This window comes from Mya arenaria, chromosome 14 (genome assembly GCF_026914265.1).
Source record: "Mya arenaria isolate MELC-2E11 chromosome 14, ASM2691426v1".
In the NCBI taxonomy this organism is placed as follows: Eukaryota; Metazoa; Mollusca; class Bivalvia; order Myida; family Myidae; genus Mya; species Mya arenaria.
In genome coordinates, this window is record NC_069135.1 from 25,112,734 (window position 1) to 25,248,752 (window position 136,019).

The 136,019-nt window shown below is 34.8% G+C and overlaps 3 protein-coding genes across 4 annotated transcripts; 1 reads left to right on the plus strand and 2 right to left on the minus strand.

The window, feature by feature from the left end:
* The first annotated feature begins 8,901 nt into the window (after nt 1-8,901).
* LOC128215946 (uncharacterized) lies at nt 8,902-10,536 on the plus strand. The gene is made up of 2 exons (XM_052922546.1): nt 8,902-9,038; nt 9,270-10,536. Exons 1-2 carry the CDS (start codon nt 8,902-8,904, stop codon nt 10,534-10,536), a joined length of 1,404 nt encoding a protein of 467 aa, XP_052778506.1.
* Nucleotides 10,537-24,854: 14,318 nt separating this feature from the next.
* LOC128217868 (plexin-B-like) lies at nt 24,855-81,077 on the minus strand. Of its 2 annotated transcripts, none has more exons than XM_052925301.1 (31): nt 81,004-81,077; nt 78,623-78,728; nt 77,064-77,181; nt 76,528-76,626; nt 74,554-74,649; nt 72,605-72,695; nt 69,307-69,473; nt 66,655-66,845; nt 59,688-59,793; nt 57,340-57,515; nt 56,973-57,158; nt 56,556-56,643; nt 47,747-48,031; nt 46,680-46,841; nt 46,139-46,256; nt 43,941-44,048; nt 43,623-43,756; nt 40,223-40,353; nt 38,921-38,980; nt 38,662-38,736; nt 38,223-38,289; nt 37,210-37,395; nt 36,760-36,916; nt 35,335-35,508; nt 34,599-34,723; nt 33,978-34,055; nt 33,097-33,251; nt 31,514-31,661; nt 30,705-30,842; nt 29,052-29,129; nt 24,855-28,530 (listed from the first exon to the last, which is right to left on the minus strand). In XM_052925301.1, the coding sequence occupies exons 2-31, from the start codon at nt 78,709-78,711 to the stop codon at nt 28,441-28,443; spliced, it is 3,876 nt and encodes a 1,291-aa protein (XP_052781261.1). In that variant the 5' UTR covers nt 78,712-78,728; nt 81,004-81,077; the 3' UTR covers nt 24,855-28,440. The 2 variants fall into 2 exon arrangements, with proteins under 2 accessions (XP_052781261.1, XP_052781260.1); XM_052925300.1 differs by having other exon boundaries at nt 43,608-43,756.
* On the minus strand, nt 80,654-121,675 carry LOC128215947 (plexin-A4-like). The gene is made up of 9 exons (XM_052922547.1): nt 121,624-121,675; nt 108,604-108,665; nt 102,289-103,330; nt 97,504-97,698; nt 86,211-86,330; nt 84,234-84,343; nt 82,661-82,778; nt 80,990-81,133; nt 80,654-80,683 (listed from the first exon to the last, which is right to left on the minus strand). The coding sequence occupies exons 3-9, from the start codon at nt 103,300-103,302 to the stop codon at nt 80,654-80,656; spliced, it is 1,731 nt and encodes a 576-aa protein (XP_052778507.1). The 5' UTR covers nt 103,303-103,330; nt 108,604-108,665; nt 121,624-121,675.
* Nucleotides 121,676-136,019: the final 14,344 nt, after the last annotated feature.

A 136,019-nucleotide genomic window follows, 5' to 3' on the forward strand; every position in this document is an offset into this window, starting at 1 on the left:
TCAATTATTCTAGATAATAGACAGCGGCTGTGGGCGGACAATAACAACTTATTGTCAGACTATCAATAGAAGCAAACGAAGTACTTCTGATTGCATATTTGTTTTATGGTCTATTATTAAGAAAGTAATTAACAATGATAAACGAAAGTTGTATTGTGCATTTGTTGAATTCTGTAATGCATTTGATGTTGTTTATCGGAAAGGTATTTGGCTTAAGCTTATTCGCTACGGCGTTTCTAGTAGAATGGTATCAATGCTTAGGAAAATATATGATGTCGTTGCTTCATGTTTCAGAGTAAATTCAGTGTATACTGATTTCTTTAAAAGTCATATGGGTGTAAAGCAAGGGGAACCACTCTTTCCACTTTTATCTCTGTTTTTCATTAACGATATGCAACAACATTTGAATAGCGATGACGTAGATGCTGTTACTATAGATGATATTCGTATATTTATGTTGTTATTTGCAGATGATACTGTGTTATTTTCATATACTGCTGATAGTCTGCAAACATTGTTAAATAATCTGTATAATTATTGTAATACATGGGGTATATCTGTCAATATTGAGAAAACTTGTGTTATGGTAATTAGTTCCAAACTTCGTATCTGCAAACATTAATTTACCTGCATGTTAAAGCTGATGGTACATTATGCCCAACGACATTTGAGCCAAAGATAATACAGCAGATATCAGTGCAAAATTATTTAAATTTAGCAGAAGTGCTCTAGATATTGAATAGTTTTACTATTTAATATGTATCATGTTTATCCTCGATGAAGGCTGGCCTGCCATTCTGTATTTTTTTTATTTAAGCAATTTAAAGCAAAGCAATTTAAGTATTACAGTAAACCAAGCTTTATAATATCAATGCATGTATACAAGTGAGCGATCTAGCATTAATGTTAAAGTCACATAATGTCACTGACACATTGTTTTGCCCATAAAACAATGATTACCACAATTATGAGTGGATTACCTACTGTTTAGGCCAAGAAAATTAAATGTGTGTTTCCAATTTCACTGCCAAAAACAGAAATAGTATCTTTTTTCTATGTAAATTTGCCTTTCACACTTTAAACCTTCATTATTTTGTTTGCGTCAACAACAACAACTTAAGCGCTAAATAACACGAATACATATTATGTCTCTTTCAAGTGCAATAAAAAATTGAAAATATATTCATGAAAGAAGAGATATCAATGGTCCAAAAACATAATTGTCTGCTGGTAATGAAATTTGAGAGATATGTAAAATAATTACATGTAGGGTCGGTCTGGAAATTGGAAACAAACTTTTTATGGCAACGCCTTAAAATACTATGATGATACTTGTACTTAAGCTAAAGAGGTAATATCCTCAATACAAAAGTGATTAGGCGTAATCACGGAAAATATATGACATTACTAACAAGTCAAGTAAATGTGTTGTTACTGAGTCATTAATGGGATTTTCAATTAGCACTAAGAAGGCGAGTTTTCAAAGTCCATTAATAAGTGACTTTCAACTTAAAATAACTCCTTCATTTTTACTCTATTATAAATAATTCAAGCGTCTGCTATCCTAGTTTATAAAACTATTTACAATAGCTAGAATTCGATTTATTGTTTAGATTCCAATCACAAAGAGTTCCAAGAAACAGTTAATGTACATGAACACAAACAAGACGAAAATAAAGAAAACACATTCCAACATGGTAAAAGTTGCATGAAACAATGCAATACATTCAACACAAATATCTTGTCTTCAATAAGGAATTATAGATTTGTCTAGAAAAACAGAAATGATTTAAAAATTTGATATTAGATCATGTTTGTTTAGTTACAAATACACAAACATTTCCGTACAAGTATGATTCTTGTCCAAATCGTATTTTTTTCCAAAACATTAACTTCCTCAAATGGTGAAAAAGTCAGAAAATAACCTATTGAATAAGGATGTGATAAACATACATGCAGGCTGGAAATAGGTTGTTGGTTATATATTATACGAATTGAATACTTCAATTCATACACCAGTGTTTTTCTTAAACTGAAGTGGGTCGAAAACTGGGCCAGTTTCAAAATTTAAAAATATCACAACCTATGAGGTGATCTGTTTATAAGACTACCCCTTACTTTGCCACTGAAATCTAGGTTTTTTTGTATAGCCTGTTTATCAGACCAGGTTGATTCTAAAAGCAAATCCAGCCCTTTAAGTGCAAAATATTTATTTTTTTGTTATCTCAGTCCCAAAACATAGGGTTTATGTAGGCAGGTCAGAATCATCATTTTTAGATTTGATCAAAGAAGTGTAGCAACACTTTTTTTCATTTTCAAGCTTGAACTGTACCCATTTGTCAGGTTCATTATTGTCTTAACCCTATAAAAACAATAAATCTACGTTTAGCCAATAAAAATAGCTACAAATGTAAGGAAAACCCAAGAAGTAAAGTTGAAAGGTAAGATTTTTTTTGCCCAGTGGTAATAAAACATTAGGGTTAGCTTAAACAAATTAGGACAGGCACAACTAATTTCTTTGTTTTATAGGCCTTATGAAAATTTACAAGCTGTGTTGAACAACCTCTTTTATTATTTTATTACTTCTAAGTGTATCTCAGATAACTGACAGTTTCAAAAGAATAAAAATACCCTCTTCAAAGATAACAACCTGCTTCAATAGATGATTAAGCTTTCTTTTAAAAAAAAAAAAAGATATCATATTTGTGAAACTTGGCTGCATGCCCAAATATCCCATATATCTGACATTGCATATAAAAAGGCTATTAAATCAGCGTTATGTTTCTTCCTTTTTGACTAAGATGTGCTAAATGCTAACTTTATGGGAACAAAACTGAGGAAGACGGATGATAATGAAAAAAAAATACATCTGCTGTCAACAGTATTAATCACATTTCATGCAGTATTAACTGGTTACCTTTGTCACAATTAAGTAACAGTACCCGTTCTATAATGTTATGAAGTCCTTTTTCTTTAAAGGCAAGTATCCCTATTGTAACAGAAAAACACTCTAATGGATACTAGCAGATGTGGAAAAAATAAGGGGATTTCCCTTTAGCATTGCCCGGCATTTACATGTATCTTGCCCTGCTGTGCCTTTTTGTTTGACAGAACCCTCTTTGATGATTTTGAGCTATATTGGATATTTATTGGGCATATTGTCATACATAATTTGACATAGGTATTTATAACAAACTACTAAGTAGTCACAATACATACACAATTTAAATTGAACATTGGCCTTTGCCTTTTGCCCCAGTAAGGCTCATTCAATGCGCATCTAAAGTGCCCTGTCTGACCCAGCATCCTGCCCTTTTTAAATCATGGCTGGAGATTTATTCCTTCGTTAGTATATTTGTCCTGAGCATAAAGATATTTAGTCTACAGACAATCCAAACCAATGTATGTGTACTAGCAAGATATTTTAACAAGAATTTCTTCAAAAAATACTCAGCCATGGAACACCAGAGGGATGACTAGTGTCAGAATAGTTTGAGTGTTCCACATGTAACATTGATTGTGTTTGGTTTCATTGTTTATGGGTAATTCCTATGTCAGTGTAGCTTTTTAAAGGTATATCATAACCATGCACAGTATAACAGAGTATTAAAATGTTTCACTATACACATGCGACTTTTCAATACAGAAATTTATGTTTCCACTCCTATGAAGGTAACGAAACACCAATAATATTATGTGCAGTATCATAAGATTTATTGTAGGACGTCAATATAAAAGACCCACAGAAATTGAGATTTTGAGAACATTTGTTTAGACTATATTGATCAACCTTGAAGGTAGTACACCAGTTTTAGCTGGAAACTAAACGACCTTATAAAATAAAAGGATACCAAGTCAATTTAGCTTGAAACAAAACAATCTTACAAAATAAAAAAAAACTAATGTGTAAACTATTTTTAGTTTTTTTGCTGGATGATTTAACATTAAAAGATGATCTTTGTTACATTTCAAGAAAAATAGTCGCAGGGAAATAATTTATTAAATTCTTCAACTTCAAACAATCAGAGATTTATTCAAAAGAGCTTGTTTCTGGAACTCCATATTTATTTACTTTTTAATTTAATGATGCTCAAAGGGATTTCTATTTTGAGTTTATATCGACCAATGAAAACATTTATTTTATTTAGTATTCTATGAATTTTACAGGAAATCAGGGTGATTTCAGACGGCCTAGAAATCCTACCATTTTTAGGCCCTTGTTATTGACTTAACAAAAAACTTATTGCCTACGACTTAATCTACAAACATATGTATTCACTGATCTGAGCCTCACGAAGTGTGATGCAATGATGCCATGGACCTTGTGAATCTAACAGTAAAACCTATGTATGATCCTAAGATTGGGTTTATGCATAAATGGAAATAATGTTACCATAAAACTGGGCAAATAATCAAACTATTTCTACACTATATGAATAGAATATACTTCCCTTCCCAGATTAAATCACTATTGATTCAAGGAAAAGGTCAAATGCCTCCTTTAAAAGTTATTTCTATCTTTCAAAACTTAAATTGAAATATATTCAGCAATGTAAGCATATTCAACCCCAGACTGTGAAACAGTACAGTCAAGATTTCGGTGTGATAATGCAGCTCAAATGTCTTATTAAACCACTCCTACAATGCAGAATTTGGACAATAATTAACTGTTTTAGTCATATTAACTAATACAATGTAGATTTTAAACAGAAAGTGTTATATAACTTGAAACAAAGTTGAACGCTTCTTTCCAAATATGGTTGATCACAAGAACCCATGTGAAATTGTCATCGAAGAAGCTTCGAAAGGTTGTGAATCATACATACAATAAATTGAAAGACATTCAACTTATTTTAAAATCCTCTATATTGCTTAAAACGTATGGGAGTTCAAATTATCAATGCTGTTTCATTGGCCATTTATAAGTATGCGAGTTTATGTTATATGTTTTGACACGTGTTCGTGTATCCATTGCAGAATTAGATGTATTTTTTGACTGTATCATTTTATTTTCTATATCTAAAAATACTAATCATATCTAAATGGTGTCCATGAACTTTACGAGCAGCCCTCGTGCATGCTTATTACAACTAGTCAAATGGTATACAGTTCATACGGCCCATCACATATTCAATACAGAATTGTCGTTGAGACGCCTCAGCCCAGGTTTAAAGCAAAAACAGCTCAGATAGGTGCGTACCATATGGACCAGATCAGCATTCATATACAATTGCATAACTATTGTATAAACCTCTGTATGATATATCAAAAAAAATATTTTGGCATTGTGGTCAGCTTTTCTGTGCTATATGGTCCACAAACTTTGGCCGAACTGTCTTAAAGTGACACTCGAAATCAAAACATACACATATACAACATAAATTTTGAGTGATAAACCTTCTACTACTTACTACATAATGCATTTATAGAATATATTAATGACTGATAACAAGTTTATAACCGTGTATTTAATAGCTAAAATATTAAATGATTGGTGAATGCTAAAAGATTTACTGTGGTCTACCTTCGGCTCATAAGGTAGAAATACCGTGTTTTCTGCACATTTCTTTCAAATTAAACGCAGTATCCTTCATAAGAACCATTGTTTTTGACTTGTATTAATCCTTTTTTGTAAATTAAAACAAGTGTATTAAATATGGTAAATCTTATTTGGGAGTAATAGTGCACTTTCAACTACCAATGCTGTTTATTATTTTTATCCTTGTCTTTTAGCTCATATTTATTTCTGTTATTGCAAGCCTGAGGGTTTCTTGGAGGAAAGTATGTAATAACTAAATAACTACACTCTACAATTAAAAAAAACACTACTGATTTAAAGAGAAATTAGAAATTCATAATAGCAAACTACGTTTCTATGCTTATCATTCAACTGCTTAGTCTAAGATAGTGTGTTAAAAATGAGAATCTTTTTTAAAATAATTCCTTCATTCAGCTTGTCATTTATAAACTTAAATCCTTTCATATTTCATGTTTCGGAGCACTTTCTGGTTTATTGCCCTCTGCAAGAATAGACCCAACCGTTTTAAAGAATAATCTAATAGAAAAAACTAACATCGGAAGCCAAAACTAAATCATTTGTAAACATATTCGTACACAAGTTTTAATCAATACAAGGATAATTTGTAAACACAACAACCAGAAATAGACAACGTTATATGCGATATCAGTTAAGACCAGGAAACTTCTAAAATAACAAATATCAGCCCATACCACAGGAAGCCGCACTTCAATGTATCCTGATACAACCCAGTTGCAAGGTGTCGGACCTCGCATTACCCTAATTCCCCTGCATGATGTGCAGAACATGCATCGCCAAATGAGATATCCCTTAATTGTTTCATTTATAGCATATCACAATTAGAAAGCTGTCAAAAAATAAAATGATATATATTAAACATATAAAAAACATTCCCTGTTAATCTTTATAACGCAAGTATGATCAAATATCTTCACAATAATAACGTTCGAGATAACTTCCAACCGACATTCGTTTAGGAATAGGCAAAATGTAAGACACAGTTCTTATCCCGGTAAACCCGTTGATGCAACCCCTCATACAGTCAAGTCTGCTAAAAATATCACACTAGCAAATCATTGGATAAGAGAAATCCAACTATCCAGAATAAATGTTTAACAGGACTCAGAGAGTTGTGGTTGATGATGCCATCCAGCCATTCCTTGGCCTTAGCCGGTCGGCAAACAAATAGGGTTATCTTTTAAGTTTGGTTACTTGGCTAGCTTGTCCTTGCGTTATGAGATCGCTCACAGAAACGGAAATTATTTGCGTCATGCAATTTCATCTGTTATAATATATGGGTCGACTATCTAGTTAGAATTAGAATTAGAAGAGCAATATCTTTTGCGACGAAATTATAGAATATCTAATAAATCTAAATCAATGCCTGTCCCGCGTCTAGAATACCGCACAACCAAAGTTATGTACTAGTATATGATATCAACACTAAAACACACACACATAACGTTCAGAGAAGAACTGCAAGTTTCTTCACCGACAGTTACCATTGAAGCAACAAAAACCTGAACACCAACAGTAACCATAACACCAATAGAGCAACATTTATTTTGAGGAAACAATAGTAGCCAGAAACACCATCATCTTCAAGATGGTCAGAAACTTAGCAGACATAAATGAATACTTGTTTTTGAGAAAAATAACACTTTAAAAAACCTGACTCCATCCATCGCAGATACTTCTTACTGCTCCGAAGAAGTGTTGTTTAAAAAGGGTCTGTTCAATGTTTCTTTTAAAGAAAATTACCGTAAACAACGACTAGGGCAGGTCAACTATCATTTGCAAAAAAAATGGCATTCGCTAGAGTAAGTTTAACAATATTTAACAAAGGACATAGAAAACTTGACAGGCGCTAGGGTAAGCCAAACAATAAGCCTCTAGGTAATCAAAAGTAAAAAGTGTTTTATCTTAATGAACAATAAATAATTCCATGTTACATACATAAAAATATGTTTTGCCAAAACACTCTCTTATCTAGCTGAACTTGTTGGCAGAGATCTGTTCTGCTCGTCAAGGGAGATAAATGCGCCGAAGATTATACATAAATATCATAGCTGTTGTTCAAACTATTTCATTTCTAACTAGAATACATATCTGTAAAATTATATTTGTTATTCATTTATATCATCATCATTACCACACAGCGATTCTGCAAGTGGCAATCGAAGGACAGGGAGTTAGCAGCGTTGGTTTCTAAGGAAGCTTAACATGCAACCGTAAGCATAATGTACATCACAGTCATTTATATTCTGGTCCTTTCGGATCATTAGTTTTTGTGTTATGGGAGGTCAATGGGAAGGCGCGTTGACAGTGCTGCAATTAACGTTTTATTGAATTAAACAATTTCAAGCAACTGTGATTGCTGTTTACGTACCTTAAATTATGTTTTGTGCATCCAAAGGCTGTTCAAAATAGTGGTTAACAGCAATCTTTTTGGAATTAGTTTACTGTTCTCCAGCAACAGAGTTTCTTTCATTTTGTTTAAGTGAGCCAAAATTCTTAATAATTGGTCAAATCATCCAATAATTTGTCTGTTGACCAATCAAAATGTATGTGCAAACTAGTTCAAATGCATGGGGACCCCGTATTATTTGGTATAATTTCAGAGGGTTGTGTTAATCGATAAAGAAAATGTGAAACCATTGCTAGAAATAATACAATAAACAAGTTGTTTATTTAACATACTGGTAATCAGCAAGCAATATCTTTCATAGATTGATTGGGGTCTCAAGGCATCATTATCTAACATTAAGGTACATGGAGCGATCAGACAACTAGCTCCTTTAGGCGTTATCCAATTATTCAGAAATAAAGCAAAATTAGATAAATTCTAGAGTGAGATATGAATCTGGCTCAGAATGGTATATCTCGGAATCACTCGTGATCAGCGGCTTAAACGGTAACTTCTTCGAAAGAAATATTTTAAAAGGCCGCTTAAATGTAGATAATGGTTGCCAGGTGGGGGTAGAAAACATAGACACTTAATTCAAATGAATCGAAGGACATTCAGATACCGGATGTAGAAATAATAACGAACACTGGACTTGTATAATCGACGAAGGAATGGTTATAACAATGACGAAAATTATTACAACGATGTCGACAAAGGGTGCCATCATAGACGACAGAAACAGTAATAAAGATAACGGCAGTGGCACCATCAACGCCGGGGTTCCGACCGTAGCGATAGCAAAAGCGATGGGAGGAGTTTCAACGGCGACAATGCGAGGCCACATTTCCTGATGGACGCGGTAGCAACAACGATGGAAGCAGTAACAAAAGCGATGGAAGGGTAACAACGGCGACTATACGAGGCCACATTTCCGATGGAAGCGGTAGCAAAAGCGATGGGAGGAGTTACAACGGCGACTATACGAGGCCACATTTCCGATGGAAGCGGTAGCAAAAGCGATGGGAGGAGTTACAACGGCGACTATGCGAGGCCACATTTCCTGATGGACGAGCTAGCAACAGCGATGGAAGGGTAACAACGGCGACTATGCGAGGCCACATTTCCGATGGAAGCGGTAGCAACAGCGATTGAAGGGTAACAACGGCGACTATACGAGGCCACATTTCCGATGGAAGCGGTAACAACAACGATGGAAGGGTAACAACGGCGACTATACGAGGCCACATTTCCGATGGAAGCGGTAGCAACAGCGATGGAAGGGTAACAACGGCGACTATACGAGGCCACATTTCCTGATGGAAGCGGTAGCAACATCGATGGAAGGGTAACAACGGCGACTAAACGAGGCCACATTTCCGATGGAAGCGGTAACAACAGCGATGGAAGGGTAACAACGGCGACTATACGAGGCCACATTTCCGATGGAAGCGGTAGCAACAGCGATGGAAGGGTAACAACGGCGACTATACGAGGCCACATTTCCGATGGAAGCGGTAGCAACAGCGATGGAAGGGTAACAACGGCGACTATACGAGGCAACATTTCCGATGGAAGCGGTAACAACAGCGATGTAAGGGTAACAACGGCGACTATACGAGGCCACATTTCCGATGGAAGCGGTAGCAACAGCGATGGAAGGGTAACAACGGCGATTATACGAGGCCACATTTCCGATGGAAGCGGTAACAACAGTGATGGAAGGGTAACAACGGCGATTATACGAGGCCACATTTCCGATGGAAGCGGTAACAACAGCGATGGAAGGGTATCAACGGCGACTAAACGAGGCCACATTTCCGATGGAAGCGGTAGCAACAGCGATGGAAGGGTAACAACGGCGACTAAACGAGGCCACATTTCCGATGGAAGCGGTAGCAACAGCGATGGAAGGGTAACAACGGCGACTATACGAAGCCACATTTCCGATGGAAGCGGTAACAACAGCGATGGAAGGGTAACAACGGCGATTATACGAGGCCACATTTCCGATGGAAGCGGTAGCAACAGCGATGGAAGGGTAACAACGGCGACTATACGAGGCCACATTTCAGATGGAAGCGGTAGCAACAGCGATGGAAGGGTAACAACGGCGACTATACGAGGCCACATTTCAGATGGAAGCGGTAGCAACAGCGATGGAAGGGTAACAACGGCGACTATACGAGGCCACATTTCCGATGGAAGCGGTAGCAACAGCGATGGAAGGGTAACAATGGCGAGTATACGAGGCCACATTTCCGATGGAAGCGGTAACAACAGCGATGGAAGGGTAACAACGGCGACTAAACGAGGCCACATTTCCGATGGAAGCGGTAGCAACAGAGATGGAAGGGTAACAACGGCGAGTATACGAGGCCACATTTCCGATGGAAGTTGTAACAACAGCGATGGAAGGGTAACAACGGCGACTATACGAGGCCACATTTCAAATGGAAGCGGTAGCAACAGCGATGGAAGGGTAACAACGGCGACTATACGAGGCAACATTTCCGATGGAAGCGGTAACAACAGCGATGGAAGGGTAACAATCGGCGACTATACGAGGCCACATTTCCGATGGAAGCGGTAGCAACAGAGATGGAAGGGTAACAACGGCGACTATACGAGGCCACATTTCCGATGGAAGCGGTAGCAACAGCGATGGAAGGGTAACAATGGCGACTATACGAGGCCACATTTCCGATGGAAGCGGTAGCAATAGCGATGGAAGGGTAACAACGGCGACTATACGAGGCCACATTTCCGATGGAAGCGGTAGCAACAGCGATGGAAGGGTAACAACGGCGACTATACGAGGCCACATTTCCGATGGAAGCGGTAGCAACAGCGATGGAAGGGTAACAATGGCGACTATACGAGGCCACATTTCCGATGGAAGTGGGATCAATGGTCAATGGTAATCATGTGTATGGGAAGGATAACAATTTCGACGGAAATGTTACTTATGGTGATCGCTGGGGAAACAACGACGACCTTAAGTGTAACAGCTACAAAACGACGGAAAGGTTACACTAATCGCTATACAACTATTGATTTCGAAGATGCAAACTTCAGTTAACTTGAACAATTAAAACCTTAAACTAAAACTTAAATTAAATATTATTATTGGTTTTATTAAACTACTATTATTTTAATTAGAATTAGTATCATTATTTATATTATAATTACAAACACAAACACTTGAATACATTCCGTTTTAATATCTACTTATTGTATAATGCAGTTTGTATTTATTATTATTATTATTATTATTAAAAATATTAATGTAAAAGCATGGCACTCTCAATATAGTCAATAAATACAATACAAATACTACTATACAATCTAAAAACAATAAAACAATGTTTCTTTTAAAAAGATATAAATACAAACAAAGTTTAACTTAAAAAAGAACTTACTGAATTTTAGTCGAATAAACAGCTAGGCTATCCTAATCGAATCTAGATAGCTATTTGTCCTCTGACAAAATGAAGACAAACTAGGAAGTTAACGTTATCTATTGATTTAAAACGATAAAGACTTTCGACGTGTCTTTTATATAGATTTGCAGGTCAACGAGTTTACTCAAAGTGCTTTATTATCAAAATAAAATTTAAATCAAAATTTCAGCCATGTACACTCACACTTTACAAAATTGTTATGTTTAAAGGCACGCCAATGAAGACCAAAACAAACGTCAAACAAGGGACAACAAACATAACACAACTATCACAATGGTACATGTTTGGCGAATTTCATTTCTCTTTTGTATTTTTATTTGTTAGAAAATGTGTGAACACACACTGACTAAACAAAGTTAAATGTATTTAACAATGACACGTAATAGTTTAGAACGCTATTCAAGGGATTCGCCCACAGACTTCTGGTACCGAAAATATTTTCAAATGTGTTTTATATTCAAATAGTTGATTATTTAATTAATATTCTTTTTTATTCTAACCTACTATGGTATTTTATTTTCTACTCATAATTCTAAATGATAAACCATTTCCTGTCATTTTCATTTTTACGACCAAAAAACTTGGTAAATAAGCCTTAGGTGATGACTTTTTGAATCTATCGTAAAAAAACTTTGTTAATATTGCACACACAATTAGGATGTTTAATACCTGACCCTCAAACTCAGACAAATGACCCTTGAAAGATACGATCTGTTGATTAATCAATTTATTTGTTAATAGTAACGACTACAAGCTGCATAAGTCCTCTTGAATGCTTCTATTAAATGTTTGCCTGATAGCGAAACGTGACAACTCAAATATGGCTTTATCTCTCAAGTATTCTTCCTTAACCCGTAAAACTTAACATTATTTACATTTGTCAGCAATATTTGGATTTTCTATACAATTATAAATTGTTTTTATCTTGTTACAAAATATCTGATACATGCCTCTGTGGTGAAGCGAGAGTTTCAGAAGTCTCAACTTTGATATCTATTGTTGCCCTCATTATTTGATAATTTATAGAATGTATTTACTTCCCTACTTTCATACCTGTAAATGAATTTTATAATTCCGGAGCTTTCGTACTTAATTACACAGCAAATAGGCTCTTCAAACACGCTAATAATGTTTTTAAATGTTTGTAAAGTTTACACGAGATTAATGAGATATTGCGTATCTAAACCAATTACTGTTTAAATGATAAAACAAATATCCTAGCCTATCCTCATCCAAATGGCCACAATATATTAAAATGACACACAAGCATACATGCAACCGAACAGTACAATACAAACATTGTATCATTCATATTAAATACAAATATATATTTTGAGGTGTAGCTTAGGAAATAAGAGATTTTTTTAATAAGAGGCTTTAGTTAAATACCAAAGTAGGGATACGTGGGGGGCATTGCTTTTCTAAGAAATAATGGGATACGTGTAGGGCTTTCCTTTTCTAAGAAATAAAGGGATACGTGTGGCCCTTTGCTTTTCCAAGAAATAATGGGATACGTGTGGCGCTTTGCTTTTCTAAGAAATAAAGGGATACGTGTGAGGTTTTGCCTTACCACGAAATAATGGGATACGAGTGAGTCTTTGCCTTACTACGAAATAAAGGGATGCCTGTGAGGCTTTGCCTTACTCCGAAATAAAGGGATACGTGTGAGGCTTTGCCTTGCTTCGAAATAAAGGGATGCCTGTGAGGTTTTGCCTTACTACGAAATAAAGGGGTACTTGTGAGGTTTTGCCTTTCTACGAAATAAAAGAGGATACGTGTGAGGCTTTGCCTTACTACGATATAAAGGGGTACGTGTGAGGTTTTGCCTTACTACGAAATAAAGGGATGCCTGTGAGGCTTTGCCTTACTACGAAATAAAGGGGTACGTGTGAGGTTTTGCCTTACTACGAACTAAAGGGATACGTGAAATGCCTTACAGACCCTAGTGACAGATTTTGAGTGGTAACCAACGTTGGGTACTATCTAATTGGTTTGAGATCAGTCGGGGGTGGTGGGGGGGGGGGCTCTCTCGATGGTAGCTGCAAGCCAAGTTAGATGCCTAGTGAATGATCGACTATCATTTATAATAGTCTGAAGGGGTTGACATATTTCCTGGAACCACAGGGGCAACGTGTGAGAGGGCCTGATCAGCCCTTAGTGAATATGGTACAAAAGTACCATGCTGGCCCAGATCATGGATGGAGAAGCACTTTCTCGGTTACTCTTAAAAAGAGAGTGCAAGGGTTGCCATGATAGGGTAGCTGAATTGCCGTGTGGCGGGGGTAGGAGTGCGCAATGGTTCAAGAGAGCTACGAGCTTTTTTGGCTAGTGTAGACAAGGTTTGCTGTTAGTGCCAGACAAAGCAGTCTGCAACATATTGATGGGTCAGGACTGTTTGGGAGGTCTTCGGGACCTGGAAACAGCCGTCTACGAGGGCAAATGCTTGATTGCACTGTCTCCGTTACACTTTCATAGATAGTGCAAAGGTCACTACGGTTGGGTAGCAATGCTACCTGGTGGATGTTAGTATTGCGCATAGGTTCAGGAAAGACGGGGACCTTCCTGGCTAGTGTGTACAACATGGTGCGGTTAAGAGCCCGGTGTATATATTCTTACTTGTTATTCTGACAGCTTGTTACAAGTACGGACAATGGATCATCTCCGAAACAGGAGCACCACTCGCATGTCATGCCATTTTCCATGTCCCTCAACCAGGGTTCCCTCTGGGTTTTAAACAGTTGTCGCCAGTTTTCCGCCAGGGGTAAAGGGGGCCGCAAAAAGGCCCCCTTACGGGTCCAGGGCAGCGCCCTTGTGGGGGTTCAGAGGAGGCGAAGCGCCCCTGTAGCTCATGGTATTAAACATAACTTCATGTTATTCTAAATATAAGTTACGGCCTCTGGTCGACGTAGAAACTTAGGTTAATGTTTTAGGGCACATTGTGTCAGGTTAAAGTTTAAGGGCAAATTGGTATTTGTATTAATAACTTCTATACCCTTCTTTTAATTGACTTAATACTTCACACAAATATTGACAACTATTTTACAATTAGGTTACAAAACTCCCTCTTAAACCTTAATACAAGTTATGGCCCTTGATTTACTTTTTTATTTACTATTTTATTGCTTTCGACAAGCACATTTTTAACCAGGTTTTCACAAAGTAAAACATAAGAATTACGTACGTCGTTATTTGAGCTGGCATGCGGGTCAAACTCACCTATGAAATTAAATAACTCAAGTTAGGGTTGACATATCTTTATCAAACTTTGTGTATAGTAAGAGATTAAGGACACCTGTCATGGGACTGAATTTGGGGCCCCTGGGATCAAGATCATTGTTAATAAAGATATTAAAACGGTTAAAACTGAATAACTTTAGATATGACTGACATATCTTGAATTTACTTGGTATTAAGGAAGATTTTATGAAGACCTTTCATTGGATTTTTTACATTTTTTTTAGAATATTGCATATCCAATATGATTGATATCTTTTTCCTTACATACGGATTGAACTGTGTCATCTTGAAAGTGTAAGTCAACAGAATTATATCCAACCACCAGTCGGTGACATTGCCAGAAAAACAACTGCCTTGGGCTACTCATAGGAACCTTGTTATTCAAGGTACCTTACTTATTTATGGAGCCATCGCCTTTAGAGATATGTCTGTTTTTATTTAAGGGGCTACTCTTCTTGCGATTTACTCCGAGGACTCCTTTGACTATGGATTGAGCTGAGGGGTATCGCCCAGTTTAATTTCTGGAGCCACTCTACGGTTAATCTCCTTAATCATTTTAGGGGCCACCCTCGGGTCTGAAATACGTATTTATTCATAGGACCAGCTCATTATTTACTAACGGAATTAATCGTGCCACTCACGGGATGTGTCTGTTTTTTTAAGGGGCGACCATTCTTATGTTAGATGTTTATTAATCCGAGGACTCCTTTGCCTATGGATTGAGCCGAGGGGTATAGCCAAGATTAATTTCTGGAGCCACTCATGGCTAATCTCTGTAATCATTTTAGGGGCCTCCCTCGGGTGTAAAAATACGTATTTGTTCATAGGACCAGCTTATAATTTACTAACGGATGTACCCAAGGGATATTGCCCATATTAATTGATAGTGCCGCTCTCGGGATGTGTCTGTATTTATTTAAGGGGCTACTCTTCTTGTGTTAGATGGTTATTTACTCCGAGGACTCCTTTGTTTATAGATTGAACCGAGGGGTATTGCCCAGATTAATTTCTGGAGACCTCACGGTTAATCTCCGTAATCCTTTTAGGGGCCAATTTAGGAGAAATTTTATAGTTGGTGAATGTCCGGGATATAACTTTAAAACTAATGTTGGGATTGGAATAAAACCTGGTATTTAGATAGATGGCAATGAGAGGAAGTGCAGTGCACAAAAATAGTGATAACTAAACAATGCCTAGACCAGTGACCTTGAATGGTAAAAGGATTTTAAAGCTTGTCCGATTGATAACTCAACAATGGCTAGGCCTATGGTTATCAAACTTGACATGGATGCTGGGCCTGAAAAGTAGATGACCCTTATTGATTGAGGGGCCATTGGGTTAAAGGTCAAAGTCACAGTGACCTTGAATGATAAAAAAATTGAGTTATAACTCGACAATGCCTGCACCCATGGCCCTCAAACTTGACCTGAGGGTTGGACCTGACCAGTAGATGAGCCCTTTTGATTTAAGGGGCCATTGGGTCAAAGGTCAAGATTACAGTGACCTTGAATGATAAAAGATTGTCCGAGTGATCACTTGACAATGCCTGCATCCATGATTCTCAAACTTCACTTGGAGGTTGGGCCTGACAAGTTGATGACCCCTATTGATTTAAGGGGTCATTGGGTCAAAGGTCACAGTGACCTTAAAGGCAAACTCGACACTTCCTGTTCCTGGTCATCACATTTGACGTGAAGTTTGGGCCTGACCAGTAAGTGACAACTTTTGATTTTGGGGCGTCATTGTGTCAAAGGTTGATGTCACCGTGACCTTGAACATGAAAATGTTAACGAGGTTTCTCCCAGTGATATCTCAACAGTGCCGGGACCGATGTTCATCAATTTTGACATATGGATATTGGTGAAATTTCAATTGCTGCTTTTTTAAGCTCGACTATTCAAAGAATAAGGAAAGCTATACTACTCACCAAAGCGTCGGTGTCACACCTTGGTTAAGTTTTTGCATGTAAGCACCTTCATGTCATTATCTCAGCAAATGAATCATGTATTGCATTGAAATTAAGATAAGTGTTCCCAACTATCCAACCTACTTAATTAATGAAGGAAAATACCACTTATTTGAAAATGATATAAATAATTGACCTTTATAATTCAACTTAGAAATTCTGGTAAAGGGTTTGCAGGTAAGCACACATAGGTTAAAGTCCCGGTACCACTTAATTAATTTTATTAATCTTAGAGTTAAATATTTAGAGAATAATAAAAGTGCGTGTATAACTTTGATAAAGTCTCAGATAATGTTTGATTAAATCTCGAGGTTCACACGATGCTTTATTAATGAGGAATGATCGGGAAATACCAAGGGGGTCCCTAACTCGATACTGACTCACTATATGCTAATGAGGTAGATAAGTGGGCGGAGCATAGCGCTTTGCACAAACAGTACCTGAGCAGTTGCCGGACTCTTTTTGAGGTAATAACTAGAGAAATACCTTTCCAAATAAAATTTAACATTAACTGTTTCTAAAATAAATGTGATGCAAGTATTTTCGAATGAAAAATGATTTATGTTGTTTAGTAAAAAATCGCTTGGTATGTAGGAAGAGTTTATGGAGGACTTCCATGGAATGGGTTTGGGGCCCCTAGGTCAAAGGTCACTGTTACTAAAGATTGAAAAAAAAACAGTTGAAACTGAATCACAACAAATGCTATAGTTCTTCTGTCAATCATTGAAAACCTGGTTTTGTCGCATTGCTGCGTATCTTGTTTTTAACACTTTTTATTTTGACTTTTTTTATTGCTTTTGACAGGCACATATTACATTATTGTATTCATTTCTAAGACAGAGCAGAGTATTAGTCGAGCGTGCCGTCCTACGTAAGCTATTGTTTTTGTTTTATTTTACTCACTATTACACCATTATTCTTTGTAAATAATACATATTTATTTGTAAGATTTGTTTCTTTGTGAACATATTTAAAGTATTTTATCTTGTCTTTCATATACTCATGCATGTGCCTTTTTCTGTTTTCGAAGCGCTAAAAGTCTTGACATAAATGAGTTTTTAGAAAAAAAAATCACTGTTTCTCATAATTCGCTCGAGATATTCTCACTAACTTAAGTATACCTGTTACTGCGAAAATACTTATATTTTGTGTGGCAATGCTGTCCCGTTTGCCTGAACTCATATTAAAGTATGCCCTCCACCAACTGAGGAAAACAGACTAGCTCAAATGCTCTTGTTTTAAATGTTCATTTTAGGTTTGATATTACATTGTGTCATTCATGTGGTGTCTTTCATATGATAAGTAAATTTAATAATTTTCAACTACTCAAATTATAATAAATATTTATTTGAGGCATGGGTTTTGGTGTGTGTTTTAAGGTTATGACCAAGCTTTTTTCAAAGACTCACTTTAAACCACCTAACACCAACAATTTAAAAACGGGCGTCATTAAGCATTAAGAAAAGTATATTCGTTTGTACCAGAAAGCTCAAATGAAAGTGTTACTCACAAAAAAAATTAAGTTGGTTAGTGGGTTTTGGTTAAAAGGCGCTTTCTTGTGAAACCCTTTTTATACACTTATAACACTTAAATGTTGGGTAAAGTCGGATTTTCTTCTGGGTAAAAACGCTTTTTTATTGCAATAAGTATGTGATAAAAGGTTTTTATTTCATCATTTTTTTCTTTTAGTCGAGAAAAGGGTTAAAGCATTGATCATCTTGCCATTATTAGCTTGTTAGATTGAAATAAAAATAAGTCAAGGTATGCTTGGATATCGTAAGGGACAGTCACACCAAAACAAGAACTCAGGAACCCGTAGATACTTGTATTCACATGCAACTTGGTATATGCATGTATACTACATTTTTAACATAAAGAAAACCATGCATATGTTAAGTAAGTCCAGTCACTCTGGCTAGTATATTTGTTATTAGCATGTTTTTTGTATGTTTATCAGGGAGTCCAAGCCGTTTGCTTTATGTATATATGCTATATCATTGTTGTAAAAACCGATCATGTTTAAAAAAAAGGCAACAAACAGCTGATAAACATACAAAACGTTTGATTATGATTATAACACTATCATACATGTAGCAAGTAAAATTACCCATGTTTGAGCTCATGCACTTGCCAATTTAAACAAATGGTCAGGGGCATTTGTCATGTTTTGTGATATATAAGTTATTTATCTACAATTGTTGTTCATTATGATTATGGATAATTTACATTATAAAGGTAAATAAAAATAAACACATGACTTTTAAGCCATTGTTGTATTCTTTATAAGTTGTTTATAAATGAATTAAGCTAAAAAGTGTTACATGTATGCAAACATGCTAAATTCATAAGCATCACGTTGTTGGAGGGTGTCCGTCTTTCACCCAAAGTCAAAGCTAACCAACTTTTTTTCCTGATCAAAAAAAAAACGTTAACAGTATCGTCACTGGAACTTTGCAGAACAATTTTCTCGCTTCACCAGCGGTAGCGGTTGTGCGAATAAATATATATATACATATTCCCTTAGATAATGATGCAAAATTGACGAACTGTAATGTATGTTTGCTTGTTTTCTTATGTAATCCGAATCTTGTAAAGTTGTACTATACGTACCCGACCTCGGCATTTGTTATACCGCCCAAAATGGCCCGGCGTACTCGACCTCGGAATTTGTAATATAACCCAAAATGGCCAGGCGTACCCGACCTCGGAATTTGTTATATCATCCAAAATGGCCCGGCATATCCGACCTCGGCATTTGTAATACCGTCTAAAAACGGCCCGGCATACCCGACCTCGGCATTTGTAATACCGTCTAAAAACGGCCCGGCATACCCGACCTCGGCATTTGTAATACAGTCTAAAAACGGCCCGGCATACCCGACCTCGGCATTTGTAATACCGTCTAAAAACGGCCCGGCATACCCGACCTCGGCATTTGTAATACCGTCTAAAAACGGCCCGGCATACCCGACCTCGGCATTTGTAATACCGTCTAAAAACGGCCCGGCATACCCGACCTCGGCATTTGCAATACCGTCTAAAAATGGCCCAGCGTACCAGAAGGGGGTTACACTCGCTATAATTAGAGCGGAGACTTTGATAAGTGAGGGATATACAGTTATTAAAACGCAATAAAAGCATAGTTATTTAATTAATCAAAATATGTCACACTTCAATTACCTTACAGATTTTTACAAAAAAAGTTCTAATATGTTCACAGATTGTTGGTCATTGGTAATTCCTGGGATTGAAGAGCTGACCGTTTCATACTAGGACGTATTAACTACTTCATACACATGCACGGAATTACCGAAAAACGGAATAACTGAATAACTTTAAAAAATGAAATATAAGGCGGGAGGCAGCATTATTTTCGTCAATGGGCGTCGTGTGATCGGAGCTTCTTGGAGCTGCAGTCAACCTGAAATAATAGTCACATTTGCAACTTCCGACAGGCTGTGGATTTACAAAAATGTTGGAAATAAAGGCATTGTTGACGTTAAAAAAATGGAATTTGGGCGAAAAATACATTCAAAAGCTCAAGTTTTCTATAGATTACCACGGACCTATACGGGTTTATATGTCCATGACATAACTAGGCAGCCTGGGCAACCAAATTGCAGGCAAATGATGTCAACAATGCATGCATGGATTTTGTTCAGTGGCCATTGTCAATTTTAAAAGTGTAAACCAGAGTCGAATTTACATTTTCAAACCCCACGGAAGCAAACAACAGGTTTTCAGCCGAGCTGCAGATTTGAGCGTGCCCAAAACAGTTTCGAAGAAAGCGCAAATTTCATAAATTTGGAAGTGACTTCTTCGCCCCCCACCCCTTTATTAACACATGACAGTGAATCAAAGAATTGTTATACCTTAGCAGACCACTGATTGTTTTCGATCTTTGTATGTTTTGAACAAAGCTAAATTGAATTTTTTTTATCTACATGTACATGATCTACTTATTATTGTTAAGCAACCCGGTTGCGCCCCTCTAAATACTTTTGTTTGTGTTGATTGGTTGTGTTTCTCCATGTTTTTAACCCTATTTATCCATTGACAAGCGTCGAACACACCATTTGCATTTCTCAATAAATGAAATTCACGAAAATATCTTTTGAAGTGGAGTTCTGTTGATTTATAAAATGTTTTATTAAAAAACAATAAATTACTTGAAAAACCCAAATCCAGACGGTATTGAGATTTATAATCACCATAAATTTATTGTTGCATGTGGACACGCGTTCGTTAAAATCCAGAAAATGAAAATTCTAAAATCATGTTATCTGCAATGCTGTATATTATCAATTAATATCCAGTTCAACTGAAAGGTCAGTCTTTAACATCCACCACTATATGTGTTGTTTAATAATGAAATTCACGACTAAAATTGGCGAAACTCGCCCATCAACATCTTTTTTCGGAATTATTTAGCCATTTTGATTTTTGAGCCACTTCTATTGATTAATATGTGTTTTCAAATGAGAAAATGTAGTGTGACAACACAATAAACACACATTGAAATATATTTATGAATATTCCATCCGGTAAATGCATTCAAGGTGAATGTGAATATAAATTGAGGCTTATTTATTGATGCTTACAATGTATGATAATGCTAATGATGATTATGGTGTATAATTCCAACTTGATAGGTGATTAAAAGTATATATTAAAACAATCACAAATGATAATTGATATTTTCACAAAACAGTAGATGCATTGACACATTTACGGAAAAAAAATGTTGTGGATTCAATGATTGCCTGCCATGCCTTGAATTATTTAAAACACTTAGTCGAAATGTACTGGAACCACCAAATATATGTACACTTAATTACAACGTTTGTCAATTTATCAACCAATGTTGGATGACGAAAGCCAGAACTTAAAGGCGTGTCGATCCGTATGGGCAGTGTTGTTTACTCCAACATGTAAATCTTTATTTGGTTACATACAACTTATCAAGGGTCTGTGTATAGCAGTTTCAGACAAGATTGTCAAAGATGGAAGATTTTTTTTATGTTTTCCCTTTAGGGTTATGCATGGAACTCATTTTTATGATTTGGTTTTTAAAAGGCACGATCAAATGAACATCCTAGTGAAGTTGCATTAAAATTGCTACAATATAAATTTGCTTCCCTTTGGGGGCATAAGACACAACTTACGTATCCTAAACCAACATTTTATACGTTATTTTTTTAATATAAAGTCTAGGAATGCTATATTTACACCGGCTTTTTTAGACGCTCTGGAAACGTTTTTAAAACAACCACCTGTGAAGGCGTAAAACAGATGAGGGAACAAAATAAAATGCCGGCACAGGTATAGTTGTTGATGCAATAGACTCTAGATGTGAACACTAGCCAACATATCTCATGACAACCACCTGTGTAGTAGTAAAGAGGATTAGTGAAGAATATAGTTATGACATGTCGGCGCAGGTAGATCTATAGTTAGTTATGCCATAGACTACAGATGTGTACACTTTGATTTAAAAAGTGGAGATTCAACTTTTTTTTCTCAGATATATTTATATGAACGGCCCAAGACGCAGTCCCTTGAAAGGATTCCATTAATTATGTAAATATATTATATTTGGTCACAATATGTTGACCCCTCGTAAGCTATTCAACGCCACGATTGAATTACCGCCGCCCGTCATAATACACCGTTCGTCAATTTGATAACCGGGCTTCACTTTGTGAAAATCTGTTTAATTCTCACATGCATAAGCTCTAAACCCTTCAAATGTTTCAAAGGACCCCTTAAGAAGAATGTTTTAAAGCCTCTTCTGAGGGTCCCAACCGCAATGTCCGCCTCTACGAAAGACAAGACGTCGTGATTAATGAAATTTAAACAGACAAACAAAAACAATGTGATTTCATCGTGGAACACGATGGTGGATCGTTCGATTTTGATCACTTGTTGAGTGATGTAGCTCAACATTCAAATTTTCAAGACCCTCGGACACTTACAATATGGAAATGTTCTGCATGTGATGAAGAATTGTAAATTTTCAAAACATGATGAATTTTATATCTAAAATAGCATCTTAATGTTATACATGGTTTCATTGTATCCAATTCCCCCTTGCATCAGGACAATATATATTGTGTACGTGTTTTAAATAAAAAGTTTTCATGTCACAAGGGAAGAACGGTACTTTTTATCCAAACAAATACGCTCATGGTAATTTGCATATTAACTAGAGAAACGTTAACTGGAGCTTAACACTGGTTAACTTCAGCGAGCACGTGGTTCAGCCATCAATGTACATGAAAACGTGTAGAATTAATAGTTTCAGTGATTATCTTTATTTTGAATTTACTTTTATGACGTTAACGATTCAATTAATGTATATATGTGTTTCATTTTATAGACCTATGTATATTAATGAAAAGGTGCATTTAATTTAATTACAGGTTGGTAATAGATCCAGAAAACTACATAAAAGACAAAGTCGTAGCATGAACATGAACAAAGTAAGTTAAACAAATTTGCACGTAAGTACTCTTAATTGCTTAAAAATGAACATTGAAATATAGTCAAATTGAAATAGATAAAACACGATGTTAAATATGAAACACGTTTCATTTGCAATTCCGTCACGTGAATCAGTAAAAAACTTAAAGACAGTACATATTTCTCCCAAACATTTCATTTAATGTTAATGCCGATTTCTTTACTGTTCCTTTACCTGCACGAGCAAAAATGCCCGTTGAAAATAATAAATGATTAATTAAATTCTGATGTGTTTACACTTATCGGCCTTGCGGCAAAATATCATATTGCTATAATAATTGTCATCATAGATATTTGAATTGTTGTTAGCATGCAAGATGTTGCAAGTTCGTAGTTATCAAGTTTGGTGTTTATATATCACTGTGAGAAAAACTGTGTTTAAAATGAAATAAATATAATTTCGATAAAAGACGGTGGTACTTATTTGATCTAACAGCATGTCTCTGATGTCATACATGTGCACCATGTGAACACAGATTACGGTTATGAAACGAAAGTAATGTGAATTCATCGTGATCCATCATCTCTTTTTTAAGGATTGGTAAAACCAAAATTGATTCGCAAATTTTGTTTATGAAATTTAAGAGATTGATATTTATCTATCATACAATAATTAGGATGTCCCATCATTTGTTTTAAAGCGAGCGATTAATCGTTCTAAAGCAATGACTTATTAACGATGTAATGCAATCGGGCATGAGTGTTACATGTGTTAGAATGGATACACATGATTTATACGATATAACATTCGATTGTTATTGCTAGTTATATAATGATGCTCTCTTACCACAGAGACAGAAACAAGTGTCTGCTCTGTTTTGTTCTTTGAAGAGCAATTGGGATAAAGGTTATTTATGTTTTATGTTCACTCGCTAACTTAAAAACCAATAGCACTTAATAATTGTTAAACTATGTATAAACACAAATTGAAAAGGGTAAATCTCTTCTGGGTGGTGCTTTAATATACATAGACAGGTCATATGCATCATTTAACAGACGCGGACACAGGGAGAATATAACGAAAGGTCAACACGGCGTAACGAAAATCAGTATAATATAATGCACGCGATATAATCTGAACACACTTAATACTTATTAATATCTGTCAAACGAATTAACAACGCAAAATAACAGGTGTGTCCAGGATTCGGCGTAAGAAATAGCGCAACTAGGGGATGTAACTTACGGTGAGCATCTCAATGCGTCAAAACGAAATATTTATGGTTAACCTTTGATAATATGAAATATGTAAATTTCAAAGCTTAAACGGTACATTATGTGTTGCATTTATATTCAAATGTCTTTCGATGGACATCATAAATCCCCCATTCCGTTCGTGTATTTCTCTCTGGTTTCTCTAATTAAGTCGGATGCAAGAGAAATCGTGTCAACCATAAGTCTTACCAATAACGAAGTCGTCCTAAATTTGGACAAGTCGTCCCATGTTTATTTCATTGTTCAGATGAAGTTTGACCTACAATTTAGTGATATCAAATACATTAATGCACACTTTATTTCACATGCTATAAACTTGATAAACCTCAACCGAAATATATATAATCCTTATCATATTGGTGCTATAAAATCAATTATCGGTAATGTTGTACTTTGTGACGATTTATCAAAATCTAGTTAAGGGACGACTTCATGTGGGCTTGATTAGTTCACGTCATCATAAAATCAGTATCTTTTATTCGGTATGCTCTTTTCAACAAACAAAGCTTTTGGGTTAGACTTTTATTGCAAAGAGTAATATGTAAGTACAGAGGTATGTGATGATATTTTTTACAAACAACAATGAAAAAAACATTTTATTAGCTTAACAGTTTTTGAACGTTACCCTTTTAAGTCTAAGAATTAACAAGAACTCCGTTAGACAAGCACAAAAATAACATTGATAAATATTTTCAATTAGGATAAATATAAGAAGTAGAGGGAATTCTCTCGAACTTTTAATATATTGAACATTATATTGAAATCAAACAACTGACATCAACGAGAAGAAAACAAACTGATAAAAGGACACACTGAATTACTAGAAAAACAAACATGAGTGAAACACAACAAGCATTTAGCATAATGTGCCATCTAACCAACGTAATACGAGTGTGGTCGCTTTTCAATGGTTATTTCTGAATTGTTCTATTACCTATTTCGAAACTAATAACTTGTAGCCTATACGATTCAAAACGTGACTTAAACTAGTTATCCAATTGAAATTCTTGATATTATATATTATCCAGGTCTGTACAATTGACTGACGATTATTTAAAAAAAACAATGTCAGGGACAGCGCGCTCGACTTCTCCGCCGCATTGAAGTCAAAGGGTTGAAATGTTATATTGAAACATGCATGAATCACAGTTATTGAGACTTAAATGCAAAACCTTTACCAGAATTTCCACATCTTATAATCAAGGGTCAAAATGTATATTAAAGACCAGCCAGAGTTATCTATCTTAATAAATTAAGATGGTTGAGGGTCCATGTATGATTCAATGCAATACATGATGTATTTGATATCGACTTACCGGTAAGTGTCCATTCACGCAAATCCTTATAATTCAATTAATGAAGTGGATGGGATAGTAGGGAGAACATATCTAATGTTAAAATGCAATATATGATGCATACCCTTAACCAAGGTATGACACCGAAGGCGAGGGTGACACCGACTCTAGATTGCATAGAATAGCTTTCCTTATTCTTCCTAATTCTTCGAATATTCAAGCTAAAAAAATGTATTGTAAGCAAATTCCGAAATGATGCATACAGTTAAGATGTTACAAAATGGCGAAAATGGTTTTCAGGTTAATAAAGAAACAGTTCAGTTTTATGCAGTCAAGCGAAAAACATAAAAACAAAACAAATATAAAAGAAAATTACATCTTATCAAATCAATGGAACCTTCGTTGCAAACGATTACATAAAGCTATTAACGTTGATTTCATTCAGACAAAAAAATGAAACTTAACTAAAATCTCATCATCATTTTGGCAAGCATTAGAAATTAGTCATAATTTGAATTTACAAACACAGATATATTTATTGTTCAACAGTAGTATATATCAAGTTTGTGGCAAATTGGATGTGTCGCCATTCGAAGGTATCCATCATATATCAATTAGATGACCATGTCTTTGACCTTTGACTGACTGATCCCAAAATTAAATAGGTCATTTACCAAAAACATAAGGACTCCACAACAATAGAAATGTTATTGATCGGGAACAGGTGTGTGACACTGACGCCGCAATGATGCAGCAAACGACGCCGCATCACAACAGTACACGTATATCCCATCCTGATAAAATCTGTGTAAAGCAATTGATAACTTTGGCAGAAAGAATGAGGTACAAGATATTAAAATGATGATCAAAATATTTCTATTTTCAATTACTTTTTCTTAGTGCGTTTAAGTTAATGAAGATTTCCTGAATTTTGACGAGAAATTAACATACCACATATATTGTATTATAGAGAGGCCATCACATCAACAAGTGAATAACATAACATAACATCGTTGTTTCAAATATTTCATTCTGAGCTGTAGAGCGCTTTGCTCTGGTATGTAGCGAATTATATTTTGAAACAAGCAAGCTGGCTGGAATGGCTAGGAATTCTAATACAAAGTTACATTGTACACATTTTGACACATTTGATTAAAACTGTTTTTAAACTAACAATATATATTTGAGATATCAAAATGATTTGGCACAATCATATATTTATGTATGATGTTATTCAATAGATATGAGAACAGTGTGATGTTTCGAAAACAGTATCATTATATACAGTATAAAATGTAAGTTCACATACATGGGCCTTTAGTGAATAACGTCTTGAACCCGAGTCTGAGAAGCAAAATAAATCTGAGATTCTAATTATTACTCATAAGTTTATAGCACTGTAAAATGTGTTCATTATAAAATAGTCAATGCTTTGAACAATGAATGCTCTTCTGATGCAGTTTTAGAATGTACTTTAGACAATCTGTAATTCAGACTCAAGACATTGGTCATTATGGACCCAGTTTATTGTCAAAATAGTGTGTTGAAAATTTGCTGTGAAAGTTATAAATTCTACATTTTCAATACTCAACTCTTCGTGAGAAACAAGCAAGAACATGATGTATTATTGTGAGTGTGGGCCTCAATCTCAGACTCGGGTTGTTGATGAATATGGACCATGAGACTAATTTACTCGTCCATGTTCATTGCAGAAAAAAAGTTTTGGCAAAATCTATTCGAGATCAAAGGATTTTAAAACCTTATCCAGGTCAAACAGGCAGTATAAGTTAGGCTTTATGTGGATATATGTTTTGGTAAAAGATATAATTTCTATTTTATCAGCAATTTATCAGCAGATTTGTAAGAATCGGATTTTTAAAATTTAATTATACATAAAGCTACTTTTGTGAAACACCAAGATAGCTGATACAGTTCACACGATTCATTTACTTATAATAAATAAAAAAAATACCAAACATTGAATAGATAATAACATATCAATCAGTCTAACCCACAATGATCGAAGGAAATATAAATACAATGTACACGTTTGTGGAGAAATATATCAAGGGAATGTTTGCATACATAACAATACAGTATGATAAATGTGGGACGTTGACAAAGGCACTTTTTAATATAATAAATGAGCAATAAACTATATAATATAATTTTATATATCACACAGTTATCATTACAAAATCAATCACAAATGATAGTATAAAAATAGAGAAAATTGAGAATACATTAGAGCGTTGCTTATACATAAAGCTTGATGATCAAATATACCTTTATACTAGCACTTTTGAAAAACACACAAATGTGAATAACACAATTTTTAATTAAATATGCGTGATATCATACAAAAACTGTTTATGTATATACTTCCAAAATGCAATAAATCTATATATAAATCCATATTATCAATAATCTGATTACATATAAAACAAAACTCAATATACTGAATATATCAACATGCATATACATAGAAATATTTACTTGTAACATAATTGTTGTATAATACTTCGTTTCCATGTACATTATGGGTAATAAAAACAACTTCACTTTACACAAACTATACGTATATACATCTTTAATGTCATGAAGATAAAATTATGATAGCCTTTAAGGTCGTTCTGTTTGTATAATTCAATAAATGCATGTAACAATTATCATGAAAGGAATGCTGTCTTGTTTACTGAATGAACCAACTATTTGTGCAAACACCTTTAAAATGAAATCACTAATATCAAATATCTTTGTTTTGTTCAAAACTGCCCTATTCCGAAAATGTTCCCTTTCTATTCTTCCATCATAGAGAATATGTCATCTAACTTCTTGTTCAACTGCAGACATCTGGTCTCTTGGGAGATTGACAGGTCGTCTAGAATCTATAAAAGAAAAAAATAATCAAGTAAGCTACAATCAATTAAATATCACTACAGGTGTTTGAAATCAGAACCAAATTTTTACGATATATTTTCGGAGATTGAAACCAGTCAATGATCAATAAAATAGACATTAGTAAAACATTGTCATAAGCAATGCAACGGCCAATCAATAATCCACTTTAAAAAATACTTAATAAAGATTGTGGCTGAGTTTTAAAGATTTTAGTACCAACAGAATCTTAACAGGGATTGTTATACAAGTCATGCGAAAAGGATTTTTTTTAAATCGGATAATCAACAGGACATTGCAGCAAACTGCCTACTTTTATACAGGTTGGGTTTTGTTCAGTCAAAAAGGGGCATAAGCCGACAACAACAAAAACAGGACATTGGTCTTGGCAGTATGCTGAGAACACAACACTGAGCACAAACGCTAAGCACTTTGTGCTCAGGTGAGCTAAAACAAGACAATCATATACAAAAAAACTAAAAAATATATGTATCAAATAAAGTTCTGATACCTCGTCTGTATATGGCTTGATCTGCTCGTATAATCTGTAAAGTGCTGCGTTCTTGTTGAAAGTAGTTTCCTGTTGGTTCTGAAAATGGTACGGCAAATAACATCACATTATATGAATCAATCTTGGATTCATTGTCACAGTAGCCAGTACTATGTGTTACATACGTACTACGCCTCAAGCATTAATGAGTTTTATATCTATTCAATGTGTTAAAAACGGTTAATTGAAAGAAACAAAAATAACCTTAAAAAAACAAGAGGGCCCTGAAGGCCCTGTATCGCTCACCTGATCCAATTCAAGTGTGACATAGAGTTTATAAATACAAACATTCTGACATAGTTTCATGGTGATCAAAGAGAGAATGTAACCTATACAGTGTTTACAAAGTTTTTCTATGATTTGACCTAGTGGCCTGGTTTTTGACCTCTGATTACCCAGTTCAAACTCTACCTAAAGACCATCAAGAATAACATTCTGATCAAGTTCCATGAACATATGGTCATTAATGTGGCCTTTACAGTGTTAACATGCTTTTCCTATTTTTGACCTGGTGACCAAGATTCGAACTTGCCCTAGAGCTAATCAATATAAACATTCTGACTAAGTTTCATGAACATACAGTCATAAATGTGACCTCTAGAGAACTAATAATCTTTTGCTATGATTTGACCTAATGACCTAGTTTTTGACCACACATGACCCGGATTCAAACTTGACTTAGAGATCAATAATATAACATTCTGACAAACTTTCATGACGATACAGTTATAAATGTGACCTCTAGAGTGTTAACAAGCTTTTCCTTAAATTTGACATGGTGACCTAGTTTTTTACAGTTCATGACCCAGATTCGATCAATATAAACATTCTGATTAAGTTTCATGAACATAAAGTCATAAATGTGACCTCTAGAGTGCTAACAAGCTTTTCCTATGATTTAACCTAATGATCTAGTTTTTGACCGCACATGACCCAGATTTAAACTTGACTTAGAGATTATTAATAGAAACATTCTGACCAACTTTCATGAAGAAACATTTATAAATGTGATCTTTGTTGAGGAATATATACATAGCTACTCTACCATTCATGCAATCCTTTAACGAAGAGATATCTCCTTTACCATGTTGATTAGACTATTCTTATTTTGCTAAGCTCAATTTAGAAAAAAGTTGGTTGCTCATAGACTCATACTAGGGTTTGCTTCCTTGGTAGAGCAAGTGTTCAGTGAGTGGAATACAGCCATAAAACTAGACCACCCTTACCCTGGGGTTATTCCCCTACAACCCTAGACCACTCTAACATTAATTGGGATTTATTCCAAGACCTCTTGGGTGAGTGACGGACACCTTCACAACTATAGCACTCTCACCCTGGATGGACTCTAATCTGTGACCACTTGGATGATAGGTAGACACCTACACCACTTCATTACTCCCAAACGTGTTGGGCTGAATCTCCACGACCTCTTGGGTAAAAGGTGGATCCCTACACCAAGAGACAACTCACACGCTTGAGGGACTCGAATCCACCACCTCATTGGTGAAAGGTGGACACCTACATTACAAGACACCTTTAGTCTTGGTGTAATTAGAATCCTTAACTATTTGGGTGATAGGCCCATTCAAACTACCAGGGTAAATGAATACGTACTCTGTTAATACTTGTCAGGTATTGTCCTAGCTCATCGGGTTTCTGTACGTTCTCTTTGACATTTTTGTAGAACTCCGGAACATGTGTTCTGAACTTCGTCAGCTCATTTCGGAAAATAAGCTTCTGAGTTGGCGATTCCTAGAATAAAGTATTTTCATAATATTATCAATCTTATTTTAATAGATAAGCATCAATATGTTTTGTAATATGTGTGCATAATGTACTACAGTGGTGTACCAATTTGCCTTTAATAGGTGTTATCCGGAATTCAGTGAGAAAGGTTTTTTCCGCTAATTTGCATGTAGGTACAAACACATTAAGCCCAGATTGGTGTGGTGACCTTTTCATATTAAAATTCAGCTAATTCATATGTCCATTGTCCATATTAAATTATTTAGATGACATAAGGTCATAACGGTTAACCAAGTATTGGTACCTACAGATTAATAACATCACGGAGTAAATCTATTAAGGCAGCTGACCCACATGCTACTTTTCGGATAGCTCAATGTTAAATATTGATGCCTGTTGTCTCCATGTCATTTTGAAGTCATAGGGTAGCATTTGAAATTATTTTGCGTGCGTTACTAATATGTAAAATAGATGATCGAAATTACACTATACATAAAGTTTTAACAGATATTATAAAAAGGTAAAAATGATCAAATAAAAACAAGTGGCAGGCAGATATTAATAAATTTAAAAACCTGTCTTTCTTGTGACTTGTCCCTTGCTACATGTGTAACAAGCATGCTTAAAATGTACAAATATCATTCCCAAAAAAATTTAATAATAAAAACTTTCTCAACCTTTGACACGGTCTGTTCCGTGCGACTGAAGCTCTCAATGAAGACTTGACTGATCACATCCAGACTCTCCAAAACATAGGACGGGGCATTGATATCGAACAGAATTGACGGTGTCTTGATAAGCATGGCCCAGATGCGAATGGAGTAGCTAGACGAAACATAGGAGATATTTGAGAATACAAACCAATTCAAGCAGTGGATTACATTCAAGACCTCTGTTAGGTAGTTACGGCCGTCGATGATGTCAAAAAGGACCGGCAGAGGATAGCCGGATACGAATGAAGTAACTTGCAAAAATCAAAAAGTATTTGTACATGGATCAATATCATTTAATACATTTATCATGATCATTTTTATGCTGACGTTTTTCACATACTGTGAAATCATTAATGTTCGTGGGATATTAATGTTCGTGGTTTTCGTGGGTTGTGTGATCCACGAATTCAAGATCCCACGAAATATAGACCCTTTATTCACGTTTTCATTTGCCATGTTATGAACATACTCTAGTATAGTCTTTACAGAGATCTCAGTATACGGCGGTATACTGCGTTAATACAGACCTCACAATATATCATACCGTTAATGTTTTGCTAATATATAAATGAAAGACCAAATCAATTCACTGTGGGTTTTTTACCAAATCAATTCTCTGTGTTTTTATTTGCGTGTTGAATATCAGTACTCGATATTTTTCTTTAATGAAATATTTAATCGATTACATTGATTGTTTACTCAAATATACGCAACTTTTCGGTGTTTTCACAGTTTGCAAATTCTTAATTGGCATTAAATGGCTTCGCATAACTATATCTCTCATCAGGGTACATCTTCTTTTATGACCTTAATTTCCAATTAAATCGATAATTGACATGGGTACATGCACTAATTTGCATGTTGTTCTACTCTAGAGAGTGTCATAAACGGTGTGACGTAGAATACGAAAATCACGTGCACAGCACATGGTGATTCTGCGAACGACTTAGGATGATCGCAGTTTCGGATTTTTTTTTCTTCACAAAATGAAAAAAACATGAATTCAAGTACCAAAGAAAATGTAAATTTTCAGAAAACCACGAAATTTCATGCCAACGAATATAAATCATTTCACTAAGTATCCCCAGTAAATTTACATTTTACTGACCGTTCCAAGGCGGTTCCTAACAATCCTTGATAACCATACCTAGTTTTTTTATATAGTATATATGCACTGTGCTGTTTGTGGAGTTTTGTGCAGTTGTTCCATGTTTCTTGTTTGTGATTTTTTGTGTTCTGTCTTTGGCATTAATACTCAGTGCCATTAAACGGGGTTTATGTTTAAACTTTTGGCTACTGAGCTTGTTTCTGTAGTTTTTCACTTAAGTATTGTATAAAATATATGTTAAACTTATTTAAAACAAATTGTAAAAACAACATATTTCGAAGAGCATAACGTGTTTTCGTGCAAGCTTTAATACATATAAATCTATTTAACATATATTTTGAAGGCATATTAATAATAATGATGTTACCTGGTAGTATGCTAATAAAAGAACACGCTTTTACGATGACCATCATTCCTTTCAACAAACTACTGGGCTTACCTATGGCTTTTCCAGGCATGGAGTGTGTCTGGATCTATTTTTTGTTTTTCTGCAAGATCATCCAGGAAATCATAGAGGAACTTGACGGGCAGAGGACACTTGCTGCTCTCCAATACCAGGCTGAACAAGTCATCTATGTACTTCACAAGTGACAACTGCGTGGAAAGAAGTAGGTTTGTATAACATGTCTTCGACATTATAAGATACGGTTTATTTCCTTTACTTAGTCATAGTGCATAGGGGTAGATTACATGTAAATCACCATATATACGTTATGTCGTAAAACATAAGTAACTTAAGACGTTATGCAAATAAATGTTTATGCAAATAAATGTTTAAGCTCAGTAAATCAAAATCATTGAACGTGATTCCCATTCTTTATTTCCTCAATAAAACAAGAGCATAATACCAAAGTGCTACATTTGTTACTATGAGTGACTTAGGTATGAATGCTTGTACTGGTTTAGGTTCTATAAAATATACCAGACATTTCAATAGTATTTCAACACCAAAAAAGCAAGAACAAGTTTCTCAAGATGAAAAGCGTTCAATAGATCACCTAAAACACAAGATAAACGTTCGATTTTAGAGTCACTTTAATCGACCGAATAAAAATATTTTATCAGATCTATTTCTATTTGATTATATAAAATACGTAAAATTTCATTATTTAATTTACAAACTAAGTCTTGTTTCTGCTGACAACTTATCTTCTATTTGACTTGCCCACTCAGATTAGGCGACTGAATTTTTCCATTGCCCTTTGACAATTGTACTGTTCTTGGGCTTATGTTATCACAAACAGGGCTGTCAGTTAAGTGAATATGTTACGATATGTTCAGGTTTTAGTAGTGATTCACATCCCATTATATTACAAATACCTTTGTTGTGATAAGCCTGTTCAAGTACAGCTCATCAATGGCAGATTTCTCCTTCTTGTTTGCATCATCATCCTTTAACTTAAATTTAATGTTATATTTAACTTATAAGCAGGCAACAGGGACAAAAATCCTTTTTTTCTTATAAATAATAGTTCTTCAACTTACATATTTAATTAAATACTATGACTCTGTTTCTATTCAGGGTATATATTATAAAATATCATAGCACAATCATTAAATCTTTACACTGTTTTAAAAAATATATGGTATTTCAATGTATATTTAGTTAAATTAACTAACCCGACGTAAATAAATCAATATAACAGCAGGAGTAAAACCAGTTGGTCTTTTTCTGTTTATACTGGAGAAGGCTTGCGTTAAAATGAAACTGTCACATTATACAAAATTATGTTCAAAGCACCCTGGAAATATTTTTGAAAGCGTGCGAAAGGCTCGCTTAGTTTATTGTTTTTCAGAGCTTAATGTGTGTATCATATGACGACTCGTAGCATGCAATTAAAAACTACTAAATGTATGTGATGTTTAACGATTTGTCATTTTTTTAATTCAATACAAGCAGTTTAAAGACACGTCACCGATGAAAGATATAACATTAAGTACCAAGTGCCACTGTTTCAGTTCCATTGGGTTTTCTTCGTCATGCGAAGTGGAACACTCGGCCGTCAACGGTTGGTCTGACCCCATACTGTTGACATCGAAGCCAGGGTCAATCTGTGCCAAGTTCACTGTAAATAGATATAAGTGTTAATTTGGGGGGATTCTTGTCCTGTATAATTTATATAAAGTTAGCATGGTTGTAGTACGAGTTGAGAAAGGGTATAACATAAGCTAAAATAGTAAACTACATGTATATTTTTGTTGTCAAAACATTCAAACAGGTGAAGAGATGAGGAAGGCGATAACTCCTTTATATAATTCCAAAGCTTATGTGCAGCATCAAAATGATCAAGTTATGTTTTCGTACGCGGTTGATAAAAAGTGTGGCAATACAAAAATCTGTTTTGTTATCATTCCAAATTATCAATTTTATAATCAAAGTGTGTTATATATCCTTTAAATTAAATCCAGAGACTATAATTTCACTTCAATTAGATTCACAATTTTGTTGGTAATATTCTTTAACGGTAATATTGTTGGTAATATTCTTTAACGGTAATAAAAAGACGTAGATTGCATTATTTCGTTTGGTACTTTTGTGACTTATTATTTTTTGCCAATTTATGACGTTTAAAAGTAACTGTAAATTTAATACTTTGTCAGGTCTTCAATTCCTTACATGATTGATTAACAAAACAATCATAATTGCATCCTTGTGAAATTATACAAACTACTGTACCATAATCCTCCTGCTGACTGAGCTCAGCATTCCGTGGATCTACGAGAGCCATGTTACTTTGGTCGGCCACTGCGTAGTGCGCTAGTGTGTTAACACGAATCCATTCACCATCACGCTTGGACGTGTTGTCTTTATCACGAAGTATCATACATCCGCTGAATCCGGCATGCCACTCTAATATAAGAAATAATATGAAAAAAATGCTGAAAATTAGATGTTTCTTTTAAACATTTGTGAACCATCCATTAAAACAAGATCACAACACACACATGCCAAAGCTCATCTATTTTTTTCAGCTTATTAAGTGTCGAATAACTCGAAAGACTTTTAGCATGTAATTGTCATTTTATTGTGGAAGCAGCGGTGCGTTATCGTTATAGCTTGAGTCTTTGCAGAAATGTTCATTTAAGTCCCACAATAAATATTATGTATTTGACAGTATCAGTATCTTTATCAGAGCCTGCCGTTATGGTCAGCCGGGTCACGGCTCATCTTTTATGATCTTTATTCAATTCCTTTGGAGAATACCCATCGTGCAACATTACCAGTACAAAATAGCCTTTTACACCATCATTTGTTTTAATTTCGAATGCGTTTTTACCCAGTGAGCAGCCAATCTAACCATACGCTCTTTGCTCTTGGATATTTTTGCCAGATTCAGCCATATTTAAGTCGGTATGAAATGCTGTTTGACTTGCTATATTGCCTTTCAAATTGAATAATACGACTTGTGTATGTGGAAGAAGTGTAGAATTCTAGGACAGATTTGTCAATGCCAATTCCAGTGGAATGCTAAACATGTATATGAACAAGGAAACCATCATTTTGCAGCAATGTTGCCACTATGACTACCAATAAAACGTTCCTCATATTTGAACGACTCTTATATGAACATGACAATAACAACACAAGAGCTGCATGTTTCTTTAACAACAGATGAGCAAAACATAACATAAATTGATTTTTAAGGATCAATTATTCTAGATAATGGTGGTAATAAATATCAGTATACCATTGCCTTTGAGCAGTCGCACAAATGGCCATTAGTGCAAACTTATATCTTGTCGTTTCTTGTTTGGGGCGTAATACAACACTTAAGTATTTCATTGTATTACACAAGTGTAATGTAACTTCAATTGACGTCATTTCATACAACTTATACACTATTAAAACGTTTACTGACAAACGAGTAAAAATTGTAATTTAGGCGATGAATGGTGATGTCATTATAAATTGAATCAAACGCCTTTTGTCCTTGAATTCAAATTTTCTGAAAATAGTTAGGCAAGAGTGAAATGTTTGACAAAGACTCACATAGTTCCTTTATCTTATTTTTAATATATTTTGTATGACCTTGCAAATCATGTACGATCCTATATAAGTCATTTGAGCAAGTATCAGACACAATGAAATTGCTATGCCTACCAAGAAGAAGTTCAGTGGGATCTACGGGAAGTTGCGAGGCCGGGTAGTTGACATAGATCTGGTCGAGACACTTTGCTTTCACCTGGTTAACTGTGTCGCAGTCGAGAGCTTTACATGGGTAGATTTCCTCTCCATTGTCGACCACAACGTTCAATGTCTAGGAAGCAAGTTTACATTCAGCAATATAGTTAAAACATGCAGATGCAATAGGAGTTTGTTTCAGCAATTACAATGATGAAACATAGAATATTTTAAATGCAATCCTGATGTTGCTTACAACAGACATAATGTTAATTTAACGTTTCCACAAACAATGTTGACCACGCTATGACAACATACGTTTCTTACTTTTTCACGAATTAAAGATTTCCATTATTTTAAAAATTATATACTTTTTAAAAAGAAATTAAACACAGAATATGCATGTCCTTCTTTATGTTGAGCACCTACCAATGCTTTAGCCTCAAACTTCACGTCCGTCGTTTCCTCGTCTGTTGCCGAGCCTTGATATTTCCGGAGCAGTTTCTCCTCCGAAAGTGTGTACTTTGCATCATTGGTTAAAGCATCGATAGGGCCAGCCTCCATCGTTTTCCTCGTGGCGATGTACAACAGGTACAGAAGTGAACCAGTGTGATCCTTAAAATTGAATTCACACAGGTATAAGTGAACACCAAGTTAAGTATTAAAACAAGGTTCTTTTGCATGTATATGTCGTTCTTTCATGTCTAATGTATTGCTTTTATTCATTGATATTCCGAATGTCTGCGAGGTCTTATTAAAATGAAAACTGAAGTACAATTACTTTTTTTTGTCTATATCACTGTCTTTGTCTATATCAAACTTGGCCGACCTCACACAACTTATCAGTCTTGACTCACGTATGTCAGAGACTATTCGTAAAGTATGCTTAACTTTCCCTTTCTGCCTCCTTTATGTCACCTCTAAGTTTCCTCTAAATCATATGTTTATAGGATATATATATATATATATATATATATATATATATATATATATATATATATATATATATATATATATATTAATATATAATCTCCATTAAAACCTGCTATTCAAGACTAAACACATTGGTCTCGTCAGAATAATATCATTTAATCAGTTTAATTTAATAGATACATTCTGGGAAGAGAAAAACCTTGTTTATACAAGCTGTTTAAAATCAGACCTTGGCAAAGTCTATTTTGAACTCACACATGTTTTTATTTAATTGGTGGCACTGTGACGCTACATCATTGGAACTCAATTTATTGGTTTTGCGCTAGTTTGTTTTACGCTGATCAATAAGAACTTTGAACTTGTCTTTCATAGTTAAGTGAAGATCAGCTAAGAAGTTTCTCAGAAGAACTCAACAAGGAACACTACCTTAACAATAAGTTTAGGGTACATTGCTTAGATAAACTTGGATCTGTTCAGAATTATCGTCCCTACTCAACTAAGAACATTACCTTAAGGTGAGGGTACAAACAGAGGGACAGCCAGTTGCTCAGAAGCTTCTCCGTGATACTCTCACTCCTGTAAATAGTAATTTGTTAACATCGCACATGTATGCAAGACATAACTGTTGGCAAAATGAGGAATAGGTAATGGCAGAAATGTATTGTTTACAATCCCTCGCTCATCAATTGCTTTCGAACTTTTTTGTTTGTTGTTGTATTTTTTTCAATTGGAAAAACTTGTTACAATGTGTATAATTGCCCCTTATTTCAACTAAGACCTATTTGCAAGCTTTCAATATCAAACCAGTTTTTTTTTTTATATATCTTTATGTTTTTTATATATTTTTCTTCCGCACATAGCTACTGAAATAATATAATGTCGCCAAGCATGCATAGTTCACACATACAATGTATGTCTACCGGACACCATAAAATGAAATGAATTTACCTTCTGAACAATGATTTCACGCCTCTCTTGGAAGAAGGGTCCTCAACCAATTGGGTGATCAGAACTTGTAACACTCTTAAAACATCATAAATAACATAGGGTTTTTTAAAATAAAAATACCATTTCAAAGCAAAAGTGTTTTTGTTTGTTTTATCGAAACTAAGATTTTTATTCTAGACATCTGTTAAATTATTTTTTTAATTCCTCAAGATGATTCTGCACTATGGCCCCTGTATTAACACATAAATAATAAGCTTACTCATGCATGTAGTCCATACGTCCCATCATGATGGCGCATAGATTGCCAGCAAAATTGGATCTGTAATACCAAAAATAGTCAATTACCATTCACTGATTTAAACAACATACCAAAATTATTACGGCCAACACTTCAACAATACCGCTACATCTGAAACTATAATATTTGAACCACAACATGCAGGAACATGCAGTGACAGTTCGTATGGTGTTATTCATTAGCATTTAATATATGTTTTTCAAAACAAAGAAATGTTTAAATCATTAAAAGTATCTGCTACATGTTAACATGTCACACAATGGATTCTGCCAATATTTCAATTCACAGCACACTATGATTCCATATTTCCTGTAAACGTCATTTTCCCGTTTACATTATATTTCCCGAATATGTAATTTTTCACGATTATGTCATATTTCCCCTAGCAAAATTGCTCCGGTAACATCATATTTCCCATTTTTTCATAATATTTTCCGCTAACATATTGTTTCCCGTTTACATCATATTTCCGGATTACGTCATATTTTTCCACTTACCTCATGATTCCAAATTACATCATATGTACTTAAAGATAGCTTAACCATTATATTTTTCAATGGATTTTGCAAATTATTGAAATATAGTTAACTTGCCAAAAAAAGAGCAATATTTTTCATTCTATTCAATGAAAAGTTTCAATATCTTTACTGCACATCCACAATAATGAATAGATATGTTTGGTTTATTCTAATTCATTTAGTATGATTGTGATGATAGCTAAACGCTGATATGAAATACTATCAAGTCCATTTCTTGGCAGAAAACAGAACTGTGGCTGAATGAGTAGCAGATAGAATGTTCCTCTTGTAAGATAAGATTCAAACGAAAACGTACAATAAGCGATTTAGGTATAACATGTAAAATCATTTGGCTTGTAATCACAGAAAATTACATTTCCATTCATTGTTATGACATTCAATATTACTGTAATCACTCTGTGAACAATAGTTTTGAAATAACATCACAATCAACACAGTGCCACATCTTCTACTTGTACAATATTTGAGAGTGCTTGCTCTGGTTTCATTATCCATTAAATCCCTTATTCGAGTTCTTACCATGCAGCGTGCATATAAATTACATCAATGTTCTTATTAATAATAGGCACGCTACCTATTGTACATATACGGTACAAAACAGTTACTTCACCCACTACCCTTGTGATTAGAGCTCGGTGTGTACAATTTGAATAACTCGGGTAATACATGCAGAATCTATTACTCAATCTCGACCTACATTAATAATAATATCGATATCGCATACTTTTCTTTGATAAAGAAGTGTTTCTGTTTCTCCATGGTCGTTATTAGGGAAACGAGGAAGAACTTGTTCTCCAGCAGACCTTGGAAACGTTCCATTCCCGTCCTTGCTCGAGCCCGCAGTTCATCAGACATCTGTAAAGGTGAGAAATAATCATTAAACATCAGCTGTCATTGAGTGGGATATCAAATTGTTTTTTTTTATCTTATAAAGTTATATTAGATATAGAAAACATCAATACGTACGTACACATCATAGCAAAATGATTTTTGATGAGACGTAATATTTATGTTACTGCCACATATACAATTATAAACAAGAGTTGTTTGTCAAACATTATGCCTCCCTGAGCGCCATGTTGTCAGGATTTGGACAATTGAATGATATATGCATGGACCGCCAAGTCAAGCTTTAGGGCTTTAGGTGCAGGTAGTGTCTAGTTATCACACACACATTTTTTGCTTCAAGAACACTGTGACCTTGACCATTGACCCGATGACCCCTTAAATTAATAGGGGTCATCTACATGTCAGGCCCAACACACTAGTCAAGTTTGATGATCATAGGTCCAAGCTTTGTTGAGATATCACTGGGAGAAGCTTTGTTAATTTTTTCGTGTAAAAGGTCACTGTGACCTTAACCTTTGAACCGATGAAAATCAAGAGGAGTCTTCTACTGGTCAAGCCCGACCTTCATGTCAAGTTTGATGACCATAGGACCAGGAATAGTCGAGTTTGCCTTCAAGGTCACTGTGACCTTGACCTTTGACCTGATTATCCCCAAAATAAATAGGGGACATCAACTGGTCCGGCAAAACCAACAAGTCAAGTTTGAGGGCTATGGGTGCAGGCATTGTCAAGTTATCCCGGGCAACCTTTTATCATTCAAGGTAAATGTACCTTGACCTTGGGCCTGATGTCCCCCAAAATCGAGAGGGGTCATCAACTGGTCAGACCCAACCTCCAAATCAAGATTGAGTGCCATGGGTGCAGGTATTGTCAAATCACCAATCAGACGACCTTTTATCATTCAAGGGCACAGTGACCTTTACCAAATGACCTCTAAAATCCAGGGGTCATCTACTGGTCAAGCCCAGCCTCCATGTCAAGTTTGATGACCATAGGTCTAGGCATTGTTGATTAATCACTCGGACAAGCTTTAAAATCCTTCTAAAACTTAAGGTAACTGTGACCTTGACCTTTGACCCCATGACCTCTAAAATCAATATGGGTTTCTACTGGGCAGGCCATATATTCATGCCAAGTTTAATTACCATTCGACAATTGTTGAGTTATCACTTGGACAAGCTTTGGTCTACCGACAGACTGACAAACCGACCGACATGTGCAAAGCAATATACCCCTCTTCTTCGAAGGGGGACATGAAAAATAAGAAGCCTACTTATTAAGGCGTGTCATCAATGTATGCATTGTGAAAGTTTGTAGTTACTATGACTATGAAATTGTGGAACTCTGGAATGTACCTTAGTAAATCAACAGTTCATTTACTGCTTCTCTGTATGAAGAGAAACTTAAGTACATTAACAATAGCGTATATTATCATTAAATGTTAGGACCTATAAACTGATAAAAGTACATGTACATAATGTTAATGAGATTTAAGCTGATAGATCAAACAAAAAGCTTATCAGAAGCCCAGGTTTCCCAGAGGTATTTTTTCATTCAATCAAAGTCTTTTATCACATAGATAAAGGCATAGTCAAATTGATACCGAACCAGCAATTTAAAAAGACAATATGAAATATAGAATGATAAAGGAGTAATTTCATTCTTTACATAAGACAGTTACAGAGTGAAAGCGAAGGCTAAATTTATGTCTGTTTTATTTTGAACATTAGTAAAACAAGAGTTAAAGGTCTTGCTACATGAGTGTATTGCCCATTGCTATATATTTACCAAGTTTCATTTAAAACTCAAACTGTTTTTGACTTGTTACAGGTTGAAGCCAATTCTTGTGTTCTTGCACACAACAAATGTGCTGATGACGCAGACTCCAATGATAACTACACCAAGGCTATGACAATAACATGTCATGTTTTCTTCGAAAGGCAGACAATCCAAAACATAACACACACTAGAAGACAAAATCATTTGGAGCCGCTAAGCCCAGTATCGAACACTGCAAGCAAATCCTCCTTGCTCGTCCACTTTACTCAGTCAAACAACGTAGGGATTAATAGAACAAATATGCTTAAACGTGGGAATTGCATCTCTTTTAAGCAACTAAGAATGTGTCTTAAAGGTTTCATGATATCGTCAATGATGCATGAGCTATTACAAAATCTAAGTCTTTGAAGAACTCCACATTGGCAATAGGGACACCAAACGGAATGCCAATAATTGATTCTAGCCCGTTTTTACTCCACAAAAAACAAACAAAAGAAACAGGTAAGTCGACGTTCACATATATCCAAAAACAATGCAAGGAGGGAAACAGTCACATAACAATTTACACATTCAACTTGCTGGAACAAATGAAAATCAATCTACATTTTGCCACACCAGAGTTTGATAGTTCTAACATCCTGAGTTGTGTCTGACAATGTGGCATGCAGCAATCGAAGAGGCTTTAAAAGTCAGTACAAAACAAAGACTATACAATACCATTGCTTGTGTCAAAAATTGATTCATGGAACCAACATGCTATCAAAATTGAGCATAAACAGTTTAACAGTGCATTTTTCCCATATAATATCACTTATTTTATTGTATATAAGTACCTTTTGACATCTTTGAAACATTCAACAAACAATACAATAATACTTGATGAAACATGGAATAAGGAAGTGGTTACTTTGAGCATTACCTGTACAAAATATTGCTATATTACCATCAATGTTTAAAAGCACATTAGCCAATGTTTGGATGTCATCAAATGTAATATAAAAAATAAAATTCTGAAAAACATTTCAATGTGTTAAGATTATAAATAAAAGCAACTTTATAAACAGAAAGATAAAAGAGAATTGGCGGCAGGAATTACACCTTAAATGTGCACTGCTGCACACCAAAATGATACTTTTCAAGGGTTTCATAAAACAAAATTTATAATACATAATTACGAGCCACATGATAACCTGGACAAAACAAAGGCAAGTAGGCTTCGAATCAATATATATGTTTGTTAAACGAAGTAGTTATTTAACGAGGTCGGACGTAATCCGATTTAAGCAAAATTATTGCTAAGAGCCATTGGCCAGGTTGTTCTAAACTCATGTGAAATATTAAGTTAAAACCATCAACGTAAGTAAACTTAGAATTATGAACACATTGGCTTTTATGTTTCAAATCGATAAGTGCATTCAATGTTGTACAAGTAATGCTGTGATTGATATATATGGTGGAAAAGGGTTATAAAGCATGCGTACCTTGTAACTACTTACTACAGGATCTGACATCAGATAGTCGGTAGCGAACATGGCATTACACGCGTACTGTTGATACGAGTGGTAGGGGAATCCTTGCTCTATGAGGTTACGATTAACTGTCGACATAGACGTCTGCATGTCAAGGAACTCTGAAATAGTTTAGGAAATGACATTCAGACGGAAACTAATTCAGCTATTACATCTGGTTAAGACAATTTTAGGATTCACACTAATCAGATCCTTTCCTCATTGTATAATTTAAGCATAAGAAATTGTTTCCCTTATGAGCATCATTCATTTGTTATAATTTCTTCTTGGACGAATCTTACTGACCTTCTTTTGCAACATGCTTGATTTCCAATTCAAGGTCGTTGAGTTGTTTTTCCAAGGCTTTTGCTTTGGACCCCACCTTCCGATACTTGCAGACAAAGAATGCTACCACTGTAAGGAATCAAAAGAATCACTGAAAGTATCAGAAAAAGGTTAACATTGCAACAAAACAGGAAATAATGCTATCACTGGAAGTAACGGACAAAGAATGCTTCCAATGGAAGTATCAGAGAAAGAATGATTTCACTGAAAGTCTCAAACAATGAATGCTTTCACTGAAGTTTCAGATTGAGAAAGCTATTACTGAAAGCATCGAGACAAATAATGCTATCACTGGAAAAATCAGACACATGTAATCACTGAAAAAAACAGGAAATAAAGATACTACTGTAAGTATCAGACAAAGAATGCTTTTACTTGAAGTATCGTACAAAGAATGCAATCACTGGAGGTATCATGCTATCACTGCATGAAAACAGACAAAGAATGATATCACTGGATGTATCAGATAAAGATTGTGAAACTGGAAGTATTAGATAAAGAATGATATCACTGCAAAACCTTATATTGAACTTTGTAGTTTATACCTGATAACATCTTTATGCACCGGAACAATTTGATAAATTATAAGTTAAATAGCCATTGGTTAGGTATCTAATGATTAAGAGGTGTCTTAAAAACAGCATTTTTCTTAATTTATAACAAATTATACCTTTTTTTAGGAAAATGAATCTACGAAAATGTATGTATTATGTATTTCCATAATGCTAAACATAACAAAAATATAAACAAAAGGGCTAAGATGGCCCTTTATTATATGACTATCAAATTCCTTTTCCATATCCAACAGTGAAAATACAGCACGCCGTATTGAAAAATCCGTATCACCATACTGTCGTTTTCTGATTTCGTATCATGCGAGTACCTTGTGTAATCTTGGAACTACTTTCCCGTTGCGAAAAAAGCGTCAACAAAAAAACTGGTAAAACCTGTCAACTTTTAAATACATTAAATTATATAACTTCACTCTCGCTCCAGAAGCATGTAAATATTCAGGACATGGTTCTCATGTTCTTCAAAGAACCATGAGGATAAGCACGAAGCAGAGAACACTTCCAATCCATCTATACAGCTGCTTCAATGAACAACCAGTTGTTTACCATTTCGAAGTTCACAAATTGTTGCATTATCACCATTGATGGAAATAGCGATTGACTCATGAACTTCCCTAAATTCTGCATATTATGATCGTCAAAATAGCCAACAAATATTTACTTTGTTAAAAATGGCCGCGTTATGTCTACAGGAAATGACGATTAGTGTATACTCGGTAAAATAAGGAACCGTTTTTTTTTGTTGCTGTGACATTTAATAATTGTTTTCGTATTAGCAATTTGTTAATTTTGCTTAAACAGAATATATTTTGTTCTTATTTTGCTCAATAAAGTGAATTCTGTAACTTCTGACTTCGTTCCGCTGTAGTAGCCTCCCTTGAGTTCATTACTCAAAACAACGTAACACAATCAAATTCATAGGCGTATTTGACAGATGGCGGTATATTTAAATCAAATTGAAACTGAAAAATAAAAGGAATTATTAAATAGGCAGGTATATAATAAATGGAACATTACGATAGAACGCTTTTCTGGTGACCTGCATCACGTCTCGTTCGGTGAGTAAACATGTATCCGTCTCGAACTGCGGTCTCGACGGATACGTGTTTACACACTGAACTCGACGTGATACAGGTCACCAGAAAAGCATCCTATCATATTATCCTCTATATATCGCTTAATTGATTGAATAAGGGTTATAAAGATATTGATCGGACTACATACAAGATGCCTCACGCTGCAGATAAAACAGGTGTAAAGAAGTATATATATTAAAAAATGGGGGTAAATAATTGTGATACAGGGTCATCTAAGGAACATTTTATTAAAATAATTTGAAAATCGATCCAGTGGAGAAAAACATTTTTAATGTTTTACCTTTCGGTTGCCATGGCAAACAGAATTCCACATGTATTCTAGAAGCGGAACAATCATGTGAAGTTTGAAATTGCCCCAGTGGTTTAGGAGAAGTTGTTTGAAGGAAAATGTTGACGACGGACAATCACCCTATCATAATAGCTCACTCTGAGCACTTTGTGATCAGGTGAGCTAAAAGTAAACATAGTGAGTGTATTGTAACATTATTACCCAACACAAGAAGAAACAGTGCAGCTCCAGCAGCTGCTCCGGCTATGATAAGGATGCTCTCGAACTTTGGTTTGTACTTAATGTACCCCAAAGTTGTATGGATGTTTCCTATTGTCACCTATAATTTAAAGAAAAAAAGGAATATCATAGTCAAGTGTTCCATATTATAATTAGGTTACTCCCCATCACTAATCATTTCACTCTGTGCTTCATCTAGTACCGTGGGCCATTATCTGGCAAATTTGTGTTTACTGTTAATGAAACATAATAAGAAAGTTAAGCTTCACATGTCGCAGCATACTTGTCAGAAACGTGTTGCTCATGATTACAGGCAAAAACAATATTGCGCAAGATGTACAAAGCGCCACGATCACCAAAATCACAAAAGGTTGCCATTCCCATTTCCTTACCAAAATGAATTTTAACCAACCATCGATAGTCAGGTATTCTATTATACTCAGTTACTTGTGATAAGTTAATGGATAATTTGGGAATAAAGACCAACTCTACTTATAACAATTAGTTCTGCTAGCGTACATACATTGACTTCAGGTAAAGTAGCTCCCGGTATTCCTGGCTGCGGTTGAGAACTTGGGGCCTTGCATCGCATGAAATCGCCTTCAAGCTCCACAACATTACATACATCTATTCCAATAGTAATGTTGATGTCGTGCTTCGCCGCAACAAGGTTAAGATTTTCACCCTATAAAACAATATTGTTAAAAGACTATGAATCTTTACTCATATAAATTAAGACAAAGATGGGGCCTTAATGATGGATGACTTAATTAGAAACGAAAACAAAAAAAATAGTATTAAATTGCATGAAATCTATCACCATATTAGTTAATTACATGCAAAACTTTTATCATAATAGTAAATTGCTAGCAAACCTATTGTCATATTAGTAAATTGATGAGAATCGATCACCATAATAGTAAATTCATGCAAAAATATCACCATATTATTATTACATTGCATGCAAACCTATCATATTAACAGTTAATTGCACGCAAAAACTACAACCTTGTTAATTACATGTAAAAGTAACAATATTAATAACTTTAACGCAAACCTATACCCACATAATTTGCATGCAAATTTGAACCACATTATTGCATAACATGCAATAATACAATGAAACTACAGGGACAAACACATTAGTCGCAAGTCCAAAAATAAACTTTTGAGGCACAGAGCAAAACTATAATCATATTACTGAATTACATGCAAAACTAACCATGTCAATAAATAATGTGCAACAATCATATTAATAAATAGCATCGAAAACTATAACCCTTCAAGTAATTTGCATGCAAAATTATAGCCATAATAGTAGTATGCATGCAAAATGTTAACCATGTAAGTAAATTGCATGCACAACTGGAACATCATTAGTGAATAAAATGCTTAACTATAACCATATTAGTTAATTACATACAAAAATATTATCATGCTAATGAGTGGCATGCAAAACTTTAAACCACGAGTAAATGAATTCCATCATTTATCTATGCTATTTAATGACATGCAAAAGTTCAAAATGCGCAACTTGCACCATAAAAGTAAATTCTTTGCCATGTTTTAACGAAAATGACTTTTTATCACCTTTATTTCCAAATACTGCTGATCTGATTGGTAAAGCAAAACGCCCTGGTCAAACTTGCTGATAGATGGGTCATGGAAGTATGATATATTAAAGGAATGTTCAACTCCATCCAACTTTACAATGATCGTGACAGTAACACATTCCACACATTGTGCAGATCTTTTCTTTCTTTTGTTACTTGAAGACGCCTTGGCATTAAGTTCTTGTATAATTCCCTTTGAAGCAGGTGGTACTCTACATAGAACTTGAGCAGAGGAGTTGGTATCAATCACACATTGTTCAACCTGCAAAGATAACTAGTTTTCAGTTGTGACTAAAATATGGGTAACAAAACGATGGCATGAAAACTTCACCGCAATCATGTTTGAAATTGCAAAATTAGTTTTCTATGATTTTAAATTAATATTACAGTAACTACATGTATATAATTGCTGATGTAACAGGTGGATGCAACTGTTTGGTTTTCTCAGATGAACAAATATTTTATTATGGTTACAGAAATGACCATGGTCAATTGCACAGATGTGAGGTGCTTCTATTAGCATTGTCACAAAGTTTCTTGAGAATACTATGAAAATATTTACAGTGAATGAGTGAATGAGTGAATGAATGAATAAATGAATGAGTGAGTGAGTGAGTGAGTGAGTGAGTGAGTGAGTGAGTGAGTGAGTGAGTGAGTGAGTGAGTGAGTGAGTGAGTGAGTGAGTGAGTGAGTGAGTGAGTGAGTGAGTGAGTGAGTGAGTGAGTGAGTGAATTATCAATTAAATGACTTAATATACATTAACACAAAAGCTGTCGTAGGACAGCGCGCTCGACTATACACCGCTTTGTCTTGGAAGTAATTATAATAATGATGCAAAAACAACAAAAAATGAAAAATAAAACTAAACAATATACGCCGAAATGTAAGAGAACCAGTTTTTTTATTGATTGACAGAAGAACCTCAGCCTGTTTTTGAAATTCATTTTCAATTGTTTATGCTTTTTAGTAACAGTGACGAGTTGCTGAGATATTATCCTATGTGTGCTAACATGCAAGACCTTAACCAGAATTTCAAAGTCGCATAATTAAGGGGCAAAAATTATAAAATATGACAGATAGAGTTATCTTACTTGATTAAAGAAGAAGGTTAAATGGTTGGGAGCCTGTGTGTAAAGTTTCAATGCAATACATGATGTATTTGCTGAGGTATTGACTGAAAAGTGGTTACATGCAAAATCTCAATCAATTTGAATTTAATGCAAACTAGAGTTATCCAACTTGGTTAATTAAGCAGGTTGGATGGTTGAGTACCATTGTCTCAATGCAATACCTTTAGTAGTTGCTGAGATATTAACCTATGTGTGCTTGCATGCAAGACCTTAACCAGAATTTTTAAGTCGAATAATGAAAGGCAATTATTTGCATTAAATGCAAACTAGAGTTATCTAACTTGGTTAATTAAGTAGGTTGGATGGTTGAGTACCATTGTATCAAGTCTCAATTGCTGAGATATTAAGCTATGTGTGCTTGCATGCAAAACCTTAACCAGAATTTCTAAGTCGAATATTAAAGGGCAATTATTTGCATTTAATGCAAAGAAAAGTCGAAAAAAGGCCTAATATTTGCATTAAATGCAAACTAGAGTTATCTTACTTGGATTTATCTAACTTGGATAATTAATTAGGTTTAATGGTTGAGTACCACTGTAAAAAGTCTCAATGCAATACCTCAAGTAGTTGCTGAGATATTAAACTATGTGTGCTTGCACGCAAAACCTTAACCAGAATCTCTAAGTCGAATAATAAAGGGCAATTATTTGCATTAAATGCAAACAAGAGTTATCTAACTTGGTTAATTAAGTAGGTTTGATGGTTGAGTACCACTGTATCAAGTCTCAATGCAATAGTCCTAGTAGTTGCTGAGATATTAACCTATCTGTGCTTGCATGCAAAACCTTAACCAAGGTGTGACACCGACGCCGACGCTTGGGTAAGTAGTATAGCTCTCCATATTCTTCGAAAAGTAGAGCTAAAATGCATAAAACATAAATATTTGAACTTAAATATATAAATTTGCGATTTTTTGTCAGCAGTCTTATATGACTGGTGTCCATGCATTTTCGCAACAATGGCTCGTTCCAAGACAAAAAAATAAAAAAGTTGTCAAAACCTTCAATCCGTGAGTGTACAGCTTTAAGCTCTAGATTTTTAAGGTTGAAAATCGACATTAAGAGGTATGTTAGTGAACATTTACTAACTTATTTACTGGCTATAATCATAAAATTTGTGTTTCACTTAATCCACATTACACTGTAAACCAGATTGTCATCAAAGAAACTTTTTTCTGTTACGAATCTCAGGACAATTATTTAAAAAAAAAATACTGTTCGATATCATAATTGTAAAAACAAGCGGCCCAAAAGGGCCTATGCTCTACTGGCATGGCTCTTGTGCTAATTTCAATTCAGAGCATGTATGTATGAGTAATAGGCAACAAATATATAGTTCACTTTTTGTGTTTGGGTTAGCTAAAAATAGCTGCATGTTCAATATCTGAGGACGAAAAGTGTTGTAAGCAGATAAGTTGCATGAACTATTTTAATATGTGCCAAGTAAAGGTAATCTTAGGGTAAAAAATAATTTCAAAACTGTACTCATGGTCTGTAGCTTTAAAAATGAAAAAGCTTGTCATAAGCTCAAAGTCAAGGACATCTGAGGACAACATTGATGCTCGTTTGCAAAACTGTGCACATGGTCAAAATTTCATTGCTGTAGCTTTAAAATTTAAAAAAGAAAGTCAAAAAAGGTGGGGCCAGCTTTTGCCCAAGGGGCATAATTTCAAATGTTTTGCTAGACGGTCATCATATGATGCTCCACAAAAAAATATCAAAGGTATGGGCCTTGTGGTTTGAAACAAGACGATTTTGAAAATATTTCTTAAATAAGTCTCTAGGAAAATTGTCAACCCCGGGGCAGTGCCAGTTTTGACCCAGGGGGAATAATTTGAACAACCATGGTAGTGGACAACTAAATAAAGCCTGATTCAAAATAGCAAGGATCTGCATAGCTGTTCCAGACAAAAAGGTTTTTAACACTTCCCAATTTAAGTATACCAAACCCGTGAACCCCGGGTATGGCCAGTTATGACCCAAGGGGCATAATTTGAACAAACATTTACAAGCAATTGTGACTTTACATGTAAACTTGGCTAAAAATAAACTTTGCTTATGTAGACTTGGCTAAAAATAGACTTAGCTAAAAATAACACGTTTTTATACTTTCAAGACCCATAGTCTAAGCATGCATGATCGGATCTGGCTTGTTTTCAAAATGATCAAAGCTTTAATGGAAATCTAAATGCTGTACAAGTTTCATCGAGATAAAATTAAAACTGAAGACTGTATCATGTTCACAAGCAATTGTTTACAGACGCAAATACTTTTTTATACTATCAAGGCCATAATCTAGGCATGGATGGGCAAGAAATTGTTTACAGACGCACAGACGCACAAACTACATTACCATTGCATAAGCTCTTTGGCACGAGGGTCCTCAAAATTGCAATCCAGTGTTGTATCCACTGTGCTACGAAGGCTTACCCTTAACGGTTGGAATATTTCAGCTATAAACCTAACTTGGTAATATCCAATGATAACATCGACTAGCTAATCACTCATAAGTAAAATATAATACTAGGTAGACATACCTAGTAATCTTTTTTAATGGAAAAATACAAAAAAACTGCGAAGTTTCAATGCATTTTACACATCAATACCAAGTTTATGTCAGATTTCGACAATCTTTTTTTTTTTTTTTTTTTTTCGCTATTTCATCATATGGAGTACAGCTCCTTTTAACCTCTCCATCAAGGCAGACTATGCTGCAACACAACTGCGGTCATCGAAGTGGACACCTTTAAGCTTTGATTTTTGGTATACTCTTCATCAAAGGTGTTCAAATGGATAACCATGTGTATACAACAGCAATTCTGAATGATAGTGATAGTTTAGAGGATAAAGACAGTCTTAAACTGTAAATAAACACTATCTCAAGACAGTATTAATCCTTTGAATGATTTCAAATATATCCCAGCACCACTTTTTAGGAAAACTATAGGAAACAAGGGAAAGTTACAGCCCGGACACGACAACCTATACTCTATGTCCTTATATGCAGCATTCCATTGTGAATAAACACTAAGTGTGATCTTGACCTAAGAGGTAGGGACACGGGTTTTGCACGCGACACGTCGTCTTGGTGTGCCCAACACATGTGGCAAGTAATTTTAAAATCTGTCCATACAAGGGAAAGTTACAGCCCGGACACGAACACCTATACTCTATGTCCTTATATGCAGCATTCCATTGTGAATAAACACCTAAGTGTGACCTTGACCTTAGAGGTAGGGACACGGTTCTTGCACGCGACACGTAGTCTTGGTATGCCCAACACATGTGGCAAGTTATTTTAAAATCTGTCCATACAAGGGAAAGTTACAGCCCGGACACGAGTTATTGAGCCGGACACACGGACGGTCGGACAGACGGACGGACGGGCGGTACGATTTTAATATGCCCACCTTTGGGGGCATTAAAAATCCAAAATATAGGAAAATGTAGGAAATATAGGCGGTTTTGAAAAATATAGGAAATTTCTCAAAAATATAGGAAAATATAGGAATATAGGAATTGGTTGACGTCCTGTGCTAAACTTAAATAAATTGTAAACTATGTGGTACTTCAGTTAGTAATTTTCAATGCATTGTACACATCGATGCCAAGTTTATGTCAGTTTTCTACAATTTTCTTTTTTATCACTATTTCATCATACGTGAGACAGCCCCTTTAAGGCTCATTCACTATCCACACAGAAGATGAGACTGTAGCTTAGAATAATCTACATGAAGTTCAATGGAAAAGTCTGATTTTTATATCTATCATTAAGTAAAAATGAAATTTCTTCTAACAAATAAAGTGTATGATAATTATTTGAATCTATGAACCTAAAAAAAGAACAATAATTACCTCAGAAGTGACTATGTTGAAGACTATAAAGTAGTGGAATCTCCAACAAAAAGGGAGACTATATAGCAAGACTTGCTGCCCTTCCTTCAAGAGTAAACTTTACATAACTATCAGACGTTAACATTTTGGCAATTTTGATGTTGTTGTTGTTGTTGTTTATCAATCTTGACCTTTGGTGTATTTTTGTAGAGGGTCACCCAAGGAAGCTTTCTCGAAAGTTTAATTGAATTTGGACAGGTAGTTTTAGAGGAGATTTTTTTTTCAAGCAAAATAGGAGGTTGGCCATTTTGTTGTTTTTTTCTGTTGTTGTTGTTGTTGTTGTTGTTGTTGATTAATCGTGACCCCTTGTTGTATTTTTGTAGAGGGCCACCCAAAGAAACTTCCTTTGAAGTTTCATTGAATTTGGAGTGGTAGTTTTAGTGGAGATGTTTTTTAAAAGCAAAACAGAAAGGCAGCCATTTTGTTGTTGTTGATCAATCATGACTCCTTGTTGTTTTTTGTAGAGGGTCACCCAAGGACACTTCCTGTAATTGAAATTGGACTGGTAGTTTCAGAGGAGATGGGCTTTTTTAAGCAAAATAGGAAGTAGGCCATTTTGTTGTTGATCAATCATGACCCCTTAATTGTTGTTTTTTTGTAGATTGTCACCCAAGGAAGCTTCCTGTGAAGTTTCATTGAATTTGGCCAGGAAGTTTCAGAGGAGAGTTTTTTTTAAACAATTGTTGATTGACTGACGGACGGACAGACGGACGGACAGATGCCGGACAAAGACCAATCACAATAGCTTACCTTGAGCACTTTGGCTCTGTTGAGCTTAAAATAACAATGTATAATGAATAGGAAAATAAAGTGAATTATTAAGATAAAATGCAGTTCAAGTTGCATAAAAACCTTCTACAGCTAAAATGAATAACTTATTATTTCAAAAATATACTTAAAACGCAAATAAATACACCTACATAGCAAAACAATTGCGAATAAATAAGCTTCTTGTTTTCTTTAAACGCTTCATATTTTGCTTGAAAGGCTTCATCTTTTCCAATATGTCTCAAGCCTCGAAAAGACGAAGCTTTTAATGCAAAATTTGAAGCTTTTATGCAAAGACGAAGTTTTAATTTAGGAAATTATGGCTAGATCAGAAATACTATTCGTTATGACTTTATAGGCATAACGACATTTATTTTAGGAAATAAACCGATCTATTTAAGTCCTGTAAGAATTGTTTATGTAGTCGCAGTAATACACAACTTTGTAATTTTGACGCATTGTGGTCGTTTGTTTACACTTTCTGACAGCCGGAAGTGCAATTAATTTTAATAGACTGCTTTCGATTCTGGGATCTAATGTAATCAGATATCAAGATTTAAGGCTAAAATTAGTAACCAGTCTGTCATACCTCTTCCTTTCCGTATTCGTCGTCTGTAGGATAGCATACAAAAATTTACAGCTTCATAAAATCGTATTAAATCGAAGTATTTTTATTGTTTTCTTCACATTATTTTAAGTTAAAATTGCACAGAGATGCCTAAGGCTCGAAGGAAAAGAAAACATCAGGTGGAAAATTACCTGGTCGAGGGAAATTTGGAAGATGTACCAGAGAAACCTGCGGGTTAGAATCTGATTTTGAGAAAATTATATTGGCCTCATAATTATTCCGGGGGTGGTGAGGGCACTGATTCACCAGGTCAAAGTCAAGGTCCAGAGACCACTTTGCCAATTTCAGTTGTTCGTCTTAGTGATGACGACTTGGCTGCACATGTTCCACAGCCATTGAGGGAACAAATTCAAAATGGAAGTTTAATTAATTTGGCTCTTCTGTTAAAGGGTTCCATTGAATTGCAAGACTATGCTAGTAGTAACATTTTGCGGCTAAATGACGCCGGGCAAATTGAGTCAAAGCCACGTGAGTGTAGGGAAAAATTCAGTAACATCGAAAAATGGACTGACGCCTTTATTATTTTTTCGGTAGTGTATCTCGCAAGATTTCCAAGTAAGGCCAATGAATTACTACACTTTATGTTTAACATCAGAGAGAGCTCTAAAAAGGGGGGTTTCGCATGGCAGGCTTATGACGAACAGTTTCGGCTACACCAGGCGATTAATCCGTCATCTTGGGCCCATATAAACACAGATCTGTGGTGGCGCTGCACACAGAACAGCGAACCCGTCAGTCACACTGGGCAAATTCCATCGACCCGCAAATTCACATGCCACGAATACAACAGTGGCAATTGTAGGTGGCCAAATTGTCGTTTTAGCCATACATGTTCAAGCTGTGGCGGTCAGCACCTTGCAGCGAGCTGCGGCGGGGGGAGGGTCTAACCAATTTGCTGTTACACGCTCACCAGCCGCCAACAGAGGCCGCCAAATTGTTTTTCGCGGCAGGGGGAGACCCTTCTTTCGAGGTGCCCGCCAATGAGCCAAATAATTTGGACGTTATGAATTTGTCCCCCACCCCAATAGATGTACATAAATTACAACTGCATTCGGAAGGATTTGATTATTCTTAAAGGATTCAAAGAAGGTTTTCCAATACATTATGCCGGGCCACGTGTGGCGCGAAATTCAAAAAAATCTTCGTTCAGCTCTTGCTCGGCCAGATATTGAATCACAAAAAATAAATGCAGAAATTGCTGAAAAACGGGTTGCGGGCCCTTTCATTTACCCCCCTTTTGAGAATTTAATTGTCTCACCACTAGGTCTAGTGGCTAAGAAAACCAGTAACCCAAATGCGCCGGATGTGAATAAATTTCGTATGATCCACCACCTTTCTTTCCCGGAACGGGAGTCGGTAAACGATTATATAGATCCAAACCTAGCATCTGTACAATATACTGGTTTTGACGAAGCTGTTGCCATGATTAAAAGATTAGGAAAAAAATGCAAATTGTTCAAAATGGACATCAAAAATGTTTTTCGGCTAATTCCCACTAGGCAAGTCGATTTCGAACTGTTAGGCTTTAGACATAAAGAGCAATATTTCGTTGATAAGGCATTACCTTTTGGCGCTTCTATAAGTTGCAGCACCTTTGAAAGTCTTTCAACGGTACTAGAATATTTTGTTAGAATATTGTGTCATCAGGCGAGTTGCTGCACTATTTGGATGATTTTTAGGGGGGGGGGGGGCAAAAATGTAGAGGCTTGTGCGTCAATCATGCATATTTTTATAAATACTATGGCGGACATAAAAGTACCAATTGCGGAAGAAAAAACGGAGGGACCGACCGAAATATTAGTTTTTCTAGGCTTAGAGCTGAATTCTAATAACATGACTGTTAAAATACCACGAGACAAAATAGAGCAGGTCATCGAAAAGATAACTGTTGTCTTGGCTAAGCAAAAAACAACATTAAAGGCTATGCAATCTTTAATTGGCTCGTTAAATTTTTGTTGCAGAGCTATACCAATGGGTAGACCTTTCTGTCGGCGCCTAATTGACTCAATATGCGGTTTAACAAAACCGTATCATCACATAAGAGTTAATAAAGATAAAAAAACGATTTGTTGCAGCGAAGCTTTTCGACAGGTCAAATGATGAGCAAAGCTCTTTTTACAAAATAAACCTTTTAACAAAATACTAACCTTTCATAAAAACGCAGCATTTCAAAAAAGAGAGGAAAGAACAACGAAGAAAAAGCACAGCTTTTGAGGAGTCGGAGAAGACGCATCTTTTTCTCAACTCGGAGAAAAGGGACGGTTTTAGCGTAGTAAGGCTTCGCAAAAGCTGCGCTTTTTTATGAAGCTTTGTTTTTATTTTGCAAGGGAAGCAAAAGTTTTTTTACCTGCTAAACCTTCAATTTACCTGTACTTCAGAATTGTATACCAGTCGAACTGTTCCAGCATTTGCATTATTCAAGTACTTCCCTTTCACTGTCAGCACTGTGCCACCACTTGAAAACATCAAAGAGGTTATAGTACTTTTAATTATGACATGAGACATTTTAAGTTTCAAAATACGTTTTCAATTTTTAAAGATATTCATTGCAAGGCCACTGTAGAACACGCCATACAGTGCTCTACTAAGTTGGATCCTAATCACAAACCACAATCATAAAACAAGGCTTTGACACAACAGAAGCCAAGTAAAATGTAACAGGTGAACCCTTCTGGTAATTCAATAGCAATTGAAATACAAACATGTTACTTTATTTATTGTTTCATTTTCGTTAAAATATAAGTTCTTTCTACAATGTAACGGTTGATTTGATATTAGAATAACCTCAAAAATCCTTTCTCTGGATATATCATCTCGATAACAGGATTCTCAAGAAAAGTAAACTTCAGTTCGACAACATCAATGGGTTCGTTTTTCGGAACACTTATATGCAGTAGCTTTACTGAAGTTGTACTTGGCACTTCAGGTGTCTTGCAAACAATAGCAAATGGAGGCTTTACAGACTCAGTCCTGAAAATGAAAGCATTTTAGGGGATACATATTCATCTGACGTTAGTTTAAAATTGATTTCAAAAAACAATTAGTATGAGTATATAAGTATAGTATACGAATATCTAAATAAACTCAATAAACAAGAGCACGCAAGCAGATAACTACATTCTATACAGTTAAATTATTTAATACTTCTTACGGGACATTTGTAGGTATGTGAGGATACACCTCTGGATGTTCACATTTAGCACCATTATCAAAAACAACGCTGGAAATTATTCTGTTGCCTACTCCAAGATTTTCCCCTCTTAATGTGATCATTGTTCCACCTGCTTTAGGTCCTGAAGTAGGCTCCATTGAAGTAATATGGCCATCCTGCAATTTAGTTGGATACATTACCAGTATATATTTTATGCCTTCAAAGAATTCAAACAAGAGCTGTCGCAGTAAGTTAAGAATGCCTCTGAAGAGCCATCCAGCTCAATGGATCATGCAATGGTTGATATGCCTTCATACAGGAAGAGCAATCATAAATTAAAGCATATGCTTGGCCCCAATAATGGTTAATGTCAATTGCGATGGATTGATGCAGTAAGAGGTAGGGAAACCGGTTTTGCACCCAACATGTTGTCTTAATGTACCAAACCCATGTACCAAGTAATTTTATAATATCTCCCTGCCTTCCAAAATTATACAGCATAGACAAGACCCCTACCGGTAATACTACATGTGCATATATGCAAAATTCAATAATAATTACGGTAAACTTTAAGTGTGAATGTGAACTTTGAGCTCTGGACGTTGGTCATATTGCCTTTATGTACAGAACAAAGGCACCAAGTAATCGTCAAGTCCCTCTGTTCATGAAAAAGTTACAACACGACCAGCTGTACTGTATATGAATATATGCAGCATCCCATAATGATAAAGCTGAGTGGCCTTGACCTTTGAAGTTGTTACAAGAGTCTTCAAGAGGACACATCATCTATATGTACCAAACACATGTGACAAGAAGTTTCAAAATTCCTTATCTGCATGACAAAGTTTAAAAGCACAGACAAAATCAACTATACTCAAAAATGTGTATTAATGTGACTTTTAACTATGAGGTTTGACAGTGGGTCTTGCACTTGGCACTTTGCCTTTATGTACTGAACAAATGTGCCAATTTATTTTAAAAACACAATAAACATGGCAAAGTTACAGCCACTACACGACCAACTATACTGCATAAGTACATATGCAGCATTAAATAATGAGAAACCTGTAAATGTAACCTACATGGAACACGTTGTCTTTATGTACCTAACACATGTGCCAAGTACGTTTAAAAATGAATGACGAAGACCTGACACAAACTATTCTCTGTGCATATATGCATTATTCTATTATAATTTAATCATAGTTTCTCTTTGAAACTTGAGCAAAAGTGGGCCTTGAACACAACACATTGCCTTCATGTTCTGAACACATGTGAATATAAATTTAAGAAAACCCCACTACTTTGCATGAGAACATTACAGCCCGGACACGACCAGCCATACGGTGCATATATGCAGCATTCAAAAATAAACCAGAAGAGCCACAATGTGATTCAACCAGGTCTTTAATATTGGAAATCAGAAATTCTAGCCAATTAATATCTTGTATGAGTAAGGAAAATAAAAGATCTTTTATCTTTTCTTTCATTATAAAAGTACTCATGTTAAGAATCTGAAAACTACCTTCCCACCAACTTTAACCACTATCCATCAATTCTTACTTAAGTGACTGAGTGGAAACCATTTCACTTTTTTCAGGAACAGTGAACTCGACTGTGGGCCTATCCCACTCAAAAGCATTCCTGAATGCGCTCTTGGTCTAAGCTGCCTACACACCAACTTCCATTACTATCCATCAATACCTAAGTTATTGGGCGGAAACTATTTTTTCTACTTTTAGCAACAGTGACATTGTTCCCCTTAAAAGCAATGCCAGGCTAGCTTTTCACATAAGCTACCTCCACACCAACTTTCAATTCTATCCATAAGTTCTTACTTAAGTTATACGATTGAAACTATTTTTTCTATTTTAAGTAACAGTGACCTTAACCTTGAGTCCATCTCTATCAAAAGCAATACCAAGCTAGCAATTCTAATAGCACCTGTTTTTCGTTAAAAACCTGTAAGCGTGGCCTTGACCTTTTGAGGAAGGGATGTTGGTCTTTCAAATTGTGACACGTCGTCCTTATGTACCTAACACATGTGCAAAGAATTTTAAAGCCCTGCTGTGCATGGCAAAGTTACAGTACTGACATGACCAACTATTCCCTATGGCCATATATGCAGCATTCTATGATGATAAAACTCCAACTGTGCACACGACACATGGTCTATATGAACTTAACACATGCAATTTAAATCCATCCCTGCATTAGAAAGTTGCAGCCCCAACAACGGTGCGATTTTAATATGCCCATCTTCAGCAACACAGAATCAGTCCTTTTTACATGCAATCAATAATGCAAGTTAAATTATCGACTTGTGTAATGAACCTTCCTGTACTAACCTTCCAAACTGGTATAATGTCATCACCTACTGGCAAACTTTGACAATCATCACCACGATAGAACAAAGTTTCAGTACCATCCCACCTGGTAAGCTCGCAAACAAAACTGAAAGCACAAAATATAGATTACTCACAAGGAAAGTTTGCTGTTAGTGAATTTATTTTTTAAGGTATGAAAATGGCCCTTTAAAAGATCATTAACTTGTTGATCTCTCCATTTGATGCACATTCATAACTTACTGTTTATATCAGGGGGGTTTGGCATCATGTCAATTCTCAAGAATCATAAATATTGTAAATATACAGAACATAATATTGAACTTTAGAATTGTTGGATTTTCCCAACTTAAAGAGATAATAATTCCTTACTAGGACTAAACAATGATCAAGTATTCTAAAAAATCATCATTAGCACAGACAGTCAGCAATTACCAATTGTTGGGGTTTTTTTTAAAATAATTATCGCTTAGCGGAAAAGCCCTTATACGCCGCACGCCCAAATGTTGGATATACTGCCCTGATAGAGCATCTCAAGAAATCAAAAGTTTCACTGAAGATGAACGTGCCACAGAATGGTTAATAATGTCGAAACATGGGGAAGAATATAAGAAAATATTGATACTGTTTATAATGCAACACCAACAGTATCATCAGTAATACGTATAAAGCAAAGCATTCTAAGTTCAGAGAATTGCTGTGCCCTTTATCTCGAAGGTAGGGATAATAACCTTGTGTGTGACACATTCTTCTACGGTGGTCACTTCTGCCAAGTCATTTTTCATATCCAATATTGTATGAGAAAAGATATGGACAGGAAATAAACTATTTCCTGTAAGTCTAAAATAGTATAACATACTTCGATCAATAGACTGATGATACCTTGACCTCGAAGGTGGGGACACCGGTCTTAATCCTTAAACTGTGTTGGTAACTTTTTAATTTTAAAATTCGACCATGAATGGATGGGACACAAACTATTATTAGCAATGCGCGTGATACAAACTCATACTATGGTAGTCTGGTCTGCCAAATAATTTTAAAATCGAACCATGAATGAGAAAGATATCAACAAAAATGGGACGGGCCGGCAAACATGATGACAAGTGCGATTCCTATGTAGCCCCAATTTTATTTTGTAAGGTGGGGTTATATCAAACTAGAAGCGCCGCAATGCGATGAAACCAGGTTTTTGTTATGGGCAATCAGAAATTATAGCAATTAATTTGTTGTATGACTTTATCTTTACTTTTATCAAAAAGAGACGTAACTGAAAATTACTGTTGGCGGAAACCATTTTTCTATTTTTAGTAATAGTGACATTGACCTTAGCCCCTCCCCACTCAAAAGCAATTCCAAGCTAACACTTCACATAAGCTACCTACACACTAAGTTTCATCAATGTCTATCAATGCTAACTTATGTTTTGGGCAGAAACCATTTTTCTATTTTTAGTAACAGGTGACCTTGACCTTAGCCCCCCCATTAAAAGCAATCCCAAGCTAACACTTCACATAAGCTACCTACACACCAAGTTTCATCAATATCGGTCAATGCTAACTAAGGTTATTGGGCAGAAACCATTGTTCTATTTTAAGTAACAGTGACCTTGACCATCTTTCTATTTTAAGAAATAGTGACCTTGACCTTAGCCCCTCCCCACGCAAAAGCAATCCCAAGCTAGCTCTTCACATAAGCAACTTACACACCAAGTTTCATCAATATCCTTCAATGCTAACTAAAGTTATTGGGCAGAAACCATTTTTCTATTTTAAGTAACAGTGACCTTGACCTAAGTCCCTCCCCCCTCAATAGCAATCCCAAGCTAACACTTCACATAAGCTACCTACACACCAACTTTCCTCAATATCTATCAATCCTTACTAAAGTTATTGGGCAGAAACCATTTTTCTTTTTTTAGTAACAGGCAACCTTGACCTTAGCCCCACCCCCCTCAAAAGCAATCCCAAGCTAGCTCTTCACATAAGCTACCTACACACCAAGTTTCATCAATATCTGTCAATGCTAACTAAAGTTACTGAGCAGAAACCATTTTTCTATTTTAAGTAACAGTGACCTTGACCATTTTTCTATTTGAAGTAATAGCTACCTTGACCTTAGCCCCTCCCCACTCAAAAGCAATCCCAAGCTAGCTCTTCACATAAGCAACTTACACACCAAGTTTCCTCAATATATATCAATGCTAACTAAAGTTATTGGGCAGAAACCATTTTTCTATTTTTAGTAACAGTGACCTTGACCTAAGCCCCTCCCCACTCAAAAGAAGATGTTTTTTAAAGCAAAACAGGAAGTTGGCCATTTTGTTGTTTTTGCTGTTTCTGATCAATATGTGACCCCTTGTTGTTTTTTTGTAGAGGGTCACCCAATGAAGCTTCCTGTAAAGTTTAATTGAATTTGGACTGGTAGTTTTAGAGGATATGTTTTTTTAAAAGCAAAACAGGAAGTTGGCCATTTTGTTGTTTTTGCTATTTCTGATCAATATGTGACCCCATGTTGTTTTTTTGTAGAGGGTCACCCAATGAAGCTTCCTGTAAAGTTTAATTGAATTTGGACTGGTAGTTTTAGAGGATATGTTTTTTTAAAGCAAAACATGAAGTTGGCCATTTTGTTGATGTTGTTGTTGTTGTTGTTGCTGATCAATCATGACCCCTTGTATTTTTCTAGAGGGTCACCAAAGGAAGCTTCCTGTAAAGTTTCATTAAATTTGGACTGGTAGCTGTAGAGGAGATGCTTTTTAAAACAAAACAGGAAGTCAGCCATTTTGTTGTTGTTGCTGATGTTGTTGTTGTTAATCAATCGCGACCCCAAGTTGTATTTTGTTAAAGGTTACCCAAGAAAGCTTCCTGTAAAGTTTCATTGAATTTGGAGTGGTAGTTTTAGAGAAGATGTTTTTTAAAGCAAAACAGGAAGTTGGCCATTTTGTTGTTGTTGTTGTTGCTGATCAATCGTGACCCCATGTTGTATTTTTGTAGAGGATCACCCAAGGAAGCTTCCTGTAAAGTTTAATTGAATTTGGACTTGTAGTTTTAGAGGAGATGTTTTTTAAAATAAAACAGGAAGTTGGCCATTTTGTTGATGTTGTTGTTCTTGCTGATCAATCATGACCCCTTGTTGTATTTTTGTAGACGGTTACCCAAGAAAGCTTCCTGTAAAGTTTCATTGAATTTGGACTGGTAGTTTCAGAAAAGATGCTTTTTTAAAGCAAAACAGGAAGTCAGCCATTTTGTTGTTGTTGCTGATGTTGTTGTTGTTGTTGATCAATCGTGACTCTTTGTTGTATTTCTGTAGAGGGTTACCCAAGGAAGCTTTCTGTAAAGTTTCATTGAATTTGGACTGCTAGTTTCAGGAGAAGCTTTTTAAAGCAAAACAGGAAGTTGGCCATTTTGTTGTTGTTGTTGTTAATCAATCGTGATCCCTTGTTATGTTTTTGCAGAGGGACACCCAAGGAAGCTTTCTGTGAAGTTTCATTGAATTTGGCCAGGTAGTTTCAGAGGAGATGTTGTTTTAGCAATTGTTGACAGACGGACAGAAAGACGGATGGTCTGATTGACAGACCCACGGAAGAACAACAGACAAAGACCGATCATAATAGTTCGCCTTCAGCACCTCGTGCTCTGGTGAGCTAAAAAAAGGGACAAATTTGCACTTTATGCAAGATACATATATAAAACTTGATTATTCAAAGTTGCAATGGAATACATCAAGTGTTGTTTTTTGGATTGTTTATATGTTTACATGCAAAACCTCAAAAAGTTGAATAATTAAGGGGCAAAACATATATTATATGCAATGTAAAGTTATCTTACTTGATAATTTTAGAAGGTTGGATAGTTGGATAGAACACATGTCCAAAGTTTCAATGCAATACATGATGGATTTCCTGAGATTCTGACTAAAATGTGGTTACATGCAAAACCTTAAATAGAAACTCAAAGTCGAGTAATAAAGGGTCATTATTTACTTTTTGTTGAAAATAGAGTTGGTTATGCAAATAGGATGAATAGTTGAGTACTGATGTAAAAAGTCTCAATACAGTTCATCAGGTAGTTGCTGAGATATTAACCTATGTGTGCTCACATGCAAAACCTTGACGTGGATATCTAATTCAAATAAGGTAAAGGCCCATAATTTGCATTTTATTTTATTATTTTATACCTCACTCCATTAATTAGGTAGGTTGGGTGGTTGGGTACACAACGTCATATCAAAAATTTCAATGTAATACATGATGCATTTGCCAAGATAATGACTTTCAGGTGCTTACATGCAAAACCATTACCTAGATGTGAAGCCTGAACGCTAGGGTAAGTAGTATAGATTTCCTTATTGTTTGAATAGTCCAGCTTAAATTGAGAATTTGGACTAAAGGTTGCTTGCACATTATTTAAACAAGAGCTGCCAATAAATATTTTAGTAAATGTGACCATTACCTTGACATTTGACCTCTGATCCAAAAATAAAGGGGGGTCATCTACTGACCATGACGATTGAGCTTTTAAAATTTGAAGACTCGTAACTTCAAATAGGTATTAAATGGAAAATTGAAACCTATGCCTTGCTTCTTATAGTTTAGTACACAAGGATGTTGGTTAAAAATAGTGAAAATCAATATAAAAATCAGAGTAAAACTTAAAGTAAGAAATAATATTTGTTTACACGGCTTTACATGAATAATGGTCAACACTTTTTTAGTATATTTCAAGTTATTTTATTAATATTTTATATCGTTTAAACAAAGAGAAAATATGTACCATTCATACAGAAAATAATATTACAAGCAAATTGTTTTAGACTTGAATACCAGCCACTGATTTCCGAAAAAAACTGCAATAACTTCATTTATGATGTATTTTTAGTCATGTCATTTAGTTCACATATCAGTAATCAGCAATTAATACTACTAAACAAGAGATTTATTCAACATGTATGCCTTAATGGCAGGTGATTAGCCATTCTGAATTAAAAGTCTTAGGGATAATTTAAGATAATGACCAACAACCCTTTTAAGTTTGAGGTCATTTTTATAGTAATTAATAAGTTCTTATGTATTTAAATGAATGGATGAGTTAAGTTTGCACTAAAACATGAATGCACTTTCCTGAAAGCAGTAAATTACTTTAATTAAGTTAATTCTAGATTTTAGACGGTTCACAACTCCCTCAACAAGAGCTGTCATGAGACAGCACCCTCAACTACGCCGCTTTGACTTTAAAGTGAATACAATAATGATGTAATATGTGCCTGACAAAAGCAATAAAAAATTCAAATCAAAAGGTAAACAAGAATCATGATGTGACAAAACCAGGTTTTTAATGATTGGCAGAAGACATTTAGTTTAAACTGCTATCTTTTATTTTTTGTAACAGTGCCCAAATACAATCACATGGAAGTCCTCCATAAACTCTTCCTACAAATAGAGTTAAGTAACAGTATCTCAAACATAACTCAAGTTATTCAGAACCAAACAGTAATCTATTTTTAGTAACAGTGACCTTGGCCTTAGGGAGTCAAAAGGCAATCCAATGAAAGCACTCCATAAACTTGTCCAATACACAAAGGTTGGTCACACTATGTCAACCCTTCCTTATTTTATTCAGAACTAACCATATTTCTATTTTTAGCAACAGTGACCTTGACTTAGACTATATATCTTCTGGCCTAAAACACAATCTCGTGAAAAGTCTCTTTAAACCCTTGCTATATACCAAGTTTTGTCACAATATATCGACTCTTTCTAAAGTTATTCAATACCAATATTTTTTTAATAGTAACTTTGACCTTGACCTTGATCCTATGGGCCTCAAATGCATTCCCATGAAAGGTCTCCGTATACTCATCCTACATGTGTATACCAAGTTTGGTCACTTTATGTCAAACCTAGCTAAAATTATTCGATGCATAAGGTGACTTTGACTCTGCCCTCCCACAAGCCCATTCAAAGTCATTCTAACAACTTGTTTTCCCTTTATGAAAAGTTCCTAAGTCAATCAGGGGCCATAACTTGTATAAAGTTATGTAACCTCATTGTGTGATGGTCCTGAACAACTGTGTGAAGATTCAAGTGAAATGTTTGAAGGGTATATAAGTTAATAGTAAATATCCCAACCTACCCTAAAACTTAAACTTAAGTTCCATAGTCAATCAGGAGCCATAATTTTGATTACATTGAGTTATCTAATCTCAATGGCCCTGAACAACTGTGTGAAGTATTACAGTATGTGAATTGAATGAAGGGTATTGAAGTTATAAGTGAAAATCCAAAGTTGCTCTAAAACTTTAACCGAACGCCGACACTGGGGCAAGGAGTTAAGAGCTACTTTTTCTTTGAATAGTCGAGTTAACACGTTGGTAGTTTGTAAAAAAAGTCAAATCTGTTTTTATAGTGCTGAACACAAATACTAAACTTAATTTATATCTGACAACCCAGTCATTAGTTATCACCCTCAACCCGTTTTCTTTGCAAACTGTCAGTTGAAAGGAGACCCTAAAAATATGTTATTTGTTACCAAAGTCAAATTTGACCTGTATTTCATGGTGTAAATCATATCATGGTGTAAAACATGAGTAGCAAAACATATCTAAATCCATCAATTGTCTGGATAAAATATTGTTCTGCAAATTTAAATTTGTAAAGGGACCATCAACTCCATCAAAAACTCTTATGTGACTTATCCTTATGACAAGACCTACCAACCCACTGACGGACTCATGACACTAACTTTGTTTTGTGGGTTGATAAATACCAAATTGATATTTTCATTGTGAAAAATTTATTTTCATTTCACTCATTAATCACTATTTACAATCTGAAAGCATATAATAAAAGCTTATTTTGAACATGGGATACCTTACTAGTGAAGAAACAAGTTGACTTAATACTTCAGGACTTCAGTGAAACTATGACCTGACTAATAATAGCACAGAAACAATAAAACCGACATTTTCTTACCCGTTGGTTACATTTTCTGAGAAGTCTTCTGACTTTGGTATATCTGCATTTATATATTGTACAGTATGAGCAAGGCATTTCTTGCCATTGATGTGTATGTTTCCTTTGGAAATTTCATTATGTATTCCAAATTCTTCTCCTGTTACAGTAATAAGTAGTCCACGCCCTATAAAACCATCTCGTGGCAATATCTGTAATAGTATAAAATTCGAGCAATCACAGAAGTACTGACTAGACCTGCAAGCCAACCTGACCCACTTTTGGTTAATTCAGGCATATATTAAAATGGGCAATAACACAAATGATTAATGATTGTTTCAAGGAAGTAATTCTTTTTTGCCACAATGTCAATGCAAAACATTACTAGTAAGATGAGTAAGTAATGACTTATTTCTTTAGATATTATCTTTAGTTTTATGCAACACATGTAGAATGCATTATAATAAAAATATATCAGGCAGTAGTGCATTTATAATGAAAATGGGAACCAAGTATTTCTGGAAATAGTTCAATAGATTGACTCCCATATAGCAATAAGTGTAGAATATTTAATCAAGGGCAAATAACTCCAAACATAAACAAGCTGTGGCTGAAGAAAACTAATTCAGACATTAGTACACACCAAGTATCAGAACATTTCATTCCAACTTGTTGAAGTTGATTACTGTTAATCATAAGAGTATAATTTAAAATCAAGTTTAAATTAAATTTTAGTTCGCTTAACAAATCTTTTACAACAGATTGACCATCCAACCAAACAAATGACCAAAGTATGGTGACTCAATGTTTTTTGTGGAGGTATATTTGTTATTAATTAAAATACAACACTCCTGTATTATTATTATAATATCATACAAGAGCTGTCACAGAGACAGCATGCTCGACTATTCCGCCGCTTTTCGGTGTATGGATTGAAAAGTTTTGGTGAAACATGCATGGATCAATGTTAGATTAGATTTCAATGCAATACATGATGTGCTGAGATATTTACAAAAATTGAATGAAAAATATTTGAGGTGGTACGCAAACTTTAATATAAATTCTAAGTCGAAAAAGGGGCATAATTTTGTCAAAATGCTTAATAGAGTTATCTCCTCCTGTGTACAGGTTGGGGGTATGATGGTGAACAAGTGTGCAAAGCTTCCATACCAGATGTCAGTTGACTTTGAAAATATTTGAAGTGGTATGCAAACTTTAACATAAATTCTAAGTAGAAGAAGGGGCATAATTTTGTCAAAATACTTGATAGAGTTACCTCCTCCTGTGTACAGGTTTGGGGCATGATGGTGAACAAGTGTGCAAAGTTTCAAAGCCATATGTCAATGGACTTTGAAAATATTTGAGGCGGTACGCAAACTTTTACGTAAATTCTAAGTTGAAAAAGGGGCATAATTTTGTCAAAATGCTTGATAGAATTATCTCCTCCTGTGTACAGGTTGGGGGTATGATGGTGAACAAGTGTGCAAAGTTTTAAAGCCAAATGTCAATGGACTTTGAAAATATTTGAGGTGGTACGCAAACTTTAATATAAATTCTAAGTTGAAAAAGGGGCATAATTTTGTCAAAATGCTTGATAAACTTACCTCCTCCAGTGTACAGGTTGGGGGCATGATGGTGAACAAGTGTGCCAGAAGTTTCAAAGCCAGATGCCAATGGACTTTGAAAACATTTGAGGTTATACGCAAACTTGAACGTAAATTCTAAGTAAAAAGGGGGCATAATTTTGTCAAAATGCTTGATAGAGTTACCTCTTCCTGTGTACAGGGTGGGGGCATGATGTTGAACAAATGTGCAAAGTTTCAAAGCCATATGTCAATATTTGAGATGGTACACAAACTCTTACAAAAACTTTAACATAAGTGGTTACGCCGACGCCGACGCTCGGGTGACTAAGAAAGCTCTCCTTATTCTTCGAATAGTCGAGCTAAAAACTAAAGGATTTGTTTTCTCAGTACATCAAGGAGCTTAATTGGACAAATATTTTAGCCAGAAATACAAAACTTGCAATTTACATTAACATTACTGCTGAGTTTCATTTTAAATATCTTTATTAATATCAACTTAATATACGTTCATTATAAAGACTTTGTACAGTGGCAGCACAGCTCCTGCAAGCAGCACCAAAGTTATGACAAAACATAACTTAACACAAACGAGGTTGTAAAATGCCGCTCTTACGCTCGTACGTGTTTGTGTATGTGTAATCTTTCTTTAGAGTGCTATGTCATCAAGTATTTCTACTAAATAGAAATTAACAGTAAACTTTTTCACTGATGAAACACATGTATGAGTAGACCTGTGCAAGAAGAATGGTAATGCTATCTAAAATAAATCAGTTGGAAAGTGTGTTTTTGAGAGGGTTGGTCAGCCTTCACCTTCAAATAAAATTATCTGACTCCTAAACTACTTGAAAAGCAACCTGTTCACATACAAGTACAAGTTAATTTTCGAAACTTCTCTTAAATGTCTGATTAATCACTGTGAGATTTAGTTTGATATAGTTTTATACATAATCGGAAAAGCATAAATTCTTTAATGTTTTGGCTTTTTTTAATAAGTCAAGTTAGAATGGGGACAAATTGAACTATCAACACAATTGTGTATTTGTATGGCTCCATGATGTTTGATGTTATTATTCTAAATCAATCTTACCTTTGTTATATTTGGACATGGACATTCATATCTATTATTATCAGATGGCGAATGATGTTTGCATGACTTGCTCTCATTAAACCATTTGCATCTAAAACGATCGGTGTTCAATGCATGGCAGTAGTTACACTTATTATCCGACAGTGTAGTACAATTGTATACGAAAACTGGAATAAAGAGAACAAATTAATTATTAATACACCATAACAACACTACTCTTATGTTGTGCATAGGTGTTAAACAGTAAAGATGTTGAAAACCTTCAGAACTTAATTCATGGTCAGGTGGTCAAGGTAAAAGATGACAGTAAGCAAATTGGCTGCACAGTGGAAATGTTGGAGCATTATTTTAAAATGTGAGAAAAACAAACCAATGAATATTTTCATTCAAATATTCATAACATAAATGCATTAGCATTTATAATGGTCACTTAATTACATACAACTCAAATCTCATTTTTCATAACAAGGACGCAAAGCCTGACAGGAGGAAATTAATTTCGACAGGAAAGAAAAGCTGACCATAACATATGATGTTAAAACTTTAATGGAACAAAGACTTTATAATTCAATGAAACTTTAATTAAGAATTAATGTGCGGGAAGATATTATAGCATATAAATGCATTAAATAGCCTGCTAAACAGTTTCGAAACAAATAACCATTGTCACGTTGACGTTGTTATTTTTTGTCAGTATGCAATGGGTTTCATGTAGTTGTGTATTGGCCTAAACAACTTTGTCATTTGTTTTCAATTAATATATCAAATTCTACCCATGATTGCATATGTTATGTAGCAAAATAAAAATATAATTCTACAGCTTTCAACTGTATTGGCATATTGATTGTCTAAAATATTCTGGGAAAAGCCTCATTGGCATTTACTTCCAGGAACTTAAACTTTAGAGTTTCTCATTTTACACTACCGTTATTGACCTTTCCTGTACTCCACATGTGAATAATTGTCTTTGCCAACATAATTAGTTGTATGTAAACAAGAGCACCGCGAAACGGAGCATTATACGCCCGAAGAAGATTCGGCTTGAGGTCCTTTTAATGTAGTGATGATTTGTATAAAGTTATTTGAAAATCGCTTTATTAGTTACCAAGTTATGGCCGGACACGGAATTGCTAACAGACGAGTAACAAATATGTGGCCCGGACACAGAATTGCTAACGCCCCCCATGGTGATTCTAGTCTTTGAGGTATAGACCTGGAAATTGCGCGCGACACATCCTTTTAATGTAGTGATGATTTGTATAAAGTTATTTGAAAATCACTTTATTAGTTACCAAGTTATGGCCCGGACACGGAATTGCTAACGGACGAGTTACAAAGATGTGGCCCGGACACAGAATTGCTAACGCCCCCCATGGTGATTCTAGTCTTTGAGTTATGGCCTGGACATGGAATTGCTAACGTCCCCCCCATGGTGATTCTAGACTGAGGTATGGACCTGGAAATTGCATGTGACACATCCTTTTAATGTAGTGATGATTTGTATAAAGTTATTTGAAAATCACTTTATTAGTAACAAAGATGTGGCCCGGACACAGAATTGCTAACGCCCCCCCATGGTGATTCTAGTTTTTGAGGTATGAACCTGGAAATTGTGCGCGACGCATCCTTTTAATGTAATGATGCTTTGTATAAAGTTATTTGAAAATGACTTTATTAGTGACCAAGTTGTGGCCTGGACACGGATTTGCTAACGCACCCCATGGTGATTCTAGTCTTTGAGGTATGGACCTGGAAATTGCGCGCGACACATCCTTTTAATGTAGTGATGATTTGTATAAAGTTATTTGAAAATCACTTTATTAGTAACAAAGATGTGGCCCGGACACAGAATTGCTAACGCCCCCAAATGGTGATTCTAGTCTTTGAGGTATGGCCCTGGAAATTGCGCGCGACGCATCCTTTTAATATAATGATGCTTTGTATAAAGTTATTTGAAAATGACTTTATTAGTGACCAAGTTGCGGCCCGGACACGGATTTGCTAACGCACCCCCATGGTGATTCTAGTCTTTGAGGTATGGACCTGGAAATTGCGCACGACACATCCTTTTAATGTAGTGATGATTTGTATAAAGTTATTTGAAAATCACTTTATTAGTTACCAAGTTATGGCCCGGAAACAGAATCGCTAACGCCACCCATGTTGATTCTAGTCTTTGAGGTATGGACCTGGAAACTGCGCGCGACACATCCTTTTAATGTAATGATGCTTTGTATAAAGTTATTTGAAAATGACTTTATTAGTGACAAAGTTGTAACGCCCCCCATGGTGATTCTAGTCTTTGAGGTATGGACCTGGAAATTGCGCGCGACACATCCTTTTAATGTTATGATACTTTGAATAAAGTTATTTGAAAATGACTTTATTAGTGACAAAGTTGTGGCCAGGACACGGAATTGCTAACGCACCCCCATGGTGATTCTAGTCTTTGAGGTATGGACCTGGAAATTGCGCGCGACACATACTTTTAATGTAGTGATGATTTGTATAAAGTTATTTGAAAATTGCTTTATTAGTTACCAAGTTATGGCCCGGACACGGAATTGCTAACAGACGGACAGACAGACAGACGGACAGACGGACTGACAGACGGACAGACGATGGAGGCCATAACATAATACGACCCTTCGGGCGTATAAAAACTGAAACATATGAATTGTAATGGAAAATGGGCCAGTTTTATAAGGTGTCAAAATAACCATGCTTGCTTGTTCATACTATTGAGCTTTAAAGGCACTAACTTATAATCAAACAACTTTAGTGTCAGTTTTTTACATGGACATGTCGAATGGACAGTTTTTATCGACATGATTCGAAAGGGCAAATTTCGAAACATGGTTATCTGTACTCCCTATTAGCCTCTCAATAGCATTAATAAACATTAACTTGAACTTCCTTACAAAGAATGACATCCATGTCATTTGAAGCAGCACATCCGGTATATTAGAACATATTGTTTCAAGTAATTTTCTAGTCATTGATTTATCAAATTTAGAAGTTACCCAAAAAATTGGTATTTGAAACACTACAATATGACATGTCCAAAACTCTGTCAATGTTGTGTGATGAACGGTTGAGACGTGTTTAAATACTTCCAATAATGATTTTATTTGAGTGGTTGAATAGGAAATGACAAAAAAGGCATTTATAAACTAACTTTTACCTATATAATCCTGACCTAAAATGGTAAGTAACTTTATCCTAAAGCTTAGCTATTAGCATTTTATGTAGAGATGAGCTTAAAACTAAAATAAAATATGCTGTCAAAACACACTACCTTCACTTTTTTCATCAATGAAAATCCATTTGTTTGGGACACTTTGGTATTGTACTACAATATTTTCCAGCGTCTTTGCTTCAGAACGTGCCTATAAGAAAACATCAAAATATATTGAGTATGTGTTGATAAAATAAGTGAAAACCAATTAAATTAAGTTCAGATCAGACATGCAATAAAACAATGAAAACAAGCAAATTTATAGAATTGATATCCCGCGACAGTCACAAGGCAAAGTAGATGGCGTGGAAATCATGTGTTGGTGAGATCATGAAATCAAAACATGCAATATGGCTTTAGAATGATGGACTCTTAAGAACACCAGATATGAGATATGAGTTTGTTTGCAACTGTTTTGAAATTAAAGAATATCGTATATAATGTAGAATTTAGACTTCACCTAGTTACTTCGTGTTTTACCCCACATCATCAAGTCTCTAGTCTCCTGACACTAATTAAAGATTTTATCTAGGCAAAAATATAGTCTCTAGAATGTTACCAAGATTTGCCCGACCCACTTTTAAATTCTACCAAAATTACATCGAGGGGAACATTCTGACCACAGTTTAGCAAAGTCTGACCATTCAATACCAATATGTGATTTCGGTCATGATTTTAGAAAATGTCGAACGAGTTTCTGACCTCAGGTGAACAAGTTTCAAACAATTCGATTTTAATAAAATAAATCTCATTAGGAATTCATAAATATAGAACCAGAATTATATAGGACTAGAAATATTGCTTCTAGTATATGTTTCAAAGATTTGACTTAGTTTTTGACACTTCAGATCCTAGTTTTATCAAGGAAAACATTCTGATAAAGTTTCATGAATACTGGACCAAATACAATGTCTCTAGTGTGTTCCAAAAATTTCCCTTAGATTTGACCTAGTGGCCTAGTTTTCACTCCATGTGACTCACAATAACAAGCGGTCGAGACTTTATCACGAGGGACATTCTGACTAAGTTTGAACACTATCTGACCAATCCGTACCAAGATAGACAGAAAAAAAATGTGACAGATGGACGGGTGCATTAACATTTCTAGTTTGTGTGTTTTTCCAGCTCTCAAAAGCCCCTGTAATATTCATAGGAAATAGCTTTCAACCCTTATAGACACAGCCCCTAAAATCTCTATATTGGCCTGGAATGACGGACAATGCCAAAACAATATTCTCCTCCCGAAACTCTCACTTCGGCAGGGGATAAACCCTGTGAAGAGAGAAAAGGAAAGGGACCAAATGATAATGAACTAGAGACACAAATGTGTGAACACGACAGATACAAATACAAACACCACAGACAAACCACACATATTAACAGTCATATTTCACAGTATATTATTTGCATCTGTTTGCAACAGTAAAATTACTATTACTATTATTCAAAGATCAGATCAGTGCAGAAATCTTCTGAATTGAACTACAAAAGTTAGATTTTACCAATGTTCCACGTATATGTTGAAAACAAACCAGTTGTGAAAGGATGACTGTAAATTTAAGGAATCGGACTCACAAATACATGCATTGTGCATGCTGGTGACCCAATTTGATTTTGATATCATTTGGAAGGTTTTGAAAAAAAAAATTACCGGGTATAGAAACAACAAAAATATTATATCAAAAATGTTTTTGACCTTCAAAGATTGCAAAGTAAGGTAATTTTACGTCTGATATTAATTGAATTAAAGAGAAAATTTAAAATATGTTATAAACTGATGTATGATTAATTTTTAGGTCATTTATTTGACATATCATTAATCAGTCGTCAAATATTTTTCAAATGATACCAAAATGCTTTGGGGTCATCAAGCTTCAACAATTAACATTAAGTGTAGTTGAGCCATCAAAGAGAGCTAGCTTATTTGTGGGTTGGATTCCTAAAGTTTGATGTCTTATTGTCTATCAGCACTTTTGAGGAAGGCACTGAATAATTATAGCTTGGCCTACCTTAAATGTAATATTACAATCAACTTTTCCATCCAAAAACCTGCAGGTCTGGTTTGTTATATTGGTCGAGTTAATCCTTACTTTCAGATTCTTTAACTGGAATAAAAACACAATAATAACAAATATATCTTAAATCACATACAAACTTAAAGTAATCCATGTTCTTTTTCGGATTATTGCAAAAACATTGGCAAATTTTGTCATGTCTCAACGACCTAATCTACCGGCCTGCTAAATAACTTTCAGTGGAGGAGCAAAACAAGCAAAAATGGCATGTACAACAAGAATTACATTAAGCAACACCCTCAAGTACACAGTCTTTTTTTTTTGGCTCAAGAATAATTGTGTTATTGTTTGGCCAAAATGTCTACCTATTTTCTGTATGGACACCTGACTCTCACATCATTACATGATAAGGCCACACCAAAATAATGTTTTGTTCTTCTTATTATTTGCACAAAAAAATGTGAGCATGTCAGTTTCATCAAACATGAAGCGAGCGAAGACCATAAAATAATCGATTAAATTTAAAGAAGATAGATTGCCCTTTAACCCATCTTGAACTTTATTTCCATTGGAATATCTATTAATCTGTATCTAGTCATCTGTTTTAAGAAGCACAATATATGATTAAACCAACTTTCTGAGATAATTATTACATATTTTAGGTATGATGATCATTCATAATAAAAACACCCTGCTTTAAAGGAAATGTTTGAAACAACTCATCTACCTGAATAACTTTTAACATCATTTGCAACTGTATTAAGATAATCATTTTGTTTGATATCAGGTATTTTTTAAAGAAAATGACCGGTTATATATAAAAGCATTTTTCACAGAGGCAACATCAAATAATTTAGGCGTCTATATACATTTTAATTTCCTTATTTAATTTTGTTTTGAATATAACAGTAAATGCAATGGCGTGTATTTAACAAAATGAACAGTATAAGGGTATGCAAAGAATACAATATAGGTCAGGGACATGTTTTATCCATCCCATATTATGCTTTAAAGAAAATAGAAATAAAGGTTATTGGCATAAGTAAGGCTTTTTACCTATTTTTTTTGGTATATCCTTTCTAAACTGATCACCCCGGGGCACTATTTGTAACCAGATATTTGTTCGCATGTTTTTATCAGTAATTGATCAAAAATGACTTTGAAACATCATTTCGGACTAAACAATGAAACATTTTCCGCAAAGTTTGGAAATTAAATTTATTATTGGCAACTGAGAGTAAGATTGTTGTTGCCAATATTGGTCCAAGTTTGAAGTCATTGTTCAGCATTCCAATTTCCATCCACAAACTAATGACTATTTACACAATTTCATAGCTGCCAGCATTAGGTACACTTATTATATTGCATAATAAATGATAATGATTTGGATGGAATGATGATCAATGATATTGAGCATGGTCACAACACATTTATATCCAAAATTCGAGCCACAGTGTGTATACCAGAAGCTGCCATTTTGATTAAATCTATTGAAACCAATGCTTAACCAGTTGATAAACAGTATAGAACTCCACTCATCATTTACTTCCCTTTACGAAACACTACAGATCTGCTAAGGAAATTATCATTGATTATATTTCAACTTTCAAAAAGGCCAATAGCTACAAAAACGTCCGGTTCACGGTAAACATATTGGTGCAGTCATACAAAAAAATATGAGTTTTCTTTACAATTTCAAAAATGTGGTGTGGTCAACCCTGAATCAGCCGAACGAAACATCAATTTGGTGTGGCCTTTAATATACCATAAAATTATCAATGTTTTACATCAATAATGCCTATGATGCATTGTGTAATGTAATGAGGAATAATCAATAATAAAATACAAAAAAACTTTGTTTGGGTCACTCACTGTTAACAAACAATATTTTATACAGTTTTTGTTTCTAGCATCAAACATTTATAAATAAGAAGTCTTAAAAAGGATCAACAAAGAGTAATTACTTACATCAGTTGTATTAAATATTGTATTTTCAATTTCTACTTCCAAAGTAGATTCAACATCGGTATGCAGATATGATGTGTTATTCTGCAGCCTTGGACAAGACTGAAATAAATGTTTATCTATTAGGAAATCCAAAGAATGATGATAATGATGATGATGATGATGATGATGTTGATGATGGTGGTGGTGGTTGTGGTGATGGTGGTGGTGGTGGTGATGTGATGGTGATAATGAGGATGAGGAGGTGGAGGTGGTGGTGGTGGTGGTGGTGGTGGTGGTGGTAGTGGTGGTGGTGGTGGTGGTGGTGGTGGTGGTGGTGGTGGTGGTGGGATGATGAGGATGAGGAGGATGACAATGACAACAACAATGATGAGAAGGAAGAGGAGGATGATAGAAGGGCATACAAGTATATTTATATTACGTATAATAGGATATATGCGTCGATGGACAGACTGACAGACAAAGTGATTCTGAAAAAAGTACGGAAATAATAGTCATTACAGTGGCCCTGATAGATTAGCATTTCACTATTAACATACTTGGAATGTATCAGGAACTGAATGAAGACATGGCGGATTTGTACTGTTACTCTCACAGTGACCTTGAAGAGCACACCATCTACATGTGCCTCTGATTGTCTCTACACATTTGCTACACCTGAAACATAGACAACAAGTTACAACCACTAAGAACTCCAGAAAAAATAACAAATTGAGTATTCGATATTATAATACCAATACTGTACTTTACTTTAAAGGAAACACCACTACTCCAACTAATTTTCTTATGATCATAAACAAAGTTACATTGCACTATTTCTTGTTCCTCTTTTCTTTTCTTTAACATATATTGTGTAACTTTATCTTTATGCAATAAAATATGATTTAATGAAATTTTCGTCATTTGAACAGTACTTGTACTATTAATAAATAGTTTACCAACTTAAGTTTTAACAATAGATAACATAATTAAGCATATTTCCTCTGTCGCTCCTTTGAAATACAATCATTTCATTTTTGATACATGACCTATATTTTAAGACAAACAGAAATGTCATGGAAGTCTTAGACTCCACAATGTATGCATTGTTTTCGCATTATGGTTGAGTTATGTCATACATACAGGAACATATAAAAATAGTTTTCTTTATAACTTGCCAGGATTTTGATGTCTTTTTACATTTGGTGAGAATATAACCCAAGTTTATCTTTTATAAGACATTGCAAAAAAAGTAGAAAACAATTTGCATTGACCTTTTGGTTTTAGATGATTGTTTCAACAATAAACTGCTAAGACTGAGCAAACAGTTTAAAAAGGTTTGTATGTAAATGTTTTAGTGATATATATATGTAGGTGTGTAACGCTACCAAACTTTGTGACTGAAAGCATTTATGTATTATGGTAAATTGTAAGAGTAAGTCAAACTTTCTTAGAATCAAGATTTTATTACCGAAGTGAGTAATAGATCTTAAATGGATGGCTTCAATGTTAATATAAGGACAGAACAACTATTTGTTATATTTTTCATAAAAAAAATCATTCCTGCGAAGTTTTTCAAAGGTGCTAAAAAATTACATACAGGGGCAGGACTACCACTTATATTTTTGTTTAAGTTGGCGCTGTCATAGATAAATCCTGCTCTCTTACATCAGCAAAACTACAACCCCAAGTGCAAATTGAAAGATGAAGTAACATTATCTCAGCAAGCTGTGCTTGATATGCAAACATAACAAACATTAAAAAGGATTTTGCTAAGACATCCATTACTCAGAAGTTTAAATCTCACTTAGAAATGAATAAAATAACTGTATTAAATCTGAGCATAATAGTGGATGTTTTGCGACTATAAAAACACTGTCCCTTGATATCATTGGGTTGGGTCATCTTGCTTTATCTCATCTGTTTCAAAATAGAACTACATCAAGCAAAATCATTCAGTTGCATATTAAGAGAAAAGATTCTGATGTTTCCATTTGTATGTATATATATCAGTATAACCTTCATTAAATGTTTTACGTACAATTATTATGGGTAACAATTCTTTAAATGGCCCTCACACTTAATCAACAAGTTATAGGCAAAGATTTCCAGTACTTACACTGAATACTCTGAACATCTGAAGAAACGAAACAGTGTGGAAGCAAGAGGGATCCTCGTTCCATTGGACAGTTCAACAATTAATTCCATATCTTTTGTAGTATGCTCTGCAAAAAGTTAAAATCATCATTTTAAATTTTATTCTATAAGGGCTGCTTGGGATATTTTGGCCACACCCATCAAATCGAGATTTTTTGGATGTATACATGATGTTTTCGGATTCGAAAAGATGCTTGACTTACAGACACAGATAAATTTATCAGATGTCATATATTCTATGCTTGGCAGGATAAAAAGGCTTACATTCTTGTCAACTGTTGTCCAAAATGGACCAACAATTAAGAGCAATTATAATGAACCATTTTCTTATGAAAAAATGCCTATCCGGGATGTCGGTGCCCACATTCTAAGCTGAGCTTGCACCTTGATATCTTTTTAGTGCTGCAAAATGCCTAATCCCAGCACAAGACGAGTCATTAAACTTATGTTTACAAAGTCTCGTGTGGTCAGGTTAATGACATGCCATGCACCGGTATAAGGTATCATGTAACCTTGTTTCCATCTTATAAATGAACAAATTTGGGGTTGTAATATGATGGATGATGACTTGTTCATTTTTGAATTTAAAATAGAGCTATCACTGAAGGTGATTAATACTCCCGAACGCCGCCCATATATGAAATTGCAGTCAACTATTTGGAAACCCAACCTATAAATGACATTTATTTTATGGACTACCGTCAGTTATTCATTTTTTGATTATGTTTTAAAAGTTAGAAAAAAGGCTTTAAACAATATCAGTGATGCTAATACTGAGATGTTAATACTGATATATTTGATGGTCTAAAGCACAGAATATACGATTGCCTATGACAATATATAAAAGATTTAATTTACTTTTTTTCAAGTTATGCTACGGACAAGAAAAAAGTAACAAAGGGCAATAACTCTGTGATTGGCTGAAATAGAATTGTGGTTCCTGTACACTGCACTTCCTCTCATTATGATCTATCTCTGTATGAAGTTTTATTAAATTCCATCCAATAGTTTTCAAGTTATGCTCCGGACAAGAAAAATTAACAAAAGGCAGTAACTCTGTAATTAGCTGAAATAGAATTGCGGTTCCTGTACACTGCACTTCCTCTCAGATCTATCACTGTATGAAACTTGATTAAATTCCATCCAATAGTTTTCAAGTTATGCTCTGGACAAGAAAAAGTAACAAAGGGCAGTGACTCTGTAATTAGCTGAATTAGAATTGCGGTTCCTGTACATTGCACTTCCTCTCGTTATGATCTATCACTGTATGCAGTTTTATTAAATTCCATCCAATAGTTTTTAAGTTATACTCCGGACAAGAGAAAGTAACAAAGGGCAGTAACTCTGTAATTAGCTGAAATAGAATTGTGGTTCCTGTACACTGCACTTCCTCTCATTATGATCTATCACTGTATGAAGCTTTATTAAATTCCATCCAATAGTTTTCAAGTTATGCTAAGGACAAGAAAAAAGTACCAAAGGCCATAACTCTGTACCGGTAATTAGCTAAAATAGAGTTATGGTTCTTGTGCACTGCTCTTTCTCTCATTGTGCTTTACCATTGTATGAAGTTTCAATAAGTTTGGTCTAGTTGTTTGCAAATTAATGTCTGGAAAAAAAATTGAAAGCAAAAAAAACAAATTAAGGGCAATAACTCAGTAATTAGCTTAAATAGAGATATGGTTCTTGAACACCGCACTTTTTCTCATTGTGCTTTTCCATTGTATGAAGTTCCAATGAATTCCATCTAGTACTTTTCAAGTTATACTCCGGACAAAAAAAGTAAGGGCAATAACTCAGTAATAAGCAGGAATAGAGTTATGGTTATTGTACACTGCACTTCCTCTCATTATGCTCTACCATTGTATGAAGTTTAATCCAATTCCATCCAGTAGTTTTTAAGTTATGCTCCGGACAAGGTAAATTGCAACGGACCGACCGACAAACAGACAAACCGACCAACCGACCACAGGGTGACTCCAATATACCCCCTTCAAACTTCGTTTGTGGAGTAGTCATACACCTAGACACAAAATCAGTCAGTCCGAAACATATTAAATGAGCCTCAGACAAATGGAAACATGTTATTATATAACGTTAATGGAGTTTAGGGAAAATACTGGTTTAGGTTATAAGCATAACTATAACTCCCTGGTTTCATGTGGGTCAACCATGTCTGGCAGTGTCTATTCTTGGAATTTTGCACTATTGCAGGATTTATCCTATATTTCAAAGATCTCACATACTACTGTAATACAATGTCTATACCTATAGATATCTATGGAAATACTAAGGAGCATACACTGTAATTTTTAAGGCATCTACATACATTTGCATACATACCATTTATGTTGTTGATATTACAGGTTAACTGAGTGTCATTTATAGAGGCAATATAATGCTTGCCATCTATTTTACATTTGTAGGAGTCCATAGAAAGTCTTTCTGGTAAATGTTTCGCAGTTAAAGTCACCTAGAAAGAGACAAAAGGGTGTAAACAGTCCTTTACTACCATACATGACATATATCGCCATCATGAAAAGTCATCAAATAATCTTTAATATATAACTTAAGTAATAACTTTTGAATTCATTAATTCAAGGTTTGTGAATCAAACAGATGATAATCATAATATTAATTTATATCTGTGATTAAGGTTTCTTGCACTTAAAATCATCAAATTGGCAATCCTAATATTTGAGGTTGTCATTTTTTTTTCCAAGTGATCGAAATAATCATAATGTTCATTTTATCATTTGTTTGGTCTATTCTCTAGCTTTTCACAGGTTGAGAGGCAGTGTCCTGTGACAAACAATGGAAAGTGAAATACCCTAGCAAAAAGTGATACATTAAAATGACAGCAAAAAACACATTTTTAAAAAAAAAAAATTGAGCATATATAACAAGACATGAAATCAATTCTGGTGTACAATTTAATTAAACTAAAAACCAATTTTGTACTTTAGGCTGAGACAAGAATGAATTGCTTAGATTTCTATATAAAAAGTTATTGCTGAGACACGAAGCATCACTATTATGTCCGTTTTGTACAACATTTACCTCAAAGTATGGCCTCAAACTTTGCAATTAGGTCATGAATCTTTATAATAAGTATTATCAATATTTAAACAGTTAACTTATGGCTAAGACATGAATTATTGCCTAAACGCATAAAACATCGATTTTGGAATAGAAATATGAAAATCTGCGATCTGATGTTTTGTCTGCAGTCTTTTATCACTTGTTTGCAGATATGTACAAAAAAAATTGCTCGTTCCAAGACAACAAAAAAAAGTTGTCAAAACGTTCAATCTGTGAGAGTGCAGCTTTAAGTCCATACTGTGTAACTTTGATCTCTAAATGTGACCTTGACTTATCAGTTATGAGCATGTATTATATGCAGTACACACATATCCATGGTGTTGTACAGTTCTGTGAAGTTTAAATTAAATCCCATCAACAATAACAAAGTTAGTACAAAGACAAGGTTGTAAAATTACTTTCAGACGTGCCTATGCAAGGACTGACAGTGTGAATAATTTATGAAAACCCGAGGGGGCATACAAGTGATACTTTCTTAGGGCATCTTTTCGCTAACAACATTACATTATGAAGTACAATATCAAGGCTCATTTTTTATCATTTTTAAATAACTTCTTTAAGCAAATTCCGTATTAAATTACCATGCATGTAATAATATATTAAATCGTTTCTTTGCTTTTTCCTTTGACATCAAAACTTAACAGCCTTGTATGTAAATTTTCATAATTTACCACAAAAACAGCTTGTTCTTTAATTCTTAACACCTTAACACCAAATTAGCTTACAGCTTACATTCCCATTTTCCTGAACTTTCTAGCATTAAACAGCATGTTTTTTGATATTATAGAACCGCTTACAATTTAACATTCTACATACAGCCGAAACACAGCTGGTTTCTTAATGTAAGAGCCAAAATATATAACTCTTCTTAAGTGCATTCTTAAGCATAATTAAGTACCCGTAACAGCCCAACTCCAGAAGGGTATGCTTTTGGATCTGCGTCAATGGACACACACTCTCCCTGGGATGGTATCCAGTGGTTTTCGTGACCAGAATATTTACAAGACTGATCATTCCTGCGAATATCAATATATATATACATGAAATATCAGATTGTTTAAATTTTGCGAGAGTAAAACTTATATTTACAATTTTCATCAGGTCACAAATTTTAAACCTTCAAACAACAGTAGGCTCTTTAGCAGTGTCCAATAGAACAGTAGCAATAAAATAGAAGTTTTTACAACAAATTAGTAGGAGAAAGTAAATGTTTTCGGACAAAAAGGAGGAGAAGAAGGAATTTGTACTGTTTTACAACAATTTTCAAACTTAACAAACATGTTTTTAACGTCTTTTTCATCAAAACTGTTGTGATGAAAGTACAAGCCCTGAGTAACAGTATCAAGATTATGAAGTTTATAGACAAAGGGACCACTTTGGACTTGAAATAAATGGATAAATAAACATAAGAACTATTAATCAGCATTTTTCTCCTAAGGTCATCACAGCCTTCACCTTTAACCCCTTGACCTCAAAATCAACAGAACTCATCTGCTTGTCATGACAAACGTACCAACTAAGTTTAAGGTCACATAGCTTCAGCGTTATTCAGTTATTAGTCGGAAACAGATCTTCACTTTAAGGTCATCATGACCTTGACCTTTGACCCACTGACCACATAATCAATAGGGTTCATCTGCTGATAATGAACAACCTGCCTACCAAGTGAGTGGTCCCCAGACCTAAGCGTTCTTTAGTAATTGACAGGAAACAGATTTTAGCTTAAGATCACAACGACCTTAACCTTTGACCCACTGACCTCAAAAAAAAAGGTTTCATCTGCTGGTCATGACAAACAGTCTGCCATGTAAGTGATCCTTATCCATAAGCTTTCTTCAGCTTTTCACTGGAAACAGATTTTCAGCTTTAGGTCAGCATGACCTTGACCTATGACCCACTGGCCTCAAAATCAAAAAGGTTCATTTGCTGCTCATGACCAATCCGCCTACCTACAAAATTTGAGACCAATTGGCCTAAGCACTATTCAGTTATTGACCGGAAACATATTTTCAGCTTAAGGTCACCACAACCTTGGCCTTTGACCTTCTGAACTCAAAATCAATAGGGGCCATCTGCTGGTCATAACCATCTTGCCTACCAAGTTTGAGGTGTCTGGGCCAAAGCATTTTTCGGACGAAAGTACGGAATGACAGACAGTCCGATTTCTATATGCCTCCCTTTTGGACCATAAGAAGGTAGGAACAATAGGAAGTTTCAACAGGAAGTAGAAAAAATAGGCGGTCTTTTAGAAAAGTAGGAGTGTTGGAGAGCCTTTACGTTTTCACGCGCTAACTCAACTTTTGGGAAAAAAAACTGACGTACTCACCAACCAAGATATATAAGTTGACTCCTTATACCCCTTCAAACTGTATAAATATGCGAATATTGTATGGAGTAACTAGGCATCAAAATTTATTATCACAGTCAATGAGACTGTAAAAGACAGAGCTTAATAACTCAAACGAACAAACCTTGAGCTCTTGTTTTCATAGACACACCAGCCACATAGTGGATTTTTGTTTTCCATAAGATCTTTGCATGTTTTGTATTCGGTACAGTCAGTGCTCTGGTACTTTAAAACCTGTAAGGAGGTTATGATAAAAGAAATTGTAAACATACTGAAAACTAAATTGTATTTACTGGTATCCAAGCCATTTAAAGACCCACTACAAGAGATTAAAGTGGTCCATGATATTGTTACAAAATACTATATCACATCATCAGACTGACCCAGTACAGCAAAATCATTAACGTCTGTTTCTTCAAATAAAACAATTCAGTATAAAGATTTCAACAAAGCAATGACAAAGATCAATATGTCTGAAAACAAGAGGGCCATGATGGCTTAAAACGCTCACCTAAGCAAAGGGCCACAACTCTGTGATAAAACATTAATAAAAATGTTGCAATTTAAACATATCATTACTGATGATGATGCCTTGTTTTATATTTGTAAAGGGTCATGCAATTAAGCTTCTTGTAATGTTTCAGTGCATCTGGCATGGTAGTTTAAGGAGATTTCTTTTAAAGCAAAACAGGAAGTTGGCCAGATTGTTGTTGTTGTTGATCAATCACAACTCCTTGTTGTATTTCTTTAGAAGGTTACCCAAGGAAGCTTCCTGTAAAGTTTCATTGAATTTGGACTGGTAGTTTTAGAGGAGATATTTTTTAAAGCAAAACAGGAAGTTGGCCATTGTGTTGTTGTTGCTGTTGATCAATCGTGACCCCTTGTTGCATTTTTGTAGAGGGTTACCAAAGGAAGCTTCCCGAAAAGTTTCATTATATTTGGAGTGGTAGTTTCGGAGGAGGTGTTTTTTTAAAGCAAACCAGGAAGTCGGCCATTTTGTTTTCTAGTTGTTAATCAATCATGACCCCTTGTTGTATTTTTGCAGAGTGTCACCCAAAGAAGCTTCCTGTAAAGTTTCATTGAATTTGGACTGGTAGTTTTAAAGAAGAGTTTTTTTTAAAGCAAAACAGGAAATTGGTCATTTTATTGATGTTGTTGTTGTTGTTGATCAATCGCGACCAAGGAAGCAGCCTGTAAAGTTTCATTGAATTTGGAGTGATAGTTTCAGAGGAGATGCTTTTTTAATGCAAAACAGGAAGTCAGCCATTTTATTGTTGTTGTTGCTGTTGCTGTTGATCAATCATGACCCCTTGTTGTTGTTTTGTAGAGGGTCACCCAAGGAAGCTTTCTGTAAAGTTTCAATGAATTTGGACTGGTAGTTTCAGAGGAGATTCTTTTAAAAGCAAAACAGGAATTCAGCCATTTTGTTGTTGTTGTTGTTAATCAATTGTGACCCCTTGTTGTATTTTTTAGAGAGACACCAAAAGTAGCTTTCTGTGAAGTTCATTGAATTTGGCCAGGTAGTTTCCGAGGAGATTTTTTTAAGCAATTGTTGACGGACGGACGGACTGACTGACGGACGGACGACGGACAAAGACTGGTCACAATCGCTCAAAAGGGAGAATGAACGGAACTTTCCATTTGACTGAATTTTGTCTCACAGATAAACTTAAAAAAATATGAGTAGCAATAACTGAAGTTCCCGTAATAGTCTTTTTGTCTGTCAGACCATGTTGTCCACAAATAGTATTTTCAATTACAGCTTTTTATTATCGCCTGATGAGATAGTTGGCTCAAAATGATTTCTGTGGCAAAAATCATTTCTTAAAAAAAATTGATATACGGTGCATTATTTTCATTGCAAAATGTTTTTTTGTCTGAAGTAAGGTATTCGGCTTTGGACAAAAAAAATCTCATGATGCAACACATATCATGATTGTCACAAATCAGAACTGTACTGTCTATAAGACACTATCCTATTTTAAGCAACTCCAATGCTTAAATTTTGTTTTTGTGTAAAGTTGGTAAAATTATGTTTTGTGACAATAAAAATAATGTTATACATATGAATAGTTTTATTCATGTCATTATTCATACATACATTGCTTTCAGAGATGACAAAAAAGTGATCATCATTCAAAATGATCATGTCCTTCACTTCGTTCCCTTCGTCTGCAAGTAGTTGTTCATATCGGTGAAGGCCACTCTTTGTCATCACATACTGAAACACACAATGATAAACTTAAGGCCAGAAAAAAAAATGTTGACTCTCATCTTATTAAGAACATGAATATCACTGGAAGTGATGGATGCTTCCCATAAGACAATTTTCTATAAAAAGGGAGGAATTGTAAAACATTGTGCAGGTAAATGGTTGTAGCATTATTATACACATGTTAATTGGAAAAATATAAAAGACATGACATGAAAACATGAAAAGATATGGGCAGGTTTGAGAAATATATAGTAAAGTTAATTTCAAACAATGAAGTGAAAGGCAGCATTTTAAACCCTTAAATATAAGTAGAAGAGGAATAGTGCAATTGACAGCCTGAATGTGGATCTTTCAAAAATTAATAATGCCATTGCCATCTATTTGTATTCCAAGTTTCATTTGAATCCTTTAATAACAATCCAAAATATGGTCCGAACAAGAACCTTTTATGGAAAAATATCAGGTTAAGGGGAGATAGCTAAATAAATATGCAGGATATGATTATATTTCTTGGGTACTGCACTTCCTGGCATTACCATCTATTTATAAACCATTTTTCATTTGAATTACCTTCAAGTACATTTCAATATATGGCCTGGACATTAGCACCCATTATGGAAAAATATCCGGTTATGGTAAGATAACCAAAACAATATTAATGATATGATGATTCTTGGGTACTGCACTTCCTCTTTCTTCCATCTATCTACATACATTTCGTTTCAATCCCAATTTCAGACAAGCACCCATTATCAAAATATATCAGATAAATTGGAGGTGTTTAAGAGTAGCTAACTAATAAATTATGCAAGGCAGGATTATGGGTCTTATGCACTGCACTTCCTCCCATTGACATCTATCAATATTTCAAGTTTCATTTCAATTCCTTCAGTATTTTCCAAAATAAGGCCTGGACAAACTCCCATTTACATAAACTCAGATTAAGGAGAGTTTCAGGGGAGATAATTAAACAAGAGGGACATTATGGCTCTGAGTTGCTCACCTGAGATATGTGAAGAAAAACACCACTTTTAAACATTTGTTGGGTAGTACGCCCTATTGACATGTAGTAAGATATTATCACTTAAGCGCCTTATACATTTGATTTTGTCAAAGATATAGCTTTGATTACAGACCAGTTCATAAAATGCTAAAAAATGTTGTCAATATTTTCCACATTGCACAATAAATAGTGAAAGATGGTATGTTTAAAACATGAGGGCCATGATGGCCCTAAAACGCTCACCTAAGGAAAGGGCCACCAAAGCAGTAAGTCGGCCATTTTGTTGTTGTTGTTGTTGTTGATTAATCGCAACCCCTTGTTGTATTTTTGTAGATGGTCACCCAAGGAAGCTTCCTGTAAAGTTTCATTGCATTTGGACAGGTAGTTTCAGAGATGTTTTTTTATAAGCAAAACAGGAAGCCAGCTATTTTGTTGTTGTTGCTGTTGTTGTTGTTGTTGATCAATCAAGACCCCTTGTTGTAATTTTTTAGAGGGTTACCCAAGGAAGCTTCCTGTAAAGTTTCATTTAATTTTGACTGGTAGTTTCAGAGGAGTTGTTTTTTAAGCAATTGTTGACAGACGGACGGACAGACTTACGGACGGACGCTGGACAAAGACCGATCACAATAGCTCACCTTGAGCACTTCATGCTCTGGTGATCTAAAAATGTTTAATTTAACTGATAACGAAGACTAAAATTATAATTGCCCTGTATATAGTTTTATTGAAAATATTGATTTAAAATATATTACATACTTTTTTCTGAAAAGCTGAAGGTAACACAGTACCATTTCAATTACCTATATTTTTGGCAATCCTATATGTAGGAGTAGGGAAAAAAGAAGCTGTATGTTTAATTGTTTGTTTTTGAATGTCATTCAAAAAAATAAATTCCAGGTTGTTTTCTCATAATGTAAAATCATTTTTTCCCATTCATTTAAGTTCTACAGTAAAGTGTATTACAAAAACAAATACAATTGTTACAGTAGTATCAACAATGATGTCTTTTGAATACATATATAAAAAAAGGTGTCATTGAAGTACAAATACTTATCACATATCACTATCCCTTCATTGTACCCAACATGGATTAAGGATCCACCCCTGTGCTGGGTTACCGGCTTTGACAGGTCAGGATCAAAATGTATCTTTTACCTTAGAGGTAGGGACATGGGTCTTGCACACGACACGTTATCTTGGTGTGTCGAATACATGTGGAAAGTCATTTTGAAATCTGTCCATACAAGAGAAAGTTACATCCCGGACATGACAGCCTATACTCCATGTACTTATATGCAGCAATCCATTGTGAATAAACACTAAGTGTGACCTTCAACTTAAGAGGTACGGACACGGGTCTTGCACACCACACGTCATCTTGGTATGTTGAACACATGTGGCAAGTCATTTTAAAATCTGTCCATACAAGAGAAAGATATAGCCCGGACATAACAACCTATACTCTATGTCCTTATATATGCAGCATTCCATTGTGAATAACACTTAGTGTGACCTTGACCTTAGAGGTAGGGACACGGGTCTTGCATGTGACACGTTGTCTTAATATGTCAAACACATGTGGCAAGTTATTTTAAATTATGTCCATACAAGAGAAAGTTACAGCCCAGACACGACAACCTATACTCTATGTCCTTATATGCAGCATTCCATTGTGAATAAACACTTAGTGTGACCTTGACCTTAGAGGGAGGGACACAGGTCTTTCACGCAACACGTCGTCTTAGTATGTCAAACACACGTGGCAAGTTATTTTAAAATATGTCCATACAAGAGAAAGTTACAGCATGGACACGAGATATTAAACCAGACACATTTTAATATGCCCACCTTTGGGGACAAAAAAATTACTGGTCAAACATGTTGCCTGGATAATCACTGACAGGACTTGTCACAGTTGCCTGCACACTGACAGGACTTGTCACAGTTTCCTGCACACTGACAGGACTTGGTCATTGACTGCACACTGACAGGATTTTGTTCAGCTGCCTGCACACTGACAGGACTTGATGATTGACTTCACACTGACATAATTTGATTCTCACCTGCGCACCGACAGGACTTTGTTCAGTTGCCTGCGCACCACACTGACAGGACTTGATAATTGACTGCACACTGACAGCACTTGGTACAGATACCTGCACACTGACAGGACTTTTTTCAGTTGCCTGCACACTGACAGGACTTTGTTCAATTGCCTGCACACTGACAGGACTTTGTTCAATTGCCTGCACACTGACAAAACTATGTTAAATTGCTTGCACACTGAAAGAACTTTTAGTATAGATACACAGACAACAAACAATGCACCATCCAATAAAATCAATAAACTGCCTTAAGCTCTTAAAAATAAATATCAGATCACATTCAACACCTTCAACTAATATGATCACCTTTACCCATCAAGTTCCCTCCAATTTTAATAATATGTTTTTTTCTTTACATAAGTTATCAGTGAATAACACTATCCACACAGAAGATAAGATTGTAGCATCTGCATGAACAATAATCTACACGAAGTTCAATGGAAAAGTCTGATTATTAAATTTATTATTAAGTAAAAATGAAATTTCTTCTAAGGAATAAAGTGTATAATAGTTATTTGAATCTATGAACCTAAAAAAAGAACAATAATTACCTCAGAAGTGACTATGTTGAAGACTAAATAAAATTTAAAATCTATTCCCTTGTTACTAAATATAAAAAGTAGTGGAATCTCCAACAAAAAGGGAGACCATGTAGCAAGACTTGCTGCCCTTGCTTCAAGAGTAAACTATACATAACTATCAGAGTTTAACAAAATGTATTTATAATGAACTTGTAGCCCACTGGCTGAGGCCAATTTTTCTCCAGGGGCATAATTTGAATAACCATGGTAGATAACCAATCGACAATGTTACACACCAAATATTTAAGCACTAGGATCATAGTATTTGTCAAAAAAAGTTTTGTAATTTTTCCTTTAGATTGCCATGGCAACCAGAGTTCTGCATGGAATTTATTTCTTTGAACCATTTTGAAAAGGCACCAACCAAGGATCATTCCTATGAAGTTTCATTAAAATTGTCCAAGGGGTTTAGGAGAAGATGATGATTATAACCAATTGTTGACATTTTCCTTTAGGTTGCCATGGCAACCAGAGTTCTGCATGGAATTAATTTCTTTGAACAATTTTGAAAAAGCACCAACCAAGGATCATTCCCGTGAAGTTTCATCAAAATTGTCCAAGCAGTTTAGGAGAAGATGATGATTATAACCAATTCTTGACATTTTCCTTTAGGTTACCATGGCAACAAAAGTTCTGCATGGAATTCATTTCTTTGTATAATTTTGAAAAAGCCCCAACCAAGGATCATTCCTATGAAGTTTCATCAAAATTGTCAAAGCGGTTTAGGAGAAGATGATGATTATAACCAATTGTTGACATTTTCCTTTAGGTTGCCATGGCAACCAGAGTTCTAAATGGAATTCATTTCTTTGAACAATTTTTAAAAAGCACCAACCAAGGATCATTCCTATGAAGTTTCATCAAAATTGTCCAAGCGTTTAAGGAGAAGAAGATGATTATAACCAATTGTTGACGCCGAATGACAGACAAAGAATGTCGGTCGACGGAAGACCAATCACAATAGCTCACCTTGAGCACTTTGTGCTCAGGTGAGCTAAAAACAAGTTGTCTCTTTTTAATCCTATATTTAAAGACGTGGCTAAATAGCATTTTTTTTTATACTCTCAACGGCCAATATCTAGTCATGCACGGGCGGATCTACCTGGTTTTTGAAAGGAACCAAGCTTTGATGGATATCTACATACTATACAAGTTTCATGGAGATACAATCAAAACTGAAGACTGTATCATGTTCACAAGCAAATGTTTACAGACGCACTGACACACTGACGCACAGACGCACTGACGCACATACAACGGACACATTACCATCGCATAAGCTCTTCTGGCTTTTGGCCAGTAGAGCTAAAAATTATTTATTTCATTTATTTTTCAACATTTAAGTAATAATTTGGTATAAGAGTAATTAACAAAAAATATATTTGCTTTTAAAAATAATACATTCTTGATCACATCAAAAACAAATAATAATATAATCAAACTGTACTGAAATAGCCATATGGTATTACAATTTTAACACACTGTTTGATGCATAAAAAATGAAACCTTGCAGACATTTAAAAGCAAAATCAACAAGTTCTAGAAATACGCATGACCTGGTCCTTATAAATAATTAACTTTAACCTTTTTGGAACATTATGCCAAAACATCAATGTTAAACCATCTCGTTTAAAAAAATAAGGGCTTGAAATCCCCAACCACCTAAATCAGCCGTGACAGCAAGTAAGAAAATATTCAAAGAAGCTAATATATATGTGTAGAAATTAAAATAATTACTTTTTAATGAAAATACTGTATCAACTTCTATAAAAAAAATGCTAGCTAATGAAAAGAGAAAATAAAAAAAATATTTGTGCGTCTAGATGGATTCGAACCGCTACCATAAAACCCTCAAACGATTTGTAGTCCTGTGCTTAACACCATAGGCTTAGTAAAGCATTAAAATTGAAGAGTTTCAAGGAAAGGTTTTTATCAGGGATGTGCTACCTTAAATGGTCACGGTGCTTTTTGTTTAAGACGAAAAAAAAATAACATCATTTCTGTGTCCGAAATTTTGTGGGATTTATACCTCACTTTCAATAGGAGATGCTTCTATTGTGGGCATCAGGCCACTTCAACTTTTTTATTACACTGATATGTTTCAAAACTCTGTTGGTTGGATGCATTTGACCATGTATATCTTTAACAATTATAATTTCACTAAGCAGTTGAACTGTGTTAAGATCAATATTTTCAGCCTATAAAAGAATCTTAAGTTATGCTTTTTAACTTTATGGTGATCTTTCTCTCTTAGTACAGCCTTTGATGAATTCACATATACCAGTAAGGTGTGTTTTGTCTTCATGATATAAGAAGATTTTAAAAAAATATTTCAAAAACTCAAAGAAAAATATGTTTTATTTTTATTATTTTCTCCTTCAGGACCTTTTATCCATTTTATTTTTATTTCTATTTCCTCCTCCTTACCAATTATTTTGAAAAATCTCCCTTAAATCTAAAGATTATAAAATGCTGCCCTAAGTCATATTTGTTTTGACAAGATAAATGAGATATAGTTTTGAACAATACTTAACAAAGAGCTTCCATGTCAAATGTGATTGAATTTGGTCCATAAATAAATGAGTTGAATTGCTTGAAATCTTTTTAAAAACTGAAATGTCAAATCCAAAACTAATTTGGCCTTTAAACTAGTTCACTTTAGTGGAAGCCCAATTTCAATGATAGCTATAATGAAATTAATTTTTTAACTCTCAAAGTAACCAATTGTTAAACAAGAGGGCCATGATGGCCCTAAATCGCTCACCTGAGTAAAAGAGTATAACATAGCTTGTTTCTCAAAGAATATTGAACAAGAGCTGTCAAAGTATGTGACAAATGCCCCCCAATGTGACATGATCTATGAACAAGTACATAAAAAGTTGATCTTGCCTTTATGTGTCAAATACATATTGCAAGTTATATTAAATTGCCTCTGAGCATAGAAAAAAAACCAATCATACTAAATGACAGCCAACACTCTTTATGTCCTCATATTCAGCATTCCATTGTGAATAAACACTTAGGGTATCTTTCACCTTAGAGGTAGGGACATGGGTCTTGCACATGACACGTTGTCTTGGTATGTCGAAAACATATGGCAAGTCATTTTAAAATCTGTCCATATAAGAGAAAGTCACAGCGCGGACACGACAGCCTATATTTTCCTTCAGGTTGCCATGGCAACCAGAGTTCTGCATGGAATTAATTTTTTTGAACAATTTTGAAAAAGCACCAACCAAGGATCATTCCTATGAAGTTTCATCAAAATTGCCCAAGGGGTTTAGGAGAAGAAGATTATTGTAACCAATTGTTGACACTTTTCCTTTAGGTTGCCATGTCAACCAGAGTTCTACATGGAATTAATTTCTTTGAACAATTTTGAAAAAGCACCAACCAAGGATCATTCCTATGAAGTTTCATCAAAATTGTCAAAGCAGTTTAGGAGAAGAAGATGATTATAACCAATTGTTGACATTTTCCTTTGGGTTGCCATGGCAACCGGGCCAAACAAAATTATTTGAACAAATTTAAGAGAGGTCCATTGCAAGGACACTTCAAACCAAATTTGCTGAAGATCTATCAAGGGGTTCATGCGAAGAAAATGTTAAGTTTTTTTTACTTATTTTAGCTCTGGTGGCCCTTAAAAGGGGCCAAACAAAATTATTTGAAAAGACCTGACAGAGGCCCATGCTAGGATGCTTCAGACTTGAAGATCCATCAAGCAGTTAATAAGATCAAGTTGTTTAAAGGTTTTTCTATTTTTTGCTCTGGTGACCCCTAAAAGGGGCCAAACAAAACCATTTGACCAAAGTTGAGAGAGGACCATGTAAGGATGCTACATATCAAGTATGGAGTCATTCTGACCTTTACTTTCAGAGGAAAAGATGTTTAAGTGACAAGACAATGTAAAAACAAATGACCCCTGAGCAAGGCCAATTTGACCCCGGGATAATAATTTGAATACCTTTGGTGTAGGTCCACTAGGTAACACTATATACCAAATATGAAAGCTCTAGGTCTTATATTTTGGAGAAGAGGATTTTTAAAGTTTTATTATATAAGACTATATAAAAACAAATAATTTTCAGGGCGGGGCCATTTTTGACCCTGTGGCACTAATTTGAACAACTTTGATAGGGGTCCACAAGATGATGTTGTATACCAAATATCTAAGCTCCTGGACTTACGGTTCTGGAGAAAAATATTTTTAAAGATTTACTATATAACACTACGTAAAAACAAGGACCCCCTAGGCGGGGTCAATTTTGACCCTGTGGCAATAATTTGAACAAATCTGGTAGAGGTCCACTAGATGATGCTGTATACCAAATATCTAAGCCCTGGGCCTTACAGTTTCGGAGAAGAAGATTTTTAAAGATTTACTATATAACACTACCATACACTGACACATACCAATTTTCAAGGTTCTAGGCCTTGTGGTTTTTGAGAAGAAGATTTTTAAATTTTTCCCTATATTAGTCTATGTAAAACAAGTGACCCCCGGGGCGGGGTCATTTTTGACCCCAGGGGGATAGTTTTAACAAATTTGGTAGAGGACCACTAGATGATGCTATATACCAAATATTAAGGCTTTAGGCCTTGTGGTTTTGGAGAAGAAGATTTTTAAAGTTTTTCTCTTCCGTTGCCATGGCAACCAGAGTTCTGCATGGAATTCAATTCTTTGAACAATTTTCAACAATTGGGGGACCACCCAAGGAACATTCCTGTGAAGTTTGGATGAAATTGGCTAAGCGGTTTATGAGGAGATGAGGTTTAAAGTAAAAGTTTACGGACGGACGGAAAATTAGTATGTGTACTAAATATGTTATCCAGTTTAAATTAAGACGTTACTTGTCTTTGTGAGTTCGGAGAAGATTTTTTAAGTTTTCACTATAACACATATAGAGAAAACCAATCAGCCCCGGGGTGTGGCCAATTTTGACCCCAGGGCCATAATTTGAACAAACTTTGTAGAGGTCCACTAGACGATGAATCATGCCAAATATCTAAGCTCTAGTCTAAGTAAGTTCAGAGGAGAAGATTTTTGAAGTTTTAACTATAAACATAGAGAGAATACCCTAACCCCCCGGGGCGGGGCCAATTTTGACCCCAAGGCCATAATTTGAATAATCTTTGTAGAGGTCCACTAGACGATGAATCATGCCAAATATCTAAGCTCTAAGCAACGTAAGTTCAGAGGAGATTTTTGATTTTTTTTTACTATAAACATATAGAGAAAACCCATGACCACCCCGGGGCGGGGCCAATTTTGACCCCAGGGCCATAATTTGAACAATCTTTGTAGAGGTCCACTAGATGATGAATCATGCCAAATATCTAAGCTCTAGTCCAAGTAAGATAAGAGGAGAAGATTTTTGAAGTTTTAACTATAAACATATCAAGTATACCCATGACCCCCAGGGGTGGGGCCAATTTTGACCCCAAGGCCATAATTTGAATAATCTTTGTAGAGGTCCACTAGATGATGAATCATGCCAAATATCTAAGCTCTAAGCAACGTAAGTTCAGAGGAGATTTTTGATTTTTTTTTACTATAAACATATAGAGAAAACCCATGACCACCCCGGGGCGGGGCCAATTTTGACCCCAGGGCCATAATTTGAACAATCTTTGTAGAGGTCCACTAGATAATGAATCATGCCAAATATCTAAGCTCTAGTCCAAGTAAGATAAGAGGAGAAGATTTTTGAAGTTTTAACTATAAACATATCAAGTATACCCATGACCCCCAGGGGTGGGGCCAATTTTGACCCCAAGGCCATAATTTGAACAATCTTTGTAGAGGTCCACTAGATGATGAATCATGCCAAATATCTAAGCTCTAGTCCAAATAAGTTCCAAGTAGAAGATTTTTGAAGTTTTCACTATAAACATATAGAGAAAGCCCATGACCCCCCAGGGGCAGGGTCAATTTTGACACCAGGGCCATAATTTGAACAATCTTTGTTGAGGTCCACTAGATGATGAATCATGCCAAATATCTAAGCTCTAGTCCAAGTAAGTTCCAAGAAGAAGATTTTTGAAGTTTTCACTATAAACATATAGAGCATACCCATGACCCCCTGGGGTGGGGCCAATTTTGACCCCAGGGCCATAATTTGAACAATCTTTGTAGAGGTCCACTAGACGATGAACCATGCCAAATATCTAAGCTCTAGTCCAAGAAAGATAAGAGGAGAAGATTTTTGAAGTTTTAACTATAAACATATCAAGTATACCCATGACCCCCAGGGGTGGGGCCAATTTTGACCCCAAGGCCATAATTTGAACAATCTTTGTAGAAGTCCACTAGATGATGAATCATGCCAAATATCTAAGCTCTAGTCCAAGTAAGTTCCAAGAAGAAGATTTTTGAAGTTTTCACTATAAACATATAGAGAAAACCCATGACCCCCCGGGGCGGGGTCAATTTTGACCCCAGGGCCATAATTTGAACAATCTTTGTAGAGGTCCACTAGATGATGAATCATGCCAAATATCTAAGCTCTAGTCCAAGTAAGTTCAGAGGAGAAGATTTTTGAAGTTTTAACTATAAACATATAGAGCATACCCATGACCCCCTGGGGCGGGGCCAATTTTGACCCCAGGGCCATAATTTGAACAAACTTTGTAGAGGTTCACTAGACGATAAATCATGATAAATATCTAAGCTCTAGGCCAAGTAAGTTCAGAGGAGAAGATTTTTGAAGTTTTCACTATAAACATATAGTGAAAACCCATGACCCCCCGGGGCGGGGCCAATTTTGACCCAAGGGCCATAATTTGAACAATCTTGGTAGAGGACCATTTGGTAATCCTATCTACCATGTATCAACGGCCTAAGCCTTGTGGTTTGGGAGAAGAAGATTTTTAAAGTTTTTCCTTTCCATTGCCATGGCAACTAGAGTTCTGCATGGAATTCAATTCTTTGAACAATTTTCAAAGGGGACCACCCAAGGAACATTCCTGTGAAGTTTGGATGAAATTGGCTAAGCGGTTTATGAGGAGATGTCGTTTAAAGTAAAAGTTTACGGACGGACGGACGGACGGACGACGGACGGACGCTGGACAAATTGTGATCACAAAAGCTCACCTTGTCACTATATGACAGGTGAGCTAAAAATAAATGGAATCAAAATCTGTTTTATTAACAAATGTCAAACTTCAACTTGATTGACCTGTTTAATGTTAATAATTATAACGCTTGTTGAGTTATTGCTCAAAGGTTTTGCACAAAGATTCCAATGAAGATGCTGATAATGATGGCGTCACCAAGGCCATGACAATTTCTGGACATGTTCAGAATGACTGGTTAAAGCTAAAAACTTACTTGAATATTGCATTGGAGTGAGGTAAAAATCAATAGTGATGATTGAATCAGCAACTGGTAATCACTCTTAATTAATTATTTGTTGAACTTATAATGAGTCTTCTGATTGTCTTTAATGATTGATCTCAATGTGGATAATAAGAAAAACTCCTAAACTTACCTTTACAACAAATCCATTTGATGTTCCTGCAAAAACAACATCGTTCTGGTTGTATTGACTTGAATGTAGGCTTGTAAAATAACCCTCATGTGCAAATGATGAGTCATTCCAATGTAGCTCAACTTTGCCACTTCCAATGGCAAAATATCTTATCGGAATGTCGTTTGCTTTGCATGTGAAGTTGTTCAAACTTGACTGAGAAAAAATAACAAAATCTATTTCAAATCACTGCTGACCTTTAATGCGTACATAATTGGAACATTTAAGTTAAAAGTCTTAGAGGACATCAAGATAATGTGGGCTCTTTGTCTTTTGTATTCAAAATTAAGTTTCAATGTTCCATATATGTGTCTCACAATAGTATAGAGTCCAACAAAGTGTATACACCCTAGATGTATAATTTTAACAAAATGGAGTTGTGGACCAAAAGACAGTGATAACAGTACATTTATTTTAATAAAATATCTAAGCTCTGGGCCTTACCAGTAGGCGAGCAGTTCTCAGACACTTTTTGATATTTTTTTAGATATTCTCCTGAATTTTGAAGATATCTGAATAAAAGTTATCTGAATAAAATTTTCTATAATATAAACTTCAGTTTATCTTTTGTTCAAATTATGCAAAATTCACTGGAGTTAAATAAATTCACCTTGTTTTCTTTTGTTCTGAATGTTAAAAACAACAGTTCAACAGTAGTAGTGAAAAAAATCTCTGACACAGCATAAAATTAATTATTATTATCAGGGCTTCTAAAAACCTAGCCGGACAGACATGCCCTTATTCTATAGGATATCAACAGCGACACGCTTGATTAACTACAGAGTCTGAAAGCTGAGTGTACCGCTTACGTCATTTTAATAAAATGTAATGAACAATTCGTTGTCGATATCGAACTTATAGCTATAAGCCCCAATTATGAATAAAGATATATCTGTTTATTAAAGATTATCAATTGAAAGTTGATCCACTGTAGTAGGATATATATCACAATACTGTTTCAGTTTTTGTCGTCTGACCGCTTCCTGCCAGCTGCAATTAATTACGATCGCAGCTTTTCTTGTTAGAAGCGCTGCAGAATTCAATGAGAATTTCATTTGAAATTAAGTTTGTATCAATTACTATCTAAATCGGCTTTGATGGTTCTACAGCCCTCTTATGAATTGTCACATCGCGAAAATTATTGACAGAATACACATCGCGAAAATGTGTGACATTATTCTTCGGACATATCTTTATAATCTGACTTTGGAACCGTTTTTTTTGTTGTTGGGGGGGGGGCGGATTTTTATTTTATTTTTTTTTGGGGGGGGGGGGTGTCGCTGGGTCCAGAACGATTTAGGTTCCAACTTTTAGAAGCCCTGATTATTATTATTATCAACAAAACCAGGAATCTTGTCCTTTCTTAATTTGATATCTAAAAGCTGAACATTTGAAACAGAAAAAAACAGAGCATTAATTTGCTTATCAAATTACTTCGATAACTTTGATAAGAATGTACTGTAAGATTTCGAGAATCAACTTTTGGTATTTAATTAACAAAAAATACTTACCTGTTGGAAAGTGTTGGTACCTACAGAAATGTTTCAAGCACCTGATTTTTAAAGATGCACTATTACTCAATCCCAAATAAGATTTAACAAATTTAATACAATTGTTTTAATAAACCAACAAGAGCACCGCGAAACGGAGCATTATACGCCCGAAGTAGATTCGGCTTGAGGTCTTTAATAAACATTTAGGTTATGCTAGTATACTGCTTACTAGGTGTGAAGTGTTTACAACAAAGGCTTAAACTTAGAATATTGAAACTTTACTGATACTTAAGTTAGCAGTGCTAATAAAAACCTTTGTTCATCAGTATTTTTTTACAACATAGAATAATTGTAAAACAACATACATACTGGTAAGTAGTGCAATGAAGGATGTACTAATATGGAATCAGATTTTATGAAATGAAATATTTTTATAAAAAAAATAGAATATCTGAAACTTCCTTAGAAAATCTGAGAATACAAGTTTAAAAGTAGCAGGACTTGGAAAGTGCTCACAACACATCCTTTTAATGTAGCAATAATTTGTATAAAATTATCTAAAAATTGCTTTATTGGTTGCACAAAGTTGTGGCTAGGACACGTTTTCTAAAAATTCCTTTATTAGTAGTAACACAAAGTTGTGGCCTGGACACGGAATTGCTAACGCCCCCCAGTGAAATTAGCATTTGAGGTACGGACCTGGAAAGCATGCTTGACAAATCCTTTTAATGTAGAGATGATTTGTATAAAGTTATTTGAAAATTGCTTTAGTAGTAACCCAGTTATGGCCTGGACATGGAATTGCTAACGTCCCCCCATGGTGATTCTAGTGTTTGAGGCATGGACCTGGAAATTGCGCGCGACACTTCCTTTTAATGTAATGATGCATTGTATAAATTTATTTGAAAATGACTTTATTAGTGACCAAGTTGTGGCCCGGACACGGATTTGCTAACGCACCCCCATGGTGATTCTAGTCTTTGAGGTATGGACCTGGAAATTGCGCGCGACACATCCTTTTAATGTAGTGATGATATGTATAAAGTTATTTGAAAATCGCTTTATTAGTTACCAAGTTATGACCCGGACACGGAATTGCTAACGCCCCCCAGTGAAATTAGCATTTGAGGTACGGACCTGGAAAGCATGCTTGACAAATCCTTTTAATGTAGAGATGATTTGCATAAAGTTATTTGAAAATTGCTTTAGTAGTAACCCAGTTATGGCCTGGACATGGAATTGCTAACGTCCCCCCCCATGGTGATTCTAGTGTTTGAGGTATGGACCTAGAAATTGCGCGCGACACATCCTTTTAATGTAATGATGCTTTGTATAAAGTTATTTGAAAATGACTTTATTAGTGACCAAGTTGTGGCCCGGACACGGATTTGCTAACGCACCCCCATGGTGATTCTAGTCTTTGAGGTATGGACCTGGAAATTGCGAGCGACACATCCTTTTAATGTAGTGATGATTTGTATAAAGTTATTTGAAAATCGCTTTATTAGTTATCAAGTTATGGCCCGGACACGGAATTGCTAACGGACGGACAGACGGACAGACAGACGGACAGACGATGGAGGCCATAACATAATACGACCCTTCGGGCGTATACAAAGGATGAACAAATGTTGAAAAAAAATGGTGCTTATGAAGGATACCGAGTTTAAATGGAAAGAAATGTGCAGAAAACACTGTCTTTCTACCTTATGAGACGATAGTAGATCGCAGTAAATTGTTTAGCATTCAGCGAAAATGAGGCAAAAATCATGATTGTCTGAAAACTTCTACTGTCTGAGAACTCCTCACCTACTGGTATAGTCATCAGTGACCACTGAGTTCTTCATCTTCAGTTTATATAAAAAGCCTCTGCTCACTCACACTTAGCATCTACAGTATGTTTTTCAATGAATTGCAATTGAATAGAACAACCTTGGTAGACCTAGGAAACACTCACTGTACAGTGAAAATATTTAACATGCCAAAGGCTACACATGGGAAATTAATTAGAACACTGCAGAGTGATTGCGAATGTTCATCGGTATTGTTGTTTTATTTTCAGTGAAAAGGGGCCATAACTCTAATATATATCTGTCACAAGCAACATATAAACAAATTAAGTTTCATTTGAATATCTTGAATGGTCTTGAGTAAATAGCTCAAGTTTCACTGTTGATGACAATGAAGACATAACAATACCAACCTACACATATTTCTTTGAAAAAATGGACAAGCTTATAAAAGTCAGAGTGTAGGAAATCTTATGTTCCAGCCCTTTCCACTTTCATATATCTGCATTGATCATAACTTTGTTTAACAGCTTTCAAAAATGGCCACTATAGGATAGATTTTCTTTGAAATTTGGTTTAAATAGTTTGAAATTATAATGTTCTTGAGGAGGAGGTCAATTCAAGCATTTTTTGACAATGACACAATATTGGCAACAGGGGATCAATATCCAATTGGCCAGTCACAAGTTGTCAGTCAGTTGAACGTCAGTTGACCAATAATAGGATTATGATTAATAAATAAACTATAGCATATGGTTGCATTATCCAATGAATTAAGAGGAAATCTTCACCAAACTATCTTGACAAATTGCAATACCGTAAATGACTGGGTATTAGACACACTTTTTTTAAAAAAGCAAAGTTGGGCACTGTCAAAATATTTTTTGTCAGTTGTACGATAAGGTGTGAAAAACTCGACTGCTTTAACCTGTTTAACATACCAATACTACAAACTGTTGCGATAATGGTCTTGTTTTTTCGCACTTTGTCACGTTCTTTATCCTTTTCTGTAGGTGTTGACATTTTGAGAACGAACCCGTACAATATAAGGTTTTTGCATATCTTAACTTTTCATTCTCGACAGTATGGTTGTATGGTTTTTAAGATAACCATCGCCATTTTCACGAAAAAAAAAATGTTTGTCACTGTCAACAAACATGGTTGCCAAAAATGCCGGACGATTTTGACATTTTTTCTATGAGTCTTTTAATCAAAAACATAGATTAAAAGTTTTTTCCTCGGACTTTTCACAGATTTTTTCGCCTGTGTCTAATACCCCCTATAGTCTTATACCCAGTCATTTGCGGTAATTGCCAGACACTGCATGCGGGGTCAGCCATTATTTTAAGTAATTCGTTCAAGAAAAAACTGCTTGATTAATACATGTGAATAAATGTTATTTGTTTCTATGCAATGTTTATTTATAATGACCATAAACTTTTGAGAACTAAGACTGCACCTACCTGATTGGTTAACAAACAATTTCCAACCAGGTTTAAATACTGGTTTGAATTGTTGTAACTGCAATTAGTCTCAAAGCCTCTCAGAGATTCTTGAAGTTCCTTATTGATAGTTTTCATGTCTAAGGTGCATATGATTCCTGTCCCTGATATGTTCTCTGGGTCCGAGCCATTGGCAAACACTGCTACTAACACAGAGTTTCCAGATACATTTAAAATTACTGAATCTTGAATCAGATTGTACACCATTCCATCGTTTTCACATGTCAATTCCATATCAATATGTGATTGGTATGATGTATCCTTCATGCACAGTCTGACAACTTTGGATACATAGTCATTTGCTCCAACATACTTCTTTTGATTGGTCAAAAAATATACATTGTCTCCATAAATAAATGTATCTTTATAGTATATAACATAATCTTCCAATTTTGTTTTTTGCCTAAGCTCAATATAAATACATGGAGGATTAACTGTTTGATAATCAAAGATTTGATCTCTTGCTAATATGCCACAATACTTTTCATTTTCATTTTCATTGAATTGCACATTATCACCAAAGGACTTTGCAAGGTAAAACATTTCTGAAGTAAAAATGGCTGAGGCAGGTCTTTTCCTATCAGTACTGACTTTAACAGCTATGATACCTGTAGATTGTGAAGTATTTAAAAGACTTTGTGACAGATCAGTTAAATTTCGCATTTCACACATTCCACCATACCCAGTCCCACAATGCAGCACCCTTTGAGTCTTTTCGCTAATGACTAATACTTTGTTATAGTTTGAATCACAAGATCCCGTGCAAGTATCAACCTTCTTGGTTATCTGTAAGTCCAGATCAAATTTAAGAAGTTTATCCATGGCTCCCACATATATGGTATTGTTGAAAAATTCAACATTTGAAATGGCAATTAATGGCTGTTTCTGCTTCTTCAGAAAATTATCTTGTGAAAAGACGATGTTTCCTGTTGCTAGCAGCCACAACCAGAAAATTATTAGTCTTGAGAGTGCCATGGTTGTAGGGTTTTTTTTAGCAGTGAAGCTGAAACAGAAAACAACAAAGTAAAACTATCAGGCCCTGGCGGCCATTTCATCAAGAATACAAGTAGTGATTTCATACCTACCATATACCATTTATATAAGAGAGATTGTCAGCAGTAATTGTGCACTGATAAAAATCTCTCCTAGGATTCTTGATAAAACAGCCCATAACAAAATTACCAACCAGGCAAAGAAAAATTCAGCCATCTCATTTGATTGATATTACTGTCTTATCAAAATTAAGTATTTCAGACAGAACAATAATTTCTTGTTTATGCATGAAACAGACCTAAATCAAATGTGATTTAAACATTTGTGGTAAAACCTTGGAACATTATTTACTAAAAGGTGGCTTGCAGTTAGGATATTGAAATCGATTACCTTTACCTGTAACAAACTGACCTTCAGAACCATGTTGTAGTTTAAATGTTACATATCAAAATGCATTGGGCCCATTATTCAATAACATCATAAGACTAAGACTTGAACAAGAGGGTCAAGATGGCTCTATATCACTCACCTTATTGGACAAAGGGTTTTAAAGTTATTAATCAAACAGCATACTAGACCCAATATGCCTGTATGCCACAGGTTAAACTATAAAACATCCTGTTTTTAAATGGGTGCATAAAAAATAAACAAATAAATGTAATTGTTTGAAAACTTTCAAAGGGCAATAACTCCTACAATATTTAACTTGGAGTTATAAAACTTGTCAAAAAGAGCACATTGCTACTGTGAATAAGTTCATGAGGTTTGAAGTTGTTAATGATTGTAAAACAATAAAAAAAAATGAGAGCAGTAGGACAGCCACTCAACTAAACACCACATAGCCGTTAAAATGAATACAATAATTATGTAATATGTGCCTGTTAAATGCAATCAAAAATAGAAAACATGAAACACCGCAATATGCAACTTAAAAGAGTTCTCACTGAATGACAGAAAAACTTCAGCCTTCGTTGTGAATTTCAGTTTCAATTTTTTTTTTAGTAACAGCTACTAGTGACTTGACCTAGAACCTAGGGGCCCCAATTGCAATCCCATGGAAGTCCTCCAAAAACTCTTCCGACACACCAAGTTTGGTCCCAATATGTCATCTAAAGTTATTTAGTTCCAAATGGTTATCTATTTTTAGTACCAATGACCTTGACCTTGACCCTAGGGCTCCAAATGCAATTCCATGAATGGTGACTCCATAAACTCCTCCTATATACCAAGTTTGATGGAATATGTCAACTGTAACTCAGGTTATTCAGTACCAACCATTTTTCTATTTTTAGTAACATTGACCTTGACTCTAGGGGCCCCAAATGCAATCCCATGAAAGGTATGCATAAACTCTTTCAATATACCAAGTCTGGTCACAATATGTTAACCCTAACTAAGGTAATCAGCTCCAACTATTTTTCTATTTTTAGAAACATAAACATTGACCTTGATTATGACTCTCGAGGCCTCAAGCACAATCCCATGAAAGGTCTCTATAAACTCTTTCTAATTATACCAAGTCTGGTCGCATTCAGTACCATTTTTTTTCTATTTTTAAAAACAGTGAGCTTGACCCTAAAGGCCCCAAATGCAATCCCATGAAAGGTCTCTTCAAACTGTTCCTATTTACCAAGTTTGGCCACTATATGTCAATCCTAATTAAAATTATTCATTACCATCAGTAAGTTTGATTGCTGCCCTCCCGCTGGCCATATAAAAATAAATAAAAAAAGGCAATAAAAAAGGTTTAAAAAAAGTCAACCAAGAGCCATTATTTGTATTTAGGGGTAATATATAATAATGTAACCTAATTGTGATGGCTACTGTGTGAAGTAATTGAAGGCCATTGAATGAACCAAATTTGAGATTTGAGTTACACGGTTGCCCAAATTTTAGACAAACTTTTTCAGTCGTTCAAGGACCATAATTTGTATAAAGGATAAGATGGAGTTACCTAATTGTGTTATGGCCATAAACAACTGCATAAGGTATGAAGTCAATTGCAAGAAGGGTATTGAAGTAATTAGTGAAAATCTCAACTTGCCATTAGGCCACACAAAATTGATATTTCGTTCCGCGGATTTACCGCTCCTATTTTTTTGAAAATGTAAAAAAAATATTTTTATTTTTTTTTGTGCACCCGCACCTCCATTTTGATCGCCAAGCAGATTTTTTTCAGGTAATAATTTATTAAAAGGCTAAAAATAATCAAGTTTAATTTTTCTACGCTAGTTTTCGTGTTTTTGTAAAGGGAAGTTACCGATGCGTAGTGTTTTATACTGTATATCGTTCGGTTTAGCATGGGTTTCAATAAATTCAATCAAAATGGCTGCTTCCGGTATAAACAATGCTCGAAGTTTGGAAATTAAATCTTATATTTGACAATAAATATGTTTTGAGCATGCTTGAAGTCATTGTTGATCGTCTCATGCACTAAAGGATCATTATTTAAAGCAATCATTATGCAATAAAGCATATGTATCTGAGACTGGTAGCGATTATATTGCGTAATTAGTGACTCGTTTTGAATGGAAATCGGAATGATCAACTTAGTACCATTTTATTCAAGTCATAATACAAGGGACCAACATTATACCTCATTACGACGATGTTGAAGATGTCACAGGTCAACTTAACTGGAACATGAGTCATTATTTGGTCCAAATTGATGTATCAAGCTCATTTTTGATCAAATTCTGACAAAGCAACAGTTTTGAACAAATATCTTTTCACAAATAGCGATATAAACACTGGTCTGGATATACATCAACATAAGTAAGCCTAAATTTATCACCTTATATTTTGTTTTTATTTGCAACATAATCCGAGATTGTAATGCACTTGTCAATTGTAACCACTGCCCACCCCTTGCCCTTGTTCCAGGGGTTAGCTACAATAATGAGCGATCAGGGATACTTTTTTTATTATTTTGACATTTCTTATGTATCCCTGTAATGCTACAACTCTCTACCATTTAACAACGGGCGAAATGATATACTGTAATAATATGCATTGATGTTGAAAAATAATGACAAAGTTGTTCAATTTTTATCCGACAGTGATCTGATATGGATTAAATTTGTCATTAGAGTTGTTATTTTCACATTAATATATTAGGGGTCACAAATACCGTTATACATGTACACAACCAGTCAGATTTGTCCCAGATTTACCGATATCGGGATACTTGATAAACAGTCGACACTTGTAAGTGTTTTATGATAACTTAACATGTGTTTTGGGCATACTGACATAACTTAATATGTGTTTAATAGTAGGCAATAATATTTTCGTAGAAATTTGAATTTATAACGGAGATAATTGCAAAATTGTGGCCGCGAGGATTCTGCGCGCAAGGACCACTTGCTACTTTTTGCTGGGATGGTGGACGTCACGAGTCTGCCATATTTAAAAAAATCGTCAAAAGACTCGTTGACGGCCATTTAGGTGGACTATTCCAGGGGTATACCAGGGACAGCAGAGGCATATTGAAAATAGTCAGAAATGGGCCTCACATAGGTATTCGGGGTTGCGGGGCCATTTGGCAGGGATTTTACCAGCAGTGTGTCCCTGCAGGTCGGGTATTTTACCCGTGTTTTGAGAGACCTGAAGTCAAAGTCCCCGCTATTCTGGACTTAAGGGGGGGGGGCATATACAATTGGCTGGTGCATAAAAACATCTAAATAACCAAAATAAGTACTCTGAAAAATACCCTTGTTCTTTTTGTTTTAATAAGCACATGTCATTGCATTTCCTGTGATAATAAAACAAAATTTAGTCTATGTTATATGGAGTCTGATGTTTGATGATGTCAGTGTGTAAGTGATCATTTTTTACAAATCCAAAATCAATCCTAAGTTATGTCTAAATACAGTTGCATATTATGTTAAACTGATTCAGGTAGATATATATAAGTCGTTTCAAACTTTACTAAAAGCAGGGTTATTTATTATTATGAATGATCGTCATATTAAAGTATGTTTTAATTATATAAGAAATTAGATTTATCCATATAATGTTTGTACTAAACACGGATGAATAAATAGTATGTATTCCGACATTTTCCCATGTCCATTAGAGGTTCAGTTCAAGATGGCATTAAAATGGGTTTAAGGGCAATTATTTTGAACAATCTTTCTTATTTATATTGAATATAAGGAAAAATATATTTTTCGCTCTTCGCTCGCTTCGGTTTTTATGAAACTGACAAAAAAAAAAATTATTTTTTTTTCGCTCGCTCGCTCCAATTTTTATTGGCAAAAATCCAAGGAACTAAACATTAATTTGGTGTGGCCTTAGACTTAAACCCGACCCAATGTGGCCTAAAACTTCAACCTTAGTTTCTAAGTAAATCAGGGGCCATACTTTGTAGTTAGGATGAAATGGTGTTATGTAATCTATTAAATTGTAAGATGGTCCTCAATAATTGTCTAAAGGATTAAGTCAATTGAATGAAGGGTAAATAATAAGTTATTAGTAAAAATCCCAACTTGCTCTGAAACCTAAAACCTGACGCAATGTACCCTAAAACTTTAATAACCTAATTTCCTAAGTCAATTAGGGGCATGATGATTATTTGTATTAAGGATAATATGAAGTTATGTAACCTCTTTGTGTGTGATGGTCCTGAACAACTGTGTGTAGTATTAAGTAAACTGAATGAAGGGATCATTGGAGTTGTAAGATAAAATACCAACTTGCACTAAAACTTTACCTGGTGCATTTCAGTGAAATTTGTTTTAAAATTGGGCCTGCAGTTAGCCCCTCCCCCTGGCGGCCATGTTTTTTTATGAATCAACATTGGGTGAAGAAATTTGATAGACTGGGTCAACTTAGGAACATTTCTGTGAAATAATTTTAAAAGAGGGCCAGCTGATTCTGAGGAGAAGATTTTCATAGTTTTCCATATGGACATATAGTGAAAAGTAGCCCGGGGCCCTGGCGGCAATGGTTTTTATGAATCAACATCATGTTGAAATGGGACAAGCGGTTTCTGAAAAGATTTTCGGAGCTTTTCCTTTCAGATGCCATGGCAACTAGACTTCTGCCTGGAACCCCTTGAGCTGAAGGAAACTAAAAGAGGACCACCCAAGGAACATTCCTGCAAAGTTTGTTTGAAATTGTCCCAGTGGTTTAGGAGGAGTAGTTGTTTAAAGGAAAAAATGTGGATGATGGACAGAGGGATGACAAACAATCACCCTATCTCAATAGCTCACGCTGGGCACTTTGTAAGCTTAAAAGTAAATTAATAAAAATGTTATAGTGTTAAAAAATAATACTTACGCTACCAAACCATTCTATAAAATTCATACATAAGGCTTTTCCTTTTTTCATTCCCTTGTTTTCTGAAAATATAAAAAACTGACTTGTACGTTGACTTGTCAAATAATAATCTACATACACGTAGTATACAGTACAATCAACAAGTTATGAGGTATCATAAAATCGGACAATATCTGATGCTACAGTTCATTTTTAAATCTGCTGTGACATCTAGCAATGAGGAAAAACTTGATGGGTTTTCAGCACAGGAAACCCATGAACATCAGCTTTATCCGTCAAAGTGTCAGCCAGGATTAAGTGGGTCTAACTCTTTGAGTGTTGTTGTATGTAACATGACTCATAAACTAAATCTTATTTGACGCCACAATTACAAATAAAAATCTTCCTAAATTATCTTCCTAGTTGATACAAGAAAAGATAAAGATAAAAAACTGTGGCCTTAATGAAGATTTTAATTCTTTTAAATTGTCAATATAAAAATTTGCACAATGATAATTAACTCTGAAGTCCAATTGTAATAAAAATCAACTTCAGGAAAAAGCTTAATATGCCATTATATAAAAATACCATTTTATATTATTATGAAATGGCATTTTTATATGATTTGATTTTACTATTATTGGTAAAAATTTACTACCATAAATTGGCAGTGAAAAAACAAACACTTAAACTTATTATTTCCATGACAATAATTGAAGATAGTTATAACCTTCACTGTGTACATTATCATTGACAATAATGCACAAGTCAATTGTAACCGCGCCCCCCCCCCCCCCCCAAGTCTGGGGGTATACCGAGGATAGCCGGGGAAATGGGCAGTGTTTTTACCTTCCACTCCGGTGGCAGTGCAGGGTGAATGCGGTGTTTTTGTCTTCGCAAAAGTATAGCACGGATTGGGCCTTACCTAAGGTCCCTGGGTTTCGGGTGCCTTTGGCGGGGATTTTACCATATGTTCGTCCCAGCAAAGCGGGGATTTTACCCAGGGTTTGCTGGACCAAAGTCAAAGTCCCTGTTATTCCCAGGACCTGGGGGGGTGCGTGGTTACAATGGGGTTGTGCATTATGATTGCACGTTCAAATGGCCTACAAGAAATATTTAGCTAATGATGGAAAACTGTAAATCCTCCAAGTGTGCTTTATAATTGTCTCTGACAACATGTGTACTAAAGTTGTAATTGAATCACTTGATTTTTTTTAATTACGGCCAAGGTAAAAGTATTAGCACACCAACAATGCAGTTGACATTCAGGCTATGACAAGAATGCATGACAATTCATTTTGAAAATGGTTTTTCTCCCTTAGCCAATCTCCACCACTCCAATCTTACTGAAGACTTTATGTCTTTATCATTAGTTATTTTTTAACACTCCAATGTATTATTTTGACATAAAATCTTACATGGTCAATATAAAGCAGTTTCTTGGAATTGAACTTGTTTTTAACTTTGGTATTTGATAAAGATTACAAACTGGAGGGAAAGACATTACAGCAGATTGAAGTAGAAAATAATTTAAACCTAACAGAAATGCCATGAATATTTATCAAAATTTGATTGCCTGACCTAGCTACCATGATAAGCCTGCCATTCTATATTTGCTTATAAATCGGTATTAAAGCAATATCCAACTAAGTATTAATTAACATAAATACAAGATTTATAACAAACAAGAGGGCCAAATGGCCCTGAATCGCTCACCTGTCATATATTGCACATTCTTCCATTATTGACCCCAAGGCCATAATTTGAACAATCTTTGTAGAGATCCACTAGACGATGAATCATGCCAAATATCTAAGCTCTAAGACAAGTTAGTTCAGAGGAGAAGATTTTTGAAGTTTTAACTATAAACATATAGAGAATACCCTAACCCCCCGTGGCGGGGCCAATTTTGACCCCAAGGCCATAATTTGAACAATCTTTGTAGAGGTCCACTAGACGATGAATCATGCCAAATATCTAAGCTTTAAGCAATGTAAGTTCAGAGGAGATTTTTTTGTTTTTTTTACTATAAACATATAGAGAAAACCCATGACCCCCCAGGGGCGGGGCCAATTTTGACCCCAGGGCCATAATTTGAACAATCTTTGTAGAGGTCCACTAGACGATGAATCATGCCAAATATCTAAGCTCTAGTCCAAGTAAGTTAAGAGGAGAAGATTTTTGAAGTTTTAACTATAAACATATCAAGTATACCCATGACCCCGCGGGGCGGGGCCAATTTTGACCCCAAGGCCATAATTTGAACAATCTTTGTAGAGGTCCACTAGACGATGAATCATGCCAAACATCTAAGCTCTAGTCCAAGTAAGTTCAAAGGAGAAGGTTTTTGAATTTTCACTATAAACATATAGAGAAAACCCATGACCCCGCGGGGCGGGGCCAATTTTGACCCCAAGGCCATAATTTGAAAATTTTTTGTAAAGGTCCACTAGACGATGAATCATGCCAAATATCTAAGCTCTAGTCCAAGTAAGTTCAGAGAAGAAGATTTTTGAAGTTTTAACTATAAACATATACAGAATACCAATGACCCCCGGGGTGGGGCCAATTTTGACCCCAGGACCATAATTTGAACAAACTTTGTAGAGGTCCACTAGACGATGAATCATGCCAAATAACTAAGCTCTAGGCCAAGTAAGTTCAGAGAATAAGATTTTTTAAGTTTTCACTATAAATATATAGAGAAAACCCATGACCCCCCGGGGCTGGGCCAATTTTGACCCCAGGGCCATAATTTGAACAAACTTTGTAGAGGTCTACTAGACGATGAATCATACCAAATATCTAAGCTGTAGGCCAAGTATGTTCAGAGGAGAAGATTTTTTAAGGTTTTCACTATAAACATATAGAGAAAACCCATGACCCCCCAGGGGCGGGGCCAATTTTGACCCCAGGGCGATAATTTGAACAATCTTTGTAGAGGTCCACTAGACGATGAATCATGCCAAATATCTAAGCTCTAGGCCAAGTTAGTTCAGAGGAGAAGATTTTTTAAGCTTTCACTATAAACATATAGAGAAAACCCATGACCCCCGGGGCGGGGCCAATTTTGATCCCAAGGCCATAATTTGAACAATCTTTGTAAAGGTCCACTAGACGATGAATCATTCCAAATATCTAAGCTCTAGTCCAAGTAAGTTCAGAGAAGAAGATTTTTGAAGTTTTAACTATAAATACATAGGGAATACCCATGACCCCCTGGGGCGGGGCCAATTTTGACCCCAGAGCCATAATTTGAACAATCTTGGTAGAGGACCATTTGGTGATCCTACCTACCATATATCAACAGCCTAAGCCTTGTGGTTTGGGAGAAGAAGATTTTTAAAGTTTTTCCTTTTGGTTGCCATGGCAACCAGAGTTCTGCATGGAATTAAATTCTTTGAACAACTTTGATAGAAGACCACCCAAGGAACATCCCTATGAAGTTTTATTAATATTGGCCCAGCAGTTAAGGAGGAGATGTCTTTTAAGTAAATTGTTGACGGACGACGCACGACGGACAAAAGGCGATCACAAAAGCTCACCATGTCACAAAGTGACAGGTGAGCTATGTATATATAGTGGTAAACAATCATGCAGTGAATATTATGTCACAAAATGTCACTGTCCAAAGTGTTTCGGGACAAGTTTACAGATAAAAGTTATTACCATAACTATGAGTGATGACTTACTGTTTAATAGGCCAAGAAAATCAAACAGATTGTTTCGAATTTCTCGAATTTTACTGCATAAGCTGTTGCTATTTTGACTGGGTCAATGTTAACTACAAGGCTAAATAATATATCTCTTTCAAATGCAATACTGTTGAACTATTGAACATACCTGCTCAAAAAAATTAATGTTGATGGTCACAAATGGAAATAAATAATTACAGCTAATAATGGTGCAAAAAAATTAGGGTTGGTGGGGAAACTGAAAACAAACTTATTTTTTAGTAACCCCTTTAAATACTAGGATGATACTTGTACTTAAACAAAAGATGCAATATCCTCAATACAAAAGTGATTAGGTGTAGTCACGGAAAATATAATACGCTGTAAGCAAGTATAGTACAAGTGTTGTTACTGAGTCATTAATGTGATTTTCAATTAACACTAAGGAGGCGTGTTTTCAAAGTCCATTACATGTACTTAGCGACTATCAACTTTGAATAACTCCTTATTAAACTGTATTATCAATAGTTCATGTGCTTGCTACCCAAGTTATTGAAATTATTAACAATAGTGTAGCATAAAATGAACTGTTTAAAAACCATTCACAAGGGTTGCCGTTGAAAAAACTGTTTTGTACAATATTAACAAGGAAAACCCAAAATATTTACTGTGCATATAAGACGTATAAAAGAGAATATCATGCTAATAATTGCACAGTTAATATACGTGAACACAATCAAGATGAGAATAAAGAAGCACATTCCAACATGGTAAAAGTTGCATGAAACAATGCAATACATTCAATGCAAATATATTGTCTTAAATTTATTATAGGAAACAGATTTGCCTAGAAAAAAAAGAAATGATTTAAGAATTTGATATTACGGTAGATCATCTTTGTTCCAACATTTCCATACAAGTATGGTGCGGGGTCCAACTTGTTGTTTATTTTGCTTTTTTATCAAAACATTAACTTTCTCATAACAGTCTTCCTTGTAACTAGGTTGCCCGAAGCCCGGGACAAGTAAATACTGTTTCGGACTAGTCAAAATTCCCAGATGGTTGCCCGAATGGACAAGTGCATTTTTCAGAAATTCAGATCCCTCTGTTTTCAAAATTTCTTCAGCAACAATTCACACATCATGATTGAATGTAATTATTATACTGAATTATTGGCTTTCGTATATTTATGCATGATTTGGGTTTTTGGGGCAAGTAAAAAGAGGTTTTCTTTAATTACATGTACTTGCCCAAAAGGACAAGTGCTGAAAGAAAATTAAGGTAAAGACTGTCATAATGGTGTAAGAGTCAGAAAATAACCCATTGAATATGGATGTGATCATCACACATGCAGGCTGGAAATAGGTTGTTGTTGTTATGTATACGAAATGTATACTTTAATACATACAGCAGTGTTTTTCTCAACCTGATGTAAGGTCGAAATTGGGCCCGTTTCAAATTTAAAAAAAAAAACCCAAACCTTTAAGGTGATCAGCTTATAAAATGATCACCTCACTTTGCCCTTCAAGTCTGGACTGTTTAGGCAAAAAAAAAATACCTGTGTTTCCGGTAACCTGACCGACCCTATGTTTTCTTCGCTGACCCTACTCTTTTTTTTAGACATAAAAGTAAACAATTATTTATTTTTTAAAATTCTATCGTAAAATATATAAAAAAAAAAAAATATATATCGTCATTATTTTCGTTATTTGTCTTTCAATGTCCCCGGAGAATAAACTTTCATTATAACGAGACAGGAAAACAAAATGGCGGAGGGCGGCGAACCCTGTCCGATATCTCCTAATTGGCAAACGCATGTTTACAGTCCAAACACGTGGTTGATCACAGGAGACATATTTTGCTGTCTTTATAATGAAAATATTTTTAATTATAAATCGCGGTGTTATTTATCCATATCCATGTCCAAAATAAAACTTTTTTACGATTAGGCTTTGCGTATATCATGCAGGCTTCTAATGATTAGGCTTTGCGAATTAATGCAGGCTAACTGCCAGGTTCCAATACACATTTCATTAATTCTTACATTAATTTATCCGCAATTATGAACGGTTACGCCTTATTTAAGTCCCATCAACTGAAATCCAAACAAAAACCTACGAAAGTTAACAACACATTTATTGGAATGTGTCAGCTGCAGATCAAATGGTACAATTTGTGACGTCATAGCATGAGCAGCAATAAGATGAAAGGCGCGTGGCTATCGATTGTATTTAATTCGGTCAGTTGGATATCGTATGATCCCATTTGATTACCAGGATTTCGCCTCGGCTGGTAAGAAAATACCATACCATCGAAAAATTAATAATCAATAGCCGTCGTCTGGGAATCTTAAAACAATGACCGAAATGTTTGAATTCACTATAAATATGAATGAAACTTTGATTGTATGAAAATAAGATAAAATAAATCCATATCTGGGTTTACTTAATGTTCTATTATTAACCTACCTCCACTTGAAGGCCTAGTTTAAGGAGCTCACAGTTGACAAGAAAATCGGGGATTTTCCTCAAGCAAATTAACAAATTTACTTGATAATTGACTGTTTGGCTAGAACATTATCACCGATTTTTAGAAATTGAAGTACTGGATTTTTCCTATAAAACGATCGCGACATATAAACGAGTATTGTATACAAAAAACACCAGATTTCATGGGCAAAATTGGCGGGAAAATACGGTAGTCGAAGGTAAGGAAATGATTTCAAATATTAAACAATGCTATTTTTATCAGACTTTTTGTAAATTAGGAAACACTTAGATATAACATAATTGATCTGATGCACAGAAAATTGCTTAATATGGAAACTATAAAAAAAAACAAATAAAAAACGACCAACCAACGTATTTATTTTCGCCATGTTACCGGAAACACAGGTAAAAAAATTTTTGGCCTTATTAGACGGGGTTGATTTTAAATCCAGCCCTTTAATTTCTCCAAGTCTTAGATAATGTACACATGAATAGAAGCAGAAGCACCACAAGAGGAAACCAATGCAATTTCTATCTGTTATTCTCAGTTCATTTTTACATATAAGGGAAATGACTCCTCACATACTTACCGAGAGTTATACGAGTTGCTCCTCATGTGCTGAATTATATCTTTTTTAAAACTAAGTGCAAAATATTCAGTTGTTTGTTATCACAGTCCTAAAACGTAGGGTTTATGTAGACAGGTCAGAATCATCATTTTTAGATTTGATCGAAGAAGTGTAGCAACATTTTTTTTCATTTCCACGCCTGAACTGTCCCATTTGTAAGGTTCATTATTGACTAACCCTATATAAAAACAGTACAATCTACATTTAGCAAATAAATTTAGTTACAAATGGAAGGAAAAACCAAGAACTTAAGTTGAAAGGTAAGATTTTTTTTGTCCAGTGGTAATAAAACATTACGGTCAGGTTAAAAAAATTAGGACAGGCACAACTAATTTCTTTGTTTTATAGGCCTTATAAATATTTACAAGCTGTGTTGAACAACCTCTTTTATTACTTCTTGTTTAAGTGTATCTCAGATAACTGACAGTTTCAAAAGAATAGAAATACCCTCTTCAAAGATAACAACCTGCTTCAATAGATGATTAAGATTTCTTTTTAAAAAAAAAGATATCATATTTGTGAAACTTGGCTGCATGCCCAAATATTGTATATCTGACATTGCATGTAAAAAGGCTATTATAACAGCAATATTTTCTTCCTTTTTGACTAAGATGTGCTAAATGCTATACTTTATGGGAACAAAACTGAGAAAGAAGAATGATAATGAAAAAAACAATACAACTGCTGTCAACATTATTAATCACATTTCATGCTGGTTTATACTTTGTCACAATTAAGTAACAGTACCAGTTCTAAAATGTTATGAAGTCCTTTTTCTTTAAATGCAAGTATCCCTATTGTAACAGAAAAACACTCTCATGGATGATAGCAGTGGTGGGAAAAAAACATGGGGATTTCCCTTCAGCATTGCCCTGCATTTACATGTACCTTGCCCTGCTGTGTCCTTTTGATTGACAGAGCCCTCTTTGATGATTTTGAACTATATTTGATATTTATTGGACATATTGTCAAGTCAATTATCTGATATAAGTATGAAAATAAGAAATATTCAAAATTTGACACTTAATAAATAAAGATAACAACTTAGGTATTCATAACCAACTACTAGAATTGAAAGTTGTTACAGTACATACACAATATGAATTGAACATTGCATTAGTGCACAATTACGGCTCATTCAATGCGCATCAAAAGTGCCCTTTCTGACCCTGAGCACCCTGCCTTTTTCAAATCCTAGCTGGAGCACTGAATGATGATCATGAACCTTATGCATCTAACACAGAAAATTATGTATACACTGTTTTCATATTAGATATAGAAGGAACATCGATCTCAAGTATTTGCCTATAAAAGAGTAAGATTAATTTTCCAATTACCAGATATGTATGATCCTCAATAGATTAGGTTTATTCACAAATGAAAATAATTTTCAAACAAAACTAGGTAAATCATCAAACTATTTCTATGTAGTATATAAATACAATTAATTTCCCTAACCAGATAAATCAATTTTGATGCGGGAACCTATGTGGGTTAGATAATCAGACCCTTAAATGTTATTGAATTTAAAATGTTACTTTTTACAGCTATTTTTTAAATGAACACTCCTTTTCGAGTTTTTATGGCACTAGGAATGGTGCATAAAATTAAAAAAACATGTATATTCCACAAACATATTCAGTGGTTGAAATCACAAGCCAGGAAATGGTAATGCCTCCTTTAAAACTTCAAAACTTAAAATTTAACATATTTTCAGCAAAGTAAGCATATTCACACCCGTACTGCGATACAGTAATGATTTGGGTCTGTTATTGTCCAACCACACATTTTTGCATATTTTGCTAAAACAGTGATTTTTCCTTACCGCAGACATTATCTGTTTAATCTGATTTTCAAAATGCCCCAGGATATAAGCATAATCACACACCCTGTTCATTTCTATCATTTGCCCTGTTTCCCATCAATGCTATATGTGGTCACAGTGGAGTTGCGAAGTGTTAATTAACGGTAATTAAGGTAGCTGTTTTCAATTTTCTGAAGGCTATTTCTTTGTTCTTACCTCATACAAACTCTACCAGTAATCTAAAATCACTTGGTTCAAACTCAAAATGTAGATTGATCATTGGAAATTATGGTTTGCAACTGTGAAAGTTTTCTGAAGCTATTGTAGCATATATCATATGTTATTTATTATTGGAGGTTAAAATAGCTAGTGTGGTTTATGGATATTGTCCAACTGAAAATGAGGCTAGAAGGCCTTGAACCACCTCTGTGAATTTTGAACATGTGTTTGACACCAGTCACTTTCAGTCATGATTTTCCAAACATCTTTAAATTATGTATAAGTAACATACCTAACAAATCACATTTAAACAAGTTCTTTGCACAATGATTACATTTTAAATGAAAACTAAATTCAAATTTGTTTTTTAAGTTTTGACACCCTTACAAAAACATACAATAACCGTAGCTGTGCCCTACCAACAAAGACAGAAGAAAAACAAACGGAGCTACTTGAGCAAATTCGGCATGAAAGATCTTTTGCAGGTACAATGTATATTTTAGTATCAATTTTCCCAAAATGCTTGTACACTCAATATGCCAGCGACCTAATTATCATGAGGGAAATGAGTTTGTTCATCCTCAAGTTAAGGGGCCATTTACGAGCATGGTACAATTTACAAAAAAAAATGTGTATATGCAGGACATGTTTAAATTAACCTTCATGTTGCAGTAAGCTGCTTCGGGGAGATATGCCACATGCAAGTTATGCAAGTCTTATGCAGTAGCAGCTGATGAAAACTTAGATATGAGTACCAAAAGCATTGGTTACCGCAGAATATATCCCCGAATTTTACCACATTCCCAATCTCTCCCTCAAAAATGCCATTTTTGCAAAAAACGCATGATTGGTAGTGTACATGTAGCTCAAGTTTCTAATTAAATTACTCTTACAGTGTATAAATTGTGAATTATTAATTAATTCTTACTGGTAATGTATAAGTTAATTCTAACTGGTAATGTATAAGTTAAATAAACCAACACAATGTAGAAATTAAAAAATAGTTATTAAATACGTCGAAACAATATTGCATACTTCTTTTCAAATATGGGTGATCACAGCGGTACAATAAGTATTGGTGTAAAATTAAGTCTCATTTATCGAAATATCTAAATTTTATGACTGTTGTGTTAGACTAAATTTCTAGGCACACATGGACAGGGGCTTTAATGAATTTGATTTCAACCTTTTTTTTGCAGGAGCCAGAATTCGGCTACTTCCCAATTAAAAAAAGAACAGCTTTCCCAATGTTTAGACATTTGTTCCCTAAAAACTATCTGAAAAAAAATGGAATATTTTATATATAATAGTTTTTCATCGTATGCCAACATTAAATTATTCAAATACATGAGCTTAAAGTGGACATATTAAATTTTCCTTCTTTGATTCATTTTCTAGAAAAAAAAATCTTAAATGAAAGGGTTATTTTTGCTTTAAAAGCCTTGGTGGATTTTCTAACTGGGTAAGGGTTAAATCCACAATCCTTGATATTAGAGGCACAAAAGCTTTGTTTACAAGCAGTATTCCAGTAGCCAATGACAGTGCCCAATTAAAGACTGATTGATTGTACATGAAGAAAAAATCTGCATTTAATATGAATTACTTTTTAAAACATTTTTTTTCAGCAAAATATATATATATAATTTTTGTGTAGTACAACAAGTTGGAGGGTATGTAGGCGATAATCTCCCATCAAAAATACAAGCCTGGTAGTTGAGATGCCATGGCTCTAGATCTAAAGCCAATATAATTATATATATAAATATAATGATTGGTACTTGAAGATTGGACAGAGGCGATAGATAAAGATTTGCAGGTTGACACAGTTTATTTGGATTTCAGTAAAGCGTTCGATAGTGTAACGCATCGTAGACTTCTGAAGAAGGTGGAATCATATGGAATATCAGGGAAAATACTAGTTTGGCTTCAAAGTTTCCTGAGTGATCGCTTGCAACGTGTTGTATTGAATGGCCATAAATCAAACTGGAATTCAGTTATATCCGGAATACCTCAAGGATCTGTCCTGGGACCAATTTTATTTATTATCTTTGTAAACAATCTACCTGATGTAGTAAGAAGTATATGTAAGATGTTTGCTGATGACTGCAAAGTTTATACTCCTCTTTCTTCAAGAGTGGATCAACAACATCTTCAAGAAGATATAGATAACCTGTGTCAATGGAGCAAGGACTGGCTTTTAAAATTTAATGTGCAGAAGTGTAAAGTAGTTTCTTTTGGTCGCAAAAGAGTTGACACTGACTACCATATGACTGACAGAGATGGAAATATACAACAGCTTAAAAGGAAAGACTCTGAGAAAGATTTAGGAGTACTTTTTACTGAAAGTTTGAGTTTTGAAAAGCACATCAGTAATACTTTGAACAAAGCCAACATGATTATTGGATTAATAAGAAGAAAGTTTACTCATATTGACAATACTCTATTCCTGACCTTATACAAATCACTGATCAGATCGCATCTGGATTATGGAAACCTGATATATTTCCCAATAACCAAGAAGTGTAAACAGATGATTGAAAACGCTCAGAGAAGAGCAACTAGATTAATTCCGGACTTGAGGGGATTGACTTACAACGATCGCCTACGAGAATTAAACCTCCCATCTTTAGACTTTAGAAGGAAAAGATTCGACATGATTCAAGTGTTTAGAATAGTAAACAATATTGATGACATTAGTATGACAACATTTTTCACCTTTGCTGACAATAGTGGTACCAGAGGACACAATTTGAAATTATTTAAACCTAAAGCAAGGAAATCATTACGTCAATTTTTTTTCGGCAATCGTACAGTTTCAACTTGGAATAATTTGCCACATGAATTAGTGAACACCACATCTGTGAATGCCCTTCAAGGCAGGTCTTGATAAACTTTGGAAAAACAAACGGTTTGATACTTCTGAAGTATATTAAGTCATACCGGAGGCGGAGAACTTATAGACGAAGCAGTTTAAAGGGATTTACTAGCCTTTTAGGGCTAAAGAAGTTCCCTAGACGACAAAAGGTAGACAAAAGGTATAACAGCCCAGTTAAGAGGATCCATATACAGTCATCGAAATAAGTGTTTTGGATGAACAAGCCCGAATTCATATACTACTGTTTGGCATTAACCTTTTTAACACCCAAACACTGAAGGAAGCATTTTAATAGTGCAGGGCTTGCTGACTTGATACAGTTACATAACAATAAAGTAAACATTGTGTTATTCCAACGTCTAATCTAGGCCTGAAGGTTAGCTGTTCTGGGTTGAGTTAAAAACAACTAAATAAATATACTAACAGAAAAAAAATAAGTATATTTATTGACTGATATAGAAATCGGAAATTTAATTATTGCCAATTACATTTCTAGGCCATTAGGGTTGGACCTGCTAATCACACATTAGTCCAAATAATTGTACGTTGACGGATTTTTTTTTAGATTTTTGATATGGCAAATCCTTCACGTACAAATTGTTTAGTATCAAAAGTGGGTAGTTGTTCCGATCAGGATTCCGGGTTAAAGCATATAGCGTCTATAAAATAACATAAAAACAAGAAATATTACCAGATAATGTTATTTTATATTAGTTCTGTACACAAAAAATAAATATCCAACTTATAATAACGAGTTTGACGGCTTTTCTTCATTTCATTCTGTCAAAACATAATGATATATACATGAAGGGCACCTGCAAGGCTTTAGGGCACAGTTTTAAATCGCTCGGAACATTTCGACCATTGGCCGAGTTGTTACGATTATATAACGAGGTCTATCTCGAAGCTTTGTCGGAGGAGGCCGAGTTATTACGATTGTATCGAGTTGTTCCCCTTCGCATAATTGTTGTCTGTGTCAGTCAACTTTCGTTTTATTGGAAAGGTAAACAACTTGTTTTAATGCATTAAATGCTTGTTCAGTGCAAAATAACATTTCACTTACATGGTAAAATATGAATATAACTCTTTATGATCAATTTCAACCATAAAATACTTCACTTAAAACAATTTCAATATTTTTAAAACACCCCCGTTTTTTGCACATTCCCGTTTAGACGTTAGGGATTGGAAGAATCCCGTATAACACGTCTATTATTTTAGACTAATCACACATCTGCTTAGACTACAACGAAATAATATAATAGAAAACGAAAAAAACAAAAACAGAGAATTTAAAAGAAGAAAATATTTTGAAAATAGTTATACAACAGATTGTTATTGAAACACTTACATTCTTTCATCAAAACTTCTCTTAACTTGAAATTTTTCGTTGCACTTCCTGGTTTAATGCCACCTAATTTCGCGGGTAAAAGGGAAGTAACTTTCAGGTGTTAGTCAAAACGACGTTTTAGAAACGGTCCTATGTCAGAAGTTCACCACAAAAAATGCGTGTCTAACAACGATTGTGAGACTACATTTTATTATTACAAAGCGTACTGTTCAACTCATTTTCTCTGAAATAATTAGGCAATCTTTATTCAATCAATGATCTTATAGAAAAAGCTAAAGTCAGAAGCCCAATTTAACGGTATTTGTAGAAATATGAAAGTATAAATGGATGTGAGGATACCTCGTTTACACAACAAGAATAAGTAGACTACTTCCTTTCCATGCCTGGTATATCAGTTGAGGCCATCAAAAGTGTAACATCCATAAATCATGATACAAACAAGTAGCACATCGGCGTCTGACAATGCAATGCGTCCATTCCACTGCCGTATGATATGCAGAGCATGCATCGGCCAGATGAGACATCCCATATTTGTATCAAACTGCATATGTGACAATATAACCATTAGAAAGGGTAGCCATCCAATGGCTATCAAAATAAAAAATATCTTGTTGAACTTGTATAAGTAATACATAGCAAAATACATGGAAAGGCCCATTCACATTAAAAATTAAACTCAGTTTAGAGCCACAAAACCAGGGCCAAAACGGCGATGAACTAGAGACAAAAACGTATGAACACCACACATGTAGTTTTTGAGATCAGCCAACATCAATTTAACAGCCCGCTAAAGGAAATCTTTCGTTCCAAGAACGATTGTAAAACAACAGCCTTCATCCATCGCAAAGGCTTCCGTGGCTCCGACTTAATATCACTTAAAAAGGGTCTCATCGATGTCTCTCGTTAAAAAAGACAATCTTATTCAAATCAATACATACACATATATAACAAACATCAATTTTGACTGATTAACCTTAATATACTTACTAAATAATGCATTTATGGAAAATATTAATTACTGATGACAAGATTGTAACCGTGTATTCAGAAAGCGCAAAATTATTAAATGATTGGTAAAGGCTAAAAGATTCACTCTGGTCTACTATGGTCTCATAAGTTATAACACCGTGTTTTATGCTCATTTCTTTCAAATTAATCTCGGTATCTTTCATAAGAACCATTGTTTTCCACATTTATTCATTTTTTTTGGAATATTAAACAATATTAAAAATTGTGGTAAATCTTAATTGGGAGTAAGAGTGCATCTTTAAGTAAACTATTAATGATCCTCTTCGCTCTACCGGATATAACTAATATAATCGAAAAAACTTGAAAAGAATAAGGAACAACAGCTGGGAAAGTTTTTCTTCCTGTTTATTTGTTATGTTTTTTCTGTATTACGTGTCTATATTATTGTCTTCCTTGTTCTATCGCTAACGCGTCGAGTATTAGGCCGATCCAATTGTTATAAGTGTATTGTATACGTATATATGCATATTTGCAATTAAGTCTATAGTGGTTATCTTGTTCAGCTCGAGAACATTAAGTCAGATATAGAATCCCTATTGCTTTTGCCCTCCTGGTTTAATATATTTTATTCAACATGTATGTTTATTAACCATGAAAATTCTCAAAAAAATGCAGTAATAAATTTACTTATGATTTACATGTATTGAATCGGATTGAAACGAAAGCATAGCTCATAAAGTCTCCCTCCTGTCTTTTATCATGACGGTATATGCATTCATATATATATTTATGAATGCATATTTTTAATTAAACCTGCACTCATTTGCTGACCTGTGACAGACTAAAGTATGAGAGGGATTATGCATATCTTAGCCTAGATGAATAAGCACTGTTTCTAAGACTGTATTCGGACATTTTAAAGTATTATCTGTGTTCGGTCATTGAGTACTTGAAGATAATTGCTGGCTGAGATGAGGCTTAGTACGTTTTTTTATGGGTTTTTTATTGGTTTGTATTTTTTTTCTATATATTTTTATTTATTTGCATATAAGTTTGCATTGTATGATATGTATGAATATTGTAACCACACTATCGTACAGCATGGAACTCTCACGGGTCCTTTCTGTATGGATATAGGTCCGTTGACGAACAAAAGTGTCCTTAAGAATATCCCGTTCTTAACATTCCTTAAAATAAACTACAGCTATCACAGGAATGACGACTACCCCCAAACGCCGTTTACAAACATTGTATTAATCATTGATTCAGGCAGATATCAAAATATAACTTATACTACATGATTATTTATAGTGAAGTTATTATATTCGCCACAAGGGCACTACAACGATGTCAAAACAAATATTAAACTATAAAAGTACTTCACTTCCGAAACCTATTCAACTATATATATAATATTTAGTTTCAACAGTTTATTCGAGTGTTAGACGAAAATGTTGCTCCTAATTAAACTATGCAATTGAAATACCTTATCATCCTGAAGTGTACTACATTTTATGGCGGTCGTGTGAACCAATCCTCAGAATAATACCTCTTAAATGTTAATGACTTCACAAGCCCAAATATAGCTATAAAATTGAATAAAATGCATGGGCAAATAACTCTTCAACGACCGCCAATAAACCGACAAAAATATGTAATACACTAGCACACTTAGTGGTGATGATGTGTTTCAAGTAAGAGATCAACCTCTCCTAATATGTGGACGAATATTGATCCAGAGCAAAGAGCAAAAAGAGATAAAAATGGCACATTAACTTTTGAAATAAAATCATCGGTTTTTTATCTTTTTACATGAAATTTACCGCACTTTGCAGAAAGCATAGGTAACATATTACGCGCTTCACATAACATCAAGTTTATAAGAATACTGTCACTTTAGATATGCATTCCAGTTCAATTTCATGTGGGACAGATTGCTAACTCGATAATGTCCTTTCGTGCAAGACAAAACAAGGCTTATCTCAAAAGTCGCCATATATATGACAAAGTTTTTGATAACTGGACGTGGTGTTGAAAATCAGAACAAAATTGGGAACATTCTACCTTTATAATGTCGCGGGAAGTACGAAATAATGATAACACCAACTCCACACTAACAATCTCATTATGTGGACGTCGATAATTGTTGGCGCTACTTTGGTAGCTCAAGGTAAGGTTGGCTTTTTTAATTTTATTGAGATGAACTTGCTTGAAAAGGACACATGTTTGCCTCTTATGTTGTTATTTTATACTTAATTTATTTTACAACAATTGTGAAAAAATCTTTACTATTTAATGCTTATTTTACCAATAATGTGTAAACACATTCTACATAAAAGAAATAACTCTCTTTATTCCAAACGAAATCGAACGAAAAATAACCTGTTAAGCAATCTTTGAAGACAATATTATATATTCGGAAAAAATGTTTACTTTTTATATCTCTGTACTCAAAACCCTTTCAAATGGTACCTAAATCATATGGGTCACAAAATCCACTAAATGCACGTATTTGTGGGTTGGATTCCTTATTAACAGTTTGAGTATAACATCGTTGATATTAATTTGTAGTTTTCTGCGCATGTTCCCATGGTTGGATTGCCCATCAATCAAGTTGTTATAAATTTGCAACGGACATATAAAACTGGTCAGCCGCCAGGGTAAGTTACAATATCATTTGCAGTGGAAATAAGCAACTGGTAAGCCGCTGGAGTTTTAACCATCTACAATGAACATAGGAAACAGGGCATCCGCTAGGTCAGGTCAAGCCATCATTTGCAATGAACATAGCAATCTGACCAGCCGTTTACAACTGGTCAGCCGCTCGGGTAAGTCAAACATTAATTTGCAATGGACATAAAAGACTGGGCAGCTGATGAAGTAAGTCAAACCATAATTTGCTATGTACATAGATAACTGGGCTGCCGCTAGGGGTAGTCAAATAATCACTTATAATGGACATAATTGGCTTTTAACATGTATAGCTGGGCTGCCTCTATGTTAATTCATCCAATCATTTGCAATGAACATAGGAATCTGGTCAGCTGCTAGGTCATGTCAAACAATCATTTGCAATTAACATAGAAAACTGGTCAGCCGCCACTGGGAAAACAAACCAGCGCTTACAACAGTTTACTGGTCAGCCGCTCGAGTAAGCCAAACTTTAATTTGCAATGGACATAAAAGGCTGGGCAGCTGATGAAGTAAGTCAAACCATAATTTGCTATATACATAGATAACTGGGCTGCCGCTAGCGTAAGTCAAACATTCGTTTGCAATGTACATAATTTGCAATGAACATAGATGACTGGGCAGCCGCTAGAGTAAGTCAAACCATCATTTGCAATGAACATAATTTGCTATGGACATAGATAACTGGGCAACCGCTAGAGTAAGTCAAACACTCATTTGCAATGTACATAATTTGCTATGGACATAGACTACTGGGCAACCGCTAGAGTAAGTCAAACAATTATATGCAATAGACATAGAAAACTGCTAGCAAAGTCATCACGCCACCACGCATCACGCGAAGATATTTATTCCAAATGTGAGCATATTCTTTTATTTGCAGTACATTTTTTTGTAAAAACTTTAATAAATGGAACTTTACCAACTTAATTGTTATATGAAAAACGTTTATAAAATATTTTTTAAAAACATACACATTAATATACAAGAAGCTGATTCCAGCTATTTTCGTACGTGGCTACTCATCAAAGGAAATCACTGCGTAGCAGGTTATCATATCATATTGGTAATGGTAACAATAGCTGTTGTCCAACTCCTTTTATTTCTTGCTACGATAAATATTACCTGTTATTAATATCTATAATGTCACACAGCAATTATGCAAGTGACACTCGAGCGACCTGATGGCCACAGAGACAGAGAGTGAACAGCGCTGGTTCCATACGCAAGCCTTAACATTCAACCGTAATTAACATGTACAACACAGTTATATATTTTCTTGTCCTTTCGGATCATTGTCTCATGAATGATTCTTGAACAGATAACCGCTTACGTCGTGTTAAATGAAGGTGTGACAATGGCCGTTTTAGTATTTTAACAGATTCAATCTACTAAGATAGCTGTTTCATACTTTGGGTTTTATTTTGTGCTTTCGATATATGTTTAAAATAGTGGTTAATTCAAATTACATTCGAAATGAATTCAGTGTACTCAAGCAGCTCAATGTATTAAACGGAGTTTTCTTTGGTTTTAGCTATACTTAATCAAAATAACTGATGGGTCAATAGTTATCCAATAATTTTACTGTTGACCAATCAAATTTCTTTTATATGCAAACTAGCCCAAAAGATAGCCTATTGATAACCAGTTATATACAATGGGCTGTAGACAATTATGCGGATTTTGGATGCCTGGGGAACCCGTATTATTTTGGTATTATTTGTATGTGTAGATAAAGAAAACTTTTACGGGAAATACTGCAACCAATAATTGTCTTGCCATACATAGATTGAAAAAAATATGTCATTGACGAGCAAGTATAGCCACTGTAATACTTGTGTGTATCATGTAATTCCTGTCGTTTATTTCACATACCGGTAATCTGCAAGCAATATCTTTCATATGATTCCAAAATTTTGTAGGGTCACTAGGCATCGACATCTATCATTAAGGTTAATGAATTGATCAGACAACTCGCTCTTTTGTGGGTAATCCAATTATTTAGAATTGAAGCAAGTTGGTTAAATTCAAAATGAAAGATTTAAAGACAAAAATTGATAACGGTACATCACGGAATAACTGTCAGCTATTTTGTCATAGTTTTCATGCGTAATTTGCCATTTCTTTATGTAGGCATTACTACAACAATACGTAAAAACATTTTTATGAAAGTTCGGGTGGGGCAACGTTTCCGATGGAAGCGATAATAAAAACGATGAAAGGGTAACAACGGCGACTATGCGAGACCACATTGCCGAAGAAAGTGGGAGCAACGGTCAGGGGATTGGGTAATTATGAGTATGGGAAGGCTAACAATTACGACGGAAATGGTACTTATGGCGATCGCAGGGGAAACAACGACGCTCTGAAGAGTAACAGCTACGATGACGGGATAATAATTAACACAGCGGATAGGCTACAGTTATCATCATACAATTACTATTGGTTTCAAAGATATAAGCTTCAGTAAAAGTATAAACAAAGAAATTAAATATCATCATTTTATTACAAACTATTAATGTTATTTGATCATCATCATCATATATTATTATTATTATTATTATTATTATTATTATTATTATTATTATTAATAACCATTATTATTATTATTATTATTATTATTATTATTATTATTATTATTATTATTATATTCCGTTTTACTTATATATATATATATATATATATATATATAATTACCTATTTTATATTTATTTTATGCATTAAAAAATCATTTAAATTATAAATATAAACCACCAAGTCAATAAAAAATGCAAATGCCACAATAAAAAACTTCTATTTTAACAAATTCGAACAAAGTTTAACTAAAAAAGAACTTACTGAAATTTAAGTCGAATAAACAGCCAGTCTAACCTAATCGAATTCAGATAGCTATATGCCCGGTGACAAAATAAAGACAAACCAGGAAGTTAACATAATTTGAAGATTTAAAACGATTAAGACTGTTCACATGCCTCTTAGATACACTTGTAGGTCAACGAGTTTACAGCAATGAGGTTCAAATTGTTGTTAAATATAATTCAATATATGAATTGTGTGCATTACATGGACACTACCATCAGCCAACAATTACCAAAAACATCCTGTTTAAAGGAAGGCTTGTCAAGGCCAAACAAGAGATTCATGCAACACTACGAAACAACAAGTTTATGTAGGCAGGTCAGAATCATCATTTTTAGATTTGATCGAAGAAGTGTAACAACACTTTTTTCATTTCCACGCTTGAACTGTACCCATTTTGTCAGGTTCATTATTGACTTAACCCTATAAAAACAGTACAATCTATGTTTAGCCAATAAATTTAGTTACAAATGGAAGGAAAAACCAAGACCTTAAGTTGAAAGGTAAGATTTTTTTTGTCCAGTGGTAATAAAACATTACGGTCAGGTAAAACAAATTAGGACAGGCACAACTAATTTCTTTGTTTTATAGGCCTTATGAAAATTTACAAGCTGTGTTGAACAACCTCTTTTATTATTTTATTACTTCTTGTTTAAGTGTATCTCAGATAACTGACAGTTTCAAAAGAATAAAAATACCCTCTTCAAAGATAACAACCTGCTTCAATAAATGATTAAGATTTCATTTTTTTTTTAAAAGATATCATATTTGTGAAACTTGGCTGCATGCCCAAATATCCCATATATCTGACATTGCATATAAAAAGGCTATTATATCAGCGTTATTTTCTTCCTTTTTGACTAAGATGAGCTAAATGCTAACTTTATGGGAACAAAACTGAGAAAGACGGATGATAATGAAAAAACAATACATCTGCTGTCAACAGTATTAATCACATTTCATGCAGTATTAACTGGTTACCTTTGTCACAATTAAGTAACAGTACCAGTTCTATAATGTTATGAAGTCCCTTTTCTTTAAAGGCAAGTATCCCTATTGTAACAGAAAAACACTCTCATGGATACTAGCAGATGTGGAAAAAATAAAGGGATTTCCCTTTAGCATTGCCCGGCATTTACATGTATCTTGCCCTGCTGTGCCCTTTTGTTTGACAGAACCCTCTTTGATGATTTTGAGCTATATTGGATATCTATTGGGCATATTGTCATACATAATTTGACACTTCAATAAAGATAACAACATAGGTATTCATAACAAACTACTAAGTAGTCACAATACATACACAATATAAATTGAACATTGGCCTTTGCCTTTTGCCCCAGTAAGGCTCATTCAATGCGCATCTAAAGTGCCCTGGTTTAAACCTCCAGTAAATTTACATTTTACTGACCACTCCATAGCAGTACCTTACAATCCTTGTTAAAGAAGTCCAATTTAGATGAGATTTTGGCAAAAACTCGGAAAGCAAATATTAAAGAAACACCTTGAAATGTTAATGTTCAACAATTTACGTCATTATTTTATTCAGGATTGTTGGGATACGAGTGAGGTTTGTGCACACAAACTGGTTAAAACCCCCAGTAAATTTACATTTTACTCACCAAGGCGGTACCTAACAATCCTTGATAAACATACCTAGTTTTTTATATAGTATATATGCATTGTGCTGTTTGTGGAGTTTTGTGCTGTGCTTCCATGTTTCTTGTTTGTGACTTTTTGTGTTCTAAGTCTTTGGCGTTTACCCAGTGCGGGGTTTATGTTTAAAATTTTGGCTACTGAGCTTGTTTCTGTAGTTTTTCACTATTAAGTATTCGTAAAGATTTATATGCCTGCTCGAATGTAAATGTCATTTAAACATGCATGCCCTAATAGACAGGTCTTTTTGTTGGTATATCTTCTGATTCTGCAACATGTAAACAATGATTACCTTATAACTCCAAAACAAAATGGAATTTATTCCAATAAAAAGATTTCCATCTATCACCATTTTAGAGTTCCTCCTGACATGCATAAACAGAAAAACCCTACCCAGGTACCCTAGTGTATACTATGACAGAGCTGTAAGTCATTCCTCATCCTTGCTGAATTGTGCTTTGTGATATATTAAAGCCATGTGCTCAGTAAACCATTTAATTGATTTACACATCAAGGTATGTTTATAGCTGCATTATGCAGTATATACTGACTGGTATTTCATATTTTTAACTGGAATTGACTAGATTTTGTAAACCTGCTCAATGGGGAACATTTGGGGGTTTTAGCGCGAATTTTTGGTTCCTAAAATACTCACCCTGCTGTTTAATAGGGCATTTATTGTATAAAATAAAATTGTTTACTTAAAACAAGAGGGCCAAGATGGCCATATATCGCTCACCTGAGTAAAACTTTGTGCTATAGACTTGCTGATAACTAAAGGGCAATAACAGGGATTTCGCTTCTATGATGTATTATGCCCATTCACATTCTCACCAAATTTTGTGAAGATTGGACAAATGCCTAAAAAGTTATTGATAGGACAAGAGCAACTTTAGGTAATTTCTATAATAAAAAGGTGCAACTCTTTTATATCCAGTTTTTCAAACAGGCGTGCAAAAACATGACAAATATGTATTTGTTTAAAAAGATACAAAGGGCAATAACTCTTACAATATTTAGGTTGGATTTATATAACTCGTCACAAAAACACAATTTATTGTGAATAAGTTCATGAAGGCTCCCCCTGGGTTCTAAAAAATTGTCGCCACTTTTTCGCGAGGGGGGGTTAAGGGGGCAGCGAAAGGCCCCCTTACGGGTCCAGGTCAGCCCCCTTGTGGGAGCCAAGGGGGCAAAGCCCCCTGAAGCTCATGGGGTTTAAGCATTTTAAGTTCCTTAAATTGCATTTAATTAGCACATTATCGTGCAAAAACAATATTTTGTTGTAAATGAAGCACGAGATATTAGCAAATTGTTATTCTATTGACAAAATACATTGTATATGGACTAGTATATAAATAAAAAAAAATATGAAAATATTGCAAAAAAGTGACATTAACATCAATATGTTGATTTCAGTCTAATGCATGCTTACAACAGTGTTATAGCATTAAAGAATACAATTGTGAAATTATGAGATAAATTTAAAATAGATGGAAACTCAAACAAATATACATTGTCAAACTAGGGCCATAACTTTCCTAATAGAAATTCGTCTATCTACTCTTTACTCCAGCCAACTTATTAGAAGCCTTATCAAATAGGGTTTAATTCTTTTTATTTGTAAGCATACCCAATCTTTTTGAACCCTTAGAATGCTGTATTTATAGCGATTACAAATTGCGACCAAACCGAAAGCAAATTTATTTTTAGCGCGTAAACGTCATTACGAAATTTGCATATCACGTGACCATCCGACAACATAAAATTCTATGATTTGCATTTTTAAAGCTTACACGAAAATTACGCAACAACAAAGCTGTTGAGCTAAATATTAAAATTGTTTTGCTAATAAGAGACATAACAGTTAAAGGGTGTCATTGTTTATCCGAGAAAGCAATAAAATTCTGCAATATTTAGCGAGGTGTTGACTGGGCCGTGACTGCTTGCCCTAATTATCGAATTAATTTTTGTTGTCGCACCAGCAGATGCGCTTGATTTATGACAGTGACAGAATCGATTATCATGCAGGCCACATGGGCACAACTTACGTCATTTTAAGAAAATATTTTAGAAAAAATCCTTGTCGCCATAAATTCGCCAAATTTGAAAAGTTGTCGCCACTTTTGCGATTTTGTCGCAAATGGCGATCGCCAGCGGGAAACTGTTTGAAGTTGGTACCTTCTATGATTTTAAAACAATAAAATAACAATAAAAAACCCCAGATGACCCACATTCGAATTTGACTGAAAAATTATCAAAACAAACTTTCTGACAAATTTCCAGTATATTTGGGCTTAAAATGTTACCTCTAGAGTGTTAACAAGGTTTTTCCATATTTGGGCTCTGTGGCCTAGTTTTTGACCCAAGATGACTCATATTCGAACTTGAGCTAGAAATCATTGAAAAAAGCGTTCTGACATATTTCCAGGATATTTGGGCTGAATATTATACCTCTAGAGTGTTAACAAGGTTTTTTTTCATATTTGGGCTCTGTGACCTTGTGTTTGGCCCCAGATGACCCATATTCAAACCTGAGGTAGAAATCAACTAAACAACCTTTCTGACATATTTCCAGAATATATGGGCTGAAAATGTTACCTCTAGAGTGTTAACAAGGTTTTTCCATATATGGGCTCTGCGACCTTGTTTTTGACCCAAGATGACCCATATTCGAATTTGAGCTAGAAATCATTGAAACAACCTTGCTGACACATTTCCAGGATATTTGGGCTGAAAATGTTACCTCTAGAGTGTTAACAACGTTTTTCCATATCTGGGCTCTGTGACCTAGTTTTTGACCCCAGATGACCCATATTCGAACTTTTCGAGCTAGAAATCATCGAAACAACCTTTCTGACAAATTTCCAGGATATGTGGACTGAAAAAGTAGCCTCTAGAGTGTTAACAAGTTTTTGTATTTTTTAGGGTCATGTGACCTAGTTTTTCATCCCAGATGACCCATATTCAAACTCGTCAGAGTAAATATAGTGTAACTATAGTGTTAACAAACTAAGTGTGGACGGGCGACAGACAACGGACATTCATCGATCCTAATAGCTCACCCTCAGCCTACGGCTAAGGTGAGCTTAAAATAGGTATAAATATCCAACATTAATTTTCAGTTAATAGAAACAACTGTCTCTTTTTCTCAATTAAATCAGAAAAGAAACCCCCCCAACATTCTTTTAAGTATTTGCATGAGATAATATTTTGACACTATAAAAACTATCAAAATTCTATTTGTACCCAAAAAAACAGCCTCAGAAGAAAACATACTAGCTTCAAGTCTTCCTTCCACATATTATGAAGTCAAAAAAGTAATCAATGAGAATCTTCATGAACTTACCTAAAAATAAGGTATAAAAAAATACTGCTTGGTGTCTTTACATTATTTTATCAGTTTCGTTCTGTTGCCTGAAAATATTCATCATTTCTGATAATAGATACATACAATGCATTACATGTATTAATGTTGAAGAAATCCTTGCTGCCAGAATGTACATACACACAAAGACTCTAAGTAAAATCTCTTCCTGTTGTGGATCACATTTCCTTAACAGTAAATAATCAGATTTTAATTCAATGGCAGTTATTAATTCAACTAAAACAAGAGAAAAATAACATTCTTAAAAGGTTGTTTTGTTAGTTATATACTTATGAAAAACATTTCATTTCAAAACTTCTTACTTTAAATGTTTGTTTTAGACTTGTTATCAAAATGTTTGATAATTGATAATTACAGTAACTTTAAAAGTTTGGCTAATGGCAATAATTTACCAAAACAGCTGCCAATGATGATTGGTACAGACAAGTTAACTCCGGAAATGTTTATCGCATGTAAACACATATTTGCTCCGATGTTATGCAAATTATTTAACTATATGTATTTCAACTCTCTTTATCCTACTAGCTGGACAAAAGGTATTTTTGTCCCCGTACCTAAGAAAGGTAATCTAAACGATGTAAATAACTACAGAGGCTTACCCTCACAAGTATTTTTTGAAATTATAGTCAATTATTCTAGATAATAGACAGCGGCTGTGGGCGGACAATAACAACTTATTGTCAGACTATCAATAGAAGCAAACGAGGTACTTCTGATTGCATATTTGTTTTATGGTCTATTATTAAGAAAGTAATTAACAATGATAAACGAAAGTTGTATTGTGCATTTGTTGAATTCTGTAATGCATTTGATGTTGTTTATCGGAAAGGTATTTGGCTTAAGCTTATTCGCTACGGCGTTTCTAGTAGAATGGTATCAATGCTTAAGAAAATATATGATGTCGTTGCTTCATGTGTCAGAGTAAATTCAGAGTATACTGATTTCTTTAAAAGTCATATGGGTGTAAAGCAAGGGGAACCACTCTTTCCACTTTTATCTCTGTTTTTCATTAACGATATGCAACAGCATTTGAATAGCGATGACGTAGATGCTGTTACTATAGATGATATTCGTATATTTATGTTGTTATTTTCAGATGATACTGTGTTATTTTCATATACTGCTGATAGTCTGCAAACATTGTTAAATAATCTGAATAATTATTGTAATATGGAGTATATCTGTTAATATTGAGAAAACTTGTGTTATGGTAATTAGTTCCAAACTTCCGTATCTGCAAACATAAATTTACCTGCATGCTAAAGCTGAGGATACATTATGCCCAACGACATTTGAGCCAAATATAATACAGCAGATATCAGTGCAAAATTATTTAAATTTAGCAGAAGTGCTCTAGATATTGAATAGTTTTACTATTTAATATGTATCATATTTATCGTCGATGAAGGCTGGCCTGCCATTCTGTATTTGTTTTACTTAAGCAATTCCCAGCTAAGTATTACAGTAAACCAAGCTTTATAATATTAATGCATGTATACAAGTGAGCGATCTAGCATTAATTTTAAAGTCACATAATGTCACTGACACATTGTTTTGCCCATAAATCAATGATTACCACAATTACGAGTGGATTACCTACTGTTTAGGCCAAGAAAATTAAATGTGTGTGTTCAATTTCACTGCCAAAAACAGAAATAGTATCTTTTTTTCTATTTAATTTGCCTTTCACACTTTAAACCTTCATTATTTTGTTTGGGTCAACAACAACAACTTAAGCGCTAAATAACACGAATACATATTATGTCTCTTTCAAGTGCAATAAAAAAATTGAAAATATATTCTGGAAAGAAGAGATATCAATGGTCCAAAAACATAATTGTCTGCTGGTAATGAAATTTGAGAGCTATGTAAAATAATTACATGTAGGGTCGGTCTGGAAATTGGAAACAAACTTTTTTTGGTAACGCCTTAAAATACTATGATGATACTTGTACTTAAGCTAAAGAGGTAATATCCTCAATACAAAAGTGATTAGGCGTAATCACGGAAAATATATGACATTACTAACAAGTCAAGTAAATGTGTTGTAACTGAGTCATTAATGGGATTTTCAAATAACACTAAGGAGGCGAGTTTTCAAAGTCCATTAATAAGTGACTTTCAACTTAAAATAACTCCTTCATTTTTACTCTATTATAAATAGTTCATGCGTCTGCTACCCAAGTTTTTAAAACTATTTACAATAGCTAGAATACGATTTATTGTTTAGATTACAATCACAAAGAGTTCCAAGAAACAGTTAATGTACATGAACACAATCAAAACGAAAATAAAGGAAACACATTCCAACATGGTAAAAGCTGCATGAAACAATGCCATATATTCAACACAAATATCTTGTCTTCAATAAGGAATTATAGATTTGTCTAGAAAAACAGAAATGATTTAAAAATTTGATATTAGATCATGTTTATTTAGTTACAAATACACAAACACTTCCGTACAAGTATGATTCTTGTCCAAATCGTTTTTTTCCCAAAACATTAACTTCCTCAAATGGTGAAAAAGTCAGAAAATAGCCTATTGAATATGGATGTGATAAACATACATGCAGGCTGGAAATAGGTTGTTGGTTATATATTATACGAATTGAATACTTCAATTCATACTTCAGTGTTTTTCTTAAACTGAAGTGGGTCGAAAATTGGGCCAGTTTCAAAATTTAAAAATATCACAACCTATGAGGTGATCTGTTTATAAGACTACCCCTTACTTTGCCACTGAAATCTAGGGATTTTTTTGTATAGCCTGTTTATCAGACGAGGTTGATTCTTAAAGCAAATCCAGCCCTTTAATTTCTCCAAGCCTAAGATAA

Bases quoted from the DNA above. Each gene is read 5' to 3' on its own strand.
- LOC128217868 (XM_052925300.1), bottom strand. From the start codon at position 78,711: ATGGAATTAATTGTTGAACTGTCCAATGGAACGAGGATCCCTCTTGCT. The intron at 76,627-77,063 runs GTATGTTAATAG...CATTTATTTCAG, and splicing joins CAGTTCCTGATACATTCCAA to TCTTGTCCAAGGCTGCAGAA. The intron at 34,056-34,598 runs GTACTTAATGTT...ATTAAATTTAAG, and splicing joins AACTGAAACAGTGGCACTTG to TTAAAGGATGATGATGCAAA.
- LOC128215946 (XM_052922546.1), top strand. From the start codon at position 8,902: ATGGGAGGAGTTACAACGGCGACTATACGAGGCCACATTTCCGATGGA. The intron at 9,039-9,269 runs GTAACAACGGCG...TCCTGATGGAAG, and splicing joins CTAGCAACAGCGATGGAAGG to CGGTAGCAACATCGATGGAA.
- LOC128215947 (XM_052922547.1), bottom strand. From the start codon at position 103,302: ATGGCACTCTCAAGACTAATAATTTTCTGGTTGTGGCTGCTAGCAACA. The intron at 82,779-84,233 runs GTTTGTTCGTTT...TGATATTCGCAG, and splicing joins TATGAAAACAAGAGCTCAAG to GAATGATCAGTCTTGTAAAT. The intron at 80,684-80,989 runs GTATGTAGATGC...TTTTGTGTCTAG, and splicing joins TAAATGGTATGTATGCAAAT to GTGTATGACTACTCCACAAA.